At 36.8% G+C, this 144,179-nt stretch overlaps 1 protein-coding gene across 2 annotated transcripts; it reads right to left on the bottom strand.

The window, feature by feature from the left end:
• Nucleotides 1-3,050: 3,050 nt before the first annotated feature.
• LOC102232182 (alpha-1,6-mannosylglycoprotein 6-beta-N-acetylglucosaminyltransferase B-like) lies at nt 3,051-120,614 on the bottom strand. 2 transcript variants are annotated; one of them, XM_023333074.1, is made up of 18 exons: nt 120,132-120,614; nt 113,541-113,653; nt 85,593-85,743; nt 78,769-78,878; nt 73,972-74,048; nt 73,475-73,654; nt 68,284-68,448; nt 57,115-57,284; nt 26,277-26,408; nt 18,216-18,349; nt 16,529-16,659; nt 15,249-15,254; nt 12,043-12,198; nt 11,756-11,902; nt 11,357-11,473; nt 7,887-7,961; nt 6,362-6,645; nt 3,051-3,954 (listed from the first exon to the last, which is right to left on the bottom strand). In XM_023333074.1, the coding sequence occupies exons 1-18, from the start codon at nt 120,197-120,199 to the stop codon at nt 3,756-3,758; spliced, it is 2,415 nt and encodes an 804-aa protein (XP_023188842.1). In that variant the 5' UTR covers nt 120,200-120,614; the 3' UTR covers nt 3,051-3,755. The 2 variants fall into 2 exon arrangements, with proteins under 2 accessions (XP_023188842.1, XP_014331623.1); XM_014476137.2 differs by having other exon boundaries at nt 12,043-12,201.
• Between the last annotated feature and the right edge of the window lie 23,565 nt (nt 120,615-144,179).

Genomic DNA, 144,179 nt, shown 5'->3' on the forward strand with positions numbered 1-144,179 from the left:
CAGTTCTCATTAAAAAGTAGAACAGCATCCAAAGGAAAAAAAAACAAGATTCCAAGATTTAATATAGCTTCTTTAAATTACTTGAAAGTGCATTGATTGCAGTAAAAATGTATTTAATTATTAATTGCCTGTCTTGTCACATTAATTCTGAACGCTTGCTCACTGCACTGCTGAGTGACTGGCAAAAATAAGAGTCCTGTTTTGTTTGTCAGAGGTGATCAGGAGCCTGAATGGTGAATTATTCATCTGTTTCTTCTGCTCCCCACAAAGAACACACTGTTTAACCCCATCCATGTTTGGTTTAATCAAGACGCTGGAAGCTGATTTAAGCATACAGTAACTGTGGAGAGCATAAATTGTTGATTATTGTTAGAAATCAAAAAACAGCATTAGAGAAGTGAAAGTCGTGTCCTTGAAGTGGAAGCAGAGAAGCAGTTTTAGTGATGGATGCTGCGATAATGTCTCCTACTGAGGAACCACTATCACACTGCATCAGGCGAGGTATCACAAGCTTTACAGCCGGCTGTGACTGTGACTGAAATGAATGCAGGAGGTTCTCCTCGCTGTCATTTCAGCTTTCGTAATGTTACTGGAACAATGGATATTCTCTTTGGTAAAACTGCACAAAAGAAATCAATTTAAAACAAAACAAAACAAAAAAAGTTTCATTCGAGACAGAAAACACTTACTAGTAAACAAATTGGCTCACAAAACAGTTTGAAGACGGTGACATTGTGTGTTTTGTGGCTATATATTTTCTATTATGTATTTTGTCCAGGATCTATACATTTCTTTCAGTTATTTACCAGGAAAAAACTCCAGATTCTGCTGGAAATGTAGCCTGGACACATTTTTAACAGACCTTTTCCTCTCTAGGATTGTGTTATGTGGTACCTCTGCATGCACAAAAGAAAAGATAGAAAATGCCCTTCAAATAGGGAAAATGCTGCTGCTGGAAAAAAGTCTCCATCTGGTTGTAAAGGTTCTCTGAAAGTCATTGTGCAAGTAGATAACTCAGTTAAATGGAAAGCCCCGAGTTTATAGGTTGATTAATATCTGATGGTCCATATAAATCTCTGCTTAACCTTCTTTGGTTTGGTTTCACCTGTACTTTGAGTACAAGTGCACCAATTCACTCAGTTCAGAGTGATGGTGATACACGATGCTTCATTCTCAGGAGCGATGAGCTATTCCGCTGCTTTCTTTTAGAAAATATCAGGGTTTATATATACAGCTCTGTAAAATATAAAGAGCCCACTGAACTGAACCCATTGAAAACCTCCTGGTTATTCCACCAAATATTGATTTCTGAACTCTTCCTGCATTAAAACATTAGTATTGTTGTTTCTAAATTAATAAGAACTTGATTTCTTTGCATTATTTGAGGTCTGAAAGTGGTGCATCTTTTTCGTTATTGTGACTGTTTCTCATTTTCTGAAAATAAATTTTTGCTTGGAATTTTGGAGACATGCTGTCAGTAGTTCATAGAATAAAAGAACAATGTTCATTTTACTCAAACATAAACCTATGAAAAGTAAAATCAGAAAAATTGATCAGTTCTAGTGGTCTGTAATTTTTTTCCATTTATGTTTTTCCAGTCATTAACGTGTTACACGGTAATAGAAGGAAAACAAAATTTTATGCAGAATGCTGAGTGTTCTTGAAAATATTCTTAGTCAATAAATATGCTCATCTCTGCTGCTGAGTTTGTGCATAATGTGAATTAATTAATTTGCAGTGTGAAATCTTTGTGCTAGTAGATAATATTGGAACCTTGTCTTCAGCTGCAGCACCCTCAGCTGTGTGTCCATCCTCTGCCAAGGACCTGAGATATTTGGAATGAAAGTATTTTCTGCGATTGGGATTCCATCTAATAAACATTGCTGGAAGATTATAGGCATTTAGAAAATAATTTTTAAAACATGAAATGAAGCAGTGAAGGTTTTAGAGACGCATTTCTTACAAAGTTAGCTCGAGCCATTAAAGAGTAAATTCTAAAGGTATTTTGACAATGATATGTCAAAATGTTAATATAAAATATCAATAATGTAGATTATTATCTAACAATAATTAGGTAACTTTAATTATTGTTGATTAGAGTTAGTATTAAGCTGTATTTCCCATCAAATATAACCTTTACCATTAAACAGTGCATAGGTTAGCTTTTAAATAAGAGATCCTATTAGTATTCTACTGACCTGGGCTTTTTCTGCAGAAAGTTTGCGTGGTTTTCTCTTGCATGCGTGAGTGTGCCTCCTGGTGCTCCGTCTTCCTCCCACAGTCCACAAACATGGCTGTTAGGTCAATCGATTACTATAAATTGCCCTTAGGTCTGTGCATGTGTGTGTGTGTGTGTTTGTATGGTTGTTTGTCCTGTGAATCTCCTTGCTGCCCTGTGCCTTGCAGTATTATAGCCTTACACAGTAGCATTATTGGGCAACTTTGCTTTTTTAAAATTTAGCCAACCTATGAAAAAAAACGATCCTCAAGTAACAAGAGCAGAGGTGTTCTTGTGTTATGTTGTGGATTTAAGAACTAAAAACTTTCTTACCTGAATAAAATCTCCCTTTAGTGAAACTGACTTTTTTCCAGACATTTTATAATAAACCTGATGGATTTTGTAAAGAAAGTCCACATTTGGTGAAACAGTGAGATCTTATCCTGTTTTATATTTGTTATAGAATTAGAAATTGTGTCTCAAGGCCATATTATATATAATGCTGCCTTTGAAGGATGGCGAAGGCACCATTATATATTGTAGCCTTGTATAACAGTTCCCTGGTGAAGACAAAAACTCAAAGCATGAATCCTAAAGACTCAGATTGCACATTAATGGAATGAAGAAGATCAGTTGTTGATGTTTTTTCAATTTCTGTTTCTTTTTTTCAAGGTGTAAAACTAGTTATCCACAGCTACTGTATTTGTAGTTAGTATAAAACCTAATTGTGCATTATTTATGATTCAAACTCATAAAAAAAAACAAATGAAAACAGTGATTATCATTTAATCATTCACAAATCTTTAATGAATACGATACATGTTTGTTTTGATGCCTCTAAGGTTTAAATCCCTGTGCAGACCTTTCTGTGAACTCTGGATGTTTTCCTTGTGCGTGTTTGGATTTTAAAGAGAAAAGTGAGGAATGCAAGCAATATAAACCACTTCAAAACTTTGAACCGTTCTGATTTTTTTAATCTTTATTTATGATTTTTTCCACCACAAAGGCCAAAGACCTTCTTAAAAATCCAGCTGAGAGATATGAAGGCTTATTTATTGAAAAATAATCTTGTGAGCTGCCCTGTGTGTTTGTCCTTTCTTCTCAGAGAGAATAATCGCTGATGCTGCCTCAGAATGAGGGCGCAGTCTGAAAAATATCCATCAGTGCAAGAAGGGTCGAACAGAAAGAGAGACAAGCTGTGCGTCCATCATCCTCTGTCTGAGCGCGGCGTGGAGGTTGGATACTGACCTGAGGTTGCCATCTCCATGACAACTCCATCATGGAGTGAGACCGTACTCCCAATATTATGGAGGTGAAGCTTCAGAATAAAATATTTGATGTGTCTTCACTGTGCAGGTAATGTGAAAGTTTACTGGCTTGACGCTTTGCCTTTCAGTGTGATTGCTATCAGTAGCCTCCTGCAGCGACCGCGGTCCTCATACAAACGATTCATTAAACTATCCAGCAGCAGTTCAAGGTCAAGCTCTTTAGCTTCCGTCTTAAATCCAAGTCTTTTGTTTTTGTGTTGCTCCCATCATTATATGCAGTCTCTGCAAAGAGCCACCTGCCCTCGAAGGAAGTCCCTGCAGGGGCAAAGGCGTCTGTATTTAGGAGAGTGGCCCGCGCAGCTGAACAGTAAAGGCTCCCTCTGAAGACTGCACTCCCGACGCATCACGGAGAATGCCGGGAGGATGTGGTTGATCTCCGAGTCCACCACCTCACACTGCACCTCCAACCTGAGGGGTAAAACACAAGAGTACACGTCTGAAGACGGGATGAAGCTACAAGTGGGAGTGGCTGTAATTAAAAAAATAAAAAATAAAATTTGATTATACTGTTTAATGAATCAAATCTCTGCCTTTCCTGTGTAAATGTAATAGAAAGTCAAGTTGGGCTTATAATTATTATGGGTGAAAAGCAAACGAGTGAGAAAAATGTACCTTAATCACACATTTTTTCCAGGAAAGGCCATGGGTGTCAACAGGTGCCTTGTTTCTTAAACACACTTCTGACTTGATTGTTTGAAAAATATGTGTTGTTTATTTCTAGTGAAAACATAGAACAATAGCTATAAGTGTCTTACAAGTTAAATGAAAACATAAAATTTATTTATTTTGATCTTACAAGTTCAAAAAGTGGTCAAAAAATCTCCCGTCGTCACACAGGAGATTCGACAAACAAAATAAAAACTCTCCACCACGTCCCCTGATGTGTTCCTAATCTCTTAAATTAATGTTTAAAATGGTTTAAAAGTTACCAAAACTTTTTCAAATATAAAAGTCAATTACAGATTTTGGTTCCAAACTAAGTTAAGTATATTGCAACTGCCTAAAGAAAAACTAAAGTGATAGAAGTTATTATTTGCATAAATTTAGCTTAAATCGCCACAAAAACAACATTGTAGTATTCAACAACAACATAATTCTTTCCTGTTTTTCTAATATTGTTCATCTGTACTTTGAAATAAAAGTTTATTTTATTTAGAGAGAATTTAAAAAAATTACTCACTATTATCACATTACAAATGCAAAGGAACGACAATACTGAGGAGGAGGAAATTAACCGAGCGACAAGAATGAAGAGCAGAGCAGAAACAAACAGGAGTGGCACCGCGAGACAAGGTAAACAAACACTAAGGAGCATGAAAGATTCCCAGAAAGCCGAGGAACAGAGCTTCTGTCTGGAGGGAGATGTTAGAAGAGAGTCACACTCCACAAACTGAGTGTCGAGTTTTCGATCCCCTTCAGAAAAAATCTTAAAAACTTTTATATTTGTTTACTAAAATGATTCTGAGCCGACATGCGACTGTTGAATTTCAGATCCTTCACTCACTCAGACTCTGCTTCCCAGCTACAATCAAAGCTTTATGGATGATCAAGAATTGTTTGCTTCAAACTGAGTCATTTCACATTTCTTGCTGATACCGTTTTCTGATTTGAAAGTAAATTCAATTTAGTAAAACCAAAAGCCAAGTGTATGCTTTAAAATTAAGCTCAGAGTCAAGTCAAAAGTCATAGATTTAATCAGCATTGGTGCTGTGATTGTGGGGTCCTGGCCTCACTTATAGGTTTTATCATAAAATTTACTGCAATTTTTTCTTAATGTTTTTATAGTAACCCAACAAGAGTTTCTTCAGAACAGCCTCAAAATTATAATTTTATTTAGTTAAAAAGCTGTTAGAATGTTTCTGACAACAGTCAGATTTGTTTCTAAAGTTGACTCAACATTCTTAAATAAACTCACGTCTTGCTCATTATTAAGATATGCTCATAACAGTTTGTTGACGTCATAGGCTAACACTAGAACGTTTTTTTTTAAATGACTTATTGATTATTCAACACCTAAAGCATTTCCACATGATGGTGTGCTCACAACTCTTACAGAAATTATTGTCACCTTGCTTTGCCCTTTGTATTTTTTAATACAATCCATGCAGATGGACAGGAAGCAGCAGCAGCCAAATCAGTCTTTGATTCACTGTGAGCCTCATCTAATGAGTGAAAAACACTTAAAAAAACAGATTCCTGAGACTGAAAAAGTAATGTGCATGACTTTAGATGTAGTTGTACTATGTGCACATGTATACAGAATTGATCATCATAATGATGATCGATTCTGATCTGAACAAAATGAACAAAATGTGGCCAAAAATAACAAGTTCTCACTAACATCAAACCATAAAGAAGATAATAGACAGGTTAAAGATTTTAAGGGTTTAGTAAGAGACATTTACCCCTTGTAGACTATTAATTTGTCTTAAATCACCGATGTGGAATATGCTTTTATTGGAAGAACTTTGCTGCAATTTAGCGGTCAGAATTCTGCCCCAAATGGCTTATTTTCTTTCAATAAATACTAAATACCCAACTTTAAATCTATTTTATGTACAACAAACATCATATCTGAGTAGTTTAGAGTCTTTTTAAAAAAAAAAAAAATAAATAAATAATACAACTGTAAATCAATTCAAAGACTAACAGAATGTGTTGATCTGGACTCCGATCGGAAACATGAAATTTGATTGGGACATAAAAATGCTACTGACTTAAAGAGGATAAATGCAGTTTTGATAGTTTTGTGCTTTAAACAGTTTTGAGTTTCTGTGTTTCAGTGTAATGCCTCCATTCCTGTCGTTTTGCCTACCCCCGCAGAGCCTCCTTGTTGTTGATGAAGTGGAAGTGAGCGGGTTCGCAGATGAAGCCAGCTGACTGGCAGGCCTCAACACAAGACTGGCCCTCCTGAGACACAAGCAGTCGGAGAGAGCTGAGAGGAGGCCAAGCCGTGGGAGCTGTCATGTTGGACGCCCAGCCAAGGGCCGTGGAGTTGGGCAGGGGCACAAACAGAGGTCTGATTACCCGGCTGCCACTGGCTGATCCCCGTCTGGAGAAATTGGCTGGAATGAATGGAGGCTCTAGCACACAGAAGTCCTAGAAAAAAAGAGAAAGAATCAAATTAGTTTGTGCAGCGGTTGTGGTGTGAAACTCCAAACTGGTAGAAGAAGACCTTATATAAGTGATTTACTGTCTCTACAAGACTGGCTTATTCCTCTGTTGAGCCAGAAAATGCTTTTCTCCTCAGTGATACAGGCCTTTTGTGTGCTGCATTATAGCTTATGCTACTCTAACATAACAGTTATGGTTACATCTAGGACATTAACAGCATGATTTGCTGCAAGCTGCTGTTTCCCACCTTGAAAAGCATTATTTATTATCACTACACATAATGAACTGAGGATTAGAGAAGAAGGAGCAGATGCAGACCTCGGCATAAACTGCCCCGAGGAACATTAACGTGAAGTTGATTACTAATGCCCCTGAAGGGTCCAGACTCATTAAATCTGTTAAACACAACCATCACCATTTACACAACTTGTAAAAGGTTACACATTTACTTGTAAAAACAAATTTATGTTTCTTTTCAAAGAAATGTCCATTTGACGAATCTCAGTGAGATGAAAGGAAAACAACATTTGGCTGAACAGATGTTTCAACCTGTCCTATCAGGTGTGACAAATATATGCTTGTACAATGCTTTGCAAATGTATTCACAGCTTTTAAACCTTTTCAAATGTTGTCCAGTTACAATTGTGGCTAGGGGTTAAGTTTGATTAGTTAATTACATCAATTTTAACATGTTAAAAGTTTGACCACAATCCCTGTTTCTTTAAAATCAAACTTTCTGAGCGGAGCATTTGTATTTCTGTTTCTTGTATTTCTGTAAATCTGACGTACAAGTGACGACAAACCCGCTTCACATGGCCGACTGCGAGTTAGTTTCTGTTTCAAAATACGATCGGTTGGGACGATGGAAAAGACTATTATTGTCCAAGTTGTCCAAAAAGATTGGAGTTGGTCTATTACTGAAGCATAAAATACCATCTTAATGAAAAACATGCTGCTGCAAGACGTGTTATAAACGTTAAAGATGTTCTAGTTGAGCTCATATGTCTCAATAGTTCAGCAGCAAAAAGGGTTTTTGAATTGAAATAAAGAGGGTTATCAAAATACGGTTAGATTCAATTAACTTGATCAAAAATTTTGATCTAGTCCCACCATCACTTATAATGTAAGGTGATAAAGATAGAAGAATTATTTTGTAAAAGTGAATGTTTTGCATGCTTTGCTAGTAAGCTTATTGTATGTGCATACAGAGGCTCAGTGGATCTTACCTGATTCTGTAAGTAAGCGTGAACTCTCTCCAGCATGCCCTCACAAGTGTACTCATAAGGCAAGTAGGGCTCAACCTGGAAACGGCAAGCAAATGCATCCAACCAGGAGGTTATTTTTGTGACATTTTGCCAACATTAACATATACTTTTGTTTTGATTTTCATTGTTCACACTAATTGCTGCAAATTGCCTCTTCTTGTTAATTTCAGCAGATGAATGTTTCTATTGTCAGGTTCTGCAAAGCCTAATCACAGTGTGTCACTGCGTTGAAATTCATTATGCTTTATTTGCATACCAATAGATCATCCCATGCTGTGAAATACAAGTTTTATAACTAACACACACTTTTGACTGGCCTAATTAGCTGTGTGCTTGAAAGACTATGTATCACTTGTGTTTCTTTTTATGTCTAACACACGCTGACAGACTGGCACAAAGCTGGATGAATGTAAAACAGCCAAAACTGCAAAATTATGTTGATTAAGCTGGATCTTAGAGATATTTTTAAGCCTGCATTATGGATGAAAGTATTCGAGCACCATCCACAAAAAGACAAAGACATTATTGCTCAAAATATTCCTCTGAAAGTGCAATAAAAATGTACTGCTTAGAGCCAAATGGGGAACCAATGAATCAATGAAATGCCTCTCAGTCAGTTTACTGGTACTGCAGGGACAGAAAAATTATCAAAAACGTGTGAAAAGCAAAAAAGCAAAAAAAAAACGTACACAGAAAGACAGAAAGAAGGACATAACAGACACAAAGATGGAAAGAAAAACAATTGACAGAATGACCGATAAAAAGAGAGACGAAATGATAAAAAGTAAAAAAGATAAAATGAAAGACAAAAGAGAAAAAAAAGAGAAAACCACACAGAAAATCAGAAAGAAACAAGAACGGAAAAAGGAAAGAAAGAATTGAAAAAGAAAGAAAGGAAGGAAAGAAAGAAAAGGATTTATAGGAATATAAGAATTTGTCGGCCAGCCAGAGATTGCTTTGTCCTGCCTGACTGAGCATGAACCTCTACATCTCACAGTGTGTGTGTGTGAGCTTATGTGCTCGTCTTCACGTTAATGGCTTTAATGTGTAGGTAAGGCCGTGTGTCAGCTGTGTGTGTGCGTGCGTGTGGGGGCGTGTGTACGGGGATATTATCTGAATGTGGGTGTGTTTGCTGAGGCGTTGTGCCTCCACTGAAGGGTGAAGTGGTCCATCAGCTCTTTCTCAGAGGAGATGGAGACAGCGCCGTCAGCCAGTGCTGCAGAACTCAAGCTTGTCTGACAACTCAGACAAGATGGAGCAGTGGGATCATCCACACACACACACACACACACACACACCCTGGCATGCTAGATCATAGATGTCACTTTTTGTTTAATTTCCATGCCGGGGTGATCTAGTCTGCTGATTTTACAAAATGGTTAAAGGGGCATGCAGACAGCTGTCTTCCTGTTGTTTCGCTTCATGCAGGATGGACTGGCTGGTTTGGATTACTACTATACGATTGTATGTCAGTGGAGAGAATACATTATTGTGAAAAAAGACAATAGATGTGCCTATCTGTGCATTAAAATGGGTTCTGTGGAATTAATGGTTGCACCGCCAGAATTCCACCACATCACAATAAATGAGTTCAGGAGGACTGGGAGAAAGCAGTACTGAGTTTTCAGTTGTTTTTAAGTTGCTTAAGCTGCTCAGAAAAAAATTGTGTTTGGGTGAAACTAACTAGCTATCCACAAAGGAAGTGCAGGAAGTGGACTGAACTGAGCAGAACCTAATAAAGGACAAGTGAAGCAACGATAAAGTCCAAGAATAAAGATTTAGTAATATCAGAAGAAAGTCATAACATTATAACTTTATTCTTGTACAAGGTTATTCTCTTAGTATTTTATTAGTCCGTCATAATAACTAAAAATGTTATTACTAAAGAAGAAATCATGTGGTGACCGAAAGGGGACAATTTTCAGCCAAATTAATGATCAAACAGTTAGAAATGAAAAATCCAAGTTTTTCTGATCGATGAAAACATCAGACATAAGGACTTTCAGAAAACACTCAATCAGAATATTTCACGTGTTTGTAGGATCTCAGTTTAGGAAGACAGCTTAACTACACAAACTGTATTATTTGTGCCATTATTGCTGCGAACAGATGTCCTAATATCACCATCTAATTTCATTAACACCGTTTGAAACAGCAAGTGGTGTTTGTGAACGCCTCACGATCTCCAACCACCTTTGATTGGCACCATCAGCACAGCAGAAAGTCAGCACAACACTTACAGAAGGATTCATTAACACTGGAAACTGATAATTAAGAGCTGAGATAGCAATGGTATATATAGATTCTGCGGAAACATCAGGTGTAAGCGCGTCGAGGGATGGGCATTGACCGCCTCAAATTCTGCCATGGATGAAATATAAAAAGCAACAGCAGAATAAGAGACAGTGATAATAGTTTGTTTTGCTCTGATGTTGATCCATTATTTTAGCAAAATAATCAAATCAGAAGTGAAACTTAATAAATGTAAGTGTTTTGAATGAGGTTTTCATAACATTTTCTGTGGTTTTTGGTCTCTAAGAATAAGCAGCCTCCAGCTTTTGGCCTGACTCAAAGCTCAAAGCAAGAAACAATTTATTGATGCTGGACACAAATAAACAAGCAGATGTATCAGCGTAGCATTGGAACCTGCTGGGTGATCACAGATTGATTGATTACAACAGTATAAAACTGTAAGTCTTTTGTTAAGGTGATTTTGTGTGCAAGACATTTTTATTCACTGTTCCTTAAGTTCATACCGGTTTTCAGTTTTAATGAGAGCCAAAAGCTTTTGAGAATCCCCAAACTCAATTTCCATCTCTGTTCATTTTCCCATTTCTTTCTATTTTTGTTCCCATCCTCTGCGCTTGTGTTTGTGCTTTCTAGAAAGATTTAATCTACCCAGCTGACTCCTTAATTAACCTTTCTGCTGCTCCTGGCAGTCGCTGGCATTCTCTTATTCTTTATCAGCTCTGCATTTCTCGCACTCTGTAATAGCCATCTGCTTCCTACACGCAGAAATAAATAAGGCTCTGGAGAACCCCAGGGTTGTAAAGCTTGGCTGCTGTTGTGTCAAAGTTTAGGAACCATTAAACAAAGTTTAAAGGAGCCAGATGAGGCCTTGTGCTTTACTTGCAGGCTTTCAAGAGAAAAAATGAAGCAATTTTTATATTACTTTGAACACCAACTCTAACATCACAGAGTAAAAATGTGCCATTTCATTATTATCTGGGCAAAAATGTATTTTAAAGTTATATAATAGGATGTTTGTCCAGCAGATATTTCTATTAAATATCAGAGCTGATCTTGCTGAGTGTGAAGATGAAAGCAGTCATGTTCAAACTTTTAAAAAACATTTCTGACCCCCCGAGATGGAAAGGGATTTAAAAGTTTTTATATTTTTTCTTTCTCGTCTTTGGTGAGTCTGACAGTACCTTGGTCCTCATGATTTCCTTGATAGCAGAATCGAACTCGAGGGAGTTGTTGTAGTCGACTGTCATGACGTACGGTCTGCCTATGTACTCCTCTGCATACGGGTGCTGGGAGAAAACCTTCGGGAAATGCAGACGTTGTGTTAAACATTTTAATTTACCTTATCTATAACTTGTGATCACGAGAAAAGCTGTCCAGGACGTTCTTTGTAAATACATTGAAAAAACAACATTTTGCAATAAATATACAGAGCATATTTGAAGTTCTCACAGCTGACGGGTAAAATACAACTTGCAAGCAGATATTTGAAATGATCTGATGAAAAAAGAAGGATTTTAAGTTATAGCCCGGAAAAATCCTAACTTCTATCTGAAAGGAAGAGTAAAGCCTAATGAAGTTACCTCTCTAGATGTAGGTTTTCCTCTGAAAAACTCGTGATTCAGTGAACTGTGGGGGGGCTGGAACTTAGGCTGCAGGAAAATGCAACCATTGGCTATTGCTTCAAGAGGGGCGGGACCTTCGTACGGAAACCCAAAACCAATAAAGAGCTGGAAAAGAACAACAACATTATATAACCCAAGAACAACAACTGCATCTACATCTAAGGTTTGTGAATTAATAGAAAGGTTGTGACAGGTGAGAATTAATTAAATCATTTATCGACGTCACAGTCACTCCAGTCGCTTGCCTTGGCCTTACGGAGAAGCTGCTGCAGCTCGTGTTGGGGCAACAGACCGTGGTTCTTCACGAAGGCCGGGACCTCCGGCGGTCTCTGGGTCTCATAGTACACTGTCCCGTGAACCTCCATGTACTTATGAAGAATTTCCAGGAAACTGTCTTTGCCCTGCTGGACGAAAGACAGGAAACAAAGACAGGAGACATCAGGGATTAGAGATGAAGGCAGGAGGCTGGATGAAAAGAGAAAAAAAACACCTCTGAGGACAGTATGATTAAAGAGTTTGAGAGCAAGTAAACTGTCCTGAGTCAGTTTTCTTTAATCTTTGTGGAAGCTGTCACCGTGTGTCAGCTTCTGTCTGGATATGTCTGCTTCTCTCCACATCTAACACTATATTTATTCTCTAGATACATCTTAAAGAAGACGTTACTGTGATGTGGAGGTAACTTGTGTTCACATGATCATATTTACTGATCCAGCAGAGAGAGAAAAACCCAGATTTTTCCAATGAAGAGCAACTTTCCTTTTTTGAGTGACACAGACACATTCAGTAAAAGCTTTCACCTGGTTCGGACTCAATTTCTTTCATGAGATTTCTATTTGTATAATTAAACTTCATTAAAACTGGGAGTCATTTTCATAATTTTTTATTCTTCCAAAGTTGTCAGACTGAGATTTTGTTACTGCAATAAAAGATTAACTAAATTTAAACATGTCCTATCGCAGTTAATATCAATAAGTAGGGTTTTTAACAAAGCCTGAATTAGTTTGCAGAAATCGTCCGATTAATATCTGATATTTTATCATGTTCTGCTCACCACCAGAAGTGCACACATCCCTACTTATCAGTCCAAAGAAAAAAATTAAATATGGTCTGTGTCTGAACACCAGAATGAGACACTTTAAAAGCATCAATTAAATACAGAACCTACAACAACCAGCAGCAGTCAGCTAACCAAAAGGTAACCACAAAAATGGAGTGCAACCCAGACCATTAAATTGATCTGCCAGCTGGTATTAAGCAGCTTACTATATCCCTCTTTTGTGTGGCACATCCCCTCCTCTCCTCCACAGCGAAGTAACTGGAGGCTGTAGTGATCAATAGTTTCCTCTGTGAGGATTTTCCCAGCCAATTAGGAGATTTGCTCAAGCGCCAAGTGCTGCAGACAATAGCAATGAACTTGGTAGTGAAACAGAGGCATGTAAGGGTGCAGATTTCTTAACTTCACAAAACATTTCTCTCCCTAAGTGTGTGCATGCGAGTATGAATTAGGAAAGGGACGACTACTGAGTAAGTCCAAATAAACTGGTGTTTGTCCCTCATGTTCTAAATCTATTCCTTAAGATGGAGCTTCAGGAAGTAGCCTGAAGGACTTTGACCTGTTTAGTTGAGATAGTAGGGCATGTTAGACAGGTAGAAAAATGTAAACTTGATGTTTAAGAGATCACCAGAAGACACATGTCTCATCTGAATACAATTTAGTAAAGTCACCTGACCTGACATGCATGTGTTTTAGACAGTGCAAGTGGAAAACCTATGCATGCACAGGAAGAAATAGCAAATAAAGCAAACTTAACCTCAAAACTCTTTTTATTCAAGGCAATAATGCTTGTCCCACTATCATTGTGCAGTGTAAAAAAAAGATACATTATGTAGTTTTTGAAAATGTGATTTATCTCAACTCAGTACGATGATAATGATCAACAAACTTGCACCTCTTTTGAAAAACTGGTTTTATCATCATTCACCTTCTGCCAGACAATAAAAAGATTAGAATTTTAAATAATACCAAGTCTTACTGTGACTGAATAATCCACTTAATTATACACAGCTAAGTATTTCTAACTTGTTTTTGCTCAGCATTAATATTTTATAGTTGATTATTTTCAGTCTGCGACAGACTGGCGACCTCTCCAGGGCGACCCCGCCTCTCGCCCAAAACATTCGCTGGAGATCGACACCAGCACCTCCTGACCCAACTAGGGACAAGGGTGTTAGAAAATGGATGGATGGTTTATTTTCTGAAGCAGAAAAGAACAAGTGCAGGACAGAGGGAAGGTATGACAGAAATGGAGTAACAGGTGAGAAATATATTTATAGTCACACAGTTCGGCAGATTAAACCATATTCTGAGCAAATATTTTCTGTTTTCTGTTGTAATTACCTATAATTACCTGTGCTTGACATTTAAGTCCTTTGCAATAGTTCTCACAACAGTATTAACAACAACAAAGTTCAACGGTTTTTGTTGGGACTTCATATAGTAAACCAAGAAAAATTTGTGCATAATTGTGAGCCAGAACCAAAATCAAATATAGTTTTCAAAGTTTTTTTTTTTTTTTTACAAAAATCTAAAAGGTGTTCAGGATGGTGAAACTCCATTCTAATCTCTACTTATTTTCAGGCCCTTGCAGATTTTCTTTCAGGCAGGAATAGACCCTACTTAGTTTAATCCATCTCTTTATTAACTCCTCCTTTCCTGTCGCTGCTGAAGAGACGCATCATCACAAGATGCGGCTGCCAACACCATGTTGCTCTGCAGGGCTGAGTGACAAACAGAGTTAGTTTTTGGGATGAACTAAGAATGCTGGCAACACTGCAGGATTTCAGTGTCGGCCATTTGGTACATCATGATGTGACACCATGGTACAGCGAACTCAAAATGTTACTCAAAGATCATAAAAATTATGTGCCCACTAAAAATAGCGATGTTAACAGATTTTGGCAGTCAGTGTCATTGATAGCATTGATGAAATGGAGCCATAATTTGTATTGGAAGCTGTGTTTATTTTTATTTGTTCAGCATTTTGCACATTGATCAAAAATATAAACATTTGCTGTAGTTTTCTTTCAACAACAGCTTTCTCCTTGCCACTCTTCCAAACCTTACAGCTGTTTTGTTACTCCAACCTGAGCTGTGGATCACTGCAGCTCCTCAAGAGTCAACATGGGCATCTTGCCTGTTTCTCTGGATAATGATGCAATTTTCCTGGTTGTTAGTTTAAGTAGATTTGTCAGGTGTCAATTTAATTTATTAATGAGGGAACTTCTGAGACCAACTAATTGTCAGAGTAGAATTGGATGGATAATGATGTGAGTCACACTTCTCAGGTTTATATCTTCAAAAAACTTTGATTTCACAAATATAGGCTACATAGTGTTGATAAATTATATATAGCATTACAAAAAAGAAGATAAAAGAAAACACTTGGCTTACCTGAAGCTAATCAGCATCCAGTCAGATTCAACAGTCCACAGCAGAGGATAGAACAAAATAGAAGAAAATAAATTCAGAAAATATTTGCAGCTAAAAAAAAAGGATGGAGCTAAAAATAATGAAATAAATGCTTTCTTCGACACACTCACAGGTAAAGCATTGTACATTTTCAGGACCTTATGATCTTTTTTATGAACAGATATGTTGGAAAAACAGAAGACTGACAGACAGGAGGCAGTAAACAACATCTTTATAATTATTTTAAGAATGAAGGCACCGCGGTGCTCCGTCTACTTAATGTGGATGAAGAAGCAGGCAGCTTCTCAGAGGAAAACTGTCTGTAAATTAAAGATGCACACTTAAGCATATAAAAGCCCCATGAAGCTGAACTGTAATGGCACTAACAGTGGGATGTGCAAAATGCTGTCAACGTTTCCTTGTCATAACACAGCAGGAGGCAAGTTGCAGTACTGCGTACTAGTACTTAATAAATATGTTACTTGTGGAAAAAATAATCCATTAAAATGATCTTCTCATTTACTATGTAGTATAAACAGTGGGTATTTCTTACGATATAACATATGTCTTAAAAAAATTATTAGTTAAAGGCAAACTATTGAACTTCAGTAAAAGTTACTGTTTTGGCCAGCAAGTACATTCAGAAAATGTTTTCCATTTCAAGTCTCTCATTTAATTTGTTTCAAAAGTACCTCCAGCTGTGGAGGAAAATGGAAAACCTGCAGAGTCATTTCAGGTAATGAACTATTCACTTATTTAAATTAAAATCCCTGGATGCCACAGATAAACATATTTATGATTCACATCCCAATTGACAGCCAGAGGTGACTCTGTTCAGATGCTTGTTGGCACAAATATTGAATTAATAAAACACGTGCCAACAACTCAATGCATTTAAGAATCTGGTAAAGAAAACAAACACAAAATCAACATTGAAGTTTGGAAGTGGCAACATCATGGTGAAGCTGCACCAGATGGTTGTGAACAATCTTAATTTTTTGAATCCAGTAACTGTCTTGCCTCTAGGATGATTATATAATCAAATTAATTTAATTATTGATAAGTTCCAACTGCTGGTACCACCAGGGTCTAACCCATCCTATGACACTATGCATGATGCCTGATTATACAGCATTTTAATCAAAGGACGTTAGATGACTGTGCAGAATATAAATGGCAATCACAAGTAAAGAGTAAATAGACCCTGCTGAAGCAAAAAAAGCAAACAAAAAAACAACAAAACTTTATTTTGTGTATAGTACCTTCCACATGCTGGCTTCTTTCCCATAGACCACAGCCATGTTGTTGACTTTGTTCTGCTGGATGCTCCTCTTCTCTGTCTCGTTCAGCTCCTCCGAAACGAAGCCCATGAAGGAGTTGTCTGGTGTGTGGGCTGAATGTGTGCGAGTGTATGTGTGAAGATAGTGAAAGTAGCAGAGTGGTGAGAAAAGTGAAAAGAATGCAGGAACAGATAAAAAAGGAAAAAAGTTTTATTTAAAGAGAGAGAATAAGAAGGATGCAAGGAAAATTCACTCTATCCTTTTGCACTTTGGCTCATTGGTTCAGTGACTGTGAGTATCGCCTAAGTATTATAAATTGTGTCTGTCACACAGCCAGCTGTGGTTGGGTATGGCAAAGTCTATCACAGAGATTTATATAGTAAAATATACATGCTAAGTACATTTATGTGTTTTGTTCAGTGAGTTCAAGCAATTTGACATGATAAAAACAAACTGCACATATAATCCTCTGCTACTGACTTCTTTTTTTAAACCAAGTGCTTATTATTCCTCCCTTTGCAGAGCATTTTCAAGTATTGAAGAACAGTAATAAAAGCAGCGCCGCCACGCTCTCATAACTATGAAGGTTGAGTCACTCATTATAGCTTTGGCCAGTGTGGAACGTGGGTGTCTACAATATGCTGTATATTGTCGATATAATGATCCTGCTGCTGAGCGCCAGTGATACAAGGCTGCTGACAGCTGAATGTGAAAGCATGGGACAGTTAAGTAGTCAATGTCTCAGCCGGGAAGTGAGGAGACAGACGGCTCGGAGGGAGGATCAGACCTATTGTGCAGCTCATAAGAGGAAAAAGAAAGAGACGAGAACAGGTACAGCTTAAAGGGACGCTGTGCTGAAAATAGAAATGTGAAGCACATTCTTCAAATGAAAGTGAACAACCAGCAAAACCTGTCAAAAGAAGTGAAAAGACTAGTTTGAAGTCATTTCAGGTTGCTAGAAAGACATTTTTGACGGTTGTGTGCAAACACCTATGGGTGTTTAATGCCATAAAGAGCAAATTCCTAATATGAGACAATATTTTAATGATGTGTTGTAATCAGCTCTTTAAAAAGGGAAATATTTGAAAGTGAGGCAAAGCAATGTGATTTATTTTCACCAACAGGCCAATTCAAAGTCCTTTAAATGATTAAAATGAATATAGTACGACAAATAAACAAAAACATTAAATAGCAAAATAAAAGAAAGCAATGGCAGTATTAAAACAGACTCCATTTTATGATATTCCAGTTGTTCTTAACCAAAGTCTCGATTTAAATGAACTCAGAGTTTGAGCTGTTTTCCAGTTTTCTGGAACTTTGTTCCACATTAGAGCTGCATAAGAACATGTTTGGTTCTGGTTCTTGAATGCACAATAGAACTGAACCAGAAGACCTGAGAGGTCTGCAAGTTTGACACGACGACAACAGAGTTTTAATGTATTTTGGTGGTAAGCCATTCAGTGACTCATAAACTAACAAAAGTATATTCTCTCAGCTACGTCTGGGAAATAACGTCTGATAAGAGGAATGAGTTTACAATTAGAATCCGATTGAATGCTATGACAGATAGAAAATTCTTAAAGAAAGCTGCAGTGAGATATTGAGACAACAGGAAAGTAAGGCAAATGTAAAAAGTGATTAAAACTTAGGAAAGACAGTATAATCTTACGGAACATGGTCATATACTGCCGGGCGTTTAGGTTCCAGTAGCCCCAGTTGGTCCGATAGCCATGCAGGGTTGCGTATTCTTCATGGTTGTAGGCTGGCTCTGTCCCAAATGTGTCAATAACTCTGATGTGGCATCTGTGGAGGAACAGCACAATACAGTAACACACAAATTGAGTTTAGCTACCAAGCTTCAAAACATCTTATTGGGATTTTATGGGACACCAAAAAATATTTAAAAATAATGTAACAAGCATTTGTAGTGAAAGTGAAATTTGCAGCCACTGTGTAGGATTCATCTGGGTAAAGTGGGTCTTGATCCACTGACTACGACCTCAAGAATTTTTTGACTGAATTTTGTTTGTCAGTCCTCTGAAGCTGTGGTTTTTCCTGCTGCTAGAACAGCTTTTCCTAACACACTTTCTGAAACAGTAAATTTTGGGCGTAAATTGCAAGAAAGTGTTTGAAATAGTTTACTCTATTTGTGATGAATCTAAATGAGTTCCACATTTTAAAATGAGTGAAAAAAATAGACATGTTCACATCTTGGGCTCTAATGTTCAAGCTTAGAATATCTCAAGCTTCCGTGGATGCGAGTAGAAAACTGCTGCTTGGTTCCTTCTCCTTTTTTCATCATCTAACAGAATCACTCACTTTTTAAAATTACTTGATCAACAGAAACACTTTTATTTCATTAAAATATAAAATAAAAGGATTAGTTATTTATTTGTGATTCAGAAAGAAGGTGACTTCCCAAAGTGAGAACATTTTCTGGAACATTTTAGACAGAAACAGAAGTAGAAATTTTTCAGAGAAAATCACACAAAGCATATGATTATAAGAACTGTATTCGCAAAAAAGCATTAAACAAAAGCTGATGATTTGAATGGAATAGCTTTATTACAAATTCTCACAAATGTCAGAAAACTGAATGATATTCTTTATTCAAAAGAATCAAACAATCTCACTTCTGAGTTTCATGTTATTTGCTGCGCTGATGAAGGAATTCCACAGAGACCCCTTCAGATTTAGTCTTGAGGGCCACAGAAAGCCGGCGATGAATTATTAATAACAAGTGTTAGTTTCGTTTGTATCTACCCTGTTTTTTATCCCTTGCCCTGCCACTTTTCACCCGATCTGCAATGGTTTTCTGTTAGGATAAGCCATCCCCAAAGGATAGAAAATAGTTGGGGGAGAGAAGGGATAAGCAGAGGAGTAGCTGAGCTGAATATCTATTTGAAGATCAGAGTAAAGGGCTAATCTGGGTTAAACGGCTGCTCAGAGGTTCTCCAGGGTGAAGGAATCATGGCAGGGTGGCATGTTGTTATGTGATGCAATGTGCAGTAGGAGCATAGAACGAAGCATTACTTGATGTATTAAGAAAGTTAGAAGTAAACAAACACTCTTCACACTTTTTCCTTATTGTTATGCAAAGCATGGATGCACTCAACGTGGTTATCTAAATTAAATCACAGCTCGTTCCTCTGATGAGGAAACGCTCTGAAACTTGTGCTATGCTATAGAGAGTGTTGTACATGAAGGCTTGAAGAGAATAATCACAGTTACTTCAACTTCCTGTTGTCATGTTCAATACATGTTGAATTGTTCTTCAACATGTATTGTACATGCTTTGATGCTAACAGAACTATTATGTATGTTAAGTATCAGCTTGCATGTAAGAAGCTAACAAATAACAGACAGCAACCGTAATGCCTTTATATAACACCTAAAACAGAACATGGGTGGTTTATTATCAATGTTTTTGTTCACTCTGGTGTTTAATGTTTGATCCAGTGGACTTTAATTCATATCTCCACATTAAATACATTAAAAATAACCTTTGCTTGGCTAATTGTTTTCATTAACATAACAGTACCATTTCTAAAAGGGATGCATTTGTTATTTAGCAGGCTAACATTAAATCATCTGTCACTTCCTTTCCCAAATACAATAATAATATTGGATTCTTTTATGGCAAGCAAATAAAACTAGTAAAACAAGTGTTACTCTACATGAGGTTTCTCCTCTGTTTTTGAACATTCCTTTAAAGTTGTCCATATCTCTGTTCTTTCCACTGTTTTCTACATTTATGCAGAAAAGTTTTTCAGGTGTTTTCATGACCTGAAAGACTTTAATAAATCATTAAATGTCTCATAAATGCATTATTAATGATACATCAAATAAGGGAAGTATTTTGCACTTAGATGTAGGATGGTTGCTAGTGTGGTTTTAATAGGACAATTTCTAAAGTACATATAATGGTTATTTTGTAAACAATTTGCAGATTTTTCCAAAATTCTCAGTGATTTGTTAGGTATAACCTATTATAGTCTTAAATAGTTTTACACTAGGTGCAACAACTTTCAATATTTCTGGTCTAATATTTTACATGTGTTCAATATATTGCAAAATGCACAATACTCTAAAAGAAGACAGTGTGTTATGAGGTCCGAAGCATTAAACAGATTTGATCACAAAGCTCTAATACACAATTAAACTTTCTGCAGACATTCATGCACAGCTCAGATTTTTGTGACCAAACTGACTTTACGCACTGGTGGGGATAATAATGCCTCCTGCCAGAGGGTGGCATTAGTCACATGGTAGAAAAATGAAACAATGACAGAAAAATGACAATAAAGTTTGTGTTTTAAGAAATACAGAAGGAGGAGATCTGCTGTCTTTATAAAGGATAATTTGTCTCTTATTTGTCTATGAAGTGAGACTCAAGTTCTTGCTTGTAAGTCTTATTCTCTATGTCCTAATAAATCTCACTCTTTTTACTTCACTACCAACGTGCAAGGTGTGCAAATTATTATTCCTAAGCAAAAGCTAAAAATTTTGACAAAAGAATTGATTTGGTGGTTTAAATTATAGCACAGATTTGCTGTGGCATTGTTTTGCTGAGATTCTGCAATGTCACAAGATTTATTTCTATCCAGTGTTGCATTAATTTTTCACCTACATTTTGGATTGATGATTGGAGACCATCCAACAAAAAACGCCTTCGTCTTAAAATCCAGAAAGATTCTCAACGGGATTTTGGTCTGGATTCTGTGCTGGCCAGTCCATGTGTGAAAATTATGTCTCATTTTGCCATCAGATAGGGAAAAAAAAACAATCCTGGAATGACCTGGTCATTCAGTTTTTTGCTCTGACCTAATTCTTTAAGATCATAATGTTGCTGATAAACTGGACTTGATCAACTACAGCAACCCCAGGTCATAACATTCGCACCAGTAAACACCAGTCATGATGGGTGCATCAGTTCATGTCGCTGTCTTCTCACCCTGATGCGTCTATCATTCTGAAATGTTTAAGTGACAGTAGAATTATTAGTTTTTTGTTTTACAAATCACTTCTCCTCCAGCTTTTAATAATGTGCAGGAGAGTTCTTAATCCAACTTTTGTAGTTCATGCAAACTCCTTAGATGTTTTGCTAATAATGCTAATAATTTGAACATCTTTTCATGACCACAGAATGTGTTTTTTTTTTTTTTTTTTACTGATAAGAACTGATTCTTTACAATTATTTGATCAAACCTATATCATCTGAGAAAAAAGATGGTTCTTCGAAGTTTGAACAGTCTAGCTTTAAATTTGTTCAACCACCGTTTTGCAACATTCACCCAACCCTTCCTCTAACTTCGTCTAATTGTTGGGAATTCCTCCTCACATTTGAAACTTAGTGGAAGCAAAAACAGAAAAAAGGAAGACAGAAAAAATGCTCTACTTCTTTTCAGTAATGTATAGATATGTAATTCACATGAATGCTCCTTTTAAAGAAAGAAACAACAACACACATGCAATAACATAACACATAACTGAGCTTGCATGAGACAGGAGAAGCAGATGCAACAGAAAGTCTGTTTCCCAAACATACATGTTACTGAAGACAGGATCTAATTGTGTGTATGAAAGTTTGTTACCAACAGTAAAAACTGATTTTCCATCCAGATACATTTAAAGGCAGAATAATCTATCGCTAGGACATCTAACATAAGGAATACTGCAGTGTGAATAAAATACCAAATTTGTAAATGACTGATGTAGCTTTCTGCAATATCGAACGTTGTATTCATGTAGCTGGAAGGTGTTTTCTGGCTCTAGCAGAAGATAAAAAAAAGGATACACAATTTTATGTCAAAGAAAATTTGTCAATATTTTTTACAAGGAGCTTAAAAAATGTAGCTTTGCTGTTAGTGTTTGTGAGCAAAAACCTTCTCCCATTTATCATTTATCTACTATTACTAGTGCAGGCAGTGTTGCTTTCTTTTCTGCACCCAAACACGAACAAAACATCTTCCCAGACTAAACCAGATACCTCCTTCGAAACACCACTAGCACAGAAGTAAAGTCAACAAACAGGGAGGGGGTTGGGGGGAAGTGGATCAATATGCTTCTCCAATTATCAGATAAGTGGGTGTGATTTAAAACAGACTCTTATCTGCTTTCAGCATCTCTGACAGCAGCCCACTTACACCAATACACCCTCGCCTCCACGCAAACAATCATATGAAGTCGAGCAAATAGAACGCTCTGAACACAACAGGACCTTTCTCATTATTACCATGTTACACAGGCCTAATAAATTAGAGTGGCTGTCAGTGCAAACATAAAACAAAGGTAATTAAAGAGAACTGAGAAGAAAGAGATTGTAAAGCTTAGACCATGTGATTAATTAAACTTGGTAGTGTGAGAGACTCAACCAGAATAAAAGAGGGGAGTGAGGGGTAAGTAGGGATGTCATTGGCCTAACTTGATCCTTAGGGTCCTTGTTACACAGGTAAATGCAGCAGTATGACATAAGGAGAAATTATAGGACAGAAAACAAGAGAAAATGCAGTTTTCTCCAGTTGTAAATTCTATTTTAGGAGAAATATAATGAAGCTACTCTCATCTATATATCAGAAATATGAATGTCAGTTATGTAACGCACCTTTTTGGTACGTTTATTTTTAAGCATTAAGGAAGAGGTTTATGAGTAGACCAGTTGGTATGTTGACGGGGTTATATAATAAAAAAATGGTTGTTCAGGCTGGTTGCAAGGTGATGGGCTGGGCTTCGCTGGGGTTGCTAGGTAACAACGCAGTGCTTGTCGAATGTGGCAGGGCAAGGGATATTCAGGAGGTTTTTGAAGCTGTTAATTTTCCAGACACCAAAAAACTTTAACTTATTGCCAAAAAATGGCTGGGTGGGTGTTTAACTTAGTTAAGGTATTTAAACTTGTTGAAACAGAAATGTCTATGCCAGTGGATATCAAAAGTCTACATTTAGCTAAAGCCTTCTCAAGTGCTTTGAATGTTTGATCATCTGTTAGCTTTCCACCACTGAGACTTCATTTACTTCTTACAAACGCACAGTGATATGATACATATCTACTGCAGGTAAGGCAGACATTACCAATTATAAAATGCATATTATTTCTTTAACCAAAAAAATCTGTTAGAAGGCTTACCAAAAATACTTACAGTAATAATAACAGGGCACGAGAAGTCTGTCTAGGTAGATGATATAACCGTACAGCTCAGTGTTACTTTATAAACTGACAAATTCTAAATAGAAAGTGTGGGATAGAACAAAATACTTTACAAACACTAAGAGTCACATCTTGTTAAAGACAGCCAGGATCAAGACCGCACTGTAACAACTGAGCAACACAAAGGTGAACACGACAAGCAATTAGGTGCCGACTTCTGCTGGTCTTTCTGCTGGAAATGTGGGGTTTGTGTGTGAGAGAGAAAGATAAATCATGAAAACAAGATAAAAAGGCAGCAAAATTGGTTACATGCTGGGAAAATACCTTCCCAGTCCATCAGCAATACATTTTTCTTGCTCATAATTGGATTTTACAAATATACGGACTGGCCCTTTAAGCATGTAACAGCTTTCCATTCCCCAGTTTCCTAAATTCTCTGCATCTCTGTTATCTACTGTTTGTTATTTTAACAGAATATTTGCTTCTGTTCTTTTAGCTGACTTTCTGGTCAAATACAATACACTGCCCCCTGTTTCAACTCTTTTGTTGGCTTCATTAACAGGGAGAAAAGAAAAAGACAATAATATCCAGACAATCAAACCCTGTGATGACATGTATAGGTAGCAGATAAACTGATTTATCAAGTCATAAACTTCAGACTGAGACTAACACTGGTGGAAACTGGACTACAGAATGAGAATATAGTTGGACTATCTCTTATTTGTTTCTGAGGCAACGACATGAAAGAGCCCTGAAGCTGATGTGGGTTCATGTTGGGGTGCTCTCAGGAATGTGCAGCCGATTATTTTCCTTCAGTGCATTCTGGCAGTTTAAATCCTTTTTCCTTGGATATTAATTCATGTTTTCTTGCCTCTTCGTTGTGCTTGTCATGGCCTAGATTCCAAGTTGCTGAAACTCTGTAGCAATGCCAAAAGCCATTAAGCACACTTTTTTGCACTACTACACACACGCATACACGCACACACACACACACACACACACACCCCTACACACACGCAGAGAGAGTCTAATTTGTGTTTTCTCTCATGAGGCACACGTTTTCTGTTTCCTTCCTATTTCCACTTCATAAAGCGTTTAAGCACCTCTCTCCTGATCACAGTGAGCACAGAATGACAATCACACAGCAGCTAACAGCTGCCAAGAATGAGGTCTGATAGGAATAAATGTTAAGGTTTGCATGTTATGTTGTGTGGAGATATGGGGTGATTATTGCATGTGGAATTGCATGTTAAGCTGTCAGCATTTAAAATGCCTTCTCTTTTGCACTACATGTGGTATTGAATGTAATTATTATTACCCTTGCTGTTCAATGTAATGGAACAGTGCTGAACCAGTTTATGTTTTTACAGGTAGCCATGCTGTTCACAATATTTAAAAAAAAATATATTTTTTGTTCCCAAATTTATTTTAAATGGATGGAACAGAATGTTTTCAACCCCCTTGTTTCTTGTAATTCAGTAATCACTCCTGCCTTATGTACACATAATCCCCCCCATCACAAAATGTACAGCACTATGGCAACCACTGACTCCTCTAATGAAACAAATTAGAGGAAATTCGGTGTTGCATGTTAGTACAGTTGGTAGCAAGTAAGAAGCTGTACGAAGCTCCTGGTCGAATCCTGGCCTGTATGGAGTTTGCATGAGAGAACCCTGCGCATGTGAGGGTTCTCTCAGGCTTCCTCCCACAGTCCAAAACGTTAGATTAGATCTAAATGGTCCTTAGTTATGAGAGTGAATGTTGTTCACTCTCATAACATTCACCGTTGTTATGAAAGTCAACTGACTTTGAACATATAACAAATAAGACATGTCTGATTTAGTACCACATATGGAAGTGGCAAATCTGATTTTTCGGGGTGGGATAAAACGATTTAAATCCTGTTCAATCAGCGATGTATAAAAAGCCTGACCTACAAATTTTGACTTTGGTCAATACAAATTTTTTAAAATAACTGACACTGTCAGATGTGATAAGGTCACAATACATCTTCAATGTTCCAGTCTTGTAAAAAACATCAAACAATACATGTGGAACAATACAAATGTAGGTAGTGCTCTCAAAAAAAATCTGAGTTTCATTTTAAACTCAAACTCACACAGCAGGTAAGACTACAGACATAAGCTGTAACTCTTACCAAAAATAAAATGCAAAACAGTATTTTGCTTTTACAAAATCACGAGGTCAAACTAGAGGACAACTTAAACCACCAATAAAGTGACTTTGGGTTTGAGGGTTCCTTGTAATGCAAAAAGTAAATAAGATTGATGGATTAAATCACTCTAACATGTAAACAATGCCCGATCACTCAAAATTAAGGAAATCAGGGTCAACTAATCAGCTCACCCCTCGTTGAGACAGACATGAAAAAGTCGGATACGGATGGTATTGATGGTCAGACTGGGTTAAAGACTAGATTAAGATCAAAACCTTAGTGTAAGTGCACTTTGAGTGATTTTTATTTTAACTTAAATCTCAGTATTTTACCTATCTTTTAGAATGCCTTATATTATGCCCCACATAAACTCATATTTTCTAGTCAAGATAATAAACTCTGTCACTAACTTGTGTTTCTTGAGTGACAGTCCCATGTGCTGCTTCATCTGTTGCAGGCCGTGGTAGTCAGTATAAATGAGGTCAAAGGGCAACGGACCAGTGAGTGGGCAGCTACCTCTACCAGGAGGCACTCCAAGAAACCTGAAAGATATCCAAATGAAAGAAAAGATTAGAGGAGCAGAAAAGCCTTAAAGTACAATAAGACAGGATAAGCTGGAAAGCCACAGAGCACAAAGATGGGACATTGGCCTGAAGCATAACATCAATTATTCACTCATAAAAAAAACAAAAAACATTTGTGCTTGCTTTTGGCCCAGACAAGGAAAGTGAACAATTTGTGCTTTCACCAGAGACACTGAGGTTTTTTTTGTTGCTGCGCTTAAGTCTAAAGATAAAAAAAGAAGAGTATGAACACATTTAGTGTTAAAAACACTTTGCAAAAATGATTAAAGCAAAAAAGCAATAGCAAACCAATAAACGATAATACTGGAACTCAATTATTTTATAAAAAAACACTTTTAAAATATAATTTTAGAGAGAAAAAAGCTAAATTGTGTCTAAATGTGTCTGTAGAATAGAAAATAAGAATCAAAATGATGCTATTGATCGTATTATATTCTTAGCTCAAAGGAAACCAGGGCACGCTACAAAGCATTTAAACAAGACATCATTCAACAGAACAAGAAAAAAAAGGATATATATATATATATATATATATATATATATATATATATATATATATATATATATATATATATAATGATGATTGCCTGCATAGTGTTGTTTTTTATTTTTTGGCAGGTAAGAGTTGAAAACACCACCATAATATTTATAAGTTCCTATTTGAATTGTTAGTTGCAACATTATGTAGCTGCAGTTGATGGAAAATTGATAAACATTGCACAAAAGCTAAGACCTGCACACTTTTGTCCTTCTAAGGTTCATGCACATTTTTTCTGGACAAATTCTTTACTTCTCAATCGATGTTGGATAGGTGGATGGATAGATCAATAGATGAAAAGGTGAACACACAGCTGGATAACTTTAAATACTTAATTCAATTCCTAACTCTCACACTGTCTAAGACCCCATGTGGTTTACAAAAAGCAGGATTCAAAAAAGGAGAATATGCAAATAAATGCTCCACATGGATTCCTTAGACCAGTGGTTCTCAAATGGGGGTACGTGTACCCCTGGGGGTACGTGGAGGTACTGCAGGGGGTATGTGAAGCTTTTCAAAATATCTTTAAAAAATCAGTAGGCTCCTCATAATAAGTCTTGAGAAAAATTATTTTGTAAAAAGTTCGATAAAATATAAATGTGTGTTCATGCACTGAATTTTATATTCAGTATTTAGTTTCAATATCCTTTAAAATAAAACGGTTTGACTGGTTTTATACCTTCCTGGTGGTCACCGTCTTCTGTTTTTCTTTTTTGTTTAACCATGCAATGTTTGCAATATGGATGTATTTGTCAGGTTCACTGATATAAGTTGTTTGGCTTTAATAAATCAGACAGTGATTTTACAGCACTGTACCTCTTTTTAATTCCAAAAATGTTTTGCCCGTGTCAGGGGGTACTTGACTAAAAATATATTTTTAAGGGGGTACATCACTGAAAAAAGTTTGAGAACCACTGCCTTAGACTATGCACACCTATATATCTATACAAATTTATTCTTATATTGTTAAGGGTAATAAAATGTGAATGAAATCTGTCCTACTGTAGCTGTTTGTAGCCGTGGTGGATAATGATGCTGCTCTGGCACTGTTCAAAGTCTAACTTTTATGCTTTTAATGGATAAAATATTAAACAATCGTTCTGATTTTCTGGCACAAAGATGTCAGTTTAGTTTGCTCATGTACCCCTTTAGGCTTTAAAGGTCTGATGAGGAAAACAGTCATGGTACCATCCTCCATCTGTACATCTGCCTCTCCTGATCATCTCCACTCTGGGCTGTATGGCCCAATATGGGGCTGCACATTCATCCGCTGCAGATAAAGCAGGCGCTGCCATTGCTCCTCCTGCAGGCCTCATGCAAACATACTTTCTTGGCCTCTCATCTGTAGTCTGGCTGCTTTTTTAGTATCTCTTCAGGGTTCTTTGTTGGGGACTCATAACTACTAACTTACTTTAATTAGTTTATTTAAGGACTGATAGAACCCATACACATAGCAAAATAAAAACTGTTGTATCCCTACATCCCTGCGATGAGAGCATTGAATTCTCAAAATAACCTGGACTGCAGTTTGTCCCAAAAGAGTTGATACTTTTCAAGTTGTAAGTCTTTTGATGTTATATGTTTTACCAGGTTTGCAGACTTATAGATAAAACCTTAATAAAACAGATTGAAATTTTGGATGGTAGAATGAGAATAAGATATGGTGTGGGATGTATTTGTCTGATTTGTAAAGACAAACATTTAAGGGTTTACCAATATACTTATTCCACCTTTTGAACTGAATAATTCTTGGGACTTTACCACTCTTGCTATAGAGATCTGGATACTGTCATCGTTATTTCTAGCTTTACAACGTTGTGTTTCCATTGGCTGCAGTTCCGACAGACCTGCTCAGACCTCAGATCTTTGACCTGTAACTTGTCTTCTCACCCTTATGTCTGTGATCGATGAGGCTAAAGGCTAATGGAGACAGTAATGAAATTATATGCCCCTGGTGAATTTCATCTTGCTACATCTAAACTCAATTCAGTTTGGCTGTGTTGTTCATGCGGGGGGGGGGGGGGGGGGGGGGGGGGTTTCAATAGTACAGTTGACAGCACTTACAGACGCTTTGTTGGCAGCTGATACCCACAATCAGACAGGAGGGAAAACACACCCATAAAGGTGCTTGACATTGTGACTGAAGCAAAATGAAAAAGCGATTGCTTCGAAGCGGGAACTGCATCAAGTGGATGGCACACACAGATACGGCCACAGAGTGTTTTGTCTGATCTACTAAGAGAAACAACTGGCAGCAAGACAGATAAGCTCATCTGAAGGGTTTTTTTAAAGCTTCTTACTCAAGCACCACTATCAGCAGCTTGTACTATAATTTTTAATTAATTCTAAGCACTTCTTTGTTAGCTATACCATATATTTATTGTTACATATAAATGCTTAAAGCATATCATTGAGATAAGTGTGGCTGAAAAAATAAGTTGCTGAAGCTCACTGAAACTATTTGCTTTAGTTCTAACAATTCCATGTATGTCAGTTATTCAATTAAATTAAAATTCAAAAATACTTTATTAATCCCAAAGGAAAATTAAATGTTGTAACTCATTAAATCTTCAAAGAGTTATTGTAGATTGTGATGGCTGTTGGCAGCAAATATCTCTTATAGCACTCCTGTAATGTTCTTCATTTCCATGTGGCTGGCAGAGAGTAGTCCAATCAGTTGCTTCAAAACATGCCTGGAGGGGCATGTTTTCCTAATAGTCATCTTCCTAGCAGGTAGTTTGTATTCAGAATAGAGAAAAACAAGATTTTGGTCCAATTTCCCCAGAGGAGGAAATTGGACCATACTGTCATACACATAAAACAAATTCAAAATCTTGTTTTCCCAGGAGGAGCAGCTGGCAAACGTTGAAATGTTGGCAGTGTTGAACAGAGTGAGGCATGATTAAAATCACCAGATATTGTCACAAATGCATTAGGGTGTTGTGTCTGTATCTTACCAACAACAGAACTGATGACATTGCATCGGCAACATCGTGTACTTCAGTGGAATTCATATGGTATTATCCAGGTAGCACCAGATATTTTTTGCCATCCTAATATTCAGTTATGAAAGATGAGGGTGTCAAGATTGGATATAAAAGTTATCAGTAGAATTTGCTGAATGTCCAGAACTTTGTAGCTGATAATGCAGGACCATGTCTTTGGCTAGCCAGGCTTTTAATAGTCATGCTGGTCCGTTTAATTAATTTTCTGCTGCCAAGTTACCATACATTTTTGTTTTCAAAGTATTAAACAATGTTACACTTTTTATCAGTTGTTTATGAATCTGAACATGCAGTAAGTATTGAACATTAGGAATACAGGAAGAGACATCTTTGAATCTATTCAGCTATGGCAAAACTCAATTATCTAATCTTTAATTTATTACCTGATTCTGAGAACTCAGAACATAATCAATATGTGGGAGGCAAATTTTTGACTCTCTTGTATATCATACAGCAAGAAATCATTTTTAAGAGACAAAAAATACAAAAATCACAGCATCTTAGACACTAGAAATGATCTGCGGTCTAAAACCCTAAAGAACATTATAGAATAGTGTGATTTCAAGAGAACATTCAGCCTGCAGGGAGGCACTGCTAATTAGTCTTGCCTCCTGCCTGCTTTCATCCTTATGGATAATGGATAACTCACACAGATGAAGAGGGCCTTTTCAAATACTTAATTCAATAGGCACCATACAAATTTGAAAACTGGCATCAGTGGGCTTTTCTGTAGCACTATTGAGAAAAGTCTGCCACTTTTTCATCATGCTCTGTTAGACTGAATGTGGCTGTCCTTAAAGCCTCACAATTTCCAACTCTTTCAGACCAAAAAGGTGTTTTAATGGGGCTGACCTTTATCTTTTATCAGAATGTAACAGAACCTTGTAGTTTCAGTAAAGCGACCTTATATTACAATGACCAAAATGGAGAAAATAATATATTTTGGTAAAACTGAAGGTGCAGATTTTTTTTAAACATGTTTCCCACCACAAAAACAATATTAGGGTTCTGAATAAATACAGCTCTAGAAAAAATTAAGAGCCCATTGCACTGAACCCTACTGAAAACCTCCTGGTTATTCCACCAAATATTGATTTCTGAACTCTTCCTGAGTAAAAACATTACTTTTGTTGTTTCTAAATGAATATGAACTTGTTTTCTTTGCATTATTCGAGGTCTGAAAGCACTGCACCTTTTTTGTTATTTTGACCATTTCTCATTTTCTGCAAATAAATACTAAATGTTTGTTTGGAATTTCAGAGACATGTTGTCAGTAGTTCATAGAATAAAAGAACAATATTCATTTTACTCAAACATGTACCTATAAAAAGTAAAATCAGAGAAACTGATCATTTTAAGTGGTCTCTTAATTTTTTTTCCAGAGCTGTATATAACTTCCTCTATTTCCTTTTAATAATTCTTTACAATCAGCTTCACTTACAAAAAAAACAAACAAGAAAAGGAGATAATTGCCTTATTAAATGATATGGCATGTTTTGAATGTTTCACAGAGCTCTGGTTCTATCCATCATCTAAAAAAAAAAAGAATGGTAAACAGATTATTAATGAAAAATTCAGCCAAGAGAACAACAGTAACCAAACTCAACTTAAAAAAGACATTAGATGTCCTGTCTGTAACTTCACAAAAAATTGCTCGAGTTTCAAATACCACGTGTTGAGGGAAACTATCTCTGCACATCACTCTGAACACCATCCTCATGTTGAACCGTGGTGGCAGCATCATGATGTGGGGTTGCTTTGTCTCCACAGGGGGAGAATAGTTGGCCAGAGTTAATGATGAGATGACAGCAACTATATAAAGGACAGTGTTGAAGAAAACCTGTTAAAAGGCTGCAAGCACTACAGGCTAAGGTGAGGTTCACCATCCATGGTTTAAATCAATACATGTCCATGGCCTATTCAAAGCACAAACATAAATCCAAATGAAAAACTATGTGAGGACTTAAAAATCATGCACTCTTCACTGAATCAGCCCTAATAAATAAATAATTAATTTTCCTTTCAATTGAAAGAAATACTTCATGTTGATTTTTCATATAAAATCTCAATTAAATACAACTTTGAGCATAATTGTGATGTATCAGTATTATAGTTCTGCCTCCAGACCAGGTTTGGACAGTTACTGAACCTAACCATATTTGCTTTTTTATTATTTAAACACTTAAAAGTGCATTTTAAAATTCCTTCACGATGCTGTAGATTTTCAACTGTATTTTGACATTGCAGATGTCCAAATAAATTACTATAGATAAAAAAATATAGAACTAAAATATGTTTTTATCATTTCAATGTCATGTGAAGTGAAAGAAAAACATTCAAACACATCATCATGTCAGCTATAATAACATCTTTGTCTATAAATCAGTCTAGTTTGTATGAACTTTGTGCACAGACAGCCATTTTATTACATTGAGCTTAAAGTGAGATTTTTGTGAGTACAAATAGTCTCGCATATACTGTACTGTTACGGCCCCTGGCCTCTTGAGGCTGTGCAGGCTCTTTGTTTTTTTCTATTATGCAGGATCAGCTGTGCGGGCACAGCTTTCTGATTGGCTGCCTAGAAGCTGCAGGAGAGCAGCCACCCCATTGGAGCAGCAAAGCCAATCAGATGTTGATGAGACCCACCTGCATCATATAAAAGACTTCCGAGTTCATTCCTCCAGTGGGGCAGCTAGCAGGAAGAGGTTGTGTAAAGACCCCCACCTTCTGTGTTTGGTGACTGTTTGTGGACAGTTTGAGCTATTTTTGTTCTTGCTTCTTTTGTTAAGTAGTGAATCTGCTTTAGATAAACCTTGAACAAGCTAGAGGCTTGTGTTTGGGAGGTTTTTGGTGCTTCCTTTTGTCCTTTCCTTTTGGTTGTTTTGAGTTACTTTAGACTGATGTGTTTGCACATCTTGTTATTTAATTTGCACTCAGTGTTTTCTGCATTTGTTGGTCCTTTACTTTTGTTTAATTGGGCTAAGTTGTATTGTGTTTTGGTTCTGTGCAAACCTTCATTTTGTAATAAATCATATTTTTCATTCCACTTTTTCTCTGAACACATTTTTATGTTACCGCCCCTGGACCCCTAGACCATGGGGGCGTAACATGTACCTATAATCAAATCTAAAATGTGCCTACACCAAAGCACAGTAAAATGCTCGACATTGACGGCTCCTTGGATTTCAATGGTCTGTGATACAATACCCAAGTCACAACTGAAGAAAGCCTCCAACAACCAATGCAGCAATTTGCCTTTGGTGGCGTTTCTCTCTGCATGGCCGGTAGGAAAAACGGCTGAGGTAAACAAACACAGAGAGGTTTGCAATCTGCTGAACTAGCACATTTCGCCAGAGCTGCACTAAAGTTAAGAGCACAATTAGGTTTGTTGGTACAAAACTGCTCATCAAAAAAGCAAAACAAAAAAGCCAGGTGTTTTACTTGTTCTCTGCGTCATCGTCTGTTAAAACTGGGTCACAGATTCTGGTCGGTACCTTTTTGTTACGATGCTTCATGAAGAAGTCAGAAGTAGATTATTTTAAGCAAAAACTGAAGTTTTCCAAATCCTCTAAAGTAGTAAAGAAAGACACCCTGGTGCTTATTGGAAATGTTAATAGCGGGACACAGACAGACTTTTAAGATGCTGAGATTGTTGCTGTTTGTATTTATTTAAGATTAGCCAAAACATTAAAAGGAATAACAAAATCCGACATAATTAATCAATGCTTCAATCTAGAACTAAAGCATTGAGAACTAGTGCCACCTAATTTATTCAGTTTGCATAACATGAGCAAAGGGTGCTCAAACCATTTGAAACAGATGTTTGATATTGGTTTGGTTTTCTGTGGGTAATGTTTGGTAAGAAAACTAATAACTGAACTTCACTTTTACTTAAGAACTATTCCTTTAATGTCTTTAAAAACAGAGCAATGCGAGTCAAATTTGCATAGCAAAACCCAGGGATAATAATCTGCAGCGTTAACTGCTGCTCATTAATCCCTTTGCTTTGGATGCATGATGATAGCCGCAGGGGACCCAGATAAGTGTCAACACTTTTAGCTGATATTCTCCAAAGAGGAGATCTTATCTGATAAAAATCTTCTCTGAAGGGAAGATCTCCTGACATCTGTATCTGTTTCAGCTTTCATGATTAGTATGGGCAAGATGAGAATGGGGTGAAGGATGGGAACACATGTTAAATGTTCCCTAAAAGTGTTAAAGCAGAGGATGAAAGATGAAGCCTTTCTGGTGTGGAAATGAGGCGAAGTCAGAGTCAGACAACTTCATTAGTCCCAGTGGAAAATTCACTTTTGCTTCCAGGTTTATACATTTAGTTACGGCATAAAAAAAAGTTAAGTAACAAATAATCTGTGAAAAAACATACAGTAAATAACACAGTCTAAATAAATCCTGGAAGTCTCTCGGCGGCAATTACTTAAGATAAGCACTGTCTGTTGCTGTTGAGCAATCTAATAGAAGAGGGAATGTAGGACTTGGAGAAGGGATCAGTTCTCATTATGACCACATCATAACAGCAGCCTGGAGGCATTCTAGAAAATTCCATCAAGCGAATGTGGTCAGGTTGGCTGATGTATTTCTGCAGCCACAAGCTCCTTTTCAGGATATCCAAGTCCCACTGCTTAACTGCAGTGAACTTAAAAAAAGACATTTCACACTTCTTGTCATTTAAAATCAACAAATAAACTAAAGAATTTAACTGGATGAAATACAAGAGTTTCACCTGTGCAATAGATTAATACGTACACATACATATAATAACAATAAAGCAGGAACTAATTTTCGGATTTTAAGCTCTCACAAACAGAAGTTCTTCTCTTTGAGTTGAAGCCTCAAAACGCTGTAGCCACATTCAGTGTTGGTTTTTGAATTATTGGGACTATGTCAACTATAATATCCTCTATTAAAATACAATACTGTTTTATTCTATGTTCTGCATTGCACTGTTTTGTTTTCCACTAATCTCCAAGATGTTTTTAAATTTGTACTATTCCCATTAACAAGCTGGTTTCCAGTCCAAGCTGGACACTGAGATCTAGAGCAAACGGTCCATCAATCATTGGTTTAGCTTGCAGTTAGATAATCAGTAGATATTGGAGCTAAAACTGACTTGTATTTAAAATGGCAAAAAAGAAGAAAAGCAAAGTTGAACAGAAATCAAACAAAATCAAAACGCTAAGAAGAAAAAGACAACACACTGCAGTTTCCAGCTTCATGATAGTTAATTTTCTATAAGCCATTTTTATACTCCAGGAGTCGTTTGTATTTTCATTAACTGCAGAGAAAAGTGATGGTTTTACTCTTAAAATTGGGTTCTTCTTTGTCGCTTTTGTCAAGACAGACTGAAATACATTTCTGTTGATGTAACGACACTGAACAATGACCTCTTTTAATACAGCTTCATTCAACCAATTAAATATATTAAAGTATTCTTCCTTTTGAACACTGAGCTTGCTGCCCACATATTTTGCAGAGCCAATCTAATTCTGTAAATGCCAATTTACTGTAGAACTGTTTTCTTGGATTCAAAGTCGCATTTTGTGAATATGGTACCAAAAGTACCACTAGTTAAAATATGTTTTGCTGTGATTTCAATTTGTACTTGTCTGAGTACAACTCAACCGAGCATCCTAAAAATAATAACCCGGAAAATGTAGCATTTAAACCATATGGTTCTCATGCAGCTTTCAAAAAGCTTGCAGAGTGTATCATTAGTAATGCCTTTATACTTGCAAATTTCTATATGTGTGTGTGTGTATTCTGCCACTGGACTTTAAAATATATGTTTAATAATATATATAAAGTAAATATTTGATATATATTATGTAAACTTAAGAAAATAATCAAGTCTACTGTGCTTCAACAGCAAAACTAAAGCAAAATTTAAAATCTAAACATTTAATATCATCCAAAGTCTGTGGAAATACAAAGACGATGGCAGTCATCCCAAAACCACACATCCCACCACATCCCATAATTCCTCTATTGGCCTGAGTTCAGGGGTCTAATTTATAAATCTGGCATACACACAAAAAGAGGCCTGACACTGGCATACATCACTTTCCGCACAAAGATTGTGATCTACTTAAAACAAACTTAAGTGGAATGTATGCGGTCCCTCACGCCAACTTTCACCAAAGTGTATCATATATGCTTTTGATACAGATGATGATTCAGGATGTCTAAATCATAGTTGCACACTGTTTACCATCTGATATGCACTAAGATCAGGAGAATCACCAACAACTGGCAATAGATTTAAAACAAAATCAAGCAAAAACAGAGAGAATTGAATAACGCATTTTTCAACCTCATAGTTTCCCTTAAAAAGCATTTCCTTGTGTTGCTAGCAGCTCTTGCTCCAGTACACAGAAAGCAAAGCAACATTTCAATACTCATAATTCTTGAGCTGTTTTCCCAAATCTATAAATAAAATAGATTAAAGGCCAAGCAGACAAACACATTTTGTTTCCGGTGTGTTCTTATTGAAGTGGGAAATGATGCAAACCAAATGATTAGAATTAAATGTGACTAGTTTTGATGTTCTTACACTCAGTATTCACACATATCAACATTTTGGGTTAGGAGTTTAAATATGTATATATTTCTGTTAATTATTTGTTGCCAGACTTTATGTTTTAGATTAACAGATATGTTTTCTTCTTCAGTCCATTAGAACCTAGAAGAATACAAACAATTTGCTCCACAGTATATAATGACTCAATAAAATCTCAGCAAACTGCATATATGTGATTGCTGAATATTTTATGTGTGAGGTGTTCTGAAGTTATTCAGTTCAATACCAAATGGCTCTATTGATCTCCCGAGGAGCAATTTGGAGAGCTGTTATTAGATGCACAAAGGCAAAATATGAACAATAAGAGTTGATTGCCTTCCCAGAGCTATGTCTTTTTGTCTATAGTCCAATGACTCCATTCTGTATGTATGTGTTTGGAGAGATGTGGTTCAACTGGTGAACGAAATGAAGATTTTATTCCAATTCCTGGTTTTTGTTGACAGATTTAAGTCTTGTTTCTCATTGATTTAGTTGTCACTGTAGATGGCAGCTAAATCCCCAATATGCAAAACATATCCAGATGAATTATTTAGTATTATGAGTAAATCCAGCAAGCAAAAAACTAAAAAAATTGTTCCTACAAATGTTAAACTGGTGCTAAGCATAAGACCTTTTTATGATGACTGTAGTTTCTTATTCCAATCTACAATTACTCTTAAGGTCATTAGTGACAATAAACAGCTCAAAATAATCAAAATCCAAAATTCAATGAAAACCAAAGACAACAAAATCTTCTGATCATTTTCAAAGTTAAAGAATAATTTATGCATTTTGCTGTAAAGCAAAAATTAAATAGAACTTTATTACATGTTTCAACCCAGAAATCATCAGAGCCACAGCTGCTAGCACCAGTTGAGAGACAGTTAGCTTACAAATCTTTTCTCCAGCCTATGGACAGTTAGCCTGCTTGTACATAAAAAGAGAAATATGCCTTGAAGCGAGAAGAGGATTTTGAATGATGTTGCGTCATGGTACAAGCTACTTAAAGAGTAAGTGATGAATAACCACCCAATCAGGACACGAGTAATGAAATATGAGGGGGTGAGACATTAAAATGTGTGCTATGAATGAGAACTTGACATTTTCAAGAAAAATAATTTAAATAATTCTCTTGGATTCACTGATGTCATAGTGCTTGTATTAAAAAAACACCTCTAGGCTGTAGTTTTAAACATATTGGGGACTTCATATGGTTTTGTAGGGCAGATGAGGCGCTGTTTACATATATGTGCACTAAACACATTTTAACCGTGTTTTGTATGTGTGTATAGTTGTTGTTTTAGCACAGTATTTGAAGGGCATTCCAGTCCGTGCTGTCAACTAAAGTCATCCACACTAACCCCAGCTGACAGAGGGTGCTGAGGGTCAACAGTCAGAAAGTGGTGAAAGCAGCTCAGATTATGACAAGCTCTGCAGAGTTTGTGTGTGTGTGTCTATCCTATTATAGAAATGTTCCCAAACATGAAAATTTGATGGTCTTGCTGAAGGGCTGAAACATATTTATTGAACAACTGAGTGTTCGCTTAATCCCAGGAAGAAATTGGAAATAAGTTTGCATGATGTGACACAATGACAAAATTGTGTAACATCAGTTTGGTCCTTTTACGCGTGTATCCCGAGTCGCACCATAATTCTCACGATCTGGAAAGAAAAGTAGATGCTAATATGATGCCTCTGTGACAGCATGAAGTAGTAATGGCATGTCCTGATCAAATTTTTAATTATACTAAGTAGATCTAGCAAGCAGTTTAAATAATAGAACAGGATATTTGGTATAACAGTTCTACAAGAGACATTTTTTAAATGTCTTTGATCTTATTTTATGCTACAGTGACTGAAATAAAAAGAAATGAATGTGTGAACATGTTGGATACTAATATTAGAATCTACTATATTTCTTCAAAGGAATAAAATATTTTAGGATTTGTTGACTCACTTGCAAGCCCTTAGTTCTTAGTTACTTCTAAGGATTTTAAATTGTGTTAATGACAGAAAGTGGTACGATCTATTCACAACAAAAAAGCATTTTCTTCTTTTCTGTAGAAAATGTGACTTTAATTTTTCTTCATTTTTTCTAAATATGTTAAATTATAAAATATAACTTTTTTTGTTTATTTAATTTGTCCTGTGCCCCCATTAACAATGCTGTACCCAACAAAAACTAAATTCCTGCTGAATTTGGACTGAATGATGTGAAATAGCTGAAACACTGCGTTCCTTTAAATCTAGTCTAAAAACCCAGCTGTTTAGAGTTGCTTTTGAAACATAATCAATGAAAAATTAATCAATAATCTGATGTGTAATGACTGCAAAATGTAATCTTGTTGATTGTGTGTTTTATGACTTTGTATTTTTTTATTTTTATGATGTAAAGCACTTTGAAATGCCTTGTTGCTGAAATGTGCTATACAAATAAAATGTGATTGATTTATTTGATTGATGCCAGGATGAGTGCTGTTACTTGCAGTTGCCAGAGCGAAACAAAACACAAAACAGTGAGTGTCAGTAACCGATTGACAATCCTCGTAAACACAGTGATCAGATTTAGCAGCATTTTTCTATTTACAGAAACATTATGTCCATACAAAACCATTCTGAGAGAGTTTAGTTGTATTACTCCAGCATATCAGTGAATATTGTGAATTCAAAAGCCCTCAGATGACATCTGATCTGATTAATCTCACATATCCATCACAGTGCAAGGAAGCAAGGATCTTGTCTGGCTCGTTAAAAAACTATATATTTTCAGGTAAAATTAATTGTATTTCCCTCCATGTAGACAGCCAAGTTAAGACTTTAACAGATGGTTGTTGTCAAAAATACCTGTTTCTATGTGAAGGGCCTAAGCACACCCTCTTTCCAAGACTGACAATGCTCTCTAAACTTAATCAATGGCTTTTATTTCCTTTCCAGAAATTCTGCTTGCAGTTCCCTGACAAATTTCTAGTTCAGACCTTAATTATGTTCTCAACAACTACTGTTGACTGCCGTTTTCTAATGTTGCAGACTGAGGAAACAGCTGCTCCTTTTGTTTTGTAGTGACAAATTACCTTCATTTTCAGAGTTGGCAGCTGTTTGTTGCGGCGTGTTGTAGGAGTACTGGTAAAATTTTGAAGACACTGGTAAAATTTCAGCTGACAGCTCAAGTCTCATCTAAACGCTTTGGATGCTGCCATTACTTTTACTTTACTGGAAGCTATAGTTTGAAGGCTGAAGTTAGTGAATTCAGTTTATGCTTTTAGTTTAACCATTGATATGAGGATGAGTGCTCAGACTTGTGGTAACTTGTGGTAAAGAAAGTATTCCTTGAGTTGCTCTTCAGTAAATTGTGATACCGCTACTATTTTTTTGTGAAAAAAAATTAGAATATCACTGAAAAATATTGTTAAAATCTCATCTTGTCTCACTTTCATGAAGCGAAAACTAGTCTGATCCCATGAGCTGAATGTATTGTTACTCTTCCATTAAAAACCAGGAAGATAAAAACCAAGGACGAGCAAACACTGTTATAAATCAACCCAGTCTAATTCTCCAAGCCAACCAAATGATAGCTGGGTACATGCACAAATACCTTCACATACTCTGTAATCACCCAAACATCCATGTAATCATCTGTTTCCACGTTTGCCTTTGATTACTCCCATGGGATGATAATCTTTGAGCATGTTTCTTACTCAAGACACACACATCACACACACACCCCACACGCAGATACTTATATACTTACATAGAATTCAACACAATCTTTCACACACAAGCACTCATGTGCATCAAAACACTCTGGTATCCGAAGGAGTTGACAGGCCCCAGTTATCAGCCGAGGCCGGGTGCACCAGATAAGGGAGCTGCGAGGCGCATCATAAACACCGGTGCACCCAGAGCGAGGGAGAGAAAGTGCATGTGAGGATGGGATGAATCAGAGATGAAAGACAGAGGAGCAAAAAAATAAATAAAACCAGCCCCCATGTCAAAAATAATAAACTTTTCAGATGAAGAGTGGCAACAGAAAGATGGAGACTTGAGCATGGTGGGAATGAAATGAAAGGTGGAGCAGCAAGGTGAAAAAAGGTCAGGCTTATTTAAGCAGCAAGAAGAAGGAAAAAAACAGCAATGGAAAAATATGGCAAAATATATTTTTAACCTGTAATACGCTATATATACATTGAAAAAAGAGAACAGGTGATCCAGCTTAAATATAATGTAATTTGGTCATAAGTAATCAAATTAATTTTATCCAAGTTAATTTATAAAGTTATCAAGTTAAACTAAGGTCTAATAAACTAAGTTTGTCTGTTACTTGTAACCCATTACATTTTTTAAGCTGGAGCTCAATTCAGTTTTTTTAGAGAGAATCAAAAAAGAGAGCACACAAAGTTTGAACATATTACTAATAATGCCTGCTCAGGCTTTTCCTCCTTAATAATCATTCAATACTCATGACAATGCTGGGGTTTTGAAATCCTTAAATATATATCGTGCAATGAAACTGTAGTCTAAAAATTTCCATCCTTCAACATTTTCTCAACAACCAGCTCCACTGAACTTATGTAAAATTTGGTGTTGTGTGCATTTCTCTTCATTTGGGAACTCAGCAACTCCTACAGAGAACCCCAGCTCCTCCAAGTTTCTGTGAGTTAATACATGAATCAATAAATAATTTATTTATTTAGCTCTTTAAACATTCACAATAATAAAAAAGAAAATGAAATATGAAAAATTGAGATAAAAATGTAGATAAAACAAAAAAGACTAAGCTGGTTTTATCTTCTGGTAGATAAAACCAGAAGAGCTCCAGATATTTGATTATTAAAAGTGTAACAGGGAGACATGGATACAGCAAAAATTGAATTAAATAAGAGTTGGAACAACAAGGTGAGACAATTTCAGGTTTGTGTAAAGAGCATACAGAAAAAAAGAAACATGTAGTGTAAAAGCATAGACTAATACCCCTAAAGCCCCAGAAAAACCTCACAGAAACCAGACAAACAAACACGCATGCATACACACCGTCTGAAGCTTTTACTTATGAAGCCCGTTCTAGATTTGCTTTCCAAGTCATCAGGCAGCAAGGTATTTTCCCTTCATCAGCAACTTCCTAGCTAATCCCACCAAATCAAGAAGAATGAGCCTGCATTAGTTGTGACAGAAGAAGTCAAGGGGATTGAAAGTGCACACAGACGTCAGAGTGAGACACTGTTCAACATTCAACAATCTTCTGCATGGTAATGCTTGGATATGGCTATGTAAATACATATTATTAAATTCTCACACGTGGAGAACATCAGATAAATCCACTTTGTAACCTGCCTCCGGTGCTCAGGAATGATAAAACAGAAGCAAAGTGCCAGTCAAACGATTAAGCTGGCAGATGGCTTTTGCACAAATGCAAAGTGAACACGTGCATCTGGATGGATGTGTAGGAACAAGCACTCCCTCTCGCAAATCATCTTGAGTCAAGTGGATGTGTTGATTCGAGCGCTATGTCACATCCCACCATCCAGACAGAGGCGCAGCGTGTAAGTGCTCTCATTAGTATTATACCGCTGACAGGGCAGAGCACAAAATAAGAACAAATTTTTATTGATGTGTTGTAGAGCGTAGAGCCTCTGAGGCTGCACTCAGCTGTCTGAACTGACTTCCAGCTCAAATCTGAACCTGGTGAGCGATTTTTAGAAAAGCTATTATCAGAATGGTCATAGAAATGTATCTCGTAAAGCTGAAACGGATGCAAAGATGTGGCATTCCAGAAAATGTCTCAAAACATGGAATATTATTCAAGTAAAAGACAAAATTTGACTCCTATTTTAATCAGTTTGCTTTTCTTTAACCATCAACCATCACAATAAAGATTCTCAAGTATAAACGTAACTGGTTGTTCTGTCAGCCAGATCACTAGTTAATTTAAAGTGCCTCCCTTATTACATATCAACTTTATTTGCGATAAGGGTTGGACAATAAATCAATAATATATTTCGCTGTAGACACATGATCAATATCAATAGATAATACGTCTGATAGAATGTTCAATAATTTCACTGAACTCCGATCCAGAGCCGCACAGCGTTCTGGGGTACGTAGGCAAAAGAAAGGCTTCAACCGCTCAACCTCTCAAGGACAACTAAGGAAGGTCGGTGGCATCAACAAACTCAATCACTCTTTGGTTACCTAGCAACTCAATCACTCTTTGTTTACCTAGCAACAATCTGTTGAGTAACTTGTGCAGCAGCAGTTTAAAGTTTCTCTACTGTGCCTCATAAGTGCTTAAAAATAATTTTTTAAAAACGGTATGGAGTGACAACTGTGGATAAAACAGGAACGGTCATGTCGCCACTTTGGCAGAATTTCAGATATTTAAAACAGAAAACGAATCAATAATTATTGATATTGACTGATATGAAACGCTTCTATCATGACACGTTTTTGTGTCATGATAGATATTGCCCAGCCTTATTTGTACCAAAGCTGGATACCCTCTGAACAAAGAAACACTATTTGTAGTTTTGTTGTATTGCAGTATGAGCAGACGCAGGTAAAACTGTTTTAAGTTGGGGGATACTTGGATAATACAATATCAGGAAAATATTGAATTGTGATGCTTCTGGTGAAAATCACAGCAAGAATACTACTTATGATTAATCTACACTTTTCAGACAACAATGCCGAAAGTCCCCAGAACTCTGTCAGCTTTTGCATTTCACTCACTGATTCATGTGAACATTTAAGAGTTCTGTCAACTGAATATAATATATGAACTGCGATGATGACGGAGATCCAATATATAATGGAACTCAAGAGAATAAATTGACAGGAACCAACAGAAAAATTCATGCACATAAAATCCAAAATCTATGCATTTTCCATTTAGAGTCTATGAGGCTCTGCTTGCACTTCCTCATCAATACTAATAATATTAATAGTGAGTGTTTGACAACTTGACAGGTATAGTTTGGATTTGAAATGCTGCCTGAAAATCTCACAGCTGTCTCCAGTCAACCAGTGTAGCTCAGTCTGGGCTCAATTTTAAAAAGTGTGTTTCTCTCCATCTTTGAGACAAACTCCTGCCAAAAGCAAAGCACATACACATTTTGGTGAACAAAGTGCCTGAGCATGTTGGGTATTTATCGCCAAGGCGAGTGTGAATTGTTTATTGTGGCTGCTTTGTGAGATCCTTTTGGTTGAAGGTAGACTTGTTAGGTTAAATGCTCTCAGTGTTGCAGTAACTTAATACAAACTATACTGTGACTGTATAGAGCTCTGCAAAATTTTGAATCTCATGCTACATTGTTATGCTACCTGAACTTGAGCTTCTCTGGTTGACGCTCTGACAGTGAGTTTAGGTTAAGAACCATGTTGTTAAGCAGAGTTAGTAAGAAGGTGTGCCATATTGTTCATTCATTTTTTTTTTGATGATGAACAGTAATCTGTGAGAAAACTGTTATAAAACCACACTTTGTCTTAATGTCTGTCTGTGATAGATGCAACTGATATTTCGTATTTAGGCTAGAATTGAGGAAGGTGATTCAGTGTTTGGACCTCTTTCCTGGTCTCTGCAGGGGAAAGATGTTATTGAATCTCTCACAGACGAAGCAGAAACACAATGTTTGTTTGTCTGGGAACAAGCTATCGACTTTTCTCCTTTTTTTAAAAACTGACGATAGAGATAACATGAGCTGTCAAAGTGTTTTATGGCTTAATTTCTCTCCTTGACGTCACTTATTTCACAGACTTCACTGCAAAACATCAAATATGCAAAAAGCAATGAGAGGAACAAAGTAAAGAAATTACAAACACATGCAAAAGTGAGGAAAGAGGCAAATCTATTTAGATTTAGAGAAATCAGCACTGTTTTACTCAGGCTAATTTCAAGCCTGAGTGCCTTAAAATGGCCCAGTTTTCTTCTGCACAATGCACAGAAATGTAAGGCTGCTGACATTAGATTAATTCTGGCTTTGACGATAAAAACTTTTGAAGCATTTATGAAATAGAGAAACTGATGGCATCCTCATGCATGTTTTATTTGACTCATGTTACAGCTTAACATCTCCAAAGGATTCTTCTGAAGTATGCTTGTCTCAGCTCCTTCAGCTGCTCATTTGAGGATAATGTACGAACAAGAAGTGCTTTGATACATTGGGATCGTCAAGCTTGTTCAAAACGTGAAAAATAAGAAGTTCCTGCATTCACTTTAGCTGCACTTGTCTCAGACAATACATTTTCCCAAACATTCTGCAAACATAATTTAGTTCATTCTGTGATGGTGCTGTTGACCTATGCAGACATGTAGCTTATCTGACCTTGTAACTTGCTTTATCATTATGTTTTTGGATGATTGCACACTTCCCCACATTAAAAAAATATGACTGTGTTTGTGTTGGAGGTGCTCCATGCTCATGTGTCACTCGTAGTCATGCACCACTGCATTGAAAGCCTATTAAAAATCATTTAATAACACTTTAGTCCTGCATTAATTATTTCTCTTCCTCTGTCAAAGATTTAATTTGTTCAGCTGTACCTCACTTTACTGGTGTCATTGTGCCATCTCTCAGACAGTTACTCTACCATATAAAGTTACTTGATAATTAAATCTCAGAACAACAGACTACTAAGGTCTAAAACAGTTATGTTTAACTTTACAGCTTGTAAAGTTATACAAGTGTATTAAATAAAGCAAATGGCAACTTTTTCTAAGAATGACTGAAGCGCAATTTCGGCTAAAACGCATTAGAGGACTGCTACCGTGTCCAAAGGGTAACTTGATCCAAAAAAGGTATGTGGCTAAAGTCACAAAAAATAATATAAAATTTTTAATTATATATATATTGCCTCAAATTTCTCTAAACTATCATATCAGTAGACTCAAATATACATATCCAGACATCAAATATGTTTAAGACGTTTGATCTATTGGATTGTGCGGTCTCAATCTAGTGGATAAGTAATCATGACCACTAAATATTTCTCACGGTACAGTCACAAACTTATCGAATAAAATTGGTTGCAGTGGTTTTGCTTAAGTGTTGAGTAAACTGGACTCAATACAAGCATGAATGTCAAATTTTTCATTTAAAAAAGGAGTATGTTTCTTCTGTTTCATATTTCTGAACTATTTTGTGATATTCTATCATACAATTAAAAGTTGAAGTTTGTGATGACAAAAATGTAAAAGAACGTGAAGCCAATGGATTCCTTCTTAAAACAAGGTACAATATGACTTCTTTTTTCAACTCATCTAGTTGTTACCATATTAAGGATTGGAGCCCATAAAATATCTTTAATAATCTTTTCCAACATGACTACCCACAGAAATGCCTATTTTTTTAGTGAGTGGAATGAAAGTGTAATAAAAAGATGGACAGTGTACTTTAGGAGAAGTTGTGTTATATGAAACTACTTCCCTGTCCAATATCTTCTGAATTAAAGGCCCAACAAGGGGACCAAGGTCTGACGTATCAGTTTTATTCAGCATTCATACATATGTCTGAGGAGCTTGGATCCTGTTGAACAATCCTCATTGTAGAGAAGAAATGCAGAAACAGACCGTAGCAACAAAGTGATCTTTGACAGATTTTTCTCCACTGTACTTGTCCATCAAGCATCTTCATTTTCTACACTTAATTTTAAACAGAGCTAACAGTTCTGACAATGCAGCCAACAGAGTGAGACCGCACTTAGTCGTTCATCCGTTTCATCCGTGGCACAAACACAGAGAGGGAAACTGCCTTCATCTCTACGTTTCTGCAGCTCCAACTGCTTTTTTCAACTAATCTACTTATTACCATATTAATAAATGTTCCATAAGTTTCAAGTGTTCAAGGTCTCCAGTAGGCATTTGTTGCTCCTAGAGGCTCGTGCTGTGCAGACTCTAGATTTGTCGCCATGGCAACAAGCCATACAGCTTGCTTTGAAGTAAAAATAGTGTTATGAAATTTTGTATTTATATGGAATTTATTTCACTTTCTGAACTCTAGAAAAGCCACCAACTCTGAACCATAATAGGCGCTGCTGACTGAGTGCTGAAATGAAGGATGCCTACATCAGAGGTGCCCAAAGTGGGACCCCAGGACTCCCTGCAGCCCTTACAAGGATTTTATGTGGCTCTGGTTTGGTACGAATTTGGCAGGTGACAAAAAAATGCAAAAAAAACATCGTCAACATCATCTATGTCAGACGGTTGATACAAATTAACCACATTTTGTAGTTTTTTAAAAAATTTTTTAGGAAATTTTACTGGAAATAAATGAAACATTTTTGGTGCAAGTGATAGTATGTAATTTATCGACTATGTTTTTTGCTTTGACTTTAATTTAATAGAATAGAACCACAGATATTCAGTGACTTTTACTCAAAAACAAACTTGAGTAAAGAGTCCTCGACTTATCTACTATATCCAATTCCCCAAAACCTTTTGTTTAATCTATAATCTGTATCTTTGCTTCCCTGGTAACTTTATGAAGAACATTAACTATTTCTTTGGACAGCATACAAAACTTTTTTTCTGTACAAGCCTTGGATTTTATTTTGCTGAACCACTAAAATGTGTTTTCCTTAACAACTCCTTAGTTTGATTTTTTACTCAGCTCTGATGTTCAACTTACAAATGTGCTTTACTTACAAATGCGGCACCATTTTTGTGGGACAGATTTTATTGCTGCTACAACAAAGAAACAATCATCTCTTTTTCTTGACATTTTACTTCAGATTTTATGACTTGTCATAAGACAACTTGCAAAGACATTTGCGCATTGTGCAACACTCGTAAACTAGAAATCTAGATGTATGAATTCAATGTACAGTAGTTGTGTAAAACTTGGATTACTACTCTTATTCAAAGAGAAAGCACATTTTGTTCTTTGTTGAGAAATACTTTAGACATCAGACGTAAATAGTTGTCCAGTAATTGTTCTAGTGTTGCTCCTCTAGACTAAGTTCAAGTCATTACATTCGAAGCATGATTCCCCTTCATAAAACTCTCTCCACTTTCAAAAGGCACATTTACAAAAGTTAAAGTAATCTTCTCCTTGCACGCTTTAAAATTCAAACAAAGAGTATGGGAAATCATTATCAATTGTGCGCTTCACTGTGATTTTTGTCTGTGCAGAAGGAGAAGCAACAGCAGGAATGATGTAATGCCCAAAAAATCTGGGAAGCTGCTAACAAGCACATTGATTGGAGTTTACAGGGTAACAGCTGCAGGGAGACAGAACTAAAAAAATAAATAAACACAACAAAGAAAGATATGCAGTAGAAAGAGAAAAAAAAGCAAAAGAAGGGTTGAAAAGAAAAAAGACTGAAAGAAGCAGAAAAAGAGTTCTGGCAGAGAAAGGGTCTGTAAAAGCGTAAGCTAGACGAAATGGTGTACGCATAAAGCCCATTTTCTGGCTCTAGATTATAATAAGGGAACAAAGTGATAAACCCACACAAACACTCTCCATTAATTTCTTTGTAGCACAGTTTCTATTAACGACTATAATACCTAAGATCAAGCGCAACCTGTCCCATAAATGAAAGTTTTAATGGAAAAACGCGTCTCCCTCACATTTACAGCCCACTTTGTGGTCATACTCTGACTCAGTTATATCCTTTTTAATGAATAAAACTGCTGAAATGCATCATGAAGCAAACAGAAAAGAGGAACATTAAAGTTCTCGAAATGGGGATAGCAACAATAAAGATAGTACTGCAGTAGCTGTTTAAAGAGACACAGAAACAAAGCAAATAGAACTTGTTTCATTAGTGATAATTACATTTACTACAGTATGGGATTTGTTTTCTGTGTGGGGGCATAACAAAGCAGCTCATAGTTGGCCTGAGTAAAGATGAAAGTTGAACTGAGGTCACTGGCTTCTTTTTGTGCAGGGATTGAGTCAGATTAACGAAAGGAGGGAGAGAAGAGGCTAAAAAGCAAATGCTAATATTCACAATTTGTGTCTGAATCTATGGGGGTGGGGAGGATTCTGGGAGCTGGTGTCTATCTCCAGCGATCAATGAGTGAGAGGCGGGCTCCTCTCTGGACAGGTCGCCAGTTCATCACTGGGTCAACCACACAAACTCACAACTAAGGGCAATTTAAAGACACCAGTTAACCAAACAGTCATGTGTTTTTGGACTGCGGTAGGAAGACAGAGTACTAGGAGACAACAGACTCAGGCACAATGAGAACTTTATAACTCTATGCAGAAAAACCCAAGGTCAGGATTCAATCCTAGAAACATCTTTTTGTAAGGCAACAGTGATACCAACTGTGTCATTGTGCAGCCCAACCATTTTTTACAATGTGGAATCAGAAAATATATATACATATATAAATATATTTAGAAAAAAAATTAAATAATGGGCAAACAAACATCCTCAATGGACACAATGAGCTTTAACCCTCCTGTTATGTTGTGAGTCAAATTGACCAATTTTAAAGTAAATTTTTTTTTTTTAAATAGTTGGAAGTATTATTTTTGCATGAAACTTTTTCTATTTGTCTTAATAGGTGCACTCTACATGTAAATTGAAAATTTATTCATTTTACACATTTGCAGACCCCCCTGAGTCTACTTTTTACATAGATACTGTTTGGGTCAATTTGACCCGGAAGTCAGGTTAAAGTGCAAAAAAGATTAAAAAATGTCTATATGTTTGTATAATTCTACATGTTTCCTTGCAGCTATGAACCATATTTCACCACTCACACACAAACACAACACACCACACACATATGTGCACATGCCCATACACACAAGCCCACTTTCTCACTACTCTCTTTACTTCACTAGAAAACTGCAAGAAAGCAGGTGTTCATACAACTTTTGACGGGAATCTTTTCTGTTCCCATGGACAAACTTCACCCACACTGAGTGACACTCAGCAGAAGTGGAGGGAAACATAAACTCTGCATGACTCATTTATCTTGATTTTAATCAGCGGGTCAATTTGACCCAGAACAGTCTGTGTGTCTCAAGTTCAATTATAAAGATCACCCATTGAAAAAATAAAATAAAATGTAATATAAAAAACTTTACCAAAGATCAATTTCAAGGAAATTATTCTTTATTATTATTATTCTTTGTGTCTAGGTTTTCTCAGTGGAGATGAAAAATATAAATTCCATTTTTTATGTCCAAATGAGTAAATGAGTAGGTTGTTGTCATTGATCCTTAATTTCTGAGAAATAAAAAAACATCATTGCTCAAATATTGATTGAAATGATTAGTATTGGAGTTAAAAATCAGATACAAAAATGTTTTGGAGTAATTTTTTGGTTTCTGACACTATTGCATGATTAAACACTCTCTGGGTCAAATTGACCCAGGAACATTATTGCTGTACCTCAGAAACAAACATAACAGGAGGGTTAAGGGACATTTCAACAGATTAAACATGGATATGTGTGTAGTTACTTCTTCAAAAAAATATTTAGTCTTATGCATTTCCACCTCCAACCTCAACTTTGCTCCAGACTAATTTTCATAGCAACCAATACTTAACTTGCAGCTGAGATGGCGTTACTTGACGGCTCAAGTTTGAGGAAGAAACAGAGTGCGCAAGAAGGAAAAGGCATTTCAGGGACCACAAAAAAGAAGTGAAGATTATTTTTTTAATCATTTTCAGAAAACAGTTTAGAGGCAGCCAAAGAAGGGACAGAGCAGTTATGACTTCTAATAAAGGTCCTTCTCTGCAATAAAGTCGGAGGCACTGTATTAATAGTGCAGAACGTGGTTTTACAAGTGGGTGATATGGGTATTTCTGCTTTAAGCAATGTTTTAATTGTGTAATAACTCCATTTGGCATCCCTGTCAGGGCACTCACTAAGTTAGCTACATTATTACCCAATCTCTCTCATATGCGCCAGTGTCTAAACTAATTCCTAAAACCAGGAACCTGAAATAAAAATTCTTGTTATTTTAATTTGAAAAATAAAACAGTCTTTTATAGTAACTATGAAATAGGAAATAATCAAATCCTCATGCTGGAAGTTGAAGCCTGGTTTTGTCTTTCAGTGTGAACAAAGTGTGGGATTACGTGAGAAAAGTCATAATCTACCTGCTATTAACACATTGAGCAGCACGTACATGAACATGATTGGCTGCTTATGTGTTAGACTAACACAAAGTGTAGAAATCAAGTCAAAGGACACTTGATCTTTTTACCAGTAAAATCTATAGTGCCTTTATACATAGATTTCTGTAGATTGATACACAAAAATAAAATCCCCTCAGATGTTGGTTAATAATTTGTAAATAGAGTCCATCTGTATATGTTTAACCTCAGTAAAAATCCAGCTTTTCTGTAAGAAAAGATTTGAAATATGTTAGAGAATATCAGTTAAACAGCATCATGAAGATTAAGATTTATATGTGACAAGTCAGGAAAAAAAGTTGTAGAGATGTTTGAAGCAGAGTTAGACTATAAAACCCGTCCCAAACAGCAACCTACCAAATCATGGCTGGCCACTTTTTCTAACAGGTTTGTTTAAATAGACCATTAATCAGGGATCAGCCTAGAGCCCAAGGGTAACTCTGGAGTAGCTGCAGAGATCTACAGCTCAGGTTAACATTTTTGTTATGCATTCAACAAATCTCCTTTTGTTCAATATCGGCATGGAGAGTTTGTCACAATCCATGAAAAGGGAACGACATGTGGAAGAAGGTGCTTTGATCAGATTTAAAGAGAAAATAACTTTTTGGGCTGCATGGCAAACACTGCCATGTAGTGACTGCCATGTGATTGGGTCACAGCTAATGTGACCCAGTGAGAGTCTAAACATAAATCCAACTATGTCAGAGGTTTAAAATTGATGTTCACAGGTTCTCTCCATCCATTCTGACTAAGCTTGAGATATTTTGAAAAAAAAAAAAGATGCCATAAATGTCAGTATTTCAAGTTGGTAAGGGAATACTTCAAAGGATTTGCTGCTGCAATTGTTCTGCAAAGTACAAACTCAGATGGGCTGAATCTAAATGCAGGTCAAATTATCCTTTAGATTTTGGATTTTTTTTGGAACCCCACATTACAAGTATGCACTATTTTTTCTAGGTTTATCACATAAAAGCAACATACTTAACATAAATATTTGTGGTTGTGTGGTGGCAAAATTTCACCAAGTTCAGATAGTGTCGATGCTTTTTCAAACTACTGTTCATTTGCAGTTCTTCAAGCTACACACATTGCTTTATTCTATAACACAGGAGTCGAAAAACACTGACTTTCTTCCAGGCTACTTCTTCGACACAAGTTATAACTGTGTGTGAGCTGCGGGCAATGCAGTGCAAAAGGCAATTACTTTTTAGCCTGTGGCAGGTTCTTTCATCTCCTGGTATTACTGAACCCTCTATATGTCACTTAGCAGCAATGACAGGAAAAGGCACAAAAGGTGCTGACCGCCCACCTCTGTTATGACTGCAGCCACCGTCGATGAGCTGGTCCCTCTGGGCTGTAATGAGCAGGCAGAACCAGACCTTTCCTTCCTTTCACACCAATACATCTCAGTCACCTCACCTATCTAACTAGTGCCAATTTCAGCTTCCTTTCTATCAAGTTACAGAGTACGCCACATTGTGAGGACTGCATGCTCAGCACAGATAATGACATGCAAAGCCTTGTGTTGAATTAAGTGTTTGGTATTGTGTATGGGCGAGTAAATGGCAGTAAATGGAGACAATTTTCTGGTTTCTGCATAAATGAAGGACAATTCAAGAGTTTCAACAAAAGGATGACATTTATCAGTGAACCTTCACATCAAAGATTTGCATATTTGAATTCAAAAAGTGCCTTCTGTGAAATGTGCAGACTCTGCACTTTATTCAACTTCAATTTCTTCAGTTTCACAGAGATAGTATTCTCTGGGAATATTTTCATATTAGGCCATCTATCTACATGCGGACACCCTTGAGAATAAGATGCTGTTTTATCTCTCTGTCACTTGTACATTCAAGACAACACAATCCCTTTACAGGGCAGTTCAAATAGGAGTTTTTTTTGTTTTGTTTTGTTTTAACCACAGAAGTTGTCTCAAAAAAATGGAGCTTCTAAAAAATCTTCATGATGCAACCAGATACATAGTGCTTTTTATGGGGATTTTATGTGATAGAATAAAAATTTAAATATAATAGTGAAGGGAAAGAAACAGAATGCATGTTTTTTGGGGTTCATCTCAACCACCTTAGCACAATCAGAGACTTAAATTTCTCCCCAGTCATGTACAAAAAATAGGTCAGATCGGATGTAAGTGGTTGTGATCATTAATTCTCAAGTCTCGCCAAAAATGTGATGCACCACAGCAAAACCAGAAAGAAGTCACCAGAACACAAACTGAAAACATGAGATAAAAACAATAAATTTCTGAGAAAATTGTAATTTTTGTTTCTTTGCAAAATCTAACAGTATATTAGATGAAGTCATGGAAAAACACATGCTTTAAATAGTGGTTTTGGGGGTTTAAAAATAGATAACTTTGTGTTTATATTAAGCTTGTTTACAGATTAAATCTGGCTGACACACAGCTGATTGATGTACTCTCTTTGTTTAAACCTTTCCTTTACCATGCAGGTAAAAGCTGCAAGTTGAAAACTACACCCTCTTGATTCTAAACTTACAGCAGAACTCCTCAAATAGTGGGGCATGCCTGTGAGGCATTTCATGGTTGAACAACAAGCCTCCAGTCAGTAGGTGGCAGCAGTGCTCAAACTGATCAACAGGCAAGCTGTTCACCCAATAGAAGAAATAGCATATACAGGCAAACTAGTGTACTGAACTGATGGAGGAAAAGAGACAGAGAAGTGTGTATCAGTATAGAGACCTAGGGGGTGGAGATACAGGGCCAGAAAAGAACAGAAAATATGCCAACGCCTACATAGCTCTTTGGTTCAATGTGAATGCAAAGTTTTATGCACCTTTCCTCACTCCTGATAAGATAGAATACAATTTAATTAGGGTGTTTTTTGTTGTTGTTTTTTTTACATTTCTCTACCTTTTTGAAAATTAATAAGTTGAAAAAGTTGACAGATAACCAATATTTACAGTGTGAAAACATTTAGAATGTTATTGTGCTCAGTCTGAAAATGCACATCCAATAAATCATTTGGACTTTTTCCATTTTGAGAATCACACACTGAGCAGTCTTGATTGAATGTTCCAGACTGAGTTAAAACCCCTTAATTATTTTATTTATTTATTAGGTTTTTTTTGATAGGGACAGACACACATTAACATAGACAAACTGAACAGAACAGCAGTCCCTTGGTTGTATCCTAGTGCTTTACAGTGTAAGCTAATTTGAAGCACTTTTAAAACAACGTCCAAGTTCAGTTTACCCACTGACTAACATGAAATCCTATTTTGAGGTGACAGTTAATCATGTTGTATTATCTTAAATTACTATCATTTCACTTTCCAATAGTTCTTAGATATAGTGTTTAAGACTTAAAACAATAAAATGAACTGCAACAACTTAAAATTGAAGTTGTTGCAGAAAAAAAGCGGAGCGTGACAGAAAATAATTGAGAGCCACTGACTTGCAGCATTTAGGATGAAAAACTTTATATAAATACTTTTGTATTCATTTAGCACAAATTCAGTTGATTCAGATCCAAGTTCTACTGAAGAAAAGTCCCTTTCAATTGCTAAGAAGCTTAAGTCTCTATGGGACTTTTTGGTCAACACAGTGACTAATGTCCAGCCACCTGTTCTCAGTGCTGACCGGTAACTATAAAACACAAGTTTGGACCTAATCATCCCCACAGCGGCCAATTACAGCTGTGCTGTGTACCCAAGAACAACTCTCAAAGGTAGTCAGAAAAGCAGGCAAAATCACTAGTCGGCAACCAAAATCGCATGCTTGCACATGGCAATCCAGACACACACACACACACCTACACACACACACACACACGCACACCCACACACACACACAGTGTAGGGAAGATGAGAAATACATAAACTAATTTATTTGCCATAGCATACATATATTAGTCTGTGCAGCAGTGGAAAGAGAACATAAGGCCTCTTATACACCAAGCTTACGTCAAGAACCAGCAGGGATGACAGGACCCTCTGCTGTGTGTCCTCATGTCGCCAACTTCCAGGAAAATAAATTGCACTTGAACACGCTACAGAAATGACCTCCAAATGCCAGCCTCGGTGTGCACCTGTGCAAGAGGACGCAAGTTATCACTACAGGAAAGGATGGTGTAAAAATGGAACACTGTTTGTAGGTTGTACCATTTTCATGTGCAACATTGATGTAGCTCACGTCTGTAGATTTTAATAAGTTTATAGCACATTTAAGGTTTGGGTTTTAATCTTTTACAAGGTACTTTAGATTCAATAAGAAAAAACAATAAAGGTTCTTTCAAAAAGCCAGGAACTGTTAACTGTTAGTTGTTTTTTATATAATGTATATGTAATGACATGGATTGATGCTGCATAAATAACCAGACCTGAATTGACCAGAATAATAAAAAAAAGTATGTATTGAATCTCCCAGCTATATATGTAACCCTGTCCACACTTACCCCTCTGGGGAGGCCAGGACCCATTTGGGTCCTTTTAATGTCTTTTTAATGTTTTAATAGCCAACATTTTTCCTGTCATTATGCTAATGGAATTATGTTTTTCAGAAGGTATTACAATATGTTGGATCAAGGCAAAAAAAACCCCTCAGAAACAAACTCAGTCTACTGTTCTCAGACGGTTCAGCAGCTGGGCGAAATCGGTGTTTGGACTGAGAGGCTGAATGAATTTGTAATGGCTTTTACATACTTTGCTGCTGAATTAAATAAAGAACAGAATAACAACATAGAAAAAAACATGTTTATTTTGCACATGGCATAAATACTTTAATTGTTGTTAATTGCTTTAATTCCCCAAACGTTCCACAGTGGTAGCAGAAAGTAAACAATCTATTCTCATGCTTTTCAAACCAAGGCTAATGCAAGGCTGCTGGTGTTGATCTTGACCCGTGAAAAAGTGCTCGACTCTGCAATTACACATCACTAAAGCACTGAAATATGGGACGGGACAGTATGTTCCCACTAGTGAAAGACTGTGAATTGTCTTTCAAGCCTCATTGGTTTCTCTTAATTGATTTGATCAGTGATGCAATAAGTGAACCGAGTTTTTACATTATTATCAATAACATGTTGGTGTCAAGGTCCCTGGGAGAGGAATTACAGTCCTACAGTTGCTTTAAGGGTTTTAATGAACAGATCAATAAACCAGCTTCCACGGTTTGCACAGAATACAAGACAAGAACAAAATAACTGGTGTTAACTTGTCCTAAATTAGAGTTGAAGTTGGACTTTGTGCAGAATGATTCAGTTCTATAGACCCATATTAAAACATTAATGAGCCATCTCCATTCAAGATGACATCCTGTGAGTTTTATTCTCAGTCAAGACCATAAAGTAGATTGCATAAACTAGACAGAGCAAGCCTGGAGGATGTTTTTCTCCAGGTTGGCAGATGTAGATCCATCTGCTTGTCTCTGTGTTGGATCTACTGCTGTATCAGTCAGCAGAAACATATAGGGATACTGACACAAGATAAAAAGACCAAGGAACGTGATCCCACCATCAATATGAGCTCAATATAGAGACAAATCAACAGGACTTTAGCATCCTCTAGCTTAATCTTTGGGCTAAGTGGAAATGAGGCCTAATTAGATTGCAGAGTTCTTTCACATTCAGGATTGACAATCTGCAGCGTATTCACAAAAGCAACTACTAGTGTTCTTATTAGAGAGATTTGACATTGTAAGTATAGAAAACAGAGAGCCTCTTGTATGACCACATTATTTTTAACAGCTGATTTTCGAAATGTATGGCTAGTGACAAGCACCAGGTCCTCTGTACTGTTTCAAAGATTATGTGGATGCAGAAAAAAGAAAATCTGAATAGTTCATCATTGCTCTCGGCCTTAAATGTAACAGATTTGCTGCAGGAACGCTGTCGCCCTATAAGCTGATACTGCAATGTACAGTAACAATGTTAGCAAGTATTAAGTCAACAGATGTTTCAATCATAATGTTGTAAAGACTTTTTGTATTTGTACGGTTCAGCCTACAAATTGAAACACCTCCCATCTATGTAAACGCACTTCAAAGACTCATTTCAAGTCTTGGATTGTCAGTTTGCAATGCCTACCACCTGTTAAAGACATAGAAGTGTTTTAGACTAAAATAGAAATATTTTAATGGCTAATATTTAATATCACAAAAACCTGTTGCTATAGTTCGTGAAAGATGCAAGCAGAAGAAGCAGGGCCAATACGAGGTGAGAGAAGTCAGACTGGAAGTAATTTAGTCGACTCAATACATCCAAGTTTCAAAGATCTTCTTTTATATACAAGTCAAATGCTAGTTTTGCATACAAGTTAAATATGTGACACATCTGTTTTTTTATTTCTGTAAAGTAAATAAAGATTTTTGCAATACCCATTAACACATTGTGTCATTTCTGTGCTAGACCTTTTTGATTTTGTAAGACACCCTTTAAAGAAAATAAAAGAAAAAGAATGTTTGGCTGTAAATATAGCACTTACCCTTGAAGCTCTTTAACCGACATGGAGATCTTGAGGTTGTGTCCCAGAACATGAAGGGCAGTCAGGATGTCGGCCCACTGGACCATTTCCCCTAGCGGTCCCCCCTTCAGCACCTTTGGGCTGAAAACATCCCCAGATTCCTCTGTTAGGAATCCCACATGGATTAGGATCTGAAAGGGGGAAAAAGTATATTGTAATGGAAGGAGCTTTACAGAGATGTGTGGAAAATAACCACAAAAATTCTCTTTTGCCTTCAGAACATGTATGTGCATTCATGATACTTTTCATAGTATTCTTCTGGTAGACTGAATGAGAACAGAATTCAGTGGATTCAAGGGTGTGTATTGTATAGTACCAGCTGCTTAAACAGATAATATACACACATAAAACCTATAAGCAGCTACAAATTGTTGATGACATACATAGCAGTTTAAAAACAACAGAACACCAAAGTTATTGAACATCTTACAGGCCTCAATGTGCTGTTTTGATTCAAAATGTTGATGGAGGTACAAAAGAGTATTTAAAGCAGTCCAATTAAATATCATCAGGGATGTTCATAATCTATTAAACTGTTATCTGTTAGAATAATTAGAGAATAGGATATGAAATGCAGTCTGAAAATTCAAAGATTTTCTCAGATTTTATCCATATCTGGGAAAAGCTGTATATTTAAGCTTTATACTTTTCCACATTTGATAGAAACATGAGAAAATTCTCAATTGGTTCCAATTTTTTTTAAACTTTTATACAAAAGAATAAAACAAGACCAAATGTAAAGAACATGCACCGACATTTATTTAATCAACATAAAGATGTATTTCAACCAGTAACACACTGTTGCTTGTTTTTTCAATGAGTAAATCTAAAACATAACAATGACTGCAAAAAACACCAATCCTGACTTTAAACCACACTTCCAATCTAAACTTTTCATTGCAAATTAAATCCACTTTTAGCCTTTCTTATACTTAGGTCTACAAGTTTAAGTATATATTTAAGTATAAGTGGTTTTGTTATGGCTCAATAGAACATCAGTCACTACAAATGGTGCTGTGTCCGGATATGGGAGAGTGGATGTGTGTATTTAATTCTTCCATGTTAAAGGTTTCATTTGCTTGATCGAGTGTCATCATTCCAAACATTTGTATCATTGTTATGACCTTCACAGCATGTGACATAGTTTGTTCAAGGACCATGAAGTCAGATGAATAAATGAATGGATTGCTACATTGTTGTAGCTACTCTGATAACATTGATATTCATTCAGAAGATTTTATGATTAAGCTCTGTTTCCCAGCCTCCGCTCCTTTGTTGACATTTTAAAATCCCAGTGTTTTGAACCTTGAGTTCAGCCAAGCTGACATGATGTGTGCTGTCTCTATTTTTCCAAACAGGTGTCTGAGTAGCTGTAAAAGTAATTCACCAAAGTGTCATGACTTTGAAGTAGTCGATACCAATCTCTTGGTCTAAAATGTAAGAGAGTGTTTTTAAAAACTGGGATGACTTGTGATCCTGAAACTCTTTTCTTGTTTGACAGTTCAGTGGGTGTGTCATTACATGTCAGCAGTACAGATAAGCACTCAGCAGTGCACCCCTACACTTCATAGGTGTAAGTGGCTGTAATTTGGAAAGAGGCTAGAAGAATTCTGCAGGTTCTCTCCACTCACATCGACATTAAAAAAAGGTGTTGTTCTAAATGATCTGAAATTAAAGATTGTAAGGAAGGATAGAAAAAAGGATGTTCAAAATAGCATGTTTTGTGATCATAAAAATAACTTCTTACACACAGAGTATAATCTGTTATTATGAAGTTAACTAATCCAACATTTTTAATGACTTTGAGGATTAGAATTATTCAAATCCCAAACTCTTCAAAAGGAAAAAAAATGTAGGAAATGAAGATTAATTCCCTGAAATCCCCAGTGAATTATCTCTCCATGCGCCAAAGAACTTGGATGCACAGAGGGAAAAAAAAAAATCCACCATCATGGACATTAGTGCACAGCTCATTTCACTTGAACCATATGCCAAAACAGATATCCACTACAACAGATTCTTTGCAGTCCCAAGTGAAAACTGTGCTTTAAAAATAATTATATAGAACATTTAAAGGAGTTATCCCAATTAATATGTGGCATTTTTTCAGTGTTGGACCAACAGGGCACAGTTCTGTCAAACACATCTAGTTAACAGCTGCATAATTACTGTGACCCACTGGGAATTGAGCAACACGTTACTTTTCACAGTGGATTAAGCATAGCTATGTCCAAACGGTGCTCTGCTGAGTAATCCTGATTAACCAACGCAGCATGAGCACATCCAGCTGCTTCTACTGGCAAACAGATCCCATAACTTGGACCGTGAAACATGCATAATGAGCTTAAGGCCAACCGAGGGATGTTTGCCAGCAAGTTTGCATTTTACTTCACTCCACTTGTATAGGAATGTGCCCTGTGTCTGTAATTTTGCAAATCTTAAATAAGATTAAAACAAGTAACTATCCAAAGCTTGCAAAGAACTCCACTAATTCAAATCTCCTTTCCTAATTATTTTATGAAGCACTAATACTGAAATGAAAAATCAAATGAATGCCCATGCACAGGAGAACATGCAGCACCATTGTACGACACAAATTATAACACCAAAATCAATACTTTTCATCTTCTGTAACACATTTTTTAAATATGTTAATGGGCAGCAGAACAGACTGAGAACAAAGTTGTTCTTTTTTTACATGACTGAGTTGCATCTCATGTCATGTTTGTGTCCCATGTTTACGCTCTTTAACACTTTTCAGTGTTTACCACCTCCCCAGGGAGCCATCTGGCTCTTTTGCTGCTAAATGCCTCAGCAGATCTCTGTAAATATGAGGAACGGCATGTCCAAGTGGGGATTTTTCGGTTTCTATCTCCCATTAAAATCTCTATAAACAATCAAAAAAATGTTTAAAGAGCTAACAATGTACAAAATATTACATATGTACACAGGTGAGTGTTATACTTCTTTTTAGAGTGGCCCTGATATTCTCTTGTCACCTACAATGTACCTAAGCTGCACACAAAAAAAAGAGAACAATGATATGTACGCAGCTGAGTGGCGCTCCAGTGAAACCCCATCTGGTATGCAAAATCCCCTGATTTAATAAACCTGCTCTATTAAGTTCTGCTTCATAAAAGAGATAAGTGAAACTAAATTAGAGTTTGGATGGCAGATGGCAAAAGTAAGAATGCATGACGCCAATACTGCTCACACTCAGCTTTTTCCTGGTGTTAGGTACAGGGTGTTTCTTTTTTTTTTTTAAAAAAAAGCAAAAACTATGCAAAAGGGATGAACCTCACATACAGCGAGTTGTTTATAGCTCGTGGAGTAAAATAAGGATTATCCATTTTATACGAGCAGAGCAGCTATGGAAAGGTAAAAAAAAAAAATCCCTAAAAAGCATTTCAGTTATGAAATAAAATTGCATTTCTCATGTCTGGTAGATATCAATAAAATAAATCCACAATTGAAATGCAGAATTTTAGAGGTTTTTGATATGGACAATGTGGCTAATTTCCCAGGGTGCCACATCCCTACGGGCAAAATTGCTGTTTGATTTGTAGCTTCTGTTTGAGCACTTCTTTAAAGGGCCTAAGACATAGCATAGAGCCAAAATTATCCCTCAATTCAGGGGTGCAGCGGTGGTGCAGGGGTAAACTACAACCCAAGTATGGAGGCCTCAGTCACTTTGATGGGTCCTCTGATTACCTCAAAAACAGTGCAAAGAGAGCAGGTTTCCAAAGTAGATGATCTGCATTAAGGCAGCTGCAATATTTTGACTTTGCGTCACCAAGTACGGAGAATCAGACGCAGTGGCGTAAGGTAGGCCACTGGTGGCAGTAAGACATGTTCTCTGGAGTGAGAAATCGTGTCTGAGAATCTAACGGGCGAGCATAGGTTTGTCTGCTGCCAGGAGAACAGCACTCGCCTGATGGCATGGTGTTAAGTTTAAAGTTTGGTGCAGAAGGGATTATTGTGTGGGGGTGTTCTTCAGGAGTTGGACTAAGCCACTTAGTTCCAGTAAAGTAGGTTCATATGTGTGAAACTAGATGAGTTCATACTTTTGGGAATATAATATATTTACTCAGGGACCTGAAAACACAGATAAACAGGGAGAAAATACCACCGTTCAGAGCAAAACTTTTCTCTCTGGGAATCCAGTCACAGAAGAGAAGCCGGTGCTGTTTTGCTCTGGATATTTCTCTCACATGGCAGGTGTGCGCGAGCGTGAAGACAGATTTTGAATTGTTTGCTCTTGTGTATGTGTTTCACGTAGACATGTATCAATAACCTCTTGTCAGAGACATGCGTGCAATTCAGTGTTGATGTTTACTTACTCACCGGGAACACTGGGATTCTTTAAAGGTCTGGAGTTCATTTCTGCTTTAAAATTCCTACAGGTATCGAATGTGAAAAAGTTCTCCACGGATGTAACCACATATACAAATCTTCAGTCAACCTTATGATCCTTTACATGCGCACATCAGGGTTCTTCTAACATCCACCTCATTAGCATTTCCTGCCATAAAAAACACGATGTACTCTGTTTTTCTGAAAGCTTGTAAAAGCCTATGTAAATAAACTCTTGTGTGGTTTGCCTTCTAACGTGAGGAGCATTTAATGCCATTTCAGTATGTGCCTAAGTGAAGTCTTTGGAAAAACTGGAAAGCAGAAGAGGCTCTCATGTATGAGGTGATACTCCACTCTGATCCACTCATCACGGAGAGGCTAATAACAGACAAATGCTAATGTATGTCCCAGCATCTGTTGGCCCAGAAAATCACATGAATGTAGGCGTGTGTGTGTGTACGAAATCCCTCTCATTCACGCACCATGGCCTTTAAAGAAGGTTGCACAACCCAGGTGGCAACACAAGCTGGCACTGCCATCCAACAGCGCTCTAACCTCAACCTCACCTTCTCTCTAATGCATCTTCCATGATGTACAGTAGAATTTACACAGGCAAAAGTTTAATAATTCTAGATCATGACAAAGTAGCACTGAAGGAAGCATTATACATGGCTTTAATTTGTTTTACAAATGAAAGCCTGAAAAGTCCAGTTCAAGCAATTGCTTTAGAAGTCTACTTTGCAACTAGAACTACTAGAAAGTAGAAGCATAAAGCCCCTAAATTGAAAGGTCAGGCATGGAAGAGCATTTTCACAAAAGCTCAGTGGTTTCTCTGGAGGAGCTGCAGAGATTTATAACTATACAATGCTGGAATTTATTGACGATTTTATTTTTTGGATGAAATGTGCAAAAAGAAGTCCCATCTGACGTTTGTCACATAAGTAAGTAAGGAAGATAGCAAACATGTCAAAGAAGGTCTGGTAGTTTGTTGAAACCTGTATGTAAATTATTTTTGCTCAACATGTAAAATGGTATGTGTGGAACAAAAGGAACGCTGCATATAATCCTGACTACACCTTCCCGATCTTTAATGGTTGTGGCAGCGTCATGCTAAGACAGTTTTCTTCAGCAGGGACAGGGAAGCTGATTGATTGGGGAGACTGAAATAAATAAAAGCTAACAAAAAATTCCTAACTTGCTAAACAAAAAATAAATAAATAAATCAAAATAATAATAAAATCACTTAAAATCCCAATAAAATACACCAACCTGTGTAATTGTAATGTGATAAAAGGTGAAATTGTTTAAACAGTATAGATATTTTGAAGGCATGGTACATGATTTTACCCTTCATAATAATAATCATGTTTGGTCATTATCATTGCCATAGTTTCTTCCTTGTTCCTTCACACTTTTCTGCTCCTCCCTCCACCCTTCCTCCTCACTTCCTTTCATATTCCATTAGTCTCAACGCTGTCTGCACTCAATCAGTATGAGGTCAATTAACCGTCAAGAGGGTAGACATACGGAGAAGGCAAATTAACAGTTTGGCACAAGATGCAAAACACACTAAATGTAGAAGCAAAGATGCACACCAATACACTGGCTGGGAGACAAAAACTAACAAGATGTACTGTAGGCAGTGAACGGAGAGTATATTTTAAACAAAAGGTAAAGATCTTTAAAACTCCACAATAATCTCTAAAGTGTTTTTACATTCTTGCAAAGTTTTACTGAATATTTCTTTGCTGATGTCTTGGAAAACAAATCAGCTAAATTGGAACAACTATGATACAAAATGGTCCTTCATTGGCCTGGTTTCTCTTTGTTTAGTGCACATTTTGATCCAGTTTTAGCATGTAATCTTCTTGGATGCACAACTATCACAAAGGATAGTGTATCTGATTAACCTTAAATACAATTCAGTTAAACTAGACTAGAGCTTTGAACAATAGTCCGATTATGTACACAATCTGTAGTTTTTCTTCTTTTTTTTTTTTTTTTAACAAGTAATCTGCAAACATATCTTTAAATAATGGTTGGTTATGGCTGGAGGCAGATTGTATGAAACAAAAGATTAAAATCTTAACAAACAAATTACATTGAGCAGAACTGGAATCAAAAACCAAAAGACAAAACAAACACACAAAACATGCAAACAAAGCAATTCCATGGCATATTTAGGGAGCAACAAACAAATGGTTGCAGGTCAATTGGGAGAGAAAAGCAGGTAACTGAAACAAATCAAAACTGAGGAAACTTGTTAACACATAACATGAACCAAAGGCATCTTTTGAATCTGAAATGATCAGAAGCACAAAAACAAAACTATGGGACTAAAAAGATGACCAAAAATACAATGTTAAACATATTACAAAAAAATCCCTAAAGGACTTATAGGGAACACCTATTCAAAGGTAAAGACATTTTGTTTATAAAATAATGTTTATAAATGTGTTATCTATCAAAAGATTTCATAATAAATAATAATCCACAAACCGGTGTAAAACAACTCTCAGTACAATTTGGATATGCATTATAGGGGTGTTCTCAGCAAATTTGTAACAATTGTGATAGAAAATAGCACTTAAGGTTTGAACAAAGGTAATATCCGCTGTACTTAGCAATAAAATGTCTTCCTAGTTTTCCATGAAGTACCTATAGCAAGTCAAAGGCGCACATAGCCAACATACATCCTCATTTCCTGCACTTTTCCTCTCACCTCTGATCTTCTTTGTCTTCATTTTTGCCTCTGCTTTGTTAATTTATTCTCTTTCTGAATAAACGCTCTGCTCGAGAATCAAAGAGAAAGGCAAACGGGGAGAGTCAACAAAGCCCCACTGGAATAGCTAAGAATTTATACTCAAGCAGAATGCAGAACTTGTGACTTGAAGAAGACATTGTGTAGAAGACAAACTGCGAGAGAGAGCCTGGCTGGAGCTAAAATAGATCAATGTTTTATTCGCCAGGGGTCAAAGCTAATTAAAGTAGAAAACTTGTGTCAAATTATTCTGATATACTGTATGTGGTACTGTGGAATAATAGTTGTGCTCTTCAATATTTCTTCTGTTTCATTATTTTGTTGCAATTAGAAGTCTATGCTTATCAAAAAAATATTATTTCACACAATCTTCTAATCTTTTCCTATGTGAAAATTCACAGCCTGTTACCCTAAACGTGATAATTTCTGTGCTATTCTTTGCAGCAACAATTAGTAACAATTACTTGTCTGTGATAACTGGAAATGAGTCTTTAATATTGTGGCTAGGGTTGTGCAATATCAGAAAGTCATGCAATGAATGGTAAAATTAGCAATGGTGGTATGAGTTGCGATATATGCCTCTTTTCTTCGTTCCTTTCTCATCTGTGCTTCCTACACTTGGAGATCAGTCTGGTATGAGCATCTTCTGCCTTGAGTGTCTGTCAATGTGAGTAAATATTACATTAGCATATAAAATTCAAGATCATAACATTTGAAATATTAGCCAACAGTTTTTCCACTTCAAATAGTGATTTTCAACTTGAGTATTGCACACACTGACATTCCGATAACAATATATTCACAACATGTTGTGCTCCCCTAATTTTGTCTCACTCATTTTTGTAGAATTAGTTAAACTTAGGAAGGTTTCCAGCCATGACCATAAAATCACACCAACGCATCTCAAATGAACTCAAATTAACCTATTTTTGAACAATTTAGAAAATGGAGCTGTTCTTTGGTCTGCCTTTGCACTTGAGTTTAAGATTACAAGATAATAGTCTAAAAATTGTCCTTCAGGATTTTCTACTATGGAGTAGGATTCATGGTTCCATCAATTAGCTGTCCAGCTACCACAGCAGCAAAGAAACCCCAAACCATCACACTACCTATGCTAGACTATCTCTGATATTATTTTTCTGATATGCTGTTGTAGTGTTAAACCAGATGTAACAGTGCTTCCCCCTTCTTAAGACTTCAACTTTTGTCTCGTCATTCCCCAGAATATTTTCCTAAAAGATTTCAAAATTATCAAGATGTATTTTGGCAAATGTAAAAGCCTTTCTGCTGATTTTAGTCAGAAGTCTCCATGGACCCAATTTTTCTCCAGTCTCTTTCTCATTGTTGAATCATGTGGGTGTATAAAGCATTGTATAAATAAAGCTGGTATGGCATGAGCCATGATGTGTTGCTTGTTGAGATCTCTAATTACTTCATGGCAAACACAAGTCACATATGTCATAGTGTAAGCTAACCGAAAATCTGAAAATCTTTTGTTGTGAAAGCACCAGCAGCACTTTATCGAACGTAAGCAGCTAAATTCAAGTAACTAAATCCTCTCAGTGCATTGTTAGAACCAAGAATATCCATATGGTCACTGAAGGTTATTCCAACCATATCAACGTATTTTAGGACGGGGCAGGAAGACATTTTTTAGAAAGGAAGAGTAGATATTGTGCTCATTGTGCACTCTTGTATTGTAGTAATCTATCAATAAAAATCTCAGCTAAAATATTATGAATTTCCTCAGCGACCATTGAAACAGAGACAGATCAGTGATTTTGTTACTATTTAGTAAAGTAAGATGGTAAATTCCTCTTTTAACTGTATATTTTAAGCCCGTTCTTAATGGAAAAAGCCACAAGGTCTCCCAGGAACGGCTTCTTTCTCATCACAGTAGCATATGAGTCCCTTCTCACCCCTCATCAATCCTCTCCTAATCCATATTCTACAGTGCCATCCATCCCTCTGTTGTACTGCCTTTCTTGTCTCATTCTTTTCCCTGTAGCACTGGCACATGCTTGGGACCACGTCATAATCCCAGTCATTCATCATCATTCTACCTTAGCTCTGCGCCCGCTTCGGTTTCGTCTTAGATTTATTCTCACACGGACTATATTTCTTGCTCTCACACTGTGTCTTTGACATAAATAGCTACCAGCAGGAAGAAGACAAGTCCATTCAGCACAGATACAGTACAACAGAAACCAGAATAAAAAGCAGTTTTCCAATGAGACACTGCAGCAAACTAACTAATAGCATACAACAGATTTAAAAAAAACAACAAACTATTAAATTGCCTAAGATTCCCTAACTTCTTGATATTTTTTAGCTTCTTTTTCTATTCAATCATGTTTTGATGTATAATCCACAGTCTTCTATTTATCTGGGATTGAGTCAAGAAGGTAACAGGGATACTGGATGTGCCTCTGCCCAGTAACACTCTCCAGCTCCTCTGGCTAATCCCAATTTGTTCTCAAACCAGGAAGAATATACACAATAATCCTTCCAGCAAATTCTGGATCAGTCCTGGAATCTCCACAGGGAGCTGCTCAGGTGACACATCCTTCAAATGCTCAAACAACTTCAGCTGACTATGGAGAAGCAGCTCTTCTTCTTATTCTCATAGCCGTAGCTAGAACACACCAGTACATCAACAGCTTGATCTAACACTTGACTGACCTCTGACCCAGACACTGACCCCCTGTTCCTGATTGAGTAATATGCTTTTATTCTAATTGTGAACCATTACCTCAAAATAAGAGTTAATAGCGGTCTATAATTAAATTAGAATATTTATGTCCAGGTTTTAACATTCATACATTGCGACAACTGTCTCTATCTAAGACTATTTGCTCTGATTTTTGTGCTTTTATTATAAAACCTTATAAAACCAGTCCAGATTTTTCAAGTGGGCATCACAATGCTCTATACCTGCAAAATTAATTTCACCAAACAAAGCCATGCTGATAGCAACTGGATTAAACTTTTCAAAGCAGACAATCCCTAAACGAGAAACACTTCCACGTTTTATCATCGTCAGATAGGGAGTCATAAGATCTCATTGCAGTGAAATGTACTGCAGCAAAGATTTTAATCAAAAGGACAAGAACCACTATTGTTACTATTGAACTAACTAAAGGAAGACTCGGACAGAAGTGTGCCTGTTTCTTTCACATCACAAACAGCAATGTCACATGAATGTTTGTGGTGCCAACATAACAGAGGCTATACTGTGTATTTCCAGTCGCTGTGAATAACACATACATCAGTGTAGTGGTGAAGCACTATTACCATCTCTCTCTATGTCCAATTCTATGGTGTTGGCTTCAGTAATCCTAAGCCTCTTTCACAACTCATTTCTGTCGCAAACCCGCAAAGACAAGCCACGTATGACCTCTGGCAACTCAAAAACATGAGTTAAATTGGCAATATCCCACATATTTGTGGTTTTCAAATAACAAGCCGGTGGGACAGCAGCACGCATAAAATCTGTGTCCTGACTCTCCCTATGCCATTTTTCTTTTTTCAAAACAATAATGGCAGACAAAGTAAGTGAAGTTATCCAGGTATTGAGCAAGTATATGCTTCAAATTCAAATTGTATAACTCACCTTTCTACCTAACATGTCTGAAAGGATTTTGAGTGTTGCTAATATTTTAAGCCCTGTAGTGGGTCATCACTGGATTGGTCTTTGACCTGTAAAGAAGTCAGCTGATGTGGGCATGTTAAAAACCTCGCTTGGCGACTTGGGGGCGTACAAGAGGTGGACTGATGTCTAACTCTCTTGCTCTTATGAAACAAATGTAGACGGCAAAAAGGCGACATAATAATGTCTTGACGTTTTTTGTGAAAGGATCCACAGCCTCTCTGTGAGAACTGCATGAGAGGATTTGGGTCAGCTAAGCTAAGCCTGGTTACTCCAGAATTAATGAGTTGACAGAAATTAACATGGGAGATCCAGGAGTGTACAGTGTAATCAGTCCCAGTGCACTGAACTTTATCTAGCGTCTCACCTTCTTCTGGTCCCTCCAACGTTGTCCAAGTTTGGCAACTAGATGGTTTGCAGCCGTTGCCCACTGCTGTGCGAGCCGTCGGATTCTGCGCTTCATGAAGCTAAGAGACTCTTTTCCACCGCCGACCTGATCCAGCAGAACAGAAAGGTCTGTGCGGAAGGCAGCCTGAGAAAATTATGTAAATTAGATTAAATGAAACAATAAATGAGGCATAAGTGGTAAAAGTTAGGTTACAAATGCTGAAAGCGCCACAGAACCTGGAAATATTATACTTTTCATCTGTGAAGTGCTGAATCTTCAGCCAAGAAAGCAGTGAAAATAATAGTTATTGTAGTCTTTCAAGGTAAATCTTCCTTTATACAATGACAATTCCATAAAGCATGAACCATTTGGCCACATGATTCTCATTTCAGCAGAGAGAGACAGGCAGTCGCTTTCCACCAAACATTAGAGAATTATTTCAAGGGAGAATGTGACCTTGCTCACTTGGCAGCTTTAGTTTCCCCTGTCACTGAAAAATATGGAGAGATGTCTCAACACAATCCCATGCATTTTTATTAACTAAAGCTATAAACAGTCAAGATTTCTCTCTGCGGAACAGAACCATGGCACAGTCCCATACCCAAGAGTACTGTAATCCACAATGCAGCTATTCGGGTCACCTGGAGGAAAGGAGACTCTAAGTTTCATCTTCTCTGACACTATGCTAAACCTTTTGAACACACTTTAGTGAATATGCAATAATTATGACAAAAATGACATGATCAGCACTGAAATACGTTTTTGTCCTATTCATCATATATTCGTGTTGCAATGCAATGTAGAAGATTAACTAAATGAATGAAACAGAGAAGCACTACTGCAGACTATCTACAAACTTTATTACATCCACCTGTTGAACTGCTTGATAACAGAAACAGTTAGTCTGCTAATCACATTAAAGAAACTCAATGCATTTAGACAATTAGATGAGACAAAACCAATGTTATTCCAAAAATCAGAAAGGTGAACAAAGACAATTCAGACGTGCTCGTCTTAGCATTCAAGAAACTACAGATCTCTCATGATTTCCACCCACAACCCTCTCCGAGTTTTATTGGAAAAGGTTTAAAATATCATGGTGAGAAGGAGTTGAATGGAGGAAAATATTTTATTGATGTGCGAGGAGAATGTGTAGACTGGTTTGAGACGACAAAATAACTTTTTCTGGCTGCACATCAAACCTTAAAGCAGATGGGCTACAGCAATAGGTGATATCAAGTAGGAGGAATTTGCTAAATGTCAGAAAACTTGGCAAGGCCATTTTTTACTTTTTTTGTAACTTTCCTCAAATTCAAAAGTTAACAGATATTTATTCAGTATCATGGCACCACGTTTTCTGGCATTTAGAAAGCAGAAATAATTTTGGTAATTCTAACTAAACTAAAACCAGAAATGTTTGGTCCGATTTAACTTTAAACAGTGATTTATTCAGTGTATGTAAATATCTGGTTTCAACTTTAGGTCTACAGGCAGAAGTGGATCTAGCATTAGTATATGTAATAAACTGTCTGGCAAATCAATGTCTACATCCATAGCAGTTTATTTAAAAAGTTTGAGATAATTTGAATCAGCAATAAGGTGCAGAGCTTTTTGTTGCTTTAATAAAAAGATAATTTGTATTAGTAGCCAAGAGATAAGATTTTTTTATTTCAACAAAGAGATAGATGGATATGACCTTGGAATTGGCTAACATTGGGTGTTTGTGTTAATATGTGTAGAAGGATGGCGCTAATCTGGTCTTTGACCTCAAAGTTAATGTGGAGGGAAATAAAAAGAGGGGGGAGGATAATGAAGATGATGCAGATCCAGCCTGTATTAATTAACAGTGAGCAAACAGGCTCAGAAGAAGGTTAACCGTTATGTAGTCGTGAGGTCAGACTGCTCATCCTCTTATTACTCTAGAGCATCTTCAGATGAAAAGGACTCAACCTCGTTTGATTGGTACTATATAATTAGCTTCTTTTAGCATTGATGAATTTCTCTGCAGAGACAGATTGTTTTATTTTTTAGGGAAGATTGTGCTGAAATGCTAATGCCAGGCCTTAGTTTGGACAATTTGAGCAGATGGTTGTGTGGGTATGATGATTACAAGGAATATGCAAACTTTGTTGGCAAAAAATGGCTTTAATATAACAACACAGCAGCTTCTAGGGGTTATGTGGATATTTAGGATTTTGAATGTGACAATGCATAAGTTACAACTTCCTTTCTCTAAGTTGGTATGTTAATGAAATATATGTGTCAATGAAATCGTTCTCAATGGGCACTAGTTTCCAGTTTTTAGTAAAAACAAGCCCGAAGAGAGATGTCATAAGATGTAAGGTTAAAAAAACAAGAAACATTTCACAATTTCTGGCAATGCTTTTTAAAAGGCACCAAAATAAACTAAACTTTTAGTGGTGTACCTTGCAGAAGCATTTAAATAAATTAAAAAGCAATATATTTCAATGATTCATTTCAGAAAGCAAAACTGATATCACAGTTTTGATTTCCTTTGCATACAGCTAACCCCCTCCCCCTAAATTCTCATTTTAAGAAAATGTGATTACCAATATGATTAAAAAAGTAAGTTTTATCAAAGGAGTAATTTATACTGCCTACATAATCACAGGGAAGACTGCTGACTTAACAGTTGTCCAGCAGACAGTCATGGGCATCCTCCACACAGAGGCTCAGTCCTAAAATGCGATTGCCAAAAAAAGGGCTATTCACAGTGTGAATCCAACTAAATAAATGGAAGGGAAAATGTGTGGTATGCAAAGATGCACAAACAGGGATAACTGCTGAGTTTGGTGGGTGCTGTGACTGGAGTCAGGGCTTAGAGAGCCATCACACAGAGATGCATCGAGAAAATGAGCTACCTCTGTCACATCTCTTGTGTTAAACCTGCTTAACTAGAGATGTCAGAAGTGTTTTCCCTGAGGAACAGAACTGGACTGTTCCTCAGTGGTCCAAACTCTTTTTTAAGATTAAAGTAAGTTTTCCATTTGATTAAGTTGCAAAGTCAGAAGAAAAAGTTTGTTTTCTGGTTTATTAGTGACAGACCCTTTCAATAACATGTTTAAAATTTAATATTGCTGGGTTTCAGATGATGTAGCATCAACGTCACCCAATGCAGACGGAGGGCAGGAAGTAAGTGCAGCCCATTTATTTCCGTTGATCCAGCATCAAAATGTCTAAAGTCTCTGTTCTGTGCAGTTGTTCCAACCCTTCTAATAGAGAGAAAGATAAACGTTATTTTCGTATTTCGAAGGTAGTTGGTCACAAGGGAGTTAACTTTTAAAAAACTTACAGAAAAAAGAGGAGAAAAGTGGATCAACAATCTACAGCTAAAAATAGGCGGTGTGAAAACTAACAATGGCAGAGTTTGCAGCGCCCACTTTCTAACAGGTAATGATCGCATCTTTAATTGTAATTTATTGGACAGTTACTTGGAAAGACAAGCATTCATATGTAAGGTAAGATATATTATTTTTACGCCCTAGTTCGCTTGTCCTCAGAGTGCTAATGTTGTTAGCAGCTAGCTCAGTGCCGAGTCCCAGACAGAAAATATAATGTTTATTCAGTGGGACTTTCAAGCTAAAAAAAGAAGCTAAATGAGTTAAATATAACCTACACAGCCATACAGTCTCACTGAGCTGTGACTATTCACCGAAATAGTTCGTGTCTGGACACGAACTATATTCATGGCCAGACATGGGGAGCGAATCGTTGACCTACATTGGACCTGAATGCAGGTCCTACAACGACTCAACATCAATGTACAACGCCAGCATGAATTTGAACTTAGAAAAGCTAAATAAATTATTTACCATGAGATCGAAGCTCATAGAAATAACATGGGTTAGTTCGTTGTTAGCGATCTTAGAATAAGTACTTAAAATAGCACAACTCACTTCTCACCCGGCAGAAACAAGTCGACAGCCATTTAATTCTTCTTTTGATCCTAAATGCTTGACCCAATCGAAACTAAATGATTGTATTCTCCAGGCTTTTGAAAACTTTCTTCTGGCTTGTCGTATAATATGAACTTTGCAGCTCCAGATAGTTAGTTTAGTTAGTTATGTGGATCACCTCGACACCTGGTAAATCCTCAAGATTATAAGAGAAATCTTTTATAACTTTTTTTTTACCGGGATAATACGGATCATATCCTAATTATACGCGTATTTTTTCGAGATGCCTTGTCTGTTTCAGCTGATTTAGGGTGTGCCGTTGCATGCCAGTTGTTGACATTTCACAGATTTATACTGCAGAAGTGCTTAGTTGTTGCCATCTAGTGGTGGAATTTATGTACTACATTTAAGAGTGCCGTTTTTGATGATGTCATAAAAAGCAGACCAGGCAGGAGAAGACGAAGCATGGTTTGCTCTTAGTAACACTGAAACTTCGATTTAGTTGGTCTTTGAAAGCACTGTTGGTATGTATTCAATTTTTCAATATTTTGTTGACTAAGAATAATTTAGCCATTTGTATAAAGCAATATTTCTTTTATAAGAACTTTTACAGCCTTGAGCTAATTATTTTCTCTGGAGCAAATTTGTTGTACTTTTATGTGCTGTATTGTTTGCTACTGTGTATTATTTCTGAAAGTTTGTATGTTTATTTCTCAGTTTTACCCTACTTCAACTGGCTTCAGTAAAGAGTCAACGTAAGCACTCTTGTCTGTGTGGTCATTTTGGAGAGGAGTTTATCTGAATGTCGACTCCAACAAGGCGATGGAGGTTGAGGACATGACATAGGCCATTAGCGTTCTCTTCGTGATCAATTTTACTTTGTTTTGAACTGGAGAAATCCACTTCCGGAGCTCCATCTGAATTTCGCGCGTCATCTGGGTCACGTGTCTGAAACCCAGCAATAGTAAGCCACATATCAAGTATTCAGTGTCATTCTTTTGAATGTGCAGCATAAAGCCATAATGTCAGTTGCAGCTTTCGGATAGTGTGTAAGCAGCTGTGTTTCCTGCTACACTGATGTGGTACGTCGACCAAAATCACTTCTGAATTTACTGATCTTCAGCCAGCATCTGGCAGTCTTCACATGATGTTATTATAACTGAATATATTTGTCATTTAAAGCTTATTTAAAACTCTCTGTAGCAGATTACTGAGTACAATTTCTGGCTGCTATTTGGGAGTGGTGTCCTTACTTGTCTCTTGGGGGATTTTGTCTGCTGTGTGTGCTGAGTGGGGGTGCTTGTGTGGTTCCTCCAGGGCAATGGGGGGCAGAACCACTCCACTTCACTCAAGTAGATGAGGAAAGAACAGTCTGAACCATCGACACCGTAGAAGGCGTAGCAAGGGTCCGATGTCCACCGAGCACGCATCCACTGGAGGACGGACAGAGAGAAAGTGGACATGCCTAAATCAGAAAATTATTCTGTACCTACAAACAGACCAATTTAAACAATTGGTGGCCTATATGATGACGTCAGTCAAAGGCAGATTGAAGTGAAATCAGGTCACAAGGACACCAAACATTGGTCAGGACAAAGGCAAAACAAAATAAAACTGAAAGTTAGAAAGACAACAATATTCTAGAGCGTCATCTTTACTTGGGTTGTGACATCATCAGTCTCTACGACATTGTTTGACCAATGCACAGTGATGCAGAAATTATAAAAAGCACTATAATGTATGAACTTACATCCACTTTTCCAGGGCACTCTGGAAAGCGGCTGTCCCTTGGCACTTCACACTGGCTCGCTGTGCCATCTCTCAGCACTGAAAGAAACACAGAGAGAAATTCTTCCTTCAGATGGAAAACAGAGACCTGTTCATAAAATCCTGATGCTGCTTTGGTGGAAGGCCAGGCCTGAATCAGCTTAAGCTATTTACTGAGAAGTAACAGAGTAAAAGTTGAGCTGCAAACTATTTTTTAAATTAAATGCTGCTGTTTATGGGTTCATATTCAGTTCTTGCTTTGGTCAGACTTCCCTGTAAAAATTCAGTCTCCTGTGAAGCCAATCAATCCTTGATATTATTAATCAGCTCGTTTATCATCCACCTGAATATTTATAGAAACAAATATTTCTTGAAGAATAGTATATTTTTGACTACTATAAACATTGCATACATAATTCTGAGTATTGCATATAGTGAATACTAAGTCTTAGAAAACACACACATACCTTGAAATACTTGATATTTTTCTTTATCACAAACTTCCCTTGGATTTTACATGACAGACTGACAAAAAGTGGTGCACAACTGGAAATGGTAACCTGGATTAACCCACTTTTGACACCAGTTTTAAGCTACTTTTTAGCCTCTAACAGATCTGTATCTTGGATCAAACCATCTTTAGCTCCATTCTTCTATCAACTCAGATCAGATGCTCTCACCACCACGCCTCAGTGTGGGGATGAGGTGTCCACGGTTACATGCTGCATTGGTTTTCTAGCACGCAGCATTGGTGTTTGCAAACTATGGAGGTGATATCTCATTGTTTTCTTCAAACAATGACTTTTTCTTGTTATTTAATAAAGACCAGATTCATGGAGTGCATGAATAATAGTTGTCCTGTCAACAGATTCTTCCAACAGAGCTGTGGATTATTACAGCTCCTTCAGAGTCATTTTGGAGAGGGCCTCTTCATGCTCTGCATGTAGTTTAGGTGGATAGGCATATTTTGGCAAGTTTGCACCTGAACCATATGCTTTCCATTACAAGGAGAAAGACTTTGATATTGTTTTATGACATAACTCTGCTTTAAACTGAAGCAATAAATACTGTAGTTGTACTATCAAAAGATTATCTAACCTTAAGCACTACTTTGTGTCACTTTGTAACATAAACCTCATTAAAATATATTAAAGACTGTAGCTGCAAAAAATGTAATTGGCTTATGAATGATGTTACCAAAAAAGTAGCAATGTTTCTTTAACATTATAATTCACAGTGACATAGGTCTTGAAAATCTTCCTACTTCTGTGAATTGTCTCTTCTACTCACTATTCACAAGGCCTACCATTAGATATTGAGTCTTGCTGCTGCCAGCTGTTGCAGGCGTTTCACCAACAATTATGTCTGCACACTTAGACTGCGGCCACTGCATTAATTGCTTCACTGACTTAGTTAACTGCTCTTCTGCAGCTGATGCCAGTAAAACAGAGGCAGAGTCACAGAGACAGACTTGGACTCATCTTGATGCTTCATCATCCTCATCCTCAGTGTTTTCCATCCTTTTTACCCCTTCTCTCTTGTCTCTCTAAACCGGCAACTTTCCTTTGTCTCAGATTCTGTCTGTTTCCATTTGCTTGATGAAAAAGAGAAATTCCTCTACACAAGTCTTCCCCGTGGCTTCTCTCCTGTGACTGAAAACACACACAGAGACTCACTGTGTCTGCAAATATGATTACAACAGCAACAAGTGAAAATGTGGTCATTTAACTAGATAAAGGCTTTAGTCCTGTCCCTGCGAGCCATTACACGAAAAGGGAAATTTTTAACCGCGCGTTCCAACTCCCTCTCTGCTTCCTCTCCCACATGCCAAGGCACGAGATGAATAAACTGCCACTGAGCTGTATGATAATAAAGTCTGCCAGCAGGATTTCAATTCATTTGTGATTAGAGAAAGGAGCAGTATTTTCATTTTGCCGTGCGCTATTGTCTCCGCAGACGCAGCAGGGGAAAACAAAAGGAGACGTAATTCTAATTTATGCAAGTAAAGAGTTATCCCGAAGAGAAACAGCAAAGGAGAGGGGGAGGAAATTCTTTTCAGTGTTATTTAAGTTTTGACTAAAAATGTTGAGAAAGAAGATAAGATAAAAGCAATGTCAATGTATCTTATTTTTGGTGATTTACTAAAAGTGCTACAGCAAATTGTGCCTTAAATTTGTAACCATTTGTAACCAATTTGCAACCAAATTTGCCATTTAATCCATTTCAAAGCTATGTATTTAACATTTGCATAGAATTTCTATGCCCATTATTTTGCTGAATCATTTTCATTTAAAACTATTTCTTAGACAGACTTTGTTAGCTCTAGCACTTCAACAAATAAAATATGCATCCAGTGTGGCCAACCTCTGAGCCTCCATCCATGAGAAGAAATATATTATTGACATAAATGAATGGTGATATTACACACATTAATGCAATCCTTGCATATTTTATGAGATTATGGAGATATAAAAAATTTTCAAATCTTGTGAATAAATTAATAAAGTTGTATGTTTAATTTTATAAGGACTTTATCATACACACTAACTTAATTAAGTGCCCTGATCTTCGTTTAGGCCAGTCAACTCTGTATGATAGACTGTGACCTAATTACTTTTAATTGGAGTCACATAATCACATTTTGTTGCAGCAGAGTATGAGTAAAATATGGAAAAGAGTGTACAAAGCACCCCCATGGTGAGTAGATATTAACACATGGGAAATATGAAATATTACATTTGGAGCCCCAAAAACATTTGGGTGCCAACAAATATTAAACTTAAATAGTGTGAAAATGACAAATAATGATCAGCACCCCACAAAAGACACACTGTCAGATGTAATCAATGATCAATAAACCCTGCCAACACCTAATCATTTTAATCAGATTTTTTTTGCAGCACAAAATAAGAATTTTGGATAAATGTTTGTGTAATGATTTTTGGGGGGTCTAGAAGTAAAAACACATTTTATAGGACATTTATGTTAGACTTAGAAGAGATTTTGATGCTCAAGTCCAGATTTTCCTGAAATCCAATTTTCTTGCATGGTTTTTCATACTGATAATTAAATACAGCTGTAATTAAAACTTCTGTGAAAATAGTTTAGAAACCTCCTATGCATAGGAGGTCATGCTGGAACATTATCTACCTAAAGCTGCTCTCCTTTCTATGTCAGTGAGACAGTAAGTAGATGTGTTGTGCTGTAAATGGGTATTAAACTCTGTGATAACAGAATGCTCTACCATGCTTCTTTAGGATCAGTATACAGGTATGAACAGTTGGAAAGACACCTGTGACTTGTTGCAAGTCTCCCTCGTCTGCTGTGAGTAACAGTGACAGTTTAGTTTTTCTTTAACCAAAGCTGACAGCTGTGCACAAATCCAGCTTGACTTCAAGTTGAGCACAGCAAAGGACAACTGTGAGCCGTGGCATTTTATGCTTTCTTTGGGGAAGATTATAGAGCAAACTTACTGTTTTTCCAGATAAGCAGTAGTGTTAATATGTAGTATGGATTTTTTCTGCTTGTTTTTCTTAATTGTTTTCACATTGCAATTTTTAGCTACCTGTATGCCCCTCTGAGGCGCTGCTTTATTGATTGTTTTGCTGGCTGCATACACATCTGTCTTCTAAAACTTTGACTGGTCTTTATAATATTTAAGAGGTGCTGTGTGTAATGATAAGCATCAATCAAAAAGTGGAGACAAATATGAAACTATAGAAACTCAGGTTCACTTTGGGTCAGTAAGGACATTCAGATATTTCATATCTACAATTACAAAATGGAAAATATGCAACTAACTTTGAACCTTTCTGTATGATTGGCCTGAATGGATTATGTTTCTGTCGATAAACTTAATGCTGTTTTTGTAAAATGTACTAAAACTATGTTTGTTGTGCATTTGATGCAAAATAAATAAAAAAAAACCTGAATTATTGCTGAATTGAAAAGTCTGTACCCAGTCTTGCTCCAGTCCACCAATTTGAATCGTTGCAATGCCACTTCATCCATCCGATGAATCTATACTACCATACATGTAAACAAAACCTAATTTAGAATAACAAAATGTCCACAAATTGGATTGAAAAATGATGTGTTTGGAAAAACCTATTCTGCCTTCTTTTTGGAAGACAAAAACATCAAAACTAAACAAATACAGATTTATCAAAGGGACATTTGATTCGGTTAAGTTTGACTTACACAGCACTTTTTTGCTGCACAAAAGCACCAACCAACTTCACTTCCCGTACCATAACTAAATATATTTGTCAATAATTGGTCACTGGAAAGCCTGCTGCTATATGAATTAAAGGAAAATATACAGATAGTGTTTTACTTTTGTCACTAAAAAAATAATTGTGGTGTCAGTGCAAACAATCATTTAAAACAATTGTTAAAGCTTTGCAAAAACAAATGTCAAAATTTGCTGAGTCATCCCCAACAGGCAAGGCTGTAAATACAGAGAGGAGTGTGTGTAGACCTTAGAAACTCAGTGTTGGTACACACCATTAAAAATGAGTGGGAGTTTATTCAAGAGTGAGATATAAAACCAGATTTCTTTCTCTCAAATGTTATAGTGTGAAGTTTTTTAATCCAGCTATTACATAAAATGTACAAACTTATTGTGGCTTTCCAAAAGCTTTAAAGCTGATCTGATTTCATTGATATCAATTTGTACTACCGTATTTAAAACAATTTGATATTTACAGTATTAATTTCGATCGAGGGAGTAAAAGCTCAGACAAAATGATTGTAAAGCAATATCAGAGTTATACTGTACCTCTCCCTTGCATCATGCTACTTTGCAGCATCTGCTCCACTCTGATGGCCATGTTAGAAACATTTTGAGCTATAGCTTGGATCCTCTCCACCAGGCCAGCTGGTTGAAACCTGCAACACACATGAAAACACAGAAACATGGAGAAAATAGTTACAGGTCAACAGATATTATGTTCATGAGTTCATGTCTCTAAATGGTTGCTTTTTCCTTTTTTCCTATTAGTTTGTTTCCTCTCTGTCTCTCTCTGTCTCTGCATCATTCCAATCGATTTGGTTGTGTTAGTTTTGGCAGATGTAGACTGTACACTATTGGAGCGTGAAAGAGAAATTGACTTTTATAACGGTTTCTTTTTCCCTTTTAGAATGGGAGAATTCCCAGTCACATAATAAGATTGGTGTGTCCGCAGGGATTGGGCTTAAAGTTTCAATTAAGTTTAGATTAAGATTAGGTTATGTTTAAACACGTAATGGTTATGATTAGGATCAGACACAAATTATGTTACTGTACGTGAGCACCAGTCAGAAAAGTCTAAAATTTGTCTGCAATGGCCCAAAGTATCATTTGCACAACAAACTCAAGTTATTTTACAACCTGAAGAAGAGCCAACCGTTTTCAGGAAAAAATATATTAAAGATTTTTTTCTTTTTTTGTTAATGAGAAAGATTTGGCATGTGATATGCTATCATATTGATCAGTCTATCCCTCAAAAATTGGGTCTAAAACTGATTACGTCCAGCAGTATAAAACTCCATGTGAACTTACATTTTTTAAGCGAGAACGTTTTTGGGGGTTTGGGACCAACACAACAACTTTATCCCCATAATCTCCATAAATCACAATCCCACTGATATCCGGTCTGCCATTCTTTTTCCTAATGTGTTATCCAATCTCCATGCTCCCCAAGTGTATTTTCCTCAGAAACTATACATCTCCCATGCTGAGGTTTAGGAAAAGTCCCTCTTCTCTTCACCAGGTTGACTTGTTCCAGGATGTGCATGAATGGAGAGCACAAAGGCACAGCAGTGACTGGCTATAAAATATAAAATAGTATCCCAGCACATTTAAATACTAAATGGGGCGAAAGCCAAAATAAAAACCATAACACTTGATGTCAGTAAGTGGATTTCCTTAACTTTACTCATTTTTTGTTTTGTCCAACAGCATTTTAGTTTAACAACAGAAGTATAAATGTTATTCTCTGTGTCAAATATGTAGCGCGGCACTTTCAGGAGTGAAATTAGTTTTTCAAAAGTGAAACATTTATGCTATTCCTAACAACATTTCAAAGAGTTTCAAGTTTCAAATTACTGCGAAACCAATTGTGTATTTTTCTCAAAGGACAAAACCTTTGCACGTTGAGGTGATCACCCAGTGTCACTTTTGAACTTTCCTTGACAGGAATTTGTGCCAAATGGACTCTCTGGAGTGTCACCCTCTAATCTCATGTTTATGGTCTGCTGCAGTGTAAATTCATCTGACTCCATAAAAGAGTCAGTTAAAAAGGGAGCCATAAAGGAAGAGAAACAGATTAAAAGACTGAAAGATGGAGATTTCACAACGGGGCCGAAATAGGGCAAAAACAGAAGCCAGAAACATACTTGGATTGTGAACAGGAATATAAACTGGCAGAAAATAAAAGGAACTAGATCAACCAACAGCAGCAACAAAAACCAGGGGGAATTTTGTTTTTGGAGGAATGATAAAATAAATGAATCCTGTGTGCATTCGTGTGGAAGCCAACAAAACGGCTTGACTGAAACATTAGAGAATGATTGGGATCAAAGAAATACAAGATTATGCATATTTGATGGCCCACTGTTACATGCCTTATGCTGTAAAGCTCCCTTCCTTTTGATGACTGTAGACAGTTAGTACTTTTGCAAATGGGACTAACATGGAAGAGCGAAGAAGAAAGACTAAAATGGCAGAATGTATGTAGATGAGGAAGGAAGATGATGGGTGTTTAGTGGAAGAGTAACAGCTTGAGAAAATTGATGTTAACTTGAGTTATACAGTAAAAATACAACAAAACCAAGTGTTTATACTTCCTTGTGTTTTTCTTTCTGTTTTTGTCAGATTTTGCTTAATGAAACAGCAGTGCTTAGGGAAGAAAATTATCAAACAAAATCCTCTGGGCAAAAAGTGCCTTATCCGCAAGGCAAAGAATGATAGCAAAGAAAAAAAAATCATTCATTAAGCTCACTTTTTCTGATCTCTGTAACACAGCTAGCAGTTTACTTGCCCACAACTAGCAGGGGTGCACACTGGTTTTTGAAACGTTTCTACTGGTACCGGCATTATAGTTCAGCAATGTGAACTGCAGTATTTCTTTAGTCAGTCTGGAAAACAAAAGAAAGGTTTCAACTGTGTGACATTTCAGGCCTCGTTTACACAGAGCTGGTTCACAGGAAAACCATAATGTTGTTTATAACCCTTTGTTGCTTCCAGTGACCAAAGTGTCTGACACTAAAAAAAACAGCACAACATTTTTAATTTATTGACAAAATTAGAAGTTTAGTCAGCATGCATTGGGATTTAATAAAATCAGGACTTTTAAAGTACATGCACTTCATAGTACTTCAAAAGTGACTGTGATTAAAACATATTCTCTTTGAGCCATGTTTCATTACCTATTTCAGATTTGATTTGTTTGATGACAAAAGTTGATAAGGTTTTAGCAACTTTATTCTGAATTTATCCAAGTACAGTAGCAAACTAAATAGGTTTGCAGAGAGCAGAAAATAATTACTTTTCAGTGTCATTGTTAATTGTACTAATTTATGTGCCAGTTCAGTTAATAATGCCACTGAAAAACCAATTGCAGCGACTGGCTATAAAATATAAAATAGTATCCCAGCAGACAAACATTTTAGAAATGCTCTTCTTGTCATACCTGCCAGTTTAGGTTGGTCATCTTTTTTTTGGCCGGTTTGAAATTGTGTCACTCTTCCTTTTTTCTTTTTTTTTTCCAGTGGGTGAATTGTTCAGCGTTCCTTGAAATGTTCAGAAGTTAAGATGTTGTTTGTAAACCTAAAAGATTAAATCCACAGAGCTTGTATATACTGTCAAAAAGAAAACAAGTCGTTTCTTACCCGAGTACCTGCAGTAAATTCATGAGAAAGAGCACGGTGCTGTGGAAAGAAGCCCTCTGGGATAAATGTTGTTACTGACTGAGCCTTCTTGTGTGCTTAAGGGGGAGGAATAGGTAAGCTCAAGGACAGAGACTGATCTTTAGAGAGCGTACACCTGAAGGGGGACTTACCAACCTTTTTCATAGCACAGTAAACAGTGAATCAACTCTGCATCTTTGTCAGCGCTTTCATCTCCCTTGCTTATTTTCCCAGGCTCATTGCTGCCCCCCTCCCTGGCTTGTTATTCCTCTCAGTTTTCTGCTCTAACGAGTGGCTGCCCCGTGGGCGAATCGCAGGCTGGGGCTTCAGACATCAAGTTTCATTCGCTGATACATGGGAGTGTGTCAGCAGCAATGAAGCTCACACAGAGCTGAGACTCCCACCCTGCATGTGTGCAAAAGTGTGTCTTTCTGTAAATGCACTCCTGACTGGCCTGGAATTTGAGACATTTCCATAAATCTCTACTTTTCCATTTGCACCATTCCCCACTGGAAAAAAAATAAAATCATACTTGTACCTTGTCAGTCTTACCCCTGACAAACGCATACTCACACACTCTGCTGCACTGTATTCTGTATGGGTGTTTGGAAATGAAGTATAAGAAGTGGGTGATGGGAAGACAGGAGAGACAGTCATGGTTGGGAGAGTAAAGAAGATAACTATTGTACGTTTTGACCAACTATGTTAAAAAATCCCAACAGACTGGGTGTCAGACTGGAAGTAAATGACAGAATGAATGAACAGACTTGGAAACTTTCTGCTTTGATAACATAGCTGCTCGTCTCAAGGGATGTCAAGCAAATCCTACCGTCCATGTCATTCTCACACTGCGAATATCAAAAATTACCTGTTCAAAATTTTATATCAGGACACTTAAAACTGGAACAATAATTCCACAAAAATAAAATCCACACAAGTAACATAACCAAGTCAATGCGTTATTCTAAATGGATGAATTGTCAATATTGAATTTTGTGTTGCTTGGTTTTCTTTATGTTACTTGTGTGGATTTTATTTTTGTGGAACCAATTAAGTTATCATGATCAAATTAATCATTTGCTTTAAATTGCTGGTTCCTGTATTGTGTCTGAATCAAATTTTCTTTGTGGTCCATTACAGAGGAGAATTAAACCAAAAAAGACATGCATTGAGAAAAAGACAACAAACCATGAGTATTACATTCTAACATGTCTAACATCCACAGTGGATATGGTCAAGTCATAAAGTAATTATCATTGATTGAAGTTTGCTTTAAAGCTAATTACAGCTTGACTATAACTCTCTACCGCGCTCACCCTAAATCCAGTCTAAATCCCTTCAGGACAGTAAAACATGGATGCATCATGCTGGTACGGCTCACTGACAACAGACCATTACATCCTTACTTCTCTGTAATGGCCCAAGAGGAGAACAGCTTCCTCTGCATTAAACAGCCCATTACTAGAGATTGATTGCAGTTAACACCAACGTCAGACCATATTAATCGTTCCATCTTTCCGCTCTGGCGCCTCTCCGCGGATCTGAACCTGAGTGCTTATCGAGGATCATTTAACGAGGTTTGAAGAAGCGAAAGGGGCTGCTGTCAGTGTGTATCACATCACACCTGCTGAGTTTAGTTAGGCTGTCTGAAAACAAAATTTGGAATAAAGAAAATGTTAGACAGAGAAGACAGGATGTTTGGGTGTGGATGCAGTGAAAGGAGGAGAAGTTAGATAAGAGCCTGGAGCAGCACGACTTTCCTGTCTGCCCTGATTGGGACGTAATGGGGGCAATTTCCACAATCAAATATGAGAGTGATCGAAACGAAATAGAGGAATGCATGAGGCAATTTTGTAAACGAAAAAAAGAGGTGCAATTTCTAACGACACAAAACAAAACCTATGTTGTCCAACCTTAAACTTCTCTTTTGTCCTTTTCTAATTCAATTGTTTACGGATTTCAATGTTAGTTTGGAGTAAAAGTTTGATCATTCTTCCTGGTCTAGTTTTTTTTGTTGTGTTCCAATCAGGTTTGTTTAGTTTGTTTTATTAACATCTACTACATATCCAAATTCTAACTACTTTTTTTTTTTAAATCCCGGTTTATCTTTTTAATAATAATTTGAATGCACATTCAGTGAGTTTTCAAAAATGATCTGAACACTAAATGTTTCCAATTTCCCCTGTTATACGTAACTAAAGCGTCCTTCTTGTCCTCTTCCTATAACACCCCTAAAAGTGCATGGTGGAAAACAAGCCAATTTGGGTTACTAGTCCAACAGTCCAATCTGAAGTCAAATATAGATCGATTTAAAACTGGGTTGATTTAACAGAATGGGTGAGGTGAGGGGATTTAACCCAGTTAATCCCAGAGTTGTTTAAAATTATAAAATGGATTAAAACAAGGTCTGTGCAATTTATTGAATTTATTTTGACTTTGGTAAGACAAATTCACAAAAACTATGTATTATGAAAAATTTATTTTAGTTTATTATTTGGGCATATTCCATTTTGCAAATATGCTATTTTTGTGTTATGTTGCCCCTTTTAAGTTATGTGATCATGTTTTGAAAAGTCAAGAGTAGGATCCATCTGTCGGTTCCAAACATTGCTCTACCATTTGCTACATGGAAAAATTGGCTTAAATTAATACAGTAAAATATGAAGTGGGTAAGGGAAGAAATGACTATCTGTGTCTGCAGCAGTGCTTACCAAGTAAAAAATAGCACCATTCTGGGATGCAACAAACTAGTTGAACCACCTGATATTTAGACCCAGAATGATCTATAAACATCAAACAATAACATGACTGAAATTTATTGAGTCTATTTTATCTACATTTATATACACGTGTAGGATCTTCGGGTTTAAACTTTAAACAATCCACTACCTAGGTTACTAAACATAGCATGGTTGGATTTAAAGGAATATGCTATCCATTTTCTGTGGCTGGATCAGGATAAAAATGGAAAAGACAATAATATCTTTTTTTTAACTTTTTTAAGACAACATCTGAGGTGAAATCCTGGGAGCAGAAATCAATAGCATGTTGTGGTGTAATTCAAAATCATGGTCTGTGAAGAATGATGAGCCTATGGCAGCCATGTTACAGCAACGATAGAGGAGGCGCTCTACCCTGCCTTGCGTTGATTACTAATAACCTTGATTTATGACCTTCTGACGTATCCTACATATTTCCCCCTTGCTCTTTTTACTAATTTCATGACTATCGACTGTATATAAAAAAACAAGCAGCACCAGGAGAGAAATAACGAGCCTCCTTTTAGTCTGTTGTCACAATATTTGATTAAAATTACCCAACAACATGAAATACTCACTGGAGTTAAAGAAATACCCCAAGAGTTTTAGGGTAAATATCTTTTGGTCACTTTCTGAGTTGCATTGTCATTGTTTTCTCATCTTGGCTTGTGCTTTATGCCTTTTAGCTGTAAATTGTTATTTTTATTTGCTTCCAAGTGTTATAAACAGAGGAGCTCTGCTAATAATAATAATAATAATAATAAAAAAGTCACATATCATAGAGAATACTTGCTACTCTTAGATTTTGCTGAGCTGTTGTAGGAAGTCAGAGCCAAAGCTGGACATTTTTAAAACAAAACAAATATTTTTTGTTCATTTAATAACCATTAGTGTATGTTTTATAAATTTGAGTACAGTTTCACCAAATGCTTGTGGTATAAGGCAACTTTCATACCTGTTGATAGCAGAGCTGAGCTCATCCAGGCGCCTTGCATCCGACGTTGAGCTGTTGTCGAGTTTGGACAGCGTGTCCATCCTCTTCAGAATTACCTCCAACATGTCACTGATCTTCCTCAGCACACCACGTGACTCCACACCTCCCAGCACTGAGAGGAGAGAAGAACACAGAAGGAAAGACAGAAGGTAAATAAAAAGCTAGGAACGGGGATAAACAGGTGGCATAGTAAACAGTGAGCCTGGCAACCATAAAGTTTGCAGCTTCATCGGCTCAACATTTGTGAATGGTTAATGTTGTGTTGTGTTTTATTTTTGTTCATTATGATACAGATAATGACATAAAAGTCCCTTCCGATGGGTGACATATTTATGTCTTAAAATACATTTGTCAGCAAATTAGGCAACTGACTTTTTTTATGTAACTCTGACATTTTTTTCCAAGTATTCTGCTACGTTAGTATATTTTATAAAGACAAAAGTTCTTATAAAGTTTATATGAATATGTCCATCTAATAATATATTTAGCCTAGAGATGAGCCAAGAAATTAACTAGTGGATTTCAGAAATTAAAAGATGAATGGACGAATGGATGGCTGGCTTTGTGTGGACATCCATTTACCTTTTACTTTTCATAAATAATTTTAAGTTGCTTAGATGGAAGGAAATGGACTTTCAATGTTTATTCAGTGGTGATGACTGAATCCCATAAACATGACATAACACTTGCTGTGAACATGAAGAAATGTTCAGAAATATTTATGGCTGTTGTAATGAAATGTCATTTGGTAAATAATGACACTTTTAATGCCATTTTGCATTAAACATTGCATTACAAGTGGATTATTCAGTAAATATTGACATTTTTAGTGCAAAGTTACATTAAAAGTTGCATTAAAAGTCTGTCATTTGGTAAGTATTGACACTTGTAATACAAAGTTGCACTAAAAGTTCCAATAAGTGTCATTATTTACCAAATGACACAACAGTCGTAAACATTTCTGAAGACTCCTTCATGTTCATGACAGCTGTTATGTCATGTTTATTACAGTGTAATGTCGGTCTTTTGCAGGCCCCTTCAAATAAACTTAACAACTTGAAACCCTAAATCTGGAACCTGCCTAATTGAGACATATCAACACATGATAGCTGTTGTTCCAACTTTTCACAGAAGTGTCAACATTAAATGCCTCAAAACCACATTATTTTTTTATTAAGACATGAAGGGACAAATAGGCCAGAGTGTATTCCAATAAATCCCATCAGAGCTGGATGAATGCTGGAAACGGCCAAATTTCAATGACAAACGCCTCTGTCAAACCCCTGTCTGTCCCTTGACAAGCAATTACAGCCAACGGGCTCCGGGGTCTAAGAGTCCCTGCACAAGGCCTGTGTCTGTCTTAGTACCCAGCAGGAGGAGGACAAATTATAACTTTAGTGAGTTATCACCTCAGCCATTGATGAATTTATCTGAGACTGACAGTTTTACATTCTCGTTGGTAGCAGATTATGCTGTCATAGTGTGCTGCTGGATGGCTTCAGAAAACTTTATTACTACCTGTTAATGCTGATAGTCTGAGTAAGGTCATTTAAACTTTAGGAGAGGTTTCCTTACCTTAAGTTACACAGTATTAAAATGATGGTTAATGTTTATTGTGATTTGAAACAGAGGAGGAGTGACTAAAATTATACTTTGAATGTCCTTAACAGCTGCAATTATTTACTAGTTTGTTTCAAATCAGAATTTAAGGAACAAATATTTCCATAAATATTCAATTTTTTAATGATTAATTACTGAAAAACAGACAACGGCTCATTCAAGTCTCTGTGGTAGAAAACTGGAGACTGTACTGGGAAGTGTCGTCCCTTTTCCAGTATGTAATGAATAGGAGACAGGGCATATTTATTCCACCTCTAACTGTGTTCTTAAGCTCAAAAGCAACTGAAGCATTGCTGTTTAACAAAAATGTATAACGCAATACGAAGAGAAAAGGACAAAAATGAAAAAGAGGGAATTAAGTTTGCCATTCCAGTTTCTTCAGAAAATCTTTTAACTGTCTTGGAATTACAATGAAAACACAATAATGCAATAAATAAAAATGCTGAACAAGCCATCATTTCACATGCATAGTAATACACTAGGAAATGGGTTATTTCATGAATTTGAAATTTCCTTATTTCTAATAGGGATATTTGCCTAAAGAAACAACTCTCCCAAAGAGCTCATTATTTGGATCATAAAACAGACTGATGAGAAGCACAGCATGTAGTAGCAAGTTAATTTGTATTTGTGAATTGTTCCAGTTAAAATGCATGTCATGTCACTGGCTTGCAAGCACTGTGCTGATATTGAATCTCTATCAACGTTTAAATGGGCAAAAAACAGATGTTTGTGTCACTACTCTTGAATTTTTGTTGTACAAGAGTAACAGTGAATCTTAGTAACGTATTTTAAATATTTGCTATAAAAAAGGACAGATATCAGATTTAAATCCTTATTATGCATGTCTCTACATACAGTGAAAGATCTGCTCATTTTTATTTGCAAAACAAGTCAAGATCAGTCAGATTGAATGGAGTGTATCGTGAAAATCCATCTAAACCATCTACACATATTAGTTAAAATGGCCAGCTGTAGGCTTGCATTTTTGCAATTTCTTTTCAACTTTACGGTTGTGCACTATTTCTTGGTGTTACACGCGTATATAAAATGAATCAAAATACACTGGAGTTCTTGGTTGTAATGTGAAAATAAGAGAAAAAGTTTGAGGAATAATTTTCCAGGGACCATAAATCCTGTAAGAGTGAAAGCAGTGGGCTAACTTCACCTAGCCTGTGGCATGCTTTTCCATGAGGACTTTAAATTCCTCACCTTGAATGGCTGGAATAAATCAGCTTCCACACTGTCAGTGCCCTGCTTTAGCAACCATATTGAGCAGAATATTTAGTGCAACAGCACATCATATTTCTTCTCAGGCCCCTGCAAAGCGTGAAGCATGACCAGAGGCCTTGTTAGTTGCCTTGAATGGACTTCTGAAAAGTGAGAGGGAGATACCGTGCATGTGTGGATGTGGTGTGTGAGTTTAAATAGTGCAGCATGCTTGGAAACTAAGCTTTTTAAGCTGACCACTTTCAGTTAGTGTGCAGTTGAGCCTTGGCAGGGCAAGCAATTACCATCGGCAGCAGGAAGCTAATCTGTAGGCCGGACAGAAAGTATTACAGAATACTGAAACTAAAAATCATGTCAGATCTATTTCTTAAATATAATTGCTTTGAAAAATATCTCCTAAAATTACTACCCGATTACTGTTTACTCTATAGGTCATAAAATGAACAGAAGTCATGGGAATAGCTCAATATGAAGCAGTGCAAAGTCCATACAAAAATGGAGCCAAATTCAGGATAAGATAAAGGAATTAATCATCAGCCATCACTAAAGAGCGGCCTGGAGGCCGTCTCTGCAGAAGAAATGTACTGAACAAGTTTTTATGTTGCCCAGAGATACCCTGATGAATGCAAGTTTTCAAAATACTATTTTATGTATTAAGTAGAAAAGCTATTTGAAAACACTATGTGGAATAATAATCACCCCCTTGCCCTATGATTGTTATTTTTATTTTTTGCTTCTGGTTAAATTCTGTCTGGATATCCAGTTCTCTCTCAGATTTGAGAGAGGACTCAAAAGGTTTTCTTACAGGGATTCATCTTTTAAGATTCATTCATCTTTCTATCAACTCTGACCAATTCAGAAAACATCCCTAAAGCATGACACTGCCATCACTATCTGGTGTACTTCTCAACTTCATGATACTATTTATCATATCACAAAGGTCTTTCAAATACTGTAACTCTTGTATGTAGACTTTAAAAATCTAGCACACAGGTGGACTCTGTGCTGTATATAATTATAATTGGTTGCACCACATTTTGTTTGACTGTAATAATAATAGGGACTAGATACAAATGCAACCAGAACATTTTTGGTTTCTAATTGAAGAAAAAAACATGAATAATTCTCCATAATAATTAGATTGGTTGTGTTCTCAAGTTAAATGCTAATAAATGACTTTCAATTTTATTGATGTAATGAAGTTCTAGGAGTGTGAATATTTTTGCAAGAAACTGCACTCATACACGCCCAGTGCAAAAGTTACCCTGTGTGCCAGAACAGAATGGTGTTTTGATTGGCTGGGAGAGTGTTTGCATATTCACGAAAAGAAAAGTGTTCATGGTGTGATGAATGCTGACAGAAGGGCCTGCAGGATATGGATTGACACAGCTAAATCAACTGGAGACCAGTGATATTTTGTCAAAGCATGCATAAACACACACACAATCCACTTAGAAACAAACATCTCACCTTATTTCACACCTTATAATTAATAAATAAATAAAAATATGCAAAGACGTTAATTAATGTTGACATAGATATGTCAAAAAGATCTCAAATCAGAGCTTAATGACTTGGTTCTTGGGAAGAGGAGAACACTGCAATAGAAGCAAAACTAATGTCCACCCCCGTATGCATGATGAGTCATCAACAAGCTGAGCTGTTTACGAAAACATGTCAGTTTCCAAAATATCTATTTCAATATTGTAAAATTATTTCTTGAATTACCCAGACGCTGCTGTTTTAACCCACTATGATTTGGAAAACCAAACACAAAAATCCACTAGCGCACAAAACTAAGAGCAGGCAACTGTCCTGAGGCAAATTAATTCACAACAAGAGCAGCAAAAGCAGTTTGGTGGTTGACCCAAGACGCTGGACATAGCAAAGGTTTGACAACAAAGTTTGGACAGATGGAGGTTAAACAGATGAGCTAAAAAGGAAGCACTGTGTCATATATGAAAATCACTGGAAAGTGCATTGGTTAGACAAGATTGGACCACAAATGGGCAAAATACTCCTCGCCTCTGTCCTCTTCCTGATTTAATTTTCGCCGTTAGATTTTTGCCTTAATATCTCTCTTTCTCAACTTTTTCTCCAATAGTCCTGTCTGATTGCTAGCTTCATTTCATTCTTTGCCACTCTCTCGCTGTTAGCAAGGCAATGAAATGACACATCATCCAACAAAGAAGAAAGGTTTATAGAAAAACTGTTTAGTACCTCAAGATCAAAGATGTTCATTTATTGTAGTAGTAAAGATCTGCAAGAAGTGAAAAAGGCTGAAATGTATCTTTTTTTGGATGCAGAATGAAAGTAAAGTGCGAGCAAAAGAAAAGGAGAGCAATAAAGTCTCAGGTATCAGAGATAATATAATAGCAGTAACATAAAAACAAAAGGTTTCACATTAAAATACAAGAGAATCTAGGAATTAAAAGATCAACAAGCTTTTGTACAGTGTCAAGCTGAACACATATTTAATAAAATAGACTGACACAAGAAAGAGGGAAATGTCTCCATTGTTCATCTTGGATAAGCTTTTGAAATATTTATTCATTTGCTTTTGACATTTTCTCTCCATCTACCAAGCGATGTCATGGTACATTTGATATCGTGAGGGAAAATGTGGTAGATAAGAATTATTTCAAGTCACAAAGATGTGAAAAATTGCTACAATGCTTGTTAATGCAGACAGATTCTGCCTCTTAACTTGACATGGTTGTTATCAAGCTCTTGAGGCTCTTTGCGAATGCACTCCCTTCCACTAATCAGCAGCTGAACATGTGGCTGGTATTGTCTGGCGCACCCCCCTCAACTGAAGCTTTTTCCCCAACATTTCAAGGCAGAAATCTGACTGTGTTGTACCAAATAATTATTACTTTCAACACTGTAGTAATGTTAGAAATAAAAACAGCTACTTTGAACAGATCTTCAGGTTCTTCTTGGATCAAAGCAGCCTCTCAGTGGTAGCCAGTGAAAAGAAATAACTTGAATGTCTTGGAAAATACCAAAATATTTTCACTAGATAATGTTTCTTCTGGCTCAATTCAATTAGTCAGAACTATTAAAAGTGTTTGAGCTGTAAATGAAGGGTACATGGTTTGTCATAATTGCTAAAGCTCCTATGTGCTGTCAGTTTTATGCTAAAACAGCATGTTGTTATAGCAAAACTGACACTGTCAAAGTACTTCTGTGATGGTACAGTTCATACTTACACAAGAGCAAATGTGCTGAAACATGTTAAAGTAAATAACATTTAATCCATTAATATATACATATTCTGAAGTATATTTCTGAAGTAGACTTCTCAGAGCTCCTTCAAAAGGAAAATATTAGGGATGGTGGCACTAATCAAGGTTTTCAATGACTAAATGTCGTGTGTAATATCTCCTGTAGGTCTACAGTTTGTGCTTTTATATATAATAATTTGATGCTAATTAACTGTTTTCTGAAGTTGCGTGCTTTTCCTTGGGCCCATTTTGTGATGGTTATACTGGTTATGTTTACAGTGAGCTGATAGGTCTTCAGTAATATCCAACGTTTTCTGATAGATCAATATATACTGTCAGAGTACATTAACAATCATTAGATGTCTTAAAATAATTTCTGTCCTGTTGATAATTTAGCAATACTTCCAACTTACTATTGTCATTTCTAATGCTTGTAAACTTAAAAAAGCTAAAATTTAATCTTCTTTACCTGCCTTTATGCTCAAAGGATGTACGCTAGGTCTTACACTGGAAAGAAGGAGTTAGATGTACTGCAGCATTATGTAAATAAACAGTTTATCACCTGGAATGCAAAGCAGGTCTCTGTACTGTTAAAATGTTATGTGTATGTAACTTAGCAAATAATTGTGCTATATGAAATCTCAGAGGCAAACAAATTTTTACCCTCATTTCCACATCACTGTCAGAAAGAAATTGTGCAGTTGACTTCTGCAGTTTCAGCTCTGCTCTGTCTGCTGTTTTTGTCTTCAGAGTGGGCACAAATACAGCTGCAGGGGCTGTTTCACCTGCAACCATGTCTGTTTATGCAAGTGTGACTGAGCATTACATTTCACATGAAGACTGGCAGAGATTAGAAAGGTTTAAAGTTTAAGTTATGAAATTATGAGAGACTAAAACTGGGGCAGAGGAGAATGCAAAGGGAAAATATATGTGATGCGACCTTTTCATTATTTTGTCTCAGTACACATATCCAGGAACACTGCGCTCAGCAACAACAATAAGGGTGTGAATGCATATAAATATAATCAGGAAAGGAGAGATGACACACTGTAGATTTAATTAAAACTACTCCCTCAATGTTTCTGTAAAATCAATCAAACTTTCTTTAGATATAATTTGTCATTTAGAGAACTAGTTTTCATTTTCAAGTCTCCAGGATATTTCTTGTCTATATAGTTAGGCTCACTAGGAATGTACTCGTAGTACATTCCTAGTACTACGACTGCAAATGCCATAGTACTATGGCATTTTTCCAGTCAAAACCAGAGGGAAGAAGTTAGATAACCATTCTATCACTCTGGAGCAATGTATATACACTCTGTGTCTTACGGCTGACAAACTTGGTGTCCTACTGTTAATTAATATGTTCTGATTGACAGAATGAAAGAGTCTTGTACAATTTATTATTAATTTGTTAGACATATGCAAAGAATAATATTCAATCGTTTGGTAATACAATAAAAAACATTCTCGTCTACATGTGTAAGATGATAGCCAAACCCTATAGGCAGTGCTGTATGAACTGGGTCTTCTTTGCCTCTCCACAATCACTCACTGTAACACCTAAAGGCCCCCAAATCAATCAACATCACAAAGAAACATGGTTGCACTGCAGCCCTGAGGGAGGGATAAGGGAAACACAGAAGAGAAATGGAAAGAAAGCACTTTTTGATGGCTGTTTATTGATTTAGGAGAAATTGGAAGATCAAGGTGTGCCAAGTCTAATATTAAGGAAACAGAAAAAAACAAAACTTTTTTTCCTTCAGTACTTTAAGGTACAGTATAATGCATAAATAGTTGATGGCTTTACAATTTGCTGCAGATCTACCATCTACTATCTATTGTGATCTATCACTGCAATAACCAAGTACGTTTCTTATATTCCAGGCATATTTTGCTTGATCTTAACGTAAAAATATTCACATTTGAGTTCAGAACATGAAATGAACAATTTTCTTTTTATCAATATTTCCCACCACCCTTTTTTCATTTTACATTAATTTTGCACTGATTAATTCAGATGCTCTGAAGCTATTTTAACAATTTTTACATTCACTCTCTTAATATCAACCTCATCTGTCACATCTCTATGACCAATGTGTGCTTTGTATTCCTTTTCCCTTTTAAAGAGATCCTATCCCTCACAGTTGCTGACTTGCAGAATGGCCACATACATTCTCCTTTGGCATCTCTGGCTCCTTAATCCCCTTAAATGTTATCTAACAGCGTCTACTTCTTTCTCTCTGGACCCATAATGCTGAGCTCTAATTCAGCCTTCAGGAAATAGATTAGCATCTGTCAAGGCTTTGCTCTGTGCTGGGAGCCTCAGCAAGATCTTCTTTTTTTTTTTTTTTTGGTGCCCTGGCATGTTCACTCATCCAGCTTACTTTCATTCATAGGTAATGAAGCAAGTGACTGGGGAAACTGTGTGTGAAAGATGAAAACTGACCATCTAAAGTCAGAACGGACATCTGGACATGTGATACTGGAGGGATAACTTGAAAGATGGGAGTCTACAAATGTTTACAGGGAACAGCTGAGTGGCAGAAGCCTCCCTACTTGTAGCCACAAGTAGGGAGGTCAACTGAGCAAAGTCAGTGGGTGACAGGCAGCTCCTATGTTTATTTCATTTTTTTGCTCAGAGTCGGGTACATTCATTCAGACTACAAATAGAGACTGTCAATTCTAAAGAGTGGTTTTATTTAAGCTAAACAAATGTCACAGAGCTCATGAATAGGCCTTTTCCACCAGCACCGTTCCAGTTCCCCAATGTGTTTCCGTTCCGGTTTTGCGTGTTTCCACAGAAAAAACAAGACATTCTACAGCCTGAGCTGTGGTTCAACGCAGGCAGCACAAAATAGCTTTTTTTTCCCGCACAAACTGTGATGTCGCCTGTAGGCTGGTCAGCAGCTGGAGAAAAAGCCCAGTTAACTGAACAAAGAATAAACAAGCATAGCAGTGAATAATGCAGAAGACATCCCTTCTCCATTGTCGCCTGGTAAGCGTGCCGCCAAGCAAAATTATAAACTTCTCTACTGTTTTATGACATTAGTTTCTCTGTTATGTGCAGTAGGAGAGAATACGTTTGTTGATTAGCTGAAAGGTCTGTGGGTTGTTAAATTAAATGAAGATACATAAATGAAGTAGTAACCGGCACAGATCAGCCATCTTGTTACTATCCCCTCCTGGTTTGTGTAACAACCTCTCTTTTTTTTCCTTTTTTAATTTCAGGGTAAAACCAGATTGAGATCGAGATCTCATTTCCAAGAGGGGCCAGGGCAGAAATCTGCAACACACAATAACCTGGTCACACGAAAGCAAAACCAAATTAAAACAAGTTTGCTGATGACGCAAACTTGGTTCCCTAAATTGGAGAAAACGGGCGTCGGCTCTCGCACCGAACCTTTAAGGCAACCAAACCAATTTAAGAACAGGAGTCGCTTCGGTGGGAACGCACTAAAAGAACAGCAGGAACAAATTGTACAGTACAACATTGTAGAGGTGTGTAAAAAAAATCTTTAAAATGATTCTACCTTTTCTTAATCCATTCATCCATCTGTTAAGAGTTCAACTGCAGACATTGAGGACTATCGTGGTCATACCCTGCTTATCTTCCGAGACACTGCTTCATCGATATCTTCAGAACAAAAGAAGTTTATGTAGTGCCAATAAATTACTTGGTCAAGTAGAGCATGCCCATCAAAGAAGGGAAGATCATTCCGGCTCTTATATTAAGGATATTGATCTTCATGTTATGAACCATATCCCATGACCGCAGATGGGGGTTATGGTGTAGACAGAGTGACTTTAAAGTTATTATCTTTCAGCTCAGCTTTTTCTGTACCACAGCAGAACAGAGAAAGATCCTTATTTCAGCAAATGAAATCCCAATCGGTCTTTTTTGCCATCACTCACTGACAAGACACCAAGAAACCTGAACTTGTTCTCTTGAGGGAAAGTTTCTAAACTGGAGGCAGCATTGTATATAACCATTCTTTTAAAAAAAAAAACTTTTTTTATCTTGAATGTTTGCAATACTGATAAAACTGTCATTTAATTTTCCACCATATTAAATGGTAAATACTTGATTAATTGCATTAAAGTTTAAGTCTGACGTTCATAATAAAAAATTTGAATGATTTTCTATTTTTTTAATGACAATGTCTATTATGTAAACTTAAAAATGTAATATAGTAATTAAAAAAACACGTCATAATTACATAATAACTATGTATATCTTTGAAATCTACAGTGAGAAGTTTAGGACAAAAAAACAAACAAAAAAAAACTCCAGAAAGAAAGCAAAGACAAACAAACAGATGGGGGAAATCATGAATTAATAATCAGGCCAGATGACGGTGTGTGTAATAGGTGTGTGTTTAATTCGACTAAGACAAGAGTGCCCTCTGCTCACAGCTGACTTGTTGTGTAATCTGCAGCAGGCTGCTGTGTCTGCCCACTCCATCTCTGTGTCGCTCCGCACCTAAACACTCACACACAAATCAACACATAAATATAGCAAAGCTCAGTCTCTGATCTGCCTTCCTGCCACCAGAAGCTGACAGCCACGTCAGCTACAATTAGCTGAAAGAACCTTCTTTCTGAGGTTCTGTGGTCTCCTACTAATTGCATTATCTGTCAGCAACCTCTTTTTTTGGCTGATTGTGATGTGCGGATGAGTTGTTTGTGTGGTGACAAACACTGCTGGTGATTTAAAAAGATAATACTATTACAAGTGTCCTGTGGTTGTAATAATAGCAGCTCACTTTAACGTCCAGGCAGGGGCACAGAATGGAAATAACAACGCCATGCTTGAAAACAGCACAAATATGAAATCCCAAAGGACGGCTGATCAACTATTTATGAATTCCCCTGGAATGTGGATGATGTTCGTTTTGAAAAATTGATGACAGCAACTTGACAGGGCCAAGAGAGTTTGTGCGAGTTTTATGTGTGCTAATGTGCAGGCTAAGAAATGCGACCCTTTCCACTGGTTCTTTGTTAACTCCATTTTAAATAAGAGTCAGTGTTGTTGCCTGCTGGTCATTTGTGATGCATTATGCTAAAACATAAAAGAAAATATTACACAACAGTATACAGAAGTTTACATACACTAATTAGGAGAATTATCAATAATATTGAGCTAATAATTTATTTGATCAATTCACTTTTCCCCAGTGAAGTATAAAACTTGGAAGTGTGTGTTTTCTCAAACAAATATTTTAATTTATTTTTGATTATCTCTAACAGCAAGGGCCATCAATTTGTGTAGAGGTTTTCAGAAATGCTGAACACGTATTGACATTATTTTGAGAAAAACTTAGAGAGTTTTCCAACCATCAACAAGCTCCTGGCAGGAATTCTAGCTGGATATTTTATTTTTCTTTCTGGCAGAGGTTGTTAAAGCTCGTTGGTTTCCTGACAAAGTTCCAGCCTTTAATAGCAGTGCACAAGTTTTCAGTAGGGTTGAAGTCAGGACTTTAGGGCGGCCACTCGTGTCCGTGCCAGAACAAATTTGCACTACTGTTAACAATAACACCTGTGTTGCAGCAGTTCCCAGTTTCTTGGGTTTTGGGTTGTTGTTGAAAATCTAAACCAAATTTCTATGTGGTTAAGGACAAAAGGACCTTTCCCAAAGTTTTAGAAAGTTGACAAACAGCACAATAACTTTTTTGTTTGAACTTATGATCGTGAGTTATTTGTAATTTATCTGAGCACTACCCGGATCTTCAATTGCTTGCAGGACATTTATTTTGAAATAATGAAAACAAAGTATATCGACATATTCCACTCAAAAATTGTCACATGCAATTAAGGTAAGATAAGTGGTACAGCAGTAAATGCTTACTAGAGGAATATAGGAATAAGGACATTATTTGTTTTTATTCATTGCAAAAAAAAAGCATGGAAGTGCTTATTAAGCAATTATCTAATTTTTCAGCATAATAAATGATTACATAAACATACGTATTTACTTATGTTGTTAAATCTTCCCTGAATCCAAACTATTCATTAAATCGCCACTCTCCATGCAAATATTTCTATTTTTTGCATTTTATCATAAATTTCTTAATCAAATTTCAAATTGCTTCAAGCTAGACAAGAAGAAATTAAGAGATTTTTCATGGTAGCAGTTTGCTTGCTTTGGCTTCATTCATATCAGGTTGCAACAACGGCAAAAACTGGTTAAGTATTGCAACGTGCAATATCTGTTGCAAGTTATAAATTAAAGATATTTAGTTCAAATCCAAGAACAGTTAAATTCATCTGTTCTGTTACATGTTCTAAAACAAACTAATACAAATTTATTGTTAAAGATCCAAATGTTTCTATGAGACAAACCACACTAAAACATGGCAGCAAATTATATTTCACTGTTCTAGCAATAGGGTTAGATCCAGTTGGGAAGAAAAAACAACACCTATATACACAATGGGTGAAGTGTGGATTACAAGTTATTCACTCAGGCAAAAATATCCCAGGAGATGTATTGTACTACAACTGGGTGCAGACATGTAGATGTAGAATATTTGTATCTGTTAAAAGCATTTATCTTAGATCTGAATGTAACAAGGATTATTTTGCACAAAGCCGTGTTGAGGAGCTCCAGGCAATTTTCTTCATCGATTTGCAAAACTGTCAGTGCTCAACCGCTCTGAAAGCGTGTGGGTAGTTAGCTGTAAGTGTGTGTGTGAAACAGAAAGAAGGAGACTGTGGGCTGGCACTCATTTTGATATCCTATAAGCTTACAAATATAAGACAACAAGATTGGATGTGTAAACAATCGCCAGTCGGGCTTCTAGTCTGACTCATATTCCTGGATTCATATGCTCAGGGCTGGACTCATTTCATTCTGCATAGACTGATAGCCTGACTCTAGTGGGAGTCACAAAGACTGCCTCGAGCAGGTCCATTAAGGAAATGAGTATGATCAATCAAAATACATTAATCCTACTTGATCTCCCAAGGCAAATTAAGAAATTTAAATCAGGACCAACACACCCACATGCACATTCTACTCAAAGTTAGACATTAACATGCCAAACAATAGCTGTGTAATGGCATTTTACTGTTTCAATTGTTTAGAGCAGTGGTTCCCAAAGATTTTCTGGGCTCCCCTATAGATTACAATAAAATCCCCCCCAAAAAAGAAAAAAAAAAATCAACTGGGCACACACCTCGTTCAACCAGACATAAATCTATGTCTGGTTATTTCGTTTTCAAACTCCACTGACGTTTATTTCACACTTCAGGTTGCAACAAAACACACTACAAACCATCTTCACAGTTGCACAAAACTGTTTTTTTTATTATTCATCCATACCATCTATATTATGTCTTTTATCTTTACATTGCCAACTATGTTTCCAGAAATATTGAATATTCAATTTTAATTTCTACTGAATTGCCTAATTAAATTGTATTTTTCTGGGATATTAATCAGAGTAGTGTGAAAAAAATATATGTCTATAAAAATAAGAAATAGAATATAAAACAACCATTGTACTAAATGTAATGTCATTGCAACACCCCATGTTTCTACTGTTACTACACTTATTCTGACTACTGACTATGAGGTTTGCCTCTCTGGTGGGGAAAATAGATGTGCCTTTAAAACTGTTCTGCTTCAAAAGTGATTCATTTCTCAGCAGACAATTTCTGAATGCTACATGACATGAAACAACGGATGAGGCATTTGGGGAAAACGGGCTTTGGTATGTTTTTTATTTTTTTTATATTTCCTGAAAAATAGATGGGCCCTATCATCTGAGCTGGCAGGTAACGCAGTATAAAGTTTTCCACCGAGGAAGAGAGCCTAAGGCTTGGCAGCTTAAAACACATGTTTTACGGTCAACTTCATATTCTTCTAAACAGATGCTTAGAGGAAAAAAGTGCATCAGTGTGAGTCATGTCAGCATGAAGCCCGAAAGTGATTATTTTACTCCAGCTGATCTGTGACTTTATGCACACAGTATGTCAATGAATGCATACGTATATTAGTTACTGAGTCATGGCAAGGCAAAAACACAGCTTTATCATAAAATATGCCAAAGCCTGGCTTCTTAGCATCTCTATTTTTCAGTCTACAGTAAACTAAAGACAGAATAATCACAAACATCATGTTTTAAAGGTACAAAATATAACTTACTGCTTTCAGCCTGCACCTCTTATCAAAAATAAACTGCAGATAAAAACAGACCTTTATAAACAACAACCAACACAAGACAAAAATAGTTCTTGGATGATGACTTTGATGAGGCAATCAGCGGGTAGAGAGTCTGTGTATGTCAGGACTAGTGGCTGATATTAGCTGCTGATGGATGTGCAAAGCGTATCAGCGCTTTCATCACTGCCGCCGCATGATTATGTAGTGCTTGACACATTTGTCTGTTTGTTTGAAAGTTGTGTGGCAAAGTGGTAAGCGTACTGTAAAAAAAGAGAAAGCAGACAATTTGAGCATATTTTTAAACAGACTGCATGACAAACAAAAAAAAAAAAACAATGGGAGGGTTTGTGTCGCATTCTCCTCAAAATCTAATGCAACGTTTTGGCACTTGTTCCACCCACTGAAATGAAAGCATCCCAGATTTCACCTTCTTACCTGATCTCGTTACCAAACTACTCTAGCCTTCAGTGGCACAGCTGTATAGCTCATCCCAGACATGATTAATCTGTCTCTGCGCTGGTGCTGACAGTCACTTTCCTTCAACCCACACACACAAATCCAAACACGCATCTACACGGCATAAGGTTAGCTTCATCTGTCTACTGAATGTCAACATTGAGAACTGGAGTTCAACCTTTTTACACTGTTATTTTTTGTCAAGAATTACCTTCTTCCCCTGGTTGATTTCCAGCAAGCAGATGTTTTATAGTCAAGTTAAAAGTGTAGGTTTGCGCTTGAGAAAGAAAGGATAAGTAGCTTTTGAAGGTTCTACCTACAATTTGTGCAAAATCTGATCAACCATAATATGGCACAATTAATCCAATTTGTTTAGGTGAACAAATAAATCTGCATGATCTTAGACTTCAAAGTAATACGTAGCTTTGTAAATGAATATGCTACAGCAGTGGTCCCCAACCCCTGGGCCGTGGACCGGTACCGGGCCTCGCAAGAAATAATTAAATATTTCCGTGTTATGTATTGAGTCTGGAGGTTCTTTTATTTTGAAAATCCTTTAACCGGATTCTGTCGGTTACGTCTTGCGTGGCAACATTGAGTCCACAAACAGCATCGGTTTCGGTCTCCTCCCTACCCGCCCTCCAGAAAACACATAGTGATTCAGTGATGTGCCTCACTTCTGGTGTTGCACAGAGTGAATGCAGCAGGCAGTAGGTGCATGTATTACATGTGTCAATGGTTCACAGTCTAATATATTTAATGAATGTATGAGACTTCTTTAGTCTTTCTGATCAGATATGAATGCAGTGTGAGGCAGAAAGTACCGTGTCACACTGATAGGGGGCAGTGCTGAACCACAAAGGGGCTTCAATGCTCTTCTTCTACACACTGAACAGACTTAAAACATGATTGCTGGATTAATAAACTGGATGTTTCTCCTCATTTTAACACAATTAAATGTTTCAGGTAATCTAAATTTATATGATCTACTATGATTTGGTGCTACAATTATTTGTGACCCTAAATTTCTAGCAAAACAATAAGCTCTTTAATTTTAAGAAAATTAGAGCATAAATTTAGATAGAATTTAGGCTACCCCAACAAATAATGTTTCATTCTTTGCACACAAAAATAAGATAAACAAGACATTGAGATAGACATGGAGAGAGTTAGAGTACACATTAAAGCAGGATGAAAAATGAACCCATCTTCCTTCAATGAGCTGCCAATTAAATTTGTTTTATTTTATCAGAATATCTGTATTTCAGAACTCATAGTTCTAAAATATAAGCCGATTCCTTAACCTTAAAACTTATCTTTTCATATTATATAATCAATAGTTCAGCTGAAAAATAAAATTCAAAAACTGGATTTTTTTTTTTTGGTCAGGCTAAGCTACAGTTGAGCCCCTGCTGAGGCTCACACATCACACACTTACTGCTCATTCCCTGGAAAAGTCTAGTAGAGCTGTTCTACTTGTTAGGTAGTTGGACATAATTATTGTATCTAACTGGCAGAGCAAATTATTTATGATCAACATCTCGTTATACAGCTGAACCGCAACGTCTCATGCAAGCAAGGGAAAAACAGAAAAAAAACAGGGTAATGGATGAAAAGAAAGTTGCAGCTTAGAGCAGTATATGATACAAATCAAACATCCTTGTGTGGAGGGCAAAACAAACAGGAAGAACCAAGAAATCTTAACTTTTCTCAAAGCAATCGCCCTCATCTTTATATTTCTCCTTGTCTGTCCATCCATACTGCATCTCTGCTGCCCTTGGCGACATGTCACATCCTCCTAACGGCCTTCCTAAAATAGTCTCAGTGCCCCTTACAGGCGCTGAACTGCTACATGTGCACCATTCTAACAAAGCACATTAGATACAGTAAATACACAACATGGGATCTACTGCGCTGCTAATCTAAAATCAGCAATGGTAACATAATTTATTTATAACTCTCCGAGCACGCATTGCTCACATCAGCTTCGCTCCGCTTTCCACCAATGTCTACCGCAGCCAGTTTAATTTTACTATTGTGTTCAGAACCGTTGTAGCCTTCAAATCTTATTTATATGTGCACTTCTCTGTTCAATGAAAATAATCAGCCTGCACAGATTTCAGTTTGACGGAGAAACATTTATTATGTAAACATACAAAGATGATCAATTTACATAGTTTTTATTTTCATGCACAGAAGCCTTTGAAAATGAAAAAAAATGTGCAAATACAATCCTGAAGGTCTTAATAGGCAAACTGAGGAAGATTAATGAGATATACAACTCCTTTGTCTACACACAACACTTTTTTCAAACTGTCAGAAAGAAGCATAAACCTTTGCACCAATATGACATTTCCAAAGGAAAGCATGAGCACACCTGAGTCAGGAGCAGAGGAAATAAACAGCTCACAGAAGAGGAAATGATGCCCTGGCAACCTTCAGACAGCTTGATACAGGCTGGGTACCTGAGGCAGAATATTGCTGCAGATTAACCTTCAATGAGACATAACTATAATGGGCTATAGAGATGTTTCTCGTTTACTTCAGGGTGAAAGCACTGAGGTCAGGACTACAGAGGTTCTAACTTCTAGGGTCTTAAATCATCGTGTCTATGCATTTCTATGAGCAATTTGGAAAATATTACAGTCATCTGGCTGACGTTTGCCAAGAGGGTCAACAAAACTAGCAGAAAGTGCAGAAACACAAATCAGGGGTTGTGGAAAGATACAAGCCTCTCCGAACATGCTTTTTTGCTTGATTCTGAAACTTGTGTGAAGAGTATGCTATTAGGCTCCTGATCAAAACATTAAAACTGGGAAAAAGTTCTGAGGATTAGCATTTTACATCACTGGATTATAGCTAGTGTTGTAAGTCATGTTTTGAAATGTTATAAGAAGAAACGGGGGCACTATAGAAAAAACCCAAGACATTTAAACTCAAGCAGGCTCATAATTAGCTAACCAAAAGTATAAGACTATTACTCAAAAAAGCCCAAAGCAGACACTTAAAAAAATTCCCTAGACATCCTCGATACAAGTGTTTCCTGTAGTTGTTGCTCCATGTTGTGAAAATGGATCACCAGGGGCATCACGACTGTACCATCCGTTTTCTAAGCCACCCTTTTCATCCATCTCCAAACATTTTTTAGAAGATTTAGTCTAGGGAAATGCAGGATTTCTACCGAAAACCTTTGTCAGTTGGATGTTGAGAACTGCTGTGTTTTCATCGCCACACAGACAAAAACTCTCAGTCAAAACTGGCATTCATTATTTGGTAGGTTTGCATTTCTGCCATAATATTGGCATTTGTAGATACTGTGTTGATAAATGTTCAGTGAAGCTTGCGAGCTCAAGCTTGCTTGCTGTTTTATACCTTTACTGTGCTTTAAACTTCTTACAACTTTGTCCCTGACCTGTCGGCTGTGTTTGTTGGTTTCATGATGCTGTGGTCAGTGGAAATAAATATTTTTTTCAAAGCACTGTGAAATCAAGAAGTGCAACTGATGTAAAGAGCATGGTGTTTGGATCAGGAGAGTGTCTTAAGATGTAGAAAAAAAAGAGGTGAAAAATCTTACTCAGAAATTTTACAGAGAAGGAGGTTTTCTAAATTTAGAAACATTACAGTCTCATCGTACTGGGTCAGACTGTACGGTGAAGAGCAAAGCTGACTCTTGCAGTCAAACTTTCTGCCAACTTATTATGGTAATGTCAGACATAGACATCATTACATTCAAATCCAGAGTGAAAATCAGAAATGTGTTACTGCTTGAGACGGATTTTTTTTCTGTTTATATGTATGAGATAAAAGAATAACACCTGATGAAAAAAAACAATGACTTATGAATGACAAGTAAAATCAAATAAGAAAAACCACGTTCTTTTTTAAATATGTAATTATATTATCTTAATTGTTTCTTTCTAAAAGGTTATCTATGTAATGAAGGTAAACCATTTAAACCATCCAGTAAAGTTAATTTATTTGCATTTTATTCTAATTAGAACACTTAGCTTTCTTTGGCTTCAATTTTGGAGGCAGATCAGGGAGCAACTCTGCAATCTTGAGAAAAGCAACAACATATCTTCTGTCCAAGCTGCCATTAAGAAGTCTTTAAGTTGTAATTTATACACTTCAGCTCCGAAATTCACTGACATTGTAGTTCTGATCCACTTCCCCGTGTATGTGCAGTAATGCGATTATTCAAGAGAAATCTTTTGGAAAGCCTTGTTAATGGTATGCTGACAAGTAAAGTATTGAATTGCATCTACAGGAGATTTCCTAATTTACAAATCCAACACCAGCGACTATAGCTGAGATCTCCATTAATCACAGCTTCAAGGTGCATGCACATGCTCAGCAAAAAAAAATCTGTTGAATTTGCTCATGTCTCTCCCTTTTTATAGGAAAAAAGCAATTTCATACTGGCATTAGTGCATTGAATTTATTGTAAGTTAATGTGACAGATCAAAATAGAGGAGATCATACTTGTGAATTAATTGTGGAATAATGAAAAAACATTATATGTTCTAAATATTTATACAAGCAAACATCTGAAGTTTTTGTACATTTAGCCTCCTGAGTCAATACTAGAGACTGATACTGAGTCCAACCACCTTTAAAGCTGCAGCATGTAAATTAAGAATATGTTTTTTTTTTACATATTTGTTAAAGCCGTCACCATGTAGTGACAGTTTGTTATAAGCTGATAATCTGTGAAGCGATCAATCGACTTCCCTGAGCTAAAATTGCTGCGTGAAGAAGTTCAGAGCTCCCGACCAAAAGCAACCAATCAGAGCCAGGAGGAGTGTCTTAATTCATGCTAATGTGCTAATGATAAAAAATAAAAAAATAAAAACTTAGCATCACAAGAAAACTGTTTATCTGCTGTCATCAGTGGCTATGCTAATAGGCTGAGCATTTACAACAAGAGCTCCCGATGGAAAAAAAATGTAGCGGTAGCAGTGAGGAAAGGGACAAGGGGAAGGGAGATGAGCGGCGCCATACGAGATTGTGACTGACAAGTGCTAAGACCCGCCTCTGGGCTCCGATTGGTTGTTTCTAGTTAGCACTTGAAGCATTGAAAGAAGGCAGAAGAGCTATTTTTTTCACAGATTATCCATCTGATGCCATACTTTCAGAATATAGTGACAGCTTCAATAACTATGTAAAAAATATTTTATAAAAGTTAAATACTCTATCTTTAATTGGAACTGCAGCTGCAAATAGCATCTGCCTCCTTAGAAAATATCAAGTCTGAATTATTTTGTCCTTCTTTGTAAAATAGGTCAAGTCACATCAGATTGCATCTTTGAACATCAGCTGTTGAGTCATCCCACAAACTGTCAATAGGATTAAGTCTGGGCTTTGATTAGGTCATATAATATGGTTGTACTTAAATCATTACATCATTGCTCTGGTTGAAAGTTTATGGTTAAAATGTAAAAGTGCACCACTGTATTAAGTGTATGGAAGTCTCTAACTGGTTTTATTCCAGGATTAGACTGTAGTTAGCTCTCTTCATGCACCAATCTGCTCTGAACAACTTCTAGAAAACTAACAATTGTCCTTTAAACAGATCCTCCCACCTGAACTGCACATCTCTGCAGCTCCTCCAGAGTTTCCAGTGTATCTTATCTAATTACTATTACACTGGAAAAGCTGTGATAAAAGTAAATCTTGGATTTTGGATTTTCCACTCAACTTGAACACAGAGAAATACATCTGTATTGACAAATAGCTAATGACTTTAAACTGATCAACAAGAGATCAGTTTAAACGCAAAGAGAGATGTTTTTTGTTGTTTTTTTCCCACAGGAACGAACTCCAACAAACACACAAAAACACATTCACTCGCTCACTTTTGGCCATGTTATACATTTGGCACTTATTTGATACTGTCATCCAGAGAGACTCATAAACTGTTAAACCCACAGATAGATACAAACACAGTCCTTTCAGAGCCCTGAGGCGATGACTGCGCTGATAAAGTCGACTCACTAAGTGACTCCCCAGCTGCACCTAGCATCAGCGACAAGAAGAAGATTGCCATGCCAGATTTGTTCGACATGAAGAGATGGGAAGGAAGCATAACTGCAGGGAATGTTCCTTGGAGATGAGCATCCAGTGTGGGAGATAGAAAAAAAAGAGAGTGGGGGTGTGTGATGTGCTTCACTGATACCCGCTAGTCGTAAAAAGCTGTCTGTGTGCTGCAAGATGTCTGCTGTCAAAGAATGTAGCATTACTGTATTTAACAAAACTGCTGTGAAACCTTCCTCAGCGGTTTTTAGTCAACTGCAAACTGGTGCATAAGAGAAAACAGCACCTATGAAAAGTATTCACCCCCTTAGATGCTGCACTCTTACAAAAAAAATTAGAAAAAACCCTTTCATGTTATACTATACTGAAACCCAATTCCTACAAAACAATGATTAAATACAAATTTTAAGCATAAAAAAATAAGCAAGTGCACAGAGATCCAGCCAACTGGTGCTTGCAATCCCAATGAGTGGAAAAGAGGTCAACTGTGTGCAGTGAGTGTGTCTGTGATGATTGTAGCATCAGGATATTTGTGTCCAGAAGGTCACAAATATCTCTGGCTACCATTACAGCAACAAGACAGAATGCTACAAGCACATCAGAGAAAATGTAATTGAGTCTATTATGATGATGAGACAAAAATGAAAAGGTTTTTTGTTAACGTCAGGCAAGATGTTATATTTGGTGACAACATCCACGCTATGAAACATGGTAGTGGCAGTATCATGCTGTGGGGATGCATCTTGGCATCAGGCACTGGACGGCTTGTGAAGACAGAGGGTCAAATGAATGCAGCAAAAATATTGGGAAATCCTGGAGGACAATTTGTTTCCGTCTGAAAAAGAACTTCAGGGTAAATGTATTTTTCAGCAAGATAATGACCAGAAGCATCGAGCTAAAGCTGCACCGAAATGGTGTGAAGACATGATGATAGATGTTCTAGACGGGTCCAGTCACAGCCAAAACTTCAATCCGATACAAAAATTGTGCCAGGACTTGAAAAGGACTATTCACAGCTAATCCCTATGCAACTTGAAAGAGCTTGAATAGTTTTGTAAGGATGAATGAAGTAAAATTGCAGTGTCCAGGTGTGTAGCCTGATTAAGACCAATCCATACAGACTCTGTATTGTGAATTCAGCCAGCTATTTGGATGTCCGAAACATAATTGTGTTGCGGTGCCTCTCCCGGCCACTTGGTGCCTTAAACGCAGTCTGAGGTGCATAGGTGGAGCGATGGTCCTGATAGCAACCAAAGATGCATCTGCATTTTTATGAAGTCACTTATTTTACATTACATATTTTAAATTTAACTGAAATTTAACTTATTTCTTTGGAGAAATAATTTTCACTTTGATAAATTGTTTTTTTGGGTGGTGTTTTGTTGTTTTCTTTAATCAAAAGAGCCAAATTTATTTGATCATGATAAAAAGGGTAAAACACTGATGGGCTGAATAGTTTTTATAGACACTGGGATGTAATTTTTACCCATGCTGATCTACAGGGTTATGTTTTTACTGTTTGAGATCGAAAATATATAAATATACATATAAATAAATATAGAAATATAAATAAATAATATAATAATAATAAAATATATAAATAAATATATTTGAACTATCATATGTTTTGAAATCTGTTTACTTTTCTTGCATTGGATTTTACATCCATAGCAACAGACAGGCGACTATGTTTGCTGCACTGGGAACGCTGCAGTCAAGTAGCTGCCAAATCTGTGAGGTCAAACAAGCTGTTGGTATTTTTGAAGCACTTTGAGATAGCGCACTATGTTAATTTATGAATGGAAACCCTTTTTCTGTGTGGCGGAAATAAGTAGCACCAGCAAGATATTATCTTTCACAAAAATAGTTGGTTTATAAGTTTACACATTTTTCAGGGTGGTCAAAATAAATGAAACTGCCGCAAAGTTTGAAAAACAAGGAAATTAGTTTTTGGTTGTTTGTTGAAAAAAATATTTTGCCAATAAATCTCATACATTTTGAAAGCTTGCTTATTCCTCATTAAATGGAGTCACATTTGATAGAAAAATGTATTTTTGGGTTTAGTAGCAGAGTTCAGTATGTGAGAAACACCCTGAATAATGCGACCACATTGGCTCCACTCAACTTGAACACGGTGAAAGACATCTGTATTGACGAATAGCTAATGACTCTTTGGCAACACTTTTAGTACAAGACCTACAACCGACCGGTGCTGTCGTCCCTGGAGATGAAGCCCATGTCTGAGTGGAACCAAGGAACAGATATTCACTGGCAGCAGCCCAGCATCTGCCTGGTGAGGCCAGTTATGTGCGTTTCAGCGCTGGTGAGCATTTTTATTGTGCACTAAGGTGAAAAATATGACTTTCATGAATAAATATATCCCTAGCTGTGAGAATTTAACCACCATTTTGCAATTAAATGAAAAATTTGTCCCTTTTTGGGATTTTTGTTCCAAGTTCTAACAAACTAGCATTTTAGGAGTTACATGAATGTACGAAAACAACACATGGGTATTCCTATTTTCTCCCAAAATTTGGATAAAATCTCATCTTATGAGCTGCGCTTATTGTTAAAACCTTAATCACCTGTAAGAAGGGTAGGATAAATAATAAGGAACATAAGTCTGTGGACTGATCATTCAGTATAAATTCTAAACCAAGCGTCTCTCAGGACATAAGTCATAATATCTCTTAGGCATGTGACACACAGGCATGAGTCTCTTTCCAGCTGATGGTAGTCACTTTAATCCAAGTCAAGCAGTCATTAGTCTGAGACTCTGATTAAAACTAAGCACAGGATTATTACTAAACAAACAGCTTCTATTTTGGATAATTTTTGCTATTTGTCAAATACTTTAATAAAATGCGTGTTCATTTGGCAAGAAGAGTTTAAATCTTTATATTTGAACAGAAAAATGCTGTGAGACATGCTTCGGGACCTCCAGCAGTCCTTAGTGTAATAAACGTCATAATAAGCTCTAATGCAAGGCTTTTGACCACAGCAACTTAGCCAAAACCTTCTCTGACTCTTTTGGGATCAATGTAACCTTAATGCTTCTCACAGATACACAGAAGCACATTTCTGTTCCCCACATCCTGCCACAAAACCCCACTTTTTCATTTTCACTATTGAGCCCTTACTTTTCCATCTCCGGCTCACAGCTCTTGATGAGGCACTGAGGGGGATTTGAGCAAAGACTCAGCACTCTGAATCTCTGGTGGAAGCTGATAATCCACAGATGCAAGAGGTGGCAACAAAATGCAGCTAATGCCCAAACAATTGCTATCAATGCAGCTCGAGGTAAGACACAATAATAGCATCAACATTGTGGCTGACAATCTGTGGCTTGTACACAAATGGCTCAGTATGAGATGGAATCCATTAAATTTCACATACAGCATTATAAAAATAGTATTTACTCCCTTACAGATTTCTTTCATTTTTGCTTTTCTATCACACTTCAGATTATCCAACTAATTTTAATATCAAAATAATCATAGCACAAGTAAACCCCCCCACCAGGTTCACAATTAATTAACCATGATTAGCCACATTTTCCCTCAATTTCAGCAGCCACAACCAAGCCTGATACTGCCTGATCCTGTAAGATCAACAAACACTTTTATCCGTTTACAAATGGCTAAAAGGCCTCAAAAAGCAACACGTCTTTTATAAAAACCAAACCAAAACAAGAAAACTTCAAGAACACAAGAAGTTTTCCAAAAGGCTGCAAAGCTACTTCTAATGGTTGACAATGGCTCACAGTGAAAACCTTTATACTAATCATGGAGCAATAGTGAAGCTTCCCAAAAATGTAAGTGCATTTTAAAACTTATCCAGGAGATCACAACTGAATCCACAACACCTAAGGTTCTGCAAGTTTCACTTCTTTCATTTCAGGCCAGTTTGCATCATTTAGCAATAAAAAACAGGGCAAAAAATAACATCCATGATCTATAAATCAAAAACAAGTATTGACCAAATAGGGGAGGATGTCACCTTTCGCTTCCAAGCTCCAGAGCTTTTAGTTTTGCTCCTCAGCAGAAAATGATGAAGGAAAAAGTCCAACTTTCAATTATTGATATTATGCAGCAGGAAAATGATCCAATGCAAACCAGAAAATCTGCGTCTAAGAGAAGAAGGGAAGATTTTGGAATGGCCTAGTTGAAGCCCAAAGTTAAATCTGATGTTATGACTCAGTATCTGATAGGCTGTACCTTGAACTTAAAGTGACTAACTTTAAAGAAGAGCTTGGCAAAAGTACTGCACAGTGATATAAAGGCTCATTTCCAATTATTACAAGAAATTAACGCCAGTTGTCACCAAGAATGAAACAAGTTATTAAGTTTAATTGTTTACTTTTCACAAAGTTTATCTTTGTAATTAAATGTGGTTTGATGTATCCAAGTACAAAATAACAGAAATAAATGTATTGGTGATTACCTTTCATAGTTTTGTATGTAGATAAAAAAAAAGTAACAATAGTAAAACAGAACATGACAAAAAAAGAAAAACACAAAAATGTGAAGCAATAAAAATATGAAAGAAACAGTTTGCACCTAAATAATCATCTCTTCTGGAAGTGATTAAATCTTAAAGTGGACAATTCACTGAACATTGAAACTAGAGTATGTGCTTCATTAAGGCTTTTCTGTTGGACTTTGGAATGACTAAGACTCTTGTCAGAAGAGCCGATGGGCTGCTTGTCAGCCAGGAAGGACAGAGCAAGCCATCAAGATTTTAAGCATAAAAACAACAAATAAAACTAGCTTCATATTGGAAGCAGTTTCTCTGACTTTTTCTCACTTGCTAGAAAACTTGCTGACACTGCAGTGACTGTTGACATATCTGCAATGTTTCAACTCCAGAATCCTGATTTATGAAAATCTTATTTGTTTTTAAAGTTACAAGCTCATAACAAAGAAATATGCATACAGATTTTATTTGGCAAATAAAACAAATATATTGTCTCTTTTAGTACTTTGGTCTCCATTTGAGTATTAAGATTTTTCTACAGCTGCACTCCAGCTGTTTTGTTACAATCTCTTGGAGCACATCCAAAGTTATAACCAAAATGAACAATTAATAGATGTTCTTACTCATTGTTTAACAAAAGGGAAAATAGAGCTTTGTAGTTTTCTGTCAGCAGTCAAAGGGTCACCAACATGTTCATGTCAAATGAACCTGAAAAAACTTATGCTGTCAAAACCATATGACCAATAAACTGCAAACGAAGAACCTTCAGAATAAAAAAATGTGGAAAAAAATTACTATGTGCATTTATCACCTTTATTTGCTTCTGTCTCTCTCTGTGTGTGTGTTTGTGCGCGTGTCTGTGTGTGTGGGTGTGTGTGTGTGTACTGCACTGCAGGTGGCGAGTAGCGGCCTAATGCAAAGGCCAGTTGTTTTGTGGAGCTGATATTGCAGAGAGCAGATGGATCGGTCTCTTGGTCTCCCTGCTTTCAATCTTGTCCCACATTGCTGCCGTCGCCCCATTTAACAGCCAATTTCCAGCCATCTCATCACAAACACACGTGAACGGGCACACAAACACACACAAGAGGAAAAAGGCAGGAAAGGTAGTGGACAACTGAGATGTGCATAGAGGAGAGTGGAGAAGCACTGGGGAACGAACAGACAAATTCACCCAAGTGAAGCAGATACAGACGTAAGAGCATCATTTGTACATAGCTTTTAGATACTTAAGCACATAAGTGGTAAAAACAAAATGTACATCAACACACCCCGTCACACACGCACACACACACACACACACACACAGTTAACTCCTTTGGGTGGATGCAGCTGGAGACTGTGCAGTTTTTAATGAGCTTGCTCCAGATGTCTTCTCCTGCTGCAACACATGAATGGCTGATTAATCAAGCACGTTTTACTCAAACACTGAGTCGCACACATGAATCCTAATTTATCTCACAGATTTAGAAATCTCAATTTATAACTGTAATCCCAAATGGCTTTCCCAACACACACATAGCCATTCATCCCCATGTTGCTCTATTGCTCACACACATACGTACTGCTGCAAGCTTTAATACTGTATATTTCTTTCTGAAAGACATCAAGTTCATGTGCACAAACAGCTGAATGATTCACTCTGAAACAACACTTGTTCCATCTTCTGCAGTCTCTCCAACACCTACTCACACTGACCCACGGCTGGCTCCAGCCCCTGCAGGGGATGCAAACATGCAACAAACATGTGGAAATGCCCTCCAAGCTTCTTATTTTAACAAGTCCTAGTGAGAACCGGCTGGCCTCCATAAAACGTGACCTCTGACTTTCAATCTTCACACCTCTTGCAGCAGGAGATTACATCAGGAGTCCTTCATCTTTGCCATACCATTCCAGCCCACGCTTTTGGTCATGTGATATATTGCCAATGTAAAATGACATCTCACTGATGAGTTTTGATTTTTGCTGAAGGAAAACTACGATTTTTAGGGTCTGGTGACTAAATAACGAGAAGAGAAACACATTAGAGGTAGCTTTTGGCTTAATGCAGAGCCTTGAAAAAGTATTTCTACCCATTCAGCATTTGTATATTTTGTCACATAAAGCTACAGAATGTTATAGTGGTTTTATGCGACAGACCAACTCAAAGTACTGCAGGACTGTAAAATGGAGGAAAAATGAAAACATGAGAAAGTAACATCTGTGTGGTATGCATTTATGCTCAGCAATCCCAACTCTAAATAACAACAAATAATTATCAGCTAAAGTGATTGAGTGACTTTCTTCAACTTCATAAAAAAACAAAACTAATTTGTATTAGTTCAGCACGTAAATCCCAATAAAACATGTTTAAATGAGACAAAATATGAGGTTTAAGGGAAGCAGAAACTTTAATTATTCTATTTGTAAACATATTTTCATCAGCGGTAAGCATCATAATTACAAGAAATAGAAATGTGTGTGGTAGCAGGGGAAGGAAGGGTTAATATAAATGATCAATCTACATCATCATGCCCAGGATCTTATCCACAGTACAGATTGTTTTTAAGTAATATTTTCAAAATCCTGTTTTCTACGTAATTGGAAACATGGATAGCCATGGTTAAATTAAGTCATACATGCAGCCATAGTTAGCAAATCCGTGCAATGAAGTTGCACATGCAGTCAGAGAAATACATCTGATCACACACCACTTGTCATTACCTTCTGTACGGATGGTGAATGGCGAGTCTCCCAGTCTCTTGGCTGAGAACTGCCCCCCCAGAGAGGTCATTAAAAAACACAGGCTGAAGAAGCCCACTCCCACCACAAATATCCTGTAACACATGAGAGGAGAGCAAGATCAGATAAAAGATGACAAAAGGTAAATGTATTTACTGGACATAGCAGCTACACACATTAAAGCAACATATTTCTTGATGTTACAATCACAAATTGGATGTATTTTGAACATAATTTGATGCAGTGATTCATCATAAAGTAGCAAATATTTGTGAAGTGAAAGTACGAGGATACAGCGTTTAAACAAAACGACTCAAATACATTTCTGAGCAACGTGATGTGGATTTGAAATTCAGTTTCACGTATTTACACTTTTCAAAACTCTGATTGCAGCTGCAAGTCTACAGGCTGAAACGAAACAGAATAAAATGGAACTAAAATTCTTCACCAATCTCCTTTCTAGGAAAAGCCTAAGCACATTCTGACTGGATGGAGAACACCTGTAAGCATATTTTTTAAAGTCTTCCCTTTGGTTCTTCACTTGATTTAGTTGTGGACTTTGACTGGGCCATTCCAACACATGAACATACTTTGATTTAAACCAGTCTGTTTCTGCTCTTGCTTGGTTGTTGGTAGTCCTTTGTACCTTCTAGCAGGCTCTGTTCCCTGTTTTTAGCCGTATCTGTTTTCTCTTTCAATCTGATAAGTTTCCATTTCTGTGTTGAACAAAAGCATCCATGCAGCATGATGCTTCCACTACAACATTTTCACTGTAGCAGGTCTGCAAGGGTCATGTGCAGTGTCACTCTTACAAGGCACATAGTATTTTGCATGAACTTTCATTTTGGTCTGATCTGAACAGAATATGTTGTTCCACTTGTTTCTTGTGTCCCCCAGACGGTTTATGTTCATGTCTTTCTTTCAACAATTTATTTGTATTTTTTCACAAAGGCCAGATTTGAGTGCACACGGCCTCGGTAGGTTTGCAGCTGAACCATATCTTTCACCACTGAAGGAAAAAACAGATGCACTCCCTGGAATAATTTCCCACTACCTCATAAATAGGCACTTCCATTATTGTGCCCCTGTGTTGGACTTTCACATAAAATCCCGATAAAATACAACTTTACAGCTTGTTGTGGTTATAATGTTGACATGCGGCAGTTCTAGGTATGTGAATACATTTGGAAAGCCTTTGCACATGTGGAGTACAAAACCAGCATGTCAATCCTTCTTTTTTCTTCTTTGTTTTTATTGCGTCAGTGAGCGAGTGAAACATCATCTAATATAAGTTGCAGTAGACGCAGAAAACACAGAATTCAAAAGTAATCAAGAATTATAATTACACCTCAATAGTAATTTCAAGCTGTACAGAAGATCTGAAAGGATGGAGCCCTGCGGGAAAAAATGTAGGCTGGAAAGGAATGGATGGACTCTCCCATCCAAAGTCTTTCAAAGACAATTGCTTCATGTCTTAGAAAAACTTTATGTTTTAGCGTTCCCCACAGTTGGGTTCGCGCTGCTAAGACCCTCCCTCTTGCTCTCTGCTATGGTACAGCTCCTTCCCAGGCTCGCTAAAATGGCCACCGATGACGGCAGACAAAACAGTTTTCCTGTAACGGTAAATTGTTTCTCTGCCATTAGTAAAGCTGCAGCATGCACACAAGAGTGTTTGATAGCTGTGAATTTCTGCAAGTGTCAGAAGGACCACAAGAAAGAAGCAGAGGAGCTTGACCTTTTCAAAAATCTGTCTCATGTTATACTACCATCACAGAGTGACAGTTTTAAGAAATTTAAAAAACTCTTTTTAAATCTTAAAAGTTACCTACTGCAGCTTTAATCTGGATTCACACATTGATACACTAAACACGCATCTGGAATATTGGCTCAAATCCAGATCAGCCTGTAGGACAGTAACTTCTGCTCAGCCCCTCTTTGCAGCATAGATCTTATATTTAAAAGGCTCTTACAGCCCATAATAGAAAGGAAAATAAGACTCTAAGGATCAGATCTTAAGGGATTGGGATCTTTGATTTAAAAGACCAAAAAGGTCTTTTAAATCCTGCCTTACTTAGGATACTCTGTACAGCACCTATGGATCAAGGGTTATCTTATTATGTTAAGATTGTTCAGTGAAACACGAAGGAAAAGCTGCCTGGGATTTTCATCCAGTGAACAAAATGCCAGTCGGCCTCCATGACTAACGAGTCAAATCCTGCTTTTAAAATGCTTATTGCTCCACCGCTTATCGAAGCAAGAGAAAGCAGTTGAAGGACTGTGAGAAGCTGTGCTAGACTGTATAATTGTAAAGGGGAGGGAAAATGACACGTTGATTTTCAATGCCATCCCACACCACCAAAAAAAAAAAAACTAAACTAAAAATGTGCCCTGGATATAAATTCAACCCCCTTAATCCCACACCTCAAAGTAAAATCCAGAGTTCCCTAAATGCCTTTAGAAATCCCCTAATAAGTGAACAGAGTTCACTCATATACATTTTTTGTAAATAGTACACATAAACCTTCAAATGTGAGGTCTATATGGAAGTGTAAAGCAATAGTTTCATATTTAAATGTTGTCACAAGACATTTAGTTGACACTTTTCAGATTCTTTCTTCGAAAAAAAATTAAAAGCCATCCAAAAAAGATATGATTGTAACAAAACTGTATTGAAAAAACAAAAGTACATAGGATATGAAGACTTTTGTATAGCACTTTAAATATCCAGACTTGGAGCAATAAACTAGAGCAGAAACAGAGATTTACACAATGACAAAGAGCTGAGAAAGAACAATTAGAATTGTAAGGCAAAAACTTAAATCTTAACCCAGGAAAAAAATGAATTATTCATAATCAGAAGCAGGTAGGGCTGTTGAACAGCCCTCTGCAATGCCTGATGGCACTTTCTGGAAGGGTAACCAAGCAAAGTCACGCAAAACGTCAGGATATTTTTTTCACCATTGTTGATGCTGCAAGAAATGCATTTCCATCCACAGCTCAGAACAATAATCCACGAAATGACATATGTTGAAAAGTTGTAGTTAGTCTTTACTGGTCCAAAGGAAATACTATTGGCAGCATGCTCATATAAACAAACCATCATTAAAAAATTGTAAAATGTTTGAGCTAATTTCACTTTACTTTAGGACAGAATAAAACTATTGAACTTCCACAGTAATAAAAAGTTGGATTAACACTGGAATAACAGTAAATCACTGTCATTTTACTGTTTGTTTTAAGTAAATTCACCACATCCTGAATGCTAGAAATGTTTAGAATTCTCTCAACAGGGATCGCAAAACAAAGATTGCGATTTGTCTCGGTCGGGTGAACGAAAATTGCAAAGAGCAACAGAAAGATCAAACTTACAGCTGTGGAAACTGCTTCCTTATTTTAGAGTTATTTATTATAGAACCAGTCATGAATCAACAATAATTGGAGCCAAATTCATGTAAAATCCCTGGATGTTTACTTACCAATCATAATCTGCTTGATTTATTTTTTATTACTATCTTCTTGTTGTATGTTGTTTGTAACTTTCTTGTACAAGCACTTTGGCTGAAAGGTGCTATATAAATAAAGTTGCCTTGCCTTGCCTTACTGGTTCTGTGTATAACAACTGGCTTTTACTTTGAATGTATTTTTGATTGAGCACAACAACCCAGAACTTACAGCCAGGATGGTTTGGATCAAAACATATTTGTGTGTTTGATTAGCCCAGTCAAAGTCCAGAACTTAATACAATTATGAGTCTATATGAAGACCTGAACATTGAGGTTCATACATACTCACTATCCACTCTGACTGAACTTGAGGTTTTCCTTCATTTTTTTTTTGCAGAAACATAATTTCATCCTTTAGATATACAAAGCTGAGCAGTATATGCCCTAAAACTCTTGCAGTCATAATTGCAGTTATTCAGGTACGACCGTAGTTGTCAGAATCTGGTTGTTAGCCAACCTTATGCAACTACAGACATTACACTCTCTAGATTTCACTAAGTGGATTTAAAAATCAAGTACCAGCATGTGAATGAGCACTTGTGGTTTTAATATTTCTTTATTCACGCACTCACACACAAAAGACAAAAACACTTGGGAGGAAATTAAAGTGCTTACGTCAAAGTTGTAAAGTATCTCATTAGTTACTGAGTTCTCTCATTTACCTCTCTTCCTCTCCTAGGAAACAGGAATATAATACAATCTGCTTCCAGACATTTTGAGGAATGCATTAGAATAGCTCAATGATTTTCAAAAAACCAACGAGAACCAATACAGTAAATCCAACCAATCCAACCCCATATTGTGATTATAATTCAGATATTATTCGACATCAGTAAGAGGCCATGATCCAGAAATCTTTAGACCTGTGTGGATTACGCATTTACTGTACGACCATCTGCTGTCCACATAAAGTGTGAAAGCTGCAAATTAAAGTCGCTGACCTCAACTAGAGCACCTGTTTTTCTCACTTCAGCAGACCTATTATTTGCTTTTTATCATCATCCTCTGTGAAATGGATTATTGAGAAGAAAAAAATCTTAAGACTCATAGGAAAAGGTCTGAAAAGATAGAAAAGGTTGTACAGAGGACATGGTACAAAGGGCTCATTTTTCAGCTAAGTGTAATTTTCTTACCATAATATTTGTGCCAGTTTGGCTCCTGTGTGGATATTTAGAGCAGGGACAAAGGCAGCAGCTAATGTGGGTGTGCCTCAGCTGGTCTGATGGTGTCCGAGGGTAATCGTTTTCTTCTAATATCATTTAGCTGGTTTTCTAAAGTGGCCTTAGATAGGTGATATGAAAGGATTAGGTCCTGGTCCTGCCTGACGAGACTTTAATTAACAGGCTTAAACTAAATGCTTGGCTCTCTGTAATTGGATCAGAGACAGAGATGTGCTATCAGCCATCAGGTTTCTCTGCACACCAAGATTTATCAGATTTTGCCTCTAGAAGTATTTTACGCAGCATGTGGGAGCGCTGTCGTAGGTTTTGGTTGCGCATGAACTGTCCCTGCAACCAAAACTGTCCTAAATTCATAGCATGAAAGGAATGAATTACTTGGAGTTTCTGTATGCCAGGCTGCATTGTGAAACATGTTTTGGTTTAATCAAGTGTAGAAATCAACAATCAAGCAATGCTGACAAGTCTTCATTCTAACTCCTACAACCATACATTCCCTAGTAGTATTTATGCTCAACAAATGTTTTCCTGTTTTTAATACATGTTTTGCAGTTATTTTTGCAAACAAAAATAAGCAAATTGTGATATTCAGTTGTATTGCTCCGAGTCAATACTGTGTAGAGGCACCATTTAATCTAATTACAGCTGCAAATCTTATGGGTTATGTCTCAACCAGCTTTGCACATCTAGAAATTAAACGTTTGGTCATTTATCTCTGCTGAATACCACAAGCTCAGTCAGGCTGGAAGCTTGTTTGTTTTGAAGTCTTTCCACAGATTATCGTTTGGATTTGGGTTTGGACTTAGACTGGTCCATTGTAACATCTGGATATGCTTTGAAATAAACACACATGGGTATTCAACTCCATTCCAAGAACCGGTGTTGCGCAACTTTTATGTGTCCCTAGTCCAACACACCTGAATCAAATGGCTGAATTACCTTGTGAGTATACAATCACATTTTCCAGAGTCCTGCTAATGACCTGATTTTTGATTCAGCTGTGTTGAAGCAAGGATGCATCTAAAAGTTGCAGGACACTGGACTGGAGTTGAAGATCCCTCTATTTAGATGTAGCATAGACTGTACATTTTTCAGTGGTTTCCTCCTGCACTCATTTAATCCCATCCTCTAAAGTAGTGGTGACAAACTGCATTTTTCAAGAGCCAGAGTCCTGCAACCTTTAAATGTCTCTCTGCTTCAGCACACCTGGCTCTGATATGAACTCATTAGCAGAGCTCTGTAGAGCTTGACTCTAGCTAGTGATGCAGAATCACCATGTAATTCAAGCATGTAGGACAAGGGACACATATAAAAGTTGCAGGACTCCGGCTCTCGAGGAATGCAGTCAGAGACCCCTGCTCTAAAGTGCAGCTGGTTTGAAAAACTCTGTCTCCTCTTTACTCCCCACTAGTTTTAAGGTTGTGGTTAATCAGTGTATGTATGAAATAACAAAGCGTTTTAATGGAGGATGGTTTGAGCAATAAAGTGTCAACTCTTTAGGTTATCTTGTGTGTATTTAAAATACAACAGGAGCAACGCACATTGGCAGAAGAGAGCTGTCCGCACAGGCAGGAAGTGAGTCGGAGCGCAGCCTTATTTACAGAACAAGACTTAATTCCCTGTTTGCAGCTGTTTGCTGTCGATGTCTCCATATGGAGGCGGTTTTAAATCATCTGGATGGCAAACTAAAACATCTGGAGTCCACATGCACACACCTTCACTCCACATCCCAATGCATTACATTATAAGCTTTCCATATGGCTAACAATTCATGAAAGTGGTGAGCAGAAAAAACCTGAAGTGATAAACAATCGGAATACAGCTGAAATGTAGACATAAAGCAAACAAATCTAAAGACAAAGCACAATTTTTCCTCTTTTTGTTATTCTTACCTGAATGGTTTGAACGTTACTAGGCATCTTCTGACCATTATTTTACCGTCGATGCTGCCAGCAATCATTTTCCAAAACGAACCTCCACTGACATGGTTGCTAACCTCCCGACCTGGAACTTGAGCGGAGCGAGCATCTTAGTCCCATCCAGCGGTCCGCCCCGTCCTCCAGCTCGCTTTATCCTCAGTAACCCGCTGGTGCGTCTTCTCTCCTTCCGTGGGGAATGATAAAAAGTTTCATTCAGCAACTAGGAAAAAAGGGTCGATTTTTCTCTTATTTTATAGCGTTATTTCAACGCTAAGCAGACGCTGTGACTGAGGACAGTAGAGCGTCGTCCGAACGAAGTCTTTAACAAATACGGCGTTCTGGTCAAGACCATGAGATAAAATATGTGTCTACTCCAAACTACGTTTTATTTCTCTGTAGAAACTGAGAGGACGCCGCTCCCCGAAGAGCTGAACTTCACAGAGGAGCCAGAGCGACTCTGACTGCTCTGCCGGGTTGCTCTCACAGTTATCACCATGTAATTTATCACAGGTAAAGGTTACCGCATCCGGTTGTTACTTTCAAAATAATAGCCTCACACAAGAAGGCTCGTTTTCTAAAACTACCAAACAATACCGTATGAATTCAGTAGAGTATATAATCTGTTAGTTTCTTTTGATTGTTGTATAATTTTTATATAAAATGTTCACAGAATATCTTTGAGGATATTACCCCAAACGTAAATGAATTGGTGTATTCATTGTGTTGAATACACCACCAGAATGTTGGTGTATTTTATAAACCAACATTTAAAAATGTTGGTTTTAAATGTGTTCTTCAAAAAAGATAACCTTTTTTTATTCATATTTTATACATATTTTAAAGTCTGATTTATGTAATCCTACCAATCCTACCTCAACAGTTTAATTTAAATTGAACCGAAGATTTACATGAATTCTGGTGCTCTTTCCCCACTTCCAGTAGAGAACACACAGGCTAGTTTGACTGGTTTCTGAAAAACTAGATCAACTTTGTAAAACTTTCAGAACAGTCATAAGTATTTTGGTTGGTAAAGATGTGTGTGTCTGTCTGTGTTGGAGCAAAAAATTACATTTGCATCAGATGTTAACAATCAGCAACAGCATCAAAGCCTTAAATTAGTTATTGCCTATGAAAAGGAGCTATATATCAGCCATGGTTGTAAGGGTGATGTTTACATGCCATCTTGTTCAAACAGAGCTTAAAGTTTTTTGTTTTTTGTTTATTTTCTCAAATTCATTATCATCCAATGTCTCTATTCTAACCTTGTTATGTGTTGTTTCTCTCTTGTAACACAAAAACCTAGATGAGCAAGGTGATCTTAATAATTAATTAGAACAATTTAGTAGGTTAAGTTTAACTCAAAAGTGGCTGAAGAATTTTTCTCTTTTTTTGTACTAATGTTTTTCTCTATAGTTATATGCCGCAAAAACGGAGTCAGGTTTTTATTTTGTTTATTTGCAAAATTTCAATTAGATCTTTTTAGAGAAAACCAGTTCATGCCAATCATTCATCCAGCTCGTCAACTTTCACGTTGTTGTTTTATTTAGAAAGTGCCAAGTCATCTTTCCTGTATTACTGTTGCCTTCACAACCTGTCTTGACTTCTTGTCTTTCGTACTATAGAGTTCAACTCCTCATGTTAGAGACCCTGCCTGGTCGCGTTCATGTCTCCGTCGTGCAATGATTAACCATCACAAAAAACAGCAACAACAAAGAAACAGACAATAGTAATTTTATTGGGTAGCGTGTTTTTTTAGAAGTTACAATTTTGGAAATAATAACAGAAAGAAAATATAAAAAGTTATTTTTCCAGATCTTTTGCAAATGAAGAACTAGTATTTGATACTGTGACTACTAATATTTTTCGGCAACATCCATCCATCCATCCAGTATAGCATTTCAGGACCGTGGACAGCGAATGAGATCAGGATGCAATAGCGGCACTTAGCGGTACACAGCGGTACTGCACTAGAGGCCAGGTAGAGTAGACGATAGATCAGGGGTGGGCACTCCTGGTCCTCGAGGGCCGGTGTCCTGCAACTCTTAGATGTCTCCCTGGTCCAACACACCTGAATCCAACAGCTGAATCTCCTCCTAAGTGCAGTCAAGTTCTCCAGAGTCCTGTTAACGACCTCATTATTTGACTCAGGTGTGTTGAAGTAGAGATGCATCTAAAAGTTGCAGGACACCGGCCCTCGAGGACCAGGAGTGCCCACCCCTGCGATAGATAGATAGATAGATAGATAGATAGATAGATAGATAGATAGATAGATAGATAGATAGATAGATAGATAGATAGATAGATAGATAGATAGATAGATAGATAGATAGATAGATAGATAGATAGATAGATAGATAGATAGATAGATAGATAGATAGATAGATAGATAGATAGATAGATAGATGTTGGCAGAAGCCAACAGAGAAGAGTACTACCTTAAACCAACAAGCCCAGCTTCATTTCTTCACATAAAAGATTTTTGGCCTCTTTTACATGAGCACAGACTTAGCCTTTGTAGACAGCAAAGCACTGGAGCAAAAATGAAGTAAAAAGGGCCGATTTCTGCAGGGAGAAGAGACTGACGATGACAAAGAAATCTCGGATTCCCTTCATGCACCACTTGCTCCTGTACATGTGAAAGTGATTGACAGCCTGCTGCCCATGAAGGCTGCCCCTCTCTGTGGGTTGTGAGAATATTTCTGCTCCATCAGGGAAAAGCCACGGCACAAGCACAACATTGTAAAACCTTTGGGTTTTCAATGTTTGAGTGTGTATGTACTTATGTTGGGGTGTGTGCGTGTGTGTGTTTGTGTATTCTATAAAAACATTTAATGTGGATGTACAAGGCAGTGTAAACATGACATACTAACACAGCTCCAGACATCCATGAAGCTAAAATCACTTTCTGTCATCTGTCCAGACACAAAGATACAAGAAGCCTCAACCAGACAAGACTTTTAAAGAAAAATGACAAAACACTAGGAAATAGAAATAGAAAGTGTTTTACAATGTTGCACAATGAATATTTTTCTTGGAAGAAAAAAATAAGTAAATAAAATTTCTTGAGTGGGGAATCATTGCAAGACTTGTCACAGTTTAAATGTGCATTATTTTGCTGCTTAAAGCGAGTTGACGCATTGAACCGGCCGTAAGGGGGCGCCATTGGCACCTCTGAATGTAACTTAGCATGGATTTTGCGTGCGCTACCTTTCTCTCAGTTAGTTAATACAATATTGTGTCATATTAGCTTTCAATATTTTGTATATAAAAGATTAGAAAATATAAACCAATTGTTATCCAAATTACATAATACTTGCAAAGATGTTAATATTACTCAAACGTTTTTTGCATTTTTATATATTTACAGCAACAAACTGCTCTAGACCAACACAAATTAGAGTAAAACTGTAAGGTGAATGGACAACGAGGCATGTATTTTCAACATTCTTTATTATGAAACTGATTTTATCTATATAAAAAAATTGTTTTAATATAAATATAAACTGAAGAATATGACATGCATTTGCATTTAGATATGATACCGTTGGCTTAAGGTCCACTGGTGTCACTTCTTTTCAGAGGAGACTTGAAAAGTATATAGAGTTGCTCTGTGTTTAATTTAATATCCACTAAGATTATATTAAACACACCTAGTAGAGGTTAAATTAAACATACTTGCTGTGTGTTTAATTTAACATACTTGCCTCAGAATGAACCATGATGCAGCCCAGTTTATTGTAGTACTCTCAATACACAGTTCCAGTTAAAGGTTATGGCACTGAAAATTAATAATGCTGCATTGATTTTGTTGGAGATGAATAAAATAGCCTTAGAGAAGAAATCATTCCTAATACCTGTGGTTTCTTCTTCAAATGTTCTGTAGCGTTTGCCTGGGGCCAGCTGAGATGTGCAGGGTCAGGACTCTTTTTGGAAAAATTTTTGGCTGTAACAATATTTGCAGCATTTTTCAGGGATAAAAGAGAACCTTTTTGTTTTCTATGTTTATCATTCCTTAAAAGACACTTCTGCTGTGGAGCATTTCATTTTTAGCTAAACCAGTATGGGAAACATAACAGCTACATCTACTAAAATAAAGGGGAAAAAAATGTCTGGAAAAAGTTGCTGGATTTAAGGGTGATTCAAAACAGAGGAATGAAAAGAAACCCATCTACAAAGAAAACAAAGTAAGGAAACATCAAAGTGAAACATTTATTATGTAAGACATGGTAAGGACGTTTCATGTTTGATTTATGATGAAACTTTTTCTTTTTCCAAACAACAGAGCAAACCAGATAAAGAAACAATGTGACATTTGAAATCCTTTTTCTTTTTTTGTGGTGGGCTGATGCTACAACAATTGGACTCACAGGTTTGCATTTTTCTGAAATGTTTCTAATCCACAAAGTTTCATAATGTATAGAAGCTAAAATATTCACACACCTCCACTAAAACTAGTAAGCTAAATGCCTGTCATCATGTTACATCTGAACTACAGGCTTTTGGTTTTATTCTGAATAATTTTTTGCCCACTCTTGAAATTAGCATACTCCAGAAATTTTCCATCGAACTGAGATCCATAAGATGTTAATGTGTTAATGTTATGTGTAAATATCCTGTGTCCAAATCCATGATACTGCCATCACCGCTTGCCAGATTCTACTGCTCTGAGGTTTAAAGGCTCTCCTCGATTTCGCCAAACAGTTTTTGTCTCTTCTCCATCTTTGTTTTGTCAGATCATTAAACATTTTTCCACAAAGCATTTGTTTTATTCATGCACTTAGCAGCAAAACTTTCTTCAGCTTGAAGATCCCAATTTCAGAGCAAACACTCCCTTCCTGGACACAATCCTAATGTTGAAATGGCTCCCTGAACAGAGGCAGGGGTGTCACAGCAGCCTCCACATCATGCAGGCTTGAACAGATCAGATGACGTCTCTATAGTACACCTGAGGTTTAATGAGGCCAAAAAAAGATGGTGCAGCTTATTAAATGACATTTACTTAAATATTAGGGGTGGCATTTCTTCTGAACATACCAGAGAACTCCAACAAGATGGAAATAAAACCATTCTGCAAACAAAGTTGGGTCTAATATTTCTCACCATTAAAATAATACATTTTTGACAGCAGTTTTTATGGCTAAGGCCCGACTAGTTATTAGGTTACACAGAAGACTAGGCTGGTCTAATTTAGTTTTTACTCTTAATGACCTGAGTTTAAAGCTGCATTTTATACTTGTCTAGTCGGCTATCTGCTTTTATTTACACATTTGGTTGATGATGGAAAATATTTAAATGAGGCAAAAATAAACAAAAAACAAACAATAAAGACAGAAAACCCAAAGGGGAAAATGCTTTTTCACAGCACTACATAAACTTCAAACCAGAAGGATAGCTAGTTTGATTGAAAAAAAGAGAGAACAGTCAGCAGCCATGTGTTAAATTGCTGACCTAATGTTGACATTTGTAACAAATACCTAATTAAAACACTAATGTTTTGTTTGCTCATTCTAATACAGTTACACATGCATGGCAATGATTACAGGGATTGCATGCGGTTGCAGCACTGATGCTTCTAAATAGTTCTTAGGAGCCGATAATGAGCTGCAATAAATGGTGTTGATAATTTTATATGAGGGATAAAGCATCTTTAATGCTTTAAACTGTCAGTGCTCTTGGGATTATCCAAAGAGCTTGTTTATCTGAATTTAATCTAAATTATGTAACTCACACAAATTTGTGATTTGGATGACTGTAGATAAAAGTATAAAGCATTTAAAGGGGTTTCATAAAATCAATCAACACACTTAGAGGTTCTCAATATTCAGGAGTTAATTTGATATTTTGGGGATTTTGCTCACTTTAAACTCACACAGAAACAATTTGTTCAGTGATTTCCCACGCCAAAATCCAAACACTAACAGTTTTTCTCTAAAGTTTATCTCTGAAAAGTATACTGTGACGTATTGAAAAACTGTTATTTTCTCTTTTCAATCCACCTCCTCATTCCTAAATGCACTTGGTTTGAACAAACACATTAAAGGGAAGTTATTTATGCAGGTTATTACTAAAGTGGAACAAGCAATGAAACAAAGGAAACACACTAGACAATCGCACCAAGGACAAATAGCATGTTTGTCACATATTCAGGCAGACAATATGATTACTTTCGGTGAAAAAGAAATTATAATAAAGGAGAAATAGTGCTGCTGAAGCTTGTCTTTGGTTGTAGGAATCAAGAGATTGAAGATGTATGAAGTAGCTCCGGTGGTGTGTATAATTCAGAGTGTGGATTGTGCTCAGTTGGACTGTATGTAGACCAGAATACCATGTAGCAACACAATACCAAATTAGATTAAGTCAGCATTTACATGTATTTATGCAGACGACCAGACAGCAGCCAAACATGTCAGCGCCGGCCGTGAGTGATCATTCTGATGCTTTCCTACCTCAAGCTGTGACAGCAGTCTTACCAGGCTGGACATAAAAATGATTATTTATCACCTTCACTTTTTCATCCAGCCATGTAAATGTTCACCAGGTTTACATCAGCTTGATTGCTCTTCAACGAGCTGAACATGCAGGGAAGCGTTTCTGGTCAGCTGCTCCCATTTCTCCCCTGCCCTTTCACACATTTTGGAGTTTAAGATGCAGACTGTTCTCTGCGTTGAACCAGGAACTGGATTCACAGAGCAGATTGCACTAAAACATGCTGATGCACATATATCAGCCATGTCTAATGAAGGGGATTTGGATCTAGATTTGAATCAGCCCACAACTCTCTTCTCTTACAAACATGTCAGTTGCTCATGAGAGAGAACGATGTCTGATTTTTTGTTTTATTTTATTTAACGAGACCTCCACATTTTAACCTTACAAGTTATTATACATTACGAACAACATGCAGGAGGAATTACAGTCAAATGAAGTGAAGTAATGCTGATGGTTGTTATGTGTACTCCTTACAAATATACCTGATCAACTTCTAGCTACACCTCTATTAAAATTTATCTTTATAGAAATTTTCCTAATTTGTTTGGTTGTCACACCTAAATGTACCTTAATGCTCCCTAAAGCTGGTAGCTGGTTGGGTCTCCCTTAGTGACAGAGACTGCCAGTTTTGAACAAAAACAAACAAACATTTATAGCCTTTTGTGACAAGGTGGCCTTTACACCCTGGACAGACAGTGAAGATGATGACTTAGGCAGGATGAAAGCAACAAGAGGTTTGGTTTTTTTACACATCTTCAATCAACATCAAAGCCTTCTAACAGCAACAATGACAATCTGAGTTACAAATATGTGCCTATGAATTAGTTCCTACTCTACACCCCCTAATTCCACCACTAAAATGCATCAAAATATTTAAAAATTGATGCATTTACCAATTTGCTATAATTAATATCAACATTTGAACATTACGACTTAAGGAGGTGGGGAGTATCATGCAAAATCATGTTAGCTTAATATCATATTTAAATGTCATTCCCTCATCAAAAAGATTCCCTGAATGTTGCTTTCATTCATTCATTCATTCATTCATTCATTCATTCATTCATTCATTCATTCATTCATTCATTCATTCATTCATTCATTCATGAATCTCTCGTTCAGTCCTTCAGGGCTGCTTTAACACCTACTCCTGCAAAGTGTATGATACAATGCACAGCCTACCAAAAGCTCCACCTGGAACCTTCAGTCCCCTGCTGAGCTCCTGAGTTCCTCCAGACTAGAGGCAGCAGTAATTTAGTGGTACTGCACATATGCTGAGCTTATCATATAAACCACAAAGGTCCTAATAATGGTTATAAACGGCATCAATGGACAGCATGGAAAAATGTTGCTGTGATGATGTGCTGAAGGGGAGTGTCGGAAAGGGTAGGAGGAGCTTCTTAAAGAGACAAAGGCCAACTTCAAACCGTCAAACTATGAAGTCAAATTTCTGCAACATAGTCCCACAATCAGAAACCCATGTTCACACTGGGTTAATCTATGATCTCTGAGAGAACCTATAAACCTGTCCAGGCTTCTGGTGAAACATTTGTTTTGGATAAATATCGGTCTTTTCTGGGGAGAGAACCAAGAAAAGACAGAAAAGTGAGTTAATAAGTAACTTTTTTTACACAGCTTTACACACAAACATTTGCATTTTTGTACTGTTTAACCAATCAATACATCCAATTACTTTTCTCCTATAGACACCTATCATGCTTCTTAATGAGGAGCATTCAAGTGCTAGTAAAAGTGCCTTTAAAGAAGCACAGTGGTGCTCATAACATGCTACAGAAGTCATTAATACAGAATAAAGACCTCTTTACTACATCTCAGTAATCAATTAATTGGTATTGTGGAAATCTAATCTACAAGTGCTTACCTTATTTTTACATGTTTCCCTGGTGATTTAACAAGCTCTAGATCTTTGAGGTTGGAAAGCCTCCATTGCCATCCTCCTAATCATTACATACATTCAGTTTCACATGAACTGAACAAAGATAACTTAATAAATCAATGTATGTAGAAAACAATAATTGTTCCACAAAGTTACGGTTTACAGGATTTTTATATATTTGCTTAACGTACATAAAACCTTTGAAATCTATTCTGTAGTTTAAAGCCATTTTTCAGTACGCCACTTAAAATAATAATGCTGAACCCACAAGACCTAACATTGGATTATTTCCAAGAGACCAAACATTTTACTGGTTAACAGCAGAAGGGATAAATTCATAGCACAGACCTTTTTTCATTTATATAGACTTATGCAGTTTTTATGTAATCATTGGCTCACTTCTTTAGACTCTCACCAATCAAAATCTTCTGGCTAATTTCCAATCTAGGGTTTGTTCCAATTAAGAACTCTAAAACAAGAAGATTTAAGTACAGTATTAAAGATATTTCTTATGCCTTCATGGCATGAGCAGACATTAATGAATTATATTGCTACAGGCGGCGACTTCCCATTACAACATAGAGCAGTCGCTGTAACACAAGTGAATTAGGTGGTTGTTAAAGTGCACACCAACCATTACTTTGGAACTGAAAGCAGAGCCAAGAGTTAATTACAGTTTATTAATCACCTCCACCTCTTTATTCTAACATTTTTTTCTCATTTGAAAGAAAAGTCCTATTTGGATGACATGGAGGGGAAGCTGGGATAAAGACAAAAACAATCCAGACACGCTGAGGGATGACAGAAATCAATAGACAAACAGGGGATAGACATGAGGAGAGAACATAACAATAAGGGGAATTGATTTATTTGTAATGAGTGATGGAAATGGCTTGATGGAGTGATTTGTACCAGTCACATCTGGGCTGATTGTGGGCTGTTTTGTCAGAGGCTGAATGGAGAATTGTGATGTTGACTGACAGCCCAGGTCGGCACGGGAGATTCAGATTTGCATTTTCATTACGTCCAAGATTGACTCTTTTTCTCTTGTGGGGTTTGACACAGACACACACACGTGCATGCCCACACACACAAACAAGGTTTATGTTGTTCTCATCCAGCCTTGCAAAGGGCAGCAGCGCTGTGGTCTTGCTGAAGTTAATATTAGATATCAAAACAGAATACAAAATATGGGTTTCTCTGAATGGAACACGCACAAAAGCTTCATAAAGTTCAACAAACTTGTAATTACTTTTGCCATCAAGTTTATTTTTTTCTTTTCACCAACAAAAAGCTCTCTGGCGAAGTTAATTAGTATCTGTTTGTAAGATGATGGCAGAAAACCAAAGTGAAACAGTGACTGAAGGATCAACAGTCCGATTCTGTGACGGCAGGGCAAAGGAGCAAGAGGACAAAAAAGTACGAGTTCTCCAAAATCCTCTACCCAGAGACAGAAGGAGCCGCATCCTGATCCAAAAAGAAACTCTTTCTCTGGCTCTGGCACAAAACACACACTGGGCAGCCAGCAGCCTGTGCAGCGACATTCGGAGCTGGCAACCATAGCTATGGACTACAGAAGTTAAAATTAGCCTCTGTGAAGTTATATATGAACACGAGACACAAGACTTTCTCCCCTCATCTCCTCATTCCACTTCAATTCCAACTTTCCCTCAGTAAATTGATGAAAGATTGTAAACTTAAAATTAAATCAACTATTTGCACATTAGCTATTAACATATTGCTGTAATATTGTATTAATTTTCTTTTACAAGTCTCGTGTAATTAAATTGAATAGTGAATATGAGCAATTTTCCCATTGATGCAATCACAGTGCAAAATCTAGGAGGAAAATGTTCTCCTCACATCCTGGTCCTCGGGCTCTTTAATGCATCTAAGGTGAAATTGCAACTCTGGCTTCAAGCTAAGCTTCATCACCCACCAGCTGTGCTTAACTCACATATAATTTCCTATCTGTAGGGGAGTAAATTCGTGCAGCCAGGCTTCAAATTTACAGACTGACAGACACTCTTGTAAGAGTATTTTGAAGTTCCTTCCTTCAGAATGAAATTTTCAGACATCATATATAGGAAGTTATGCGTGAGTGTTGGACAGGTGTCAGCATGTGGAATACAATGAAAGTTGATTCTGTCTCTGACTAGACTGCTTCACTTCTCTGTTGCAGGGCTTCATCCTGTTTTTGGAAAGAAGTTTCTACTCTATATTCTACCTAAGAAAAACTCCCAAAATATCCAGGTCCTACTTGAAACAATTGTACATTCACATCTCAGAGGCTGCACACAAACTTATAATCCACTAATAATTTGTGTCATAAATATGCAAACACAAAAGCAACACTACAGTTAAAACCAGATGTTGACACACACTACATTGACATACACAAACCAATTTTTTCCTCATTTCCTGCTTCAGTCTAAATGTTTTTTCTGTTAGGTCAGTTTGAATTACCAAAATTGCTTTTGCTTGCTAAATTCCTTCAAATGTAAATTAAAGTTCAAAAATACTTTATTGATCCCAAAAAGAAATTAAATGTTGTTGTAACTCATTAATTCAAATTCTTTAAAGAGTTGTTGTCGATGTTGATGACTGAAGACTCTGTTTTTCTAAGACAGCCTTAATAAAAGCTTTCTAGCTTGAGACCATCCAGATAATGATGTTCTGGCTTTGAATGACTTTGGATTAATAAAAAAAGAGTAAAATAGAGGCATACTTGTAAAGTATGTTTGGTTGAATTCTCAAACACACTGCAGCCTTGTATGGACAAACATAGGAATATCAATTCAAATTGGGTCCAGGTGCCTGGTTGTGTCACATTAATCTGGTCAAACAGTTATGGAAGATTCAACAACATGTGGAAATCAAGCCGTCATGCAGAGGCATGGGATAAGGAGTGAATGCTTTTGTAGAAACTGAAATAAGTGAAGATTAATTTGTTTCAAGAGAATACTGCAGATGAACTTCAAGTCTCTATGTGGGATAATTCCCTGATTGACTTTCCCAGCCAACAAGCATTCTCTTTGCTATAGACTCTGCCCTCCAGTATAACCAGTTTCCTACAGGCTTTGTTAAACTGGGGCAGAGTAGTTTCTATATCCACAATTCAATCCTCATTCTTCATGCTTATCACAGATGAGAAAAGACTAGTATTTCAGCTGCAGTACTTCTGTTGCCTCAGAGTAAGGCAACAACATATTTGGCATATTATGGACCTTTTTCACCCCACTGCTGTGGTGGAGTGACTGAGACTGCTGCCTTTAGGTTTGAAATTGGGAAAAAGTGGAATGATTGATCCTGTCCTCTTTCCACCACGCAGCGATAAAAAGAGAGACTGAGGCAAGAATCGATGGGAGGCTTATAAAGGTTGCTCTAGTGCTGTGAATATAATGTTACGACCACTCTGAGTTTAACAGAGTGAGGTTAAGGCAGAGCAAGAGGGGAGGAGCTGCAACTTGATAACCAGACAAGTTATCCTCCTTTTCAAAAAGTGTAACACAGATGTCTGTTGAAACTGCACTTTTTTTTATCCCCCATTCATGAGGTCAGATTGGATGATTACTTGGAAGATGTGCCAGGAAACCACCAGAGCAGAGGAAAAGTTCACTGTAAACGTTCTGAGCCATTCAGCCTCCAGCTGCAGCTGAGCTGTATTTCTAAAGCTCCACACTGCCACTGCCACCATTCCCAGTGTCTAATTGTCTACATGGCTAAAGACAGCGTTCTAAATAGGACAAATGTGCGAGGGCTGAGAGGAAGCAGCGATGTGTCAAACCCTGGCACTGTCGGTGAGAGGTTGGAGAGCCAGAGCGATTAAAGCAATGAATCACTATTGAGGAGGTCTCAGCCCCGGGCGTCATCTAACTCGCAAAGACAACAATTTGGAGAGCCATCTGAGCAGCAACAGGAAAGCTCCACTAAAAATGGGGGACATAGACTGGAATGTGTGTGTATGAGGGAGATAAACAGAGATGCTGCGATGTAGACATAATGTTTCAGCATAGCCGCTGTGTTCGTAAGGAGCTGTACAGATGCGTCCAATTTCATCCTTGTTTCATGCTCATTGAAACAAGAGTTATGAATCTGGATGGTGAGCTTGTGCTGGGAGCTGGAACTGCTTTGTAACACAGTGAGTGAATGGCTGTAAGATTAAAGTTATATACTTTAAACTGAAGAGTGAAATCAAAAAAGGTTGGCCATAGATTTAAACTGACAGGATAAGAACTCTTGAGTCTAAAGTTAGTCTCCATTTTATTAATGAATATTTTTCATTCTGCTCTGAGCACTTTCAGTCCAATCAAAGTTAATTTTATATGACTTTTATTAAAGACAAACTTTAAATCTTTTAAACACGCAACTGAAATCTACAAATTTCCACTAAAAGTCTGGAAAATTGGAAAAAGATTGGAAGATTAACTAATGTTAATTAGATTAACCAACTTATCCACTACAAAAACACTTTCAATGTCAAATTAAGCTCACTCTTTGCTGAGTTTCGATGAAATATGTCAACGTTAGTTCATGAAAATAGATTTTTTTCAGACAAGCATCATGCTGTCAGATGTAATCAACTGTAGTGAAGGATATCCAGTTGTGTTCAAAACAGTAGCAGTGTATTTAAAAGGAGTGAGCAAAGCTTAAAATTCGTATGTTTTATTTTTATACTGCTTAATGCAACATTGGAACATTGGACTTTTTAATCCGAAATCCTTGTTCAAACAAGTTCAAAGGCATTTCATCTATTCCATAGAGCAACATCCAGTTCTTTGAGCAGTTTGATACTCAAACTAATCTATTATCACTGGTATGTGAAAGAGAGGACAGAAACTAAAGCATGAGAGACACGATGTCTGCAAACATGCTTTAGGGTATACTATAACAAGAACTTATTATTTCTAAATCATCTGAAAAACAGCGTTCAAGAATTTCTCAAACATGCACAAAAGAATCAAAGCAACACTCTAGGTATGTTTTTGATGAAGTAATAACATTATAACATGACATAAAGCTAAAATAAAGTTGATCTACATAATGCATCCCTCTAAAATTGAGAAATTATTTGCATGTCATTGTTTATTTATTGATAAGGAGGTAAAATAATAGGACACACAGATTAGGAGAATGAAACGGAGGGGAAGGATGAGTGATTCATTTCAAGGTGAAACTGATGTCAGGAGTTCCTGTCAGTAGGACGATGATTAGCTGTGTGAGAGTGTGTCATTGGCCCGCTCTAAATAAAGGCTCAACCAATCCACCCTTTCCTGTCATTTCATGCCTCTGTTTGCATTATTTATCTGGGTAATAAGGAGTCAGTTCCATTATTTAGCTAAATGAAATGTGACACACAATGACTTCTACAATCTGCCACAGTCACCCTCCCCTGCAACAGCAGAAACACAGAGAAAGACACTAGCAACTATTACTGAGATGCTACACAAAACCAAAACACAATATGACAATAACATGACTTTAAAATAAGAAACATGTTTTGGAAATCTTAAAGTATAGTGCCTTAAATGTGCTCATTAAGTCAAAACTGGGCTTTCTCTCTTGTCAACTCCTGAAGTTTGACCTTGAAGAGCGAACGCTGTGCTGAGCGAGCAGCATGACATCGTGATCACAGGTCTGTGAATAGCAGGGTGTTTTTATTATTAGGTTAGATTTCAAGTCTGCATTTCTTATTCCTTTTAATTTAATTGGTGCTAAGAAAGAATCTATGCAAGGATGAAGGTGTTTTAATGAGGATTTGTAACTGTCCTATTAGTGAAAATTCATTTTGTGTTAGTTACGCAGGTCATAAGAAGATGAAAGAAGAAAGTAAGATGTCATTTTTTTTCTCTGTAAAATGTCAGCCTGGAAGAAGTGCCACTAAGATTTAAAAAAAAAAAAAGCTACTCATTTGATCTGACAGTGCTAATCATTACACAGCTATATGAGAAAAGATGAAAATTTGATGGTGCCTGCCCAGCAAGGTGATAAATGTTTCATTGCTAGGTTAGGTCAAACATAAATAGCTTTGGGCTTTAAAGTGCTTGGAAAGATAATTTTTGAGACACCTTCAAGTCTACCAAAACATGCAAGGTTTATACTACGGAACTGTTTAATTGAACCAAAATTTAACTAGTTCTTTTAGTTTTAGTGTGACTGATACTCTAACCTTACATACATGAAGAATCTGTGTTTTTACATGTCTACTTTAATCAACAACATACAGAGCTATTGGCTATCTGCTAGATTATTCCAAGAAGTTAAGACTGAAGAGTTTTGTGAGTTCCAAGGTTTCTTCAAGGTTCCTCAACTTCAGCTGCCTGAAGTTATGCCCTGAAGCAGGGAAAGCACCCAAATGACATCCAAGGAAATAGACTTGAAAAGCTATGCTGTACATGCAAGATTAACACAAATCTAGTTTATTTAGTGTAATACAAGTCATGTATAAATGCTCTAGGATTTTAGTCTGAAGACTGTGCATAAGCTTTATTTTGAAAATTGTAAGATTTTGAAAAAAGTTGTTAAACCCCTGATAAACTCAAGTTGAGCTCTAGTCCTATAATTTTCTTTTTCTATTTATTTAGTGACACATTTCTGCACGACTTTGGATCTTGCTTTTGGAGCATTTGTCAACTCTTGGATAAGTTCTAATGAAATCATCCTGATCATCATAATCATCATAGATTCTTTGTAAATAAAATTTGAGTATGGTTGAAATTTTTGCCTCGTTGGCAACTGATAACTCATTCAGGACAATTGAGAGTATGAGTCCTTCTCTGGTTATCATCCAGTCATCATTCAGTTTGCAAATCTGTCACTAAGCTTGTTATTGTGTATTTCAACACTAGACAATGCATGTCAAGGATGACAATAAAAGTTTTTAATGCAAGACATGAAGGCATGTTTCCTGCTTTTTGTCTTATGGAAAAACTAACAAACAAAAAAAAAAACAGGACGTTCATTTACCTCAAATTATAGTTTGCTGCTCTGAGGGAGGATTTGGCAAATTTGATTAATCTCATGGTGGACATGAATCAAAGGGTGGAAGCCAAAAAAGCCTTTCTGATTTTCTGTGAAACAGAAGGCTGGCTGCGCCTGAGAGGCGTCCATCTCTTTAAAGTTCCCATGAAACCAATTCCTTTCTTTGTTGATATTTTTCTTTTTTTTTTAAATGATTATTATCATTTAGCATGGGTCCTCTTGGAAGCCAAAGCATTTGACTGGCCTGAAGGCAAAATTAAGTTGATTCCAGTTTTGTGAAATTGCTTTGTCTAGATATTAGATGCGGCTATACTTGATGTGGCCCTGTGATGAGCAGTTTATATCCCCAAATGACTCCAAAGATTGAGAAACATACCCTCACAATGTGAAAAGTCTCTCTTGGCAGCTTTTGAGAGCCTCAAGTGCTGAGCAGAGAAAGTCTCCTCTGATGAAGCTGAAAGGAGCTAACAGATTTTGCTGTTGGCTTCCAGCTTTGATCCAAAATATCAACTCATTTCCATGCGCAAATATATTTTTGATGGAGGGCAAAACATACCAGCTGTCTCATAAAGTATATGCCTTCGTCTGGCTTTACAGAGTCTACAAAAAGTTAAACTCTAACCAACACATTTGGTCTTATAACTAGCCATAAATCCTCATCTGTTTGCGTTTTGATTATTCTAGTTTTGTTGGTTGGAAACAAGATGCTGCTAGAGGAATTTATGCTGATGACTTCTATTACTATTCCATGTGTCTGCATTTTATAATTTTTGAATGAGTATATTCCCTATGTTTCTTTGTATCAGTTAATTAATCTTTATGTGGGGAAACTCCATCTCTTTCACATTGACATATGGATAGAGTCAGTAAGAAATGGTCTTGACAGAATTTTACATTTTTATAACGGTCATATAAAATACGTTTTACGGTCCCTGATGTACCTAGCACTATCTAGAACTGTGTTGGAAATAATTGTCAGATTGAAATAACCAGTTGTGTCCAAGTTACAACAATCTGACCTACTACAAGCATCACTCTCAACAGAAAGACAATTAGGCAGAATAATCAGGGATAAACATGGAGTTTGTGTTACTGGTGCGTCACGCAATCTGGATGGAATTATACCAAAAAAATGACTGCCTCCTGTACCTCCCATAGAAATTAAGGAAACAAGTGAGTTTTCCAGCAAGACAATCATCTAAAACATGGATGTGCTTGAAAATTTCACAAGTATTTATTTACATCACCAGGTAGAATGGCCATTTAAAATAATAATAATAATAATAATAATAATAATAATAATAATAATAATAATAATAATAATAATAATAATAATAATAATAATAATAATAATAATAATAATAATGAAATAAAAGGTCAAAATCACTAAAACAAGGTACAGGACTGATACATTACTTTTTTTAAAAAAAAACACAATGATACAAGTGATTCATTATATCAAAAAGTAGGAAATCGTTTTATTTATAAACCTAGATTTTATGACTTTATTACTGTCTCTGTTATTAATGACAATTCCATAGAGGCAATATAGATTTGGAGTTAATGGTATGGTTTAGTTTCTGCAGCCTGCATCTCAACTTTATGTTGACCCAGAGGCTGTTTGCTAAAGATAAAATAAACCAAACTGAACTCAAATGTGTACTAGCTCACATTTTAGAATGAAGGGAATTTGCAGAGTGTTATCACCTATGGAGGATGTATGGCAGAGGAAAAAGAGGAACTCAATAATTTGCCATGATATTGCCAAGTCGCTGCCATTCCCATCCTCTTTGTTTAATCTGTTATTAGTCATTCACACGTAATGGCTGTGCTGTTTCAGATCATTTAAAGTCCCTCTCCAGCAGGACGGTGCAATCGAGTGTGGTGGAGAGCTAATTGAAGTCCACTGACACCATTAGCACAAAGCCATCAAACTGATAAACAGTCGCATAACAAGTGGCTGATGGCTCAGGAAGGAGGAGAGATGCACACACATAGAAATGATAAAAACTGTGACAGAGTTGTTGGGTTTTTTTTAGACAGCATCTAATTTAACAAGCCCTGGGAGAAATGGTTGATAGAGTCTCTAAGTGAGAAAACTTTGGAGTGAAATCACCCCAGTGTACACACAAAGCAAATTTTCTTCCTTTTAAGCAATGTGAGATGTTATAAAACATCTCACATTGCTTAGTTATTCTCTAATATGATTTTAAATTCTAATGGTTCTGTATGATCGCTTCTATTTTCCTATCTCTTGTGAAACACAGTTTCAGCCGCTTCAGTGCACCGCAACACACAAAGCTGCTTCTGTCTTATCTGTAAAGGTCACAGAGTACATTAACCTGTTACTCCTGTCACGCGCTGGCCTTTATCTCTGAGCTGCAGCTAATGCACCATGACTGTTGCCTTTGCTGAAAGGGCTAACTTGGAAAAGGAACCTGAAAATTTACTTTATTGTGTAGTCTTAAAGAGGGGGGATTGGATTTAGCTTGTGTGGCAGACAAAACATGACCAAGCATTATAACAAATAAATAGTAATATCTTTCACCATGGTCGTATGATCAGTTACTCAGTATGAATACAAATCTTACAGCTTCGCAGATAATCTGTTATTAAGGGAAAGTTCAAGATTTTTGATTGAAGTTACGATCATATCCAATAAATAAGGTTATTATTGAAAAGTTTATTTATTTCAGTGAATCATTTCACTGACTGAAACACATTAGATAGCTGACTTACACACAGCACACACGTTTTAAAGCCTTTATCTTTGTTATCATGAAGCTTTTCCGCTTACAGCTAATGGAAACGTGGCATTAATAATGAGAATATTACATCAGACCAATAAAAAACATTTTCACAAACAAATATTAGCTTAATAAATAAAGTATTCTTATAGGCTGTTATTTTCAATAGATACTTTAAATCTGACAAACAGGCCTCATTAAAACCCATTCTAACTTTTGGAATATGACTATAAATAGTTAATATAATGCTTGCATGCATTAGCATTCCATTTGATTCTCTAGTACTTGACTGCATGCTGAGGAGGCAGGTCAGCCATTAGCTAAAAGATGCAGGACTGGGAAGTAAAATCGCTGCTTTGTTGTGTTACAGGACACATTTCACAAAGGAAGATCACTGATGGTGGATTGCCTCCTACCTCCAGTTCCTGTGTGATCAATATGGACTTCTGCAGTAGATACTGCCCAAGAATCATGAAAAAAAACACTAAAACAAACTGTTACAAGTTTTTAAGATCAGAGTTGTCTTTGAGTGGTAAAACTCGGCTTTGATGCAGAGTAAATACACTAGAATAAATACTGACATTCATTTCCTAAAACCTTTGAACAGAGCCTTAATCTTAACTGCCACTCCTCTCTCACCCCACTGTCGTGGCTCATGAAGCCCCACAGCAAGAACCTGATCATCTGAGCTATTGTCCCTCTTCACTGCAAATTCGATGTGGCGGCAACTGTCTTCATTTCCCCAGGGCTGTGGCGCTATCACACTTAGGAGGTGAGCCATCTTAACTGCTGAAAATGCTCGCACACATGTGCAATATGCTGTGAACAGCCTCCTGAGACCAATACCGGCTAATGGATATCTGACTGACTTGACAAAGAGAGAAAGGCAGGTGAGGAGGGAGAGATGGGGGAGTGCAGAAAGGTGACATGGCTTCCCATTTCTCTCCGAGAGCTCAGGTGTAATCCTGCACAGCGATTGTCCTTGTATCCTTTCCGTTTTGCGTGTTGGTGAGTGTGGGCGGGTGCGTGGCTGTGTGTGTGAATGAGTGTATGTGTTTTAGACATTCCCTAATGAAGGCTGCTTACAGCATAATAAGAGATGTGGTCAGATAATGGAGGAGGCAATTACTTCAGCTCCGAGGAGCCCCTGGTTAAGAATTACATTATTGATTTGCCAAATGCAGCATCCTGGCAGCGAAAGCAAGGCAGTAACGCAAAAACGGAAAGGAACTCATCTCCTAAAATAAACAGTTTGTCTGCTTTGCTTCCCGTCAAGGCAGAGAGACGAGGCACACAGGTGACTGGAGAGAACAGCGCACATACAGCCGAGTAACGTCCCTCAGTGAGGAACATCTGAAGCCATTTGAGTGTGTAGTGAACCAGAAATCTCACTAGGGAGGAAACATTTCCTGGGAGGCAGCTAGTGAGTCAGCCTGGCCAAATCTAAAGACAACACAGGTGTTGAACATGTTGAACAGAAAAGGAAACTTAGCAAGTATTTAAACTGCACCATAGACACCAGATGATATCTGAACACGATAGGTTATCCTATAGCTTGCTGGAAAATAATGTGATTAGAAAACTGAGGTCTCTTAATGTAAATTTGACAGCAGCTTTAAGTTCACATGGGTTAAATTATATTGTTAACAGTGGAAAACAAAAGTATGAACCACCCATATGTGCTTTACATCTGAACCTTTCGGAGCTGCAGGGGAAAATGTATGCAAAATTTGCAATCTATGCCAAAAGGCTATATAGAAAATAAATAGTAGATTTCTTTTTCTGTCTTGACTTTTTTTCCTACCCTAATTCGGAATTAGGATACCGTAGATGCTTAACTCTAAGACTTTCGTTTCCTTGAAATAATTTCCTTTCCTTTCCTTTCCTATAAATAATGTTTTATCACACTGGAACCTCAAACCTATTTGTTTAGTACGATTTTAATGGTATGCGCCATTGGAAATGATTGCATAATTTCTTTAGAGGAAGGAGACAAGAACAGAGATAATTTGTTTGCAAATTCAAATTTAAAAAGTCTGGTGTATTTACACCCGTCGACACTTGATACCACAAAATAAAGTCTAGTGCAACTAATTATCTGCAGATGTCCACTATAAATAGCAAAAAGGGTCAATGTGTTTTTTGTTTTTATTATTTAATTTCAGAAGAAATCCACCTGCCTAAAACATTTGTTGGAGAAAATTAGTGAACTAACAGCAACATTAAGACCAGTGAACACATCAAAGATCTTAGGTACAAAGGTGTGAGTTTAAAGTGGAACTGGGTAATAAAACAACATTCCAAGGTTTGAACATACATTAGCAGGACTGCAGCACCAGAATGCATGGGAGGTAATTCAGCCAGTTGATTCAGTTATATTGAGTTTTATCCCCATTTTTAGATCAAAACATATTCTTGTTTTAGATCAGTTCTGTAAAAGTCCCCACCTAAATTCTGCAACAGGACTTGAAAATTATCGTTCACAGATGCTCTTTATACACCTTGAGTATTTTTAAATCAACATATTATGTAAATATACATTTTTTAAACTTTTTCAGTGTTAAGAACTACCTTCAGGGCATTAATACATTATTTCTGACTGACTGTTCAGAGATAGATTAGTGACAAATTTTAGTATCTACATCTGGGAAGGCCTTGCTCACACAACTGTTGTGAAAAATTATTCTTTAGTTTTTAGCACTTTAGTTTTTTGGCAACATTTCTGAATATGTATCATGTACAGTTATGTACCACTTTGTTTGGATCTTTCAAATAAAATTTCTATGATATGCATAAATTTTCACAGTTATAACTTTGAAATTTTTTAAAATAAAAAGGTTTACAAATATGATATGAGAGCACATACAGTATTAGACCCTACACTTGGTCATTGAAAGTACAAGTAGCCAAAATGTGAGCACAATTTTAAAGTTATTGCTTCAGAGCCCTGCCATTTACTTAATACAACACACTATACACTATCCTTCCAGCATCCTTTCTGCTGCTTGTTGAATGTAAAAAGAAAATATTCTTAGGAAGGTTTCAGGACATTTGGACCAGAAACCCTTATTTGCATTCAGGTAAAATAATCATTCTATTGCTGTTTTATTCAACACTTGTGAACAGGAACTAATTTTCACTTACTACTAATGCAGAATAATCTGGAGATTGTAAATAAATCTCTCATTCAGGACACAAACAAAGTGGCAGTCGCAGTTTTTTAATGGTGGGAATCCACACAGCTCAGGTAATTGCAGTCCAAGACCTGCCCGCTAGCAGGCTGCAGTGTGTGCACAGCTGTGTGTGTCAGTTGGTCTGTGTGGCTTTATGTATGAGGGCTTTCTCTGTGTAGGAGGGAATGCTGCAGCTTTAGCTTTTCATTAAAACAGTAGGCCCTGCAGACTGTCCCCAGCGGCTGTCTTCTTCGCTGAGCTCAAGCTGATAAATTGCCAACCTGGGGAAGAGAGAGACCCATGTAAAGGGTTTACTCTTGGCTGGATACACAGAAACAGGAAAAAGTAGTAAGAGATATGTAGAGGCTGAATAAGAATTAGGATTGATGAAATTTCAATTGGATATGAATGCCTTCATTTTGGCCTTAAGCGGCTTTTGAAAGTGGAAAGCCTTTTGCCTCAGAAGATAGTTTTTTTTTTTATTCTGTATTTACTTCAACATTTTCCTTTTCCCTTCTTTGCCTCCATAAAAAAGTATTTGCCCTCCCAAAGAAGTCTTGTGGTTTTGCGTTTTAGTCACATTTACAGGTTTCAGATTATCAGGAGTTTTAACATAAGACAAATATTACCTAAATAATTACAAAATGCAGTTTTAAACAAGAGTTTAATTTATTAAGGAAAATTAGTGAATTATTTTTCTGATTTTACAGGACAAGCAGTGGCCTTACCTAGGTAGAACTTATGAAAGTGAACCAATAAGATGAATTAATTACATTTTCATGTGGAACTATATTGGTTTGGGCAGCTTCTCTGTCTTAAAAAACATTTTGCACTTTAACTTTTAACATTTGCTTAGTCATTTTAATTATTTTTATATAATAAAAAAAACTGAAGAAATCTTATTGGGACAAAATACTTTTTTGAAACACTGTATTTTTTGTCCGTTTTGTCTTTGATTTCATATTTGAGTATCAATCACTTTCCCTGATCCTAATTGAGCCAATAGTGAATCTGTAAACAGTCACTCAAAGCTCGTCTTTTAGAAATAATGTAAAAGTTTCTTTAAAGGATGTGGACATCCTTTAAAGAAACTTTCCACAACATTCATAATATCACATGACTGCTGTGTCAGCTGGCGCAGAGTGCTGATGTGCATTGATGTTTCTAAATGTGTGGTACATCTGTAGAAAAACATTATCAAAGATCTCTTACCAATGCAACAAGTTGTGGTGAAACGTTATTGACAAAGCTCCATTAAGATGTCATTATTTTGCATAGCATGCAGCAGCAGCAAGTAGGATCTGCAGGATAAGTGAGAGCTTGTTGATGCTTACTGGCTTAATGGAAATCAACCAAACCTTTCATCACTTGGGAGGAAATTAAAAGTCTGCTGACCATTGTTTTGTTTTTATCATCTAATCTTATTTCATATCCTCATCAGTGTTCCCATAAACTAGTCTATTGTTTGTCAGAGGTGTTTATGAATAATCTGAAGCAGTTTTTGGAACCTCCTTCTGAATGCTTTGTAAAAAAAAAAGAAAAAAAAAGCTGTTGCTATGTTTGATCTTTGATACGGTAAGGCTTCAAAATATCTCTTCACTGAATCTTGTCAGCCTTTCTCATTATCTTCTCTAATATTAGACAGCAACACAGAGTGATCCAAATCAAACATATAAGAAGGCAGCAAACAATTTCCCCACAGACTTCAGTTTCTGGTTGGAAAGTTTTCAATCTATTCATCCTCCTTCATTGAAAAACCTAAAAACTCACCTTTATTATACAAAAAAAACTGCACTACCCTGACTTTTAAGACTATGCACAGGACAAACAAGTGTTACTTTATCTCTGGAACAATAGTTCAACATGAAGCCTTCCTCAAAGATTTCTCTGATGTAAAATTGAAACCAGCTGTTCCTGAAGCTGCACTAAGAAGGCAGTTCATATCTGACAACATGTCTGCAAGCTTTCACGGATGTTAGTGTTGCATGATTTTCTCTGTACCTGCCATTTCCACGATACAAAGTTCCACAGAATCACCCACAATTTGAATTTCTTTACGTTTCCTGTTTGTGTGTGATAAAGACCTCCAAGTTTAACTTAAAATTAACCAAATCAATGAAAATCCAGATAATCCTCCCAGATGTCGGGATAAATGCTGAGGTATCAGTCAGATAATCTGATCTGTCGATTTCTACAGCAAACAGGATTTGTTATGTTAACACAACAAGCCCAGCTTTCAAATTTTATTTTAGAAAAAATTTCAGTGATCATTGTTTGTGTACTTGAATTTTTCAGTTTCATTAAAACTGATTAGAAATATCAGTATCTCCAAAGGTCATTGCTTCACGTCTACATTTCTGTACTTTTGTTTCTTCCTGTTTACCTTCTTTCAACTCGTGTATTGTTTTCTGGTGAGAAGCTCTTTGTGCTGCCATCGTCACTGATGAAAACAAGTGCTCTCTAAATACAGAAATTGTCCTAAATCGACAGCCTTAGTTCTAGATATATGTAATATATAATACATATCTTCATGATAATCCACAACAATATATTTAGTCAGTGAATACTAACAAAGGCAAAGTCAGTATTAAGTTGCCTTTCTTTGAAAACATTTAGATTCCTAAGTGAGGAAACAGAAAATTGCTTCGTAAACTTTTAATGTGACATTCTTTTCAACTTAACGAGTCCCTCTTCTCTCTGCACACATGTAAACCCAATTGTTCCTCTTTCAAAG

Source organism: Xiphophorus maculatus, chromosome 5 (genome assembly GCF_002775205.1).
Source record: "Xiphophorus maculatus strain JP 163 A chromosome 5, X_maculatus-5.0-male, whole genome shotgun sequence".
Lineage (NCBI taxonomy): Eukaryota > Metazoa > Chordata > Actinopteri > Cyprinodontiformes > Poeciliidae > Xiphophorus > Xiphophorus maculatus.

What these genes read in the sequence shown, in the direction of transcription:
- LOC102232182 (XM_014476137.2), bottom strand. Translation starts at nt 120,199, where the DNA reads ATGATTGCTGGCAGCATCGACGGTAAAATAATGGTCAGAAGATGCCTA. An exon ending in GTAACGTTCAAACCATTCAG is followed by an intron (nt 113,654 to 120,131) that starts GTAAGAATAACA and finishes CATGTGTTACAG; the next exon opens with GATATTTGTGGTGGGAGTGG. An exon ending in TCGGTTAAAGAGCTTCAAGG is followed by an intron (nt 26,409 to 57,114) that starts GTAAGTGCTATA and finishes GATATCTTTCAG; the next exon opens with GTTTCTTGGAGTGCCTCCTG.